Below are 110,284 nucleotides of genomic sequence, written 5' to 3'. Positions count from 1 at the left end.
GGGTTGTTCCGAGAAGTTGCAATGTTCAGCAGAAGAGAAGAGAGAGGGGTGCCGGGGGGAGTCCAAGGGGAATGGAGGAGAGATGAAGTAAGTTGGGAGTTGGGAGCAGCCAAGAAGAGGAGAAGATAAGAGAGCGAAGGGCCAGTGTGGATGCAATTTATAACCTTAGAAAATGTGTCCCACCTCTCATTGGCTCGACCAATAAGAAGGGTGGAATTTCCAGGGGGGAATTTGGTTTATTGCTCTTTGTTCTAAGGGTGCTCCTTGGTGTGCACCCTGGAGGGGTGGTAGCCAATGAAGAAACTAGGACATATTCTTGTAATACTAATATGTTGTTGTTATCGACATATCATGTACACAGTCATTTCGATCTTCAAAATACCAAGTTATAGAGACCAAATGTGCCACACATATGATTTCGGTTAACCATAGTATGCAAAGTCTGAAACATTAACCCATTAGAGTTTGCAAGAAAACATAGACCAAACAACATAAAGGGAAATCATGAGATGGAACATTAGATACATGTCAATACATTTATCACATGGATATATATATAGAATATATAGGATTAAAAGAGTTCATTTCTCCTTCTCAGTAAGAATTAAGTGAGAATCAGCAATCTCTGCACATTCCTTTGGAGGTCGTAAAAGTCTCCCATATTTTGGGCATGAGATGGTCCCTTTGTCCCGTCAAGGCTCATTTGCATGACCGGGTCCGGCTTTGGCTTGAATAACTCAAAAGATGGTAAAACATAGCAGAATACAATTCTAAGGTAATCTTATATTTATATTCAGCTAGGACAAGTCGTAAGGTTTAATTTGATACCAAGAAACGTGTATTTGGTACACTTAAAAGTGGATATACACGCTTAGGCTATTAAATATACGGCCACAGAGTTTTACTACACAACTAAACAAATTTCAACTAGTTTTGATCTATCATCAGAAATACACAACGTACAGGGATTACGCATATTTCCTTAAGAATAAACATTTCTAGGTTTTAACTGAAAGACACACACACACACACACACACACACACACACACATTTTTACGTTCAAAGTCTCACATGGCTTTTCTCACATGGTAAAGCACGCGGTGTGAGGCGAGTCACATGGGAAAGGGGCTTGTCAATAGCTGGAGTGTCTCTTTGTCAATAGCGCATTGTGCTGTGGAGACTAGTTGGCGCTATTTCAGTGATTAGGGGAGTTTTAACAGTGGGTTCTTTGTTATTCAGAATGATTAGTCCATTGATTAATACATAGACCTTATAATGTTTTGTTTTCTGGTAATTTAGAATTTTGTTTAGTTTGGTAATTGATATTTGTAATTCAATGTTTTTTTTTTTTGCATCTAGCAATTGATTAAATTGATCATATCCAGAGAATGCTGCCGATATGTTTCAAAAGTACGTTATAAAAATTATTTAATTTAGTCTTGGACTAATGTTAGTGTTATAATAAAGCACATCGTAACTTTTCATCTAGTATTGTATATTTATTTTTTATTTAATACACCTTCTGCATGGAAGGTTGTGATATTAAAAAGCATACTGAAATAACTTTACAGAGGAGAGGTAGTTAGGCGCTAATTTTCCATGGAGCGAACCCAGAGCGGGGTTTATCTAATCCGGGAGCGCGGAGCAAGCGAGGAGCGGGAAATGGACAACCCAGAGGGGAGCTGGAGCGGAGTGATTAAAGAATGCTTTGAGCACGGAGGGGAAATTGTTGCCGCTCAACTCCACTCACATACTCTGGTGGCAACATTATAAAGCTAAACAAACAAACACAAGTCAGCATAAAAATGATCCATATGACTAGTGGTTAAATCAGTATCTTCAGAAGTGATGTGATAGGTGTTGATGAGAAACAGATCACTTTCACATTCTTCTTGTGTTTTTGGTGATTCACATTCTTCTCTGAATATCAACCCCTGCTGTCTAGCAAAAAATGACAAATATTGATCTGTTTCTCACCCACACCTATCATATCTTCTGAAGACATGGATTAAACCACTGGAGTCTTATGGATTACTTTTATACTGTCTTTATGTGTTTTTGTAGCACCAAAAGTTTGGCCTACAGAGCTAAAATATTCTTTTAAAAATCTTAATTTATGTTCTGCAGAAGAAAGAAAGTCAAACACATCTGGGATGCATGAGGGTGAGTAAATGATGAAAACATTTACATTTTTGGGTAAACTGTATCTTTAAAGTGATAGCTCCGCCATAATTTAATACTCTGTCATTATTTCTCTACCCTAATGTTGTTTCAAACCAGTGTGAGGCTTTGTATTTTGTGGAACACAAATATGTTAGACAGTTAATATATATATATATAATGTTATACACACACACACACACACACACACACACACACACACACACATGTTGTGTTTCCATGTTTTATGGGGACTTTCCATAGACATAATGGTTTTTATACTGTACAAACTTTATATTCTATCCCCTAAACCTAACCCTACCCCTAAACCTAACCCTCACTGAAAACTTTCTGCATTTTTACATTTTCAAAAAACATAATTTAGTATGATTTATAAGCTGTTTTCCTCATGGGGACCGACAAAATGTCCCCACAAGGTCAAACATTTCGGGTTTTACTATCCTTATGGGGACATTTGGTCCCCACAAAGTGATAAATACACGCTCACACACACACACACACACACACACACACACACACACACTTGTTGGTCTACCTATCATTATGAGGACTTTCCATAGACATAATGACTTTTATACTGTACAAACTATAGATTCTATCCTCTAAACCTAACACAACCCCTAAACCTAACCCTCACAGAAAACATTCTGCATTTTTACATTTTCAATAAAACATTGTTTAGTATGATTTTTAAGCGATTTGAATTATGGGGACACTAGAAATGGCCTCATAAATCACATTTATAGCATAATAACCTTGTAATTACCTGTTGGTAACTTACAAAATTGTCCTCGTAAATCACACACACACACACACACACACACACACACACACACACACACACACACACACACACACACACACACACACACACACACACACACACACACACACACACACACACACACACACACACACACACACACACACACACACACACACACACACACACACACACACACACACACACACACACACACACACACACACACACACACACACACACACACACACACACACACACACACACACACACACACACACACACACACAGGAGTGGTGGTGTAGTGGTCTAAGCACATAACTGATAATCAGAAGGACACTGGTTCGAACCCCACAGCCTCCACCATTGTGTTCTTGAGCAAGGCACTTAACTCCAGGTTGCTCCGGGGGATTGTCCCTGTAATAAGGGCTCTGTAAGTTGCTTTGGATAAAAGCGTCTGCCAAATGCATAAATGTAAATATATAAAAAAAACATTAACTGAAAGTAAATAGTGACTCAAGCAAACATTATTTCTAATATCTTCTTATTGTGTTGTATGGAAGAAAGAAAGTGATATGTGTTTGGAACAACATGATGGTGAATGATGACAGAATTTCCATTACAGTAATAATAATCATAATTCTGTGTATAATGTAATGGAATATAAGGGAGTAAACGTCTATTATGTCATTTGTGAAAGTAACGAGTTACTCACTACTTGAGTGCTCTTTTAATTAGATACTTTCTTACTCTTACTCAATTCATAAGTAATATGTATGTTAGTACTTTTACTTCTACTTGTGTAATTATGTTTTTGAAGTAATTGCACTTTTACATGAGGACAGTTTTTGGCTACTCTACCCACCTCAGATCTCGATAAAGTGACACTGCTGTTTTCATACCAGAGCAAATATGATTTCCATTTGGGGGCCCCTGGGTATCAGCCCGTGTAAGCCCGTGCATTAATGCGCCACTGTACAGTAATATATCTGTCTGAATTTCTTCCGTCATGCGTCCAGATAAATTGAGCTTTTAATGAGTAAAGCCCTTTCACTTTCTGTGTGTATTTGATAGTAGTTCAAATATATTTCACTCTAAGGTCCCATGTGATTATTTCACTGCAAAAAAATGCTGTGATTAAATTACATAAATATACTGTACAGTCTGCATGTACTGTGCACTTGAAAGTGAATTAGCGCTTTGCTCTCTGTCATTACTACACACACTTACAGTACACAGAACAAGTGTGATGCGGTGTGTTCAGTGTATCAGCAGCTTTCCACATTCACTTTGAAGAGTGCAGCACATGCAGGCTATACAGTATATTTATTTAATTAATTTGCTGCCTTTTGAGGTTTAATAATCACATTAGGAAATATTGTTATTTTAAATGTATGAATTGTTTATTCATAAAATAATTTTCTCCTACATGTCAAATTTTCTGAAATTTAGCATTTTATAGTTACTTCCATTGTTACTTCCTGTGGATTCTGCGATTCTGCCCAAGTTTTTTGGTTGCATATATTATAGGGTCCAAGATGATGCAAAGTTTAAATAAATTTAGCTGGTGTTGCCACCTTATTTGAGCAACTGTGCTTCTCTCACATTTCATTCATGTTTAAAAGGCTCTCTGAAGAGCAAAAGGAGGCCATCACTATTATTGTACAATTGAACATTAGCGTATGTATTACAGTTTTTTTCGATTGCTAAACGACAGTGAGCACAACTGGAGCTACATGTGCAAAACTCTAACTACAGTCTGCACAGCAGCAGTTCATGTGGACCAAACTCTAGTTCATTTTTCATTGCTTGAACACAGTTTTCAAAACTCTACACACTTATCCCATGACTTTAACCACAGCACAACACTGTGGATTTACAGCACTTTGTTCAAATGCTAACACACTGCTATCAAAACTGTGAACCACACATTCAAAACAGAATAGATTTCAGCCTTGTGCATGGCAAGAGAGAACATTAGATGTGATGTTGATGTGTGGCCTGATGCTAGAGAGAGGCAGGATTAGCCCCTCAATTATTTGTTGGAATTACAGTATGTACTTTTAGTTTCTACCTTTTTTTCCTCATTACTGTAATTCCGTAAATTACTACATACTATTGAAGCAAACTGCTAATTTTCATTTACCTTAAATAATTGTTCTGTTCTAAAAATGTAAATAAATCATGTGAAAGAATGTCACTCTTTTCTTTGAAGAAAATATGACTTTGTATGAAGTCACTGAAATTGTTCAAACTGTAAAGATGAGAAGTTTGTATTTTGTGTATTGGTGTTTGATACTAGTGTTTTTACTCTCAGTGTGTTCTGAGTGACGGTGTGTGTTATCTCAGTGAGGGTTGTGTATAGTGTTTGAGTGACGGTGTGTGTTATCTCAGTGAGGGTTGTGTATAGTGTTTGAGTGACGGTGTGTGTTATCTCAGTGAGGGTTGTGTATAGTGTTTGAGTGACGGTGTGTGTTATCTCAGTGAGGGTTGTGTATAGTGTTTGAGTGACGGTGTGTGTTATCTCAGTGAGGGTTGTGTATAGTGTTTGAGTGACGGTGTGTGTTATCTCAGTGAGGGTTGTGTATAGTGTTTGGAGCCATGTGTTAAGAGTTGTGTTGCTTGGAATGAGTTTTGCAGGTGATGTGAACTGTTTAGCTCAGGTGACCGTTGGTAGTGCAGACTGTAGTTAGAGTTTTGCACATGTAGCTCCAGTTGTGCTCATTGTCGTTTAGCAATCGAAAAAAACTGTACCTTAAAGAATTGTTCTGTTCTAAAAATTTAAATAAATCATGTGAAAGAATGTCACTCTTTTCTTTGAAGAAAATATGACTTTGTATGAAGTCACTGAAATTGTTCAAACTGTAAAGATGAAAAGTTTGTATTTTCTGTATTGGTGATTGTGTATAGTGTCTAGTGACAGTGTGTGTTATCTCAGTGAGGGTTGTGTATAGTGTTGAGTGACAGTGTGTGTTATCTCAGTGAGGGTTGTGTATAGTGTTTGAGTGACAGTGTGTGTTATCTCAGTGAGGGTTGTGTATAGTGTTTGAGTGACAGTGTGTGTTATCTCAGTGAGGGTTGTGTATAGTGTTTGAGTGACAGTGTGTGTTATCTCAGTGAGGGTTGTGTATAGTGTTTGATCTCAGTGAGGGTTGTGTATAGTGTTTGAGTGACGGTGTGTGTTATCTCAGTGAGGGTTGTGTATAGTGTTTGAGTGACAGTGTGTGTTATCTCAGTGAGGGTTGTGTATAGTGTTTGAGTGACAGTGTGTGTTATCTCAGTGAGGGTTGTGTATAGTGTTTGAGTGACAGTGTGTGTTATCTCAGTGAGGGTTGTGTATAGTGTTTGAGTGACAGTGTGTGTTATCTCAGTGAGGGTTGTGTATAGTGTTTGGCTGCACTGAGCCTGTTTTGAGCCATGTGTTAAGAGTTGTGTTGCTTGGAATGAGTTTTGCAGGTGATGTGAACTGTTTAGCTCAGGTGACTGTTGGTAGTGCAGACTGTAGTTAGAGTTTTGCACATGTAGCTCCAGTTGTGCTCACTGTCGTTTAGCAATTGAAAAAAACTGTAACATAATACCAATTCTATTTTCTGTCCCTCGCATATTACTGGTGAAAGCCGTAGGTCATACAATAATAAGTGTATCAGAACATATTGGCAAATAGAAAAAAAGCAAAAGGATTTTGAGGATTTTTAGTTCAAATGTGCTTTATTGTGAAGTAACACCAATTTTGTGACATTAGTATAATTAACTTTTTAATAATAGGAATCAACAATACGCCTCATGCTCATGAATCTCATGCCACCCATGTTGCTGAAGCTCCTGTACTCTCCAGGCCTGAAGTATTGCATCCTGCCCTTGTAGTGGGGCTGCTCGTACATGAGCCAGTGACCTTCCATCACATGGCAAGAATTGCAGTGAGACATGCGGTAACGGTCCATGATGTTGTCACAGTCATCCATCATCTCGTGCATCTGGCCCATGAAGTTCTCCCTCTCGTAGATCCTCATTCTGTAGGATCCCCTGTGCTGTAAAGGTATTAATTGAAATTTAAATAATGTGATACATTTTGATAAAAGCATTTAGTGAACAGGCAAAGCTAATTTGAGCATGTTATGCTCTTACCATGGGGATCATACGGCAGGACCTGATACAGTCACTCATTCCAAACATAGACATGTAATCAGCATATTCGCCCCTCCTGAAGAAGTACTGATTTCCCATGTAGTTGGGACGGTCATACATCATGAAGCATCCACTCTCCACTCTGCAGGAGTGACAGCGGCTCAGGAAAGGAGACATGTCAGCACAGTCGCTCGTGCACTCATATGAGCGACCCTGGAAATTCCTGTCCTCGTAGAAGACCGCCTGAACATGTAAAACATATGAGGTTATAGCAAATGTCATGTATGCATTTTAGAAAATATTGTATTAAAAAATGGTTTCTTCTCTCTTTACTTACCCTGCACATGTTCATTCCGGAGGTAGTCATTTCTTTGCCTGTTCTGTTTTTAAGTGGCTTTGCTGTATTTGGTTTTACACTGTTCTGTTCAACTGCTAGGTTTCACTCTTATTTATATACCCCCAGCGAGCTGAAAAAAATTAAACAAACTGTGAGCTTTCTATTTGGATAAACAACCTCCTGAATCAGCAAACCAGTATGGAAGCCTTTAGAAAGCTTTCATTGTAGTCCTTTTTGACTGTACCTTTATGGTGTGTATGCTTGACACAATATCTTTTTCAAAGATTTTAAAGTACAGTTTTGTTAATTCTTAATTTCATTGTTTCAGTAAAATCAATTATCTGTACCCATGTGAAATAACATAGCTGTTGTCTACAAAAATGTTAAAACAAAGCCTATTTATATGACTACTTGTGACTATTGACTGTTTAAACCTGCTGTGTGATAAACTAGTTAAACTATATATATATATATATATATAACAATATAAAAACTTGCATAAAATATATTGTATATAAAATCTTAAAAACCTATTATGACCATTCTGAAATAAATGGCCAAAAGCTTTTCTCTAGGTAATTTGTTTAAAATCTTTCCAAAAGATTTAAATCTACAAAAGTACGAAGTTCAAATAGATCTTTTTTCTTTTTCTTTTTCTTTTTTCTCTTCAATCAACAATGTGGAATATTTGAATTCTGATTCAAAATAGTTCTTTATGCAAAATTCAAAAACAAAACCATAACACTGACTTTTCATGACCTCTCAAAAAGTTAGGGTTACCTTTACTGACCATCAATGTGTGAATTTTGACCACAGCTCTCAATAAAATCAAAAACACTGATTTCCCTGTTCCCAATATCAGTAGTTTAAATGAAAAGCTGCTAAGGTTTGTGCTATATAGTGAGGATAGCATTTTACTATCTTTTCCATGCTATCTGTTTTGTTATTTTAAACTAAATTCTCCATTAGTTGATTATTGTAGTATACAATAGCTTTTTTACTGTCAGATTGGTTTTTTTTATAATTTTTTTTTTATGTGTTTGCAAAATCCTGACACATCAATCTACAAAAAAAAAAAAAAAAGAAAAAAAGAAGATTAAATTCATATAAGAACTCCACACATAATTGCACACTGCCAAATCCCTTTAGGTTCTGTTAATTGTGTATTAAACACTCAAGACTGGTAAATAGGAAAACATACTGTAAATGTAGATACTCAATCACATTGACAAATTGCAAAAGCATTTGAGCATTTCATGGGCCTCTATTCCATGTCGCTTGGTCAGGAGTTTTCACAATAGGAGGCACAAATCCTTTAGATTTTGGCAGGTATAAATGTAAGGGTTAAAATGAGCAGAGTGTCAGTGTATCAGAACAAAACTGTTCTAAAGGACAACTTCCATCATCATAATGGGCAAGGTAAGTAGATCTGATAAACTGTGAAATAAAAACAATTGTAAACCTTATTGATAGTTCTTTCCCTCAAATAAGCATGCTGTGTATATGAGTAGTTCATTATATCTTGTCATGTTCCATATAGATCACCTTCTACGAGGACAGGAACTTCCAGGGTCGCTCTTATGAGTGCATGAGCGACTGTGCTGACATGTCCTCCTACCTGAGCCGCTGTCACTCTTGCAGAATTGAGAGTGGATGCTTCATGATGTATGACCGTCCCAACTACATGGGAAATCAGTATTTCTTTAGGAAGGGCGAGTATTCTGATTACATGTCCATGTTTGGAATGAATGAATGCATCAGATCTTGCCGTATGATCCCTACGGTAAGAACATAATACTGAAATTTGCTATGCTGTTACTAAATACTTATAATAATTAAGCACAATTTGTAATTATTTAATTACACCTTTACAGTACAAAGGAGCCTTTAGAATGAGGATCTACGAGAGGGAGAACTTCATGGGCCAGATGTATGAGATGATGGATGACTGTGACAACATCATGGACTGTTATCGCATGTCTCACTGCCAGTCCTGCCATGTGATGGACGGTCACTGGCTCATGTATGAGCAGCCCCACTACAGAGGCAGGATGCAATACTTCAGGCCTGGAGAGTACAGGAGCTTCAGCAATATGGGTGGCATGAGATTCATGAGCATGAGGCGTATCATCGATTCCTATTATTAAAAAGTTCATAGCACAATTTTTTTTCTATGAACATGCAATACTACAATAAATTATAGAACTAATGTCTAAATTTAAGGTTCACTCAATTATGTATTCATTTGCCTATTTAAAGGTTTTACACATAAAGAAATGAAAAACACTATGGACCAATATAATTAAAATGATACATACACATTTGAGACTCCAGACAGTCAGCAACTTAGAAAAAGCTATTTTATTCTACATGAATCAGGTCACCGCCAATTGGGGGCTGACATGTTGTGATCACATGACCAGTCATGTCTTGCAATTCGACTGAGATAGTAATAATAACAACAATTACAATAATAATCAATACTGCAAATCTAACAAAACAAGCAACCATAAAAATATGAGAACAAACACAGCACCTATTAACACCACCACGAACCATCAACAAAGTGCAAATATTCTTTGGGATTGAAGCCAAGAAAGTCAATTTTATTGATGTTTGTCTTGTGAGAGTAAAAAATAGATGCAAAGGAACAAAAAGAAAGAAATGATAAACAAACAAACAAACATATGAAGCAGCTGTTAATAAGCAAACTTAAAGCACACATGCCAACAGGTGGTAGTACAATGTAAAATCCAGTGTTGGGGAAGCTAGTTTGAAACTGTAATTTGACAAGCTACAAGCTACTCATAATTTTAAGTAGTTTAGCTACAGTCAAGCTACTCTTTTGGAAAAGTAGTTAGCTACACTACAAGTTACTATCAAAAAGTAGCTAGCTACATTGAACTACTTAATGAGGAAATCTTTTTTTAATCTTACTATCAAACCAACAATATTAATAACAACATTTACACTAATGACATTTATTAATTAATTAAATACATTTAATGTGCTTAATTAGATATTTTAATGAATAGTAACATTAATACAGTTAATAATGTCCATAAAGTAAAATACAACAGTATAAAATCAAAACAAAAAAGATCAGATGCCATTAAAAAACAATTTTTTATACTATTCTTCACACTTTTCAGTCCTGCTGTGACCAGGTGTTGCCTACTTCCCTAAAGATCAAATTGTTTTTACAAACTCTCCTTGGGCTGGCATTTTTTGTTCTTGTCACATAATATTTAATGTGGGTAATATGTGAATAAAGACTTAGGGCTTGTTTCTCCCCTCACCTGGGTTCATGCTCATTGTATTTTCTGACTTTTTTTGCCATTGACATGCACGTGCCAGCTTTACAGGTCACATACAGATGTTGCTCTACAAAAATGTGTTCGCTTTGTTCAGGTCCAAAAAAAGTGGATGGATGGTCATCCTAGATCAGGGGTCGGAACCTATGGGTCGTGAGCCATACGTGGCTCTTTGTTAAAAATCAAGTGGCTCACCGTGTGTCTCACCAATCACCAACACATGATCGTTTAAAACTTTCTAGAAGTAATTTCCCTGCAGAAAGTGTGGGTGCGATTGCAAAGTGTGAAGTCAATGACACTGATTTCCTTTCTCCAGAATTTTTCGTACAGCCTACTCCTGGTGAACAAGGTTTGAAATTAATACCCGCCAAATGTGGATTTTTCATGTGGAGTATTTAGCTGATTTATCAGCCACTGTGGAGGATGACCTGTACGACTTCTCTGAGTGATATATTACAAGAAATTAGACACAAAGATGCGCATTTGAAGAACAGACGAAAGAAAAGCCACCGATGCGCGTCTGATTTTATATGTGCGCAGTGAGCTCTAAGTGCAATGAAAGCACTACTCCTAGACATGCACATTCATAGAGTTCTGGGCCTCATTTCCCAATAACTATTGATCTTAGCTTCTGAGCATTTTCTACGAGCAATTTTATGAACGTTCGTTGTTTTTTATGTGCACCCAGGGTGTGAAATAGCACCCGCAAAATGCGACGAGGCTCAATCCAGTTCGCAAGCTCCTCGTCCAAATTTATTTCAAGCGCGAGTAATTTTGCTCATCTACCCGCAACAGGTGGATGACATGTAAGACTTCTCGAAGTGACACATGATAAGAAATTCTGTTAGTCAAAAAGACGCACATGAAGAAACACACTTTAATATATCTTTAAGAACAGATAAAAGAAAAGCCGTCAATGCTCAAGTCTTATTCTCTGTTTGTTCAAAGGTGTGCAACGGGACCCTGTCTCACAGAGCAAGCCCATGTAAAAAGATTTATCGCTCCTTTTTCTCTGTTTCATTCAACTGAAAACTGTTTGCAAGAATAATGTAGCCTATGAGAATGCTGCAAATGATCTCCGATTATCTCATGAGGTGCTGTGATGGAGCAGTACACTCTTACACATTGAGAACGCAACTCTGCGGGTCCAGTAATATATACAGGTATCTTTGTATTAAAGAAACAAAGACGAAAGTGATTAAATTATAAAGTAATCAAGACACGTTCAACTTGAACCTAAAATTGTTTTTCTTTAGGCAGCATAAACTGTTGCCAAAACGCAGATACAAACACATTCGATAAGAACACACATTTAGCAGCATTTTTTGGAACTCAAGGGAATTTTTAAGGCTTATTTTTTATGATGATTATTATAATGATATTTAGAGTTATAACAGTCTTTAGTTCTTAATTTGTAGGCTATTAGTAATTTTTTACCTGGTGTTGTTGACTGTTACTTGCGTGATGGTTTGGATTTGTGGAGGTGGTTATATAGAAGATTTTTTAATCACTTTGTTATTTTAATAGCTTTTTTCATTTAGTTTAAAGTGCAATTTGAATTTCATGTTTCAATTAATGTATTCAATTTTTAAAGTAAAATCAATAAAGCAAAAATATTCACCAACCTTGGCGGTTGACCATATAATCGGATATCACGATTTTTTAAATGCGATTATTATTAAAATACTTTTTACATATCGCCCAGCCCAAAAGCAAAGTTACATTTTTCATGAACAAATGTAAAATTAATTAATTTTATGGAGACCCGCACAAACACTTGTACTCAATTCCTTATTGCAACAAGTTACCTTTTAATATTTGCATATTTGTTTGTTTTTGAGTTGTCTATTGGCAATATAAACATTTTATTTTATTGAAAAACGTTGTTTTTGAAAATAGTAAATTATTAGTTTGTGGTATGCATCAACCAAAAATAAAAAAAAATATTTTACCAATAATTGTGTTTATTTTACATGAAAATACTAGTGAATTTAATGCTAGAATAATAATATAATAATTCACTCGCTGCTCCCAATAATCCACAGATGATGAGAAGTGAAATAAACTTATTTAGAACAGAAACAAAATTCCTCAAATAGCAATAATATCTTTTTGAATTATTGTATTTAAATAGAAGGTAAATATGCAGTTGTGTGATCTCTTAAGAACAAAGGGTCTGAAACATACTTTGTTACATAGAAGAATAAAATGGCGTTCTTTTATTAATCATCAAACAATCTCTTCTTATCCAAGTGAGCTGTAATAAGCTCAAAATCAAATCAAATAAAATCACTTTATTGTCACACTACCATGTACACAAGTGCAACAGTAGGTGAAAGTCTTGTGTGCAGTTCCGAGCAACATAGCAATGACAGTGATGAGACATATACCAATTACAATAAACAACGCAATTTACATATCAAATGTACACATACTTACACAACAAAATACAACGGCTAACACGCACACTCACCTATGGGCAATTTAGAGTTTCCAATTCACTTAAACTGCATGCTTTTTGGACTGTGAGGGAAACCAGAACTCCACACAGAAAGGCCCTGGGTGAGCCAGGACTGGATCCAGGGACCTTCTTGCACCCGCTGAGCCACTGTGCAGCCTTCCGGTGTGCTTTTACACTCTAAGACAGCTTAAAACTCCAGGGACCTTCTTGCTGTGAGGCGACAGTGCTACCCACTGAGCCACCATAAAGCCTTCCAGTGTGCGTTTACACTCCAAGACAGCTTAAAACTCCAGGGACCTTCTTGCTGTGAGGCGACAGTGCTACCCACTGAGCCACCATAAAGCCTTCCGGTGTGCGTTTACACTCCAAGACAGCTTAAAACTCCAGGGACCTTCTTGCTGTGAGGTGACAGTGCTACCCACTGAGCCACCGTGCAGCCTTCCGATGTGCATTTACGCTCCAAGACAGCTTAAAACTGAAATTGAGATACATGAGTACATAAACCAACCATTAAAGATAGCTCAGATGGAAGTAGGCCAATAATAGTGTTACATTCAATGATGTGATCAAAAACATTTTGACAATTTTGTTGAACTGCTTGTCTACTGCCAAAATATATGTATATGATGGAACGTACTTCATCATTCTGAATTAAAATACAGTATTTATCATATATTACATTTTAAATTATTATGATTAAATTACTAACTTATCTTTTATTTGGTGGCCTTTCTCAGTAAATATTTATATATGTGTTTAGTTAAATTAATTATTCGGTTTATTATTGATTTGATAAAAAAACAAAAATGTAATTGATTGACAGCCCTAAATTGAATTCTATTGTAGTTCAAATTCAGATTATGACTTGAATTATGGTCATATTAAGTAAAAATTTTAAATTTAGTTTTAGTAATTGATTTTTTTATTTATTTATTTTTGTGTTAATCCCATGGGGTATTTTTGTGAAGTGTAGCCATCCAAATATTAGTGGCATTAATGATTTTTCACACAGTGTTTACTTTTTTAGTGAACTTATTTTATTAAAAACTTGGAACACTAATACCAAGAATCCATGATACGCCTCATGCTCATGAATCTCATGCCACCCATGTTGTTGAAGCTCCTGTACTCTCCAGGCCTGAAGTATTGCATCCTGCCTCTGTAGTGGGGCTGCTCATACATGAGCCAGTGACCTTCCATCACATGGCAAGAATTGCAGTGAGACATGCGGTAACGGTCCATGATGTTGTCACAGTCATCCATCATCTCGTGCATCTGGCCCATGAAGTTCTCCCTCTCGTAGATCCTCATTCTGTAGGATCCCCTGTGCTGTATTGGAAAGAAATCCATTAAAATTACGTTTTTCAGGCAGCAGCAACTTCAGATAATTTGTAAACATTTTGTTAAACATTAAACAAACTGTAAATTTTATATTTCTTTTAGAGAAAAATGCTCAAGGAACTCACCATAGGGATCATACGGCAGGATCTGATGCAGTCACTCATTCCAAACATGGACATGTAATCAGCATATTCGCCCCTCCTAAAGAAGTACTGATTTCCCATGTAGCTGGGACGGTCATACATCATGAAGCATCCACTCTCCACTCTGCAGGAGTGACAGCGGCTCATGTAGGAGGACATGTCAGCACAGTCGCTCATGCACTCATATGAGCGACCCTGGAAGTTCCTGTCCTCGTAGAAGGTGACCTGAAAATAAAAAGCAAGCATTAACTAATTTGTTCGCCAAATATGCTGAATGTATATTTAGAGTTAAACAACATTACAATTAATCTCCAGAATGTTGTATTGAAATAGCTGTTTCATTAGTCAAAACAGAATTTTAAGAACGCACTTTGCCCATGATGTCTTTCAGCTGTTGGAGTTGATATGCCTACAATGCTATGTTCTTTGCTCTTGGCTACCTTTTATATACCTGTCCCAATTCAAAGACTATGTGTCACCTATTGTAAATGAATGCCTGACCTAGCAATTCAGTACACTGGCCTTTTAAATAGTGAAATGCTTTCTTCTTCTCCATGTGACTAGATCATGCTTCCCACCTGCACTATTGGTTCCTTTTGGATTACATTTCTTCAACAGGAATGAAAGGAATGCTTTCAATTAGTTTCTGTTTAAATGTGTTTAAAATGTTTTTGGAACAGAAAAGGAATGAACGTAAAAAACAAATCTGAAATATGTAGTGGTATGTTCTGAAGGTGGTACTGTATATTTACATTGTGCTTGGTCATGATATTCAGGAATCAGGATTCAAGGCGGTTATGTTTGTGATGTTGTATTGTCTTCAAATGAATCTGAGCATATATTAATTAGAAAAGTCAAGTCAGTGAAATTGTGATGTATTATATTTATTTTAATGCAAATATTTGTTTGCCAAATTTTTATATCAAGTCTTTTTTGTACAGTTATTGTACAGGTTAATTTTTTTTTTTTTCTTTTTGTATATTTTCATGGACAATCCTGAATGTATTAATCTTCTGGAAAGAACTTAAATGTAAATTTGTGAAAAATTTATGAGGCCCAAAATAATTGGATCTGGAAATGACACAGATTGGTCATAAATCCAAGCTCCAAACTCAATCGTGTAGCGGAAATGTGATCCATTGGGCCTACTTGAGATTCATACTTTTTATTTCCATAACAAAGTGAAAGCAGATTATTATAAATGCTATATTTCTTAAGTGAAAGTGACCTGAAATAGCATTTATTAAGTAGCATTTGTGTCACAGTGATCAAAGGGGTAGAGTATTTGGCTGTAATTGTGAATTCCTGTAGTGATCTGTGCTTGATAAAGAGGGATGTTCTCAAATCTTTTATGTGGGGAATAATTGTGGACTTGAGGTTGAAATGATTAGTAAGTGAACTCTAAGAGAGGTTACTGTCAGTAGGCTCAAACTCACTGTCACTATCATCTGGATTCAAAAGTGTATTAGAGACTACATTGTCATGCTGTGAAGGTGAGACTACTGTGTGCACTTTGAAGAATCTGCATTGTTCCAGAGTTTCTATAGCATGTTCCAGCAACACAAAACACTGAAAACACCAACAAAACCATTTAGTCAAAGGCTGCAGAAGAGAAAACTCCACATCAATTGGTACCACCAGCCACTGATGAAATAACTATCAGTAGTAACTTAAAGAAAAATAATCTAAATGTAAAGCGCCTTTAATTTTCTAAACCTCAAGAAGAAGAGATATTTTATGCAAAAGGCAGGAGCCTATACAGCGCCTAGTGAATATGGCCAGCTACGCAATGTCTCGTTCCCTCTCAGGGAACCATGGTTATTTATGTAACTGAGACGTTCACTTTAGAAGGAACTTCTATGTTGTGTAATGACTGAATTGTGAACAAATACCCTAACGGCATGTAAACAGTAGCTGCCAACCATCTAAGCCCGTGTGGCAAGCCTACAGCAGCTCACAAGTGAGCTAAAGTATCTTAAAATTATGAAAAGTTTCTTTCCAACAGAAAGAACCTGGGAAGAAGGAGTCAAACACTTGTGATGATTATAAAATCTAACAAAAGTCATAGGATCTGGGTCCGGACTGCATTCCTCCATGTCCCTTAAGAGGTCTGCTTGGTACGTCTGCAAGCCCGTCATGGTGTGCAGGGCAGAACCAGCATATCCAGCAGCAGAGTAAGCCTTACTGTCCAGTGAGGACATAAGCCAACACAGCTTGAACAGATAGTACTGGCATAGACTTCAAACTAGTCTAGCAGAGGAGGGCAATAAATGGGCTCCGACATGCTCTATGACTGGGGTAAGCTCTAAGCAACCTTTTCATTTTGTGTAGTCAAGCATTGTAAAAGCAGCTCACGACACTTGTCTTGAGCACCATGTCTTAACCAGATGTTTGTGCAGATCTGGTAAGAATGGCACCGGACAGCATGAGACTTGATGAGCGTTTTTCACGACTCAGAGTTGTGCCGATTTATGAAAAAATGCTCATTAAATCGTGAACGCTCAGGTGCATCAAGTGTGGGCCATTCAAGCTTTGGTTTCTCAACCGCTCTCTTGAGAATTTAAGTCAACTCAGCGTTAGAGGCCGCCATGGCCTGGTTTCGCAGGGGAAAAATCAGCGACCAGGTCTCGCTATCAGATGCCTCCAGTGAGTTATCTTCCCCTAGTCATCTTCTCAGCCAAACTTGATCAATCCATGTTTGCAGATGGTGGGGTAAAACCACTTAAGCTGAAGAAGAGGAGTGACACAATGCCAGATCTGGTGGAGAATCATCATCAAAATCTCCCTGCTCTATATGCCGTCCTCGCTTCCCTTGCTCATGTGGTCCCACAGGAGCTGTAGTTCTATCAGAGAAGACTCTGGATTATTGGGATTAATTAGAATGTAGAAATACTTTTTTAATTTTGGCGTAAGCCCCATCCTAAAGTTCAGTGCTCGGATCCTTGCCAGAAGTAATGACGGTAGGGGATAGGAGCTTACCTCCACCCAGGATGGGACCTAAACTGGAGATGATGGGGTGGAGGGGGTGAAAACAACAGAAGTTTGGCAACAATTAGAGACAGCTGAGGGGGGCTTATAAAGCAGAGGCTGTATTATGATTGGATGGGATGCCTGATAGAATGAACGAAATCTTCTTAGACAGCACATTTGTACTGCTAAGGGGGTGTACTGAACCAGTAACAGAAATATGCCACAGTTGCAGCACCTGGACAGCACATTTGCACTACTTAGGAGATGGATTGAGCAAATAGCAGGAACAACGTGGTTGCGGTGAAGCATAGACAAAAGGCTTCATAATTTGCGCTGCATATGGCCGTTACGAAAAGAGCCCATTCCATAAGTGGGTATCAGTCAAGGTAAAGTTCTGTGACAGTGATTTTGTGCCTCAACGAGGTGCCATTCACCTGCAGAACACAGGCTTCTGGAGGGCACATAAATCTGAAGAATTGAGTTTAGATAGTAGGGTGCAGATCTAGTGGTTGTTCTGTAAGCAATCATCAATGCCTTGAACTTAATGTGAGCAACCGTTGGCAGCCAGTGCAGTTTGATGAAGAGAGGCGTGACGTGTACTCTCTTGGGCTAGTTGAAGACCACTCTTGCTGCCGCATTCTGGACCAACTGCAGAGGTTTGCCAGTACATGCTGGAAGGTCTGCCAGAATAACATTGCAATAGTCCAGCCTGGATAGATGAAGAGCTTGGACAAGAAATTCTGTAAGCATACTCCGATAGGAAGGGCCTGATCTTCCTAATATTGTACAAGGCAAAACTGCACGATCGGGCAGTCCTTGCAATGTGGTCTGTGAAGTTCAAACACAACTCCCAAGGTTTCTGACTGTCCTGGATGGTGTAATCGTTGGCGAGTCTAGATGAATGGTGAACTTTTGATGAATTGCTGGGCTTGCTGGAAGCATGAATAGCTATGTCTTGAGTTGGAGGTGGTGATATTTTTAGTTGTGGGCCACTACAGTCAGATCATCAGGCTAGAATGAGTGGTAGAATTGTGTGTCATCAGCATAGCAGTGATAGGAAAAGCCATGTGGCTGAATGACAGATCCTAGTGATGACATGTATATGGAGAAGAGGAGCAGTCCAAGCACTGAACCCTGAGGCACCCCAGTAGCTAGTTGGTGAGACTTAGACACCCTGAAAGACCTACATGTGAGGTAAGACTTGAACCAGTGGAGCGCGGTTCCTGTGCTGCCCTTTGTTGTCAGGGTTGACAGTAGAGTCTTGTTGTTTACTGTGTTTAAAGCTGCAGCCAGAACCAGCAGGATGAGTATGGATGATTTGGATTTTGCTATCACCAGTCTCAAAGCTTCATTAACAGCAGGGCAGTCTCCTCCACTTTTGAAGCCAGACTAGTTGCTGTCTAGCAGGTTGTTCTATGTAAGATATAAATATGAGATTTGGTTGAACACGACTCTTTCAAGTGTTATAACGATGAATGGGAGGAGGTATACTGGTCTGTAGTTTTTTTAAAGCGTAGGGTTTAGGGTGGGATTTTTAAGCATTGGGATTACCTGAGCCTAGCAGTGAGAAGAGATGTATTAATGATGTGAGTATGTGCAGGTAAGACTGAAGGATCAAGAGGGCAGGTAGTAGGATGGCTGAAGACATCCGCTTCTGAGAGGGGAGAGAAAGAAGGAAGCGTGGGTGTGTGAGATATTAATGTGTGTTTGTGGGTTTGTGGTGTGGAGAATTGACTGCTGATGGATGTTATTTTATCTATGAAAATTGTGGTTGTAACAGCTGTTAGTGATGACATGGGAGGGAGAGGAGGTAAGCAAAGGAGAGAGGAAAAGTTTTGAAAAGTGTGTAAGTATCAGAAGATTTGTTCATTTGGTTGTGATAGTATGATGTTTCTGCAGTAGAGACATTAGCAGAGAAGGAGGAGAGGAGTGGCTGATACATACTTAGGTCAGCAAGATCTTTCGATTTGCACCGTTTCCTCTCCGCTGCTCTGAGTTTAGAGCGATGTTCACTGAGAACATTGGATAGCCAGGGGTTGGAGGTTGTAGCATGGGCTGGCCTGGATGAGAGGGGACAAATATTATCTAGACAAGATTTTAAAGTGGAGCATAGAGTGTTAGTAGTATTATTAGCATCAAGTGAGGAGAACTGTTTAGAGGGTGGAAGTGAGGATGACACCATAGAGGAGAAATGGGAGGGCAAAAGTGAGCTGAAAAGAGACATGATGTGTGTGTGTTGTGCTAGGAGGCAAGTTGTAAAATTAAATGACTTGTGAGTTGCCACAGTTGTGAGTTGTTTGAAGTCAAATGAGACAAGCAAATTGTGGAAGTCTTCAGACTGAGGTATTTTCAGGTGGATGTTGAAGTCCCCAAATACTACAAGAGGGCTGTCATCTTCAGAGAAGGTTGAGAGCAACACATCCAACTCCTCCAAGAAGTTACCTAGCTGACCTGGGGGGCGGTATATAACTACAAAATGGATTTTAACAGGGTGGGTGATAGTAATTGCATGTGATTCAAAGGAGATATTGTCACACATAGACAGTAAGGGAATACATTTTCATGCACTGGAGATAAGCAAACCCACTCCCCCACCCCTCCAAATTTCACGGCAACTGCTGTGCATTGAACAAGCACTATACAGACGCCGTTAACAGTAGCGCAATGTTACCATGTCAACAACTGCATCTCCTGCTGAAAGTGTTTAAACACGCTCCTCCTGCTGGGCTCCATGTGAGTTGTAGGCCCCTGGGCTTCAGCCCGTATAAGCCAGTGTGCTAATGAGCCCCTAATGTTTCCTTGCTCGGTGGACTCGCACAGGTAGACTCACTGGTCTTTACATGTGTAGGTCTTCACTCAAGGGCTGCAGCGGTGCTCATTTCAAATATAAACACTACTGTAACTTCTAATAAGGGAAATAATAAGGGAATATTTTAAACAAGTGCAGCAATATGATTTTATCGCTATGACTTTAAGTCATAGGGATAACAAATGCCCTTGTTCAAATTGTTCCCTTATTATTTCAATCTCTGCTACCATAGCTTTAACCTCAATTATTGTTCAAGGTTTGTGAGAGGCTTGTCACAGGAAGTGCCATTATTGTTTTAAAAAAGGAAATTCTGACCAATAACAAAAAAGATTTACAGTCCCTACATTTTTCTGTTTTGGGATTTTATTTTGTTTCCTGAAATTATATTTTGTTTAGGGATTTGTAAGTTTGTTTTCTGAAACATTGTCGTGTTTTTATGTTTTCTTAATTTGGCTTCTAAATTGTTTTTTGTTGTGTTTTGCACTTTACCACCATTGCACAATCAGTGTTCTGTTAATGAGTCTACAGAGTTTATTAATTTGTGTATTCTTTAAAGGCCTGCAAGATTGCCATGTCTCTGATGGGCCCAGTCAAGGAGGTCAATAAATCCTATATGTTCAGATGGTTGCTGTTACCACGGTTGCTGTAGTATTCACTTCTGCATTGGTGAGCTAACTTAAACCTAATTCACAGCTAATGGAAACAATTGCCATCATTCCACATGGTACGTGAGCTGGATGAAAGTGTCAGGTGTGGGCCAGATCTGGGCCACAGCAATTTTGCTATTTGGGAATGTTACTGCCCCAACCACAAACACATAAATAGTGAACTGAGCAAAATGACCACATTGCATAGGTAACTTAAAATAAAATATAATATTGTTAAGCTAAAGTATCAGAACATTAATGGGTGTTCATGTTTTGACCAGCAGATACAGAAACTGTATACAGAAACTGAGTAAAGTTTCATTTCATTCCATTGTTACACAGATGATACACAATTATACATAAAAATGGACTCCTCACTCCCCTCAGCACTGCCGTCTGCACTTCAGGTTTGCCTGGAGGAGATAGGGGCATGGATGTCTGACAACTTTCTTCAATTAAATAGCAGTAAAACCGAAGCCATTCTGATCGGTACCCCACACCAAACCCAGTCCTCCTCCCTCAGCAGTATATTCATTTTTGGTCATCACACCGCCCTATCTACCTCTGTTACAAACCTCGGAATCAGATTTGACTCAAATCTCACATTGGACAACCACATCCGCCACCTCTGTAAGGTCTCCTTCCACCACCTTAAAAACATTTCCAAACTCCGCTATTTACTCTCCCAACCGGATGCTGAGAAGTTGATCCATGCCTTTGTCTCCTCCAGGTTGGACTACTGTAATGCCCTCCTTGTCAGGATCCCTGGCAGAAACCTGCAAAAGCTTCAGCATATTCAGAACTGCGCTGCCCGGGTCCTGACGAGGAGGCGCAAATACGATCATATCACACCTGTCCTGAAATTCTTACACTGGCTGCCTATTCAACACAGAATTCAATACAAAATCTGTCTCCTTACCCATCAGTGCATACATGGAACTGCCCCTGCCTACCTCACTGAACTTCTCACACCACAAAACGCCACACGAATCCTCCGCTCCTCTACCTCTACCTACTGCCTGTACCAACCAAGGACTAAACTATTCTCTATGGCCTTCAGGCAGTCTCTATGGCTTTCAGGCAGTCGCCCCACAGCTCTGGAATGCCCTCCCAGAGACCCTAAGGGTTCCACAAACTGTGGAGGTTTTTAAGAAGGGCCTAAAGACATTTTTATTTCAAAAGGCCTTTTAACTTTCATGATTTTTATTTTATCTTTGTGGTGTTTTATTGCTATTTATTGATTTTGTGATATTTCTCCTGGAACTGTGTTTAAATTCTTTGTTACTGTAGCACTTTGAGATTTAGTTGAAATGTAAAGTGCATTATAAATAAAATGTATTATTATTATTATTATTAAAGAAGATTTGGAATTTCAAATGTTTGTGATAAAGCCCCATTGTTAGGAAGCTTCAAGTCCTATCACTAATACAATTAATTCAAGTTTACAGTAACCCGTACTATTGCAAATATCTACACTGTAAGATGCCATAATGACTAATAAAACAAAACATGTAAAACTGTATACAGGAATTAGTACCTCCTTGTTTTGATTTGATTATTTCTTGTCTTGGAGAAGTATATGTATTGTGCAGTTAATTAAATTGGAATGTAATGATCAATACCAACCACTAGGTGTCTCAGCAACAGATGATACTTCCCTTTAAGAGGAACAGAATGTAGACACTTAAGTCAAGAAAACTCTCTGATTTAACATGCGACAGGAGCACCAACAGAAATCGAGAAGTATCATCTAAACATATGTAATCAGACCCCATACATTCAAGTATTTATGCATAATGACGTGCATGAATATTGGAGCCTGATTCCCCAATGGGAGAACGCTCAGGACTTTTTTCCCCACGTGACCTGCTGCCACGCTGGTGGAATGTGAGAACAGAGTATGCTAGTAAAATGAAATATTGCTGCTTGAAAAATGATATTGATGCTGTACAAGGGATATGTTGCACAGATAATTGATATTGAATTGTGATCATTGTGTAACGTTGTAGCTGGCAATGGCAATGACGAAGACGATGTGTAGAACCCAAGTGCAGTTTTATTAAATAAACGTGTCAAGATTTGTACTGTTTAAAAGTGCAGTTCAAGACGATGAAGCCATTAGTTGGGCTTGCAGGGTACAGAAGATCTAATCGTGACCCTAAAGGACATAAAATCTGATGAAATTCAGCTGTTTCAGTTTATATGTCCCTGATGAGTCACCCATAAGGTGCAAAGCCCTTAAGAGCAATTTGCTAGTAGATTGGTTTCATTCTATATGGGATTCAGAGATTATGACTCCTTTGAGGAATTCCCATAGCATCAGCTACTGACGCACCGTTGAGAGACCGAATACTACTAATATCTGTGAATATTATTACCATACATACAACTGTAATGATTGAAAAACACTGTGGTACCGCTGGTATTTTAACACTTGTATACTGCAGTATTACCGTGGTACTTGTATAACTTGCAAAACTAAGTTAACTGAACTGTCTTCTAAAGCATTTTTTTTTCTCGTTTTATTTTTTTACTTAAGATTTGAAAATGTTAAATGGCTAAATTCTTTTATTTTTTAAAATTTTTTGTACATTGTACATTTTGTACATTATTTTGTTAAAAGCCAGATATGTTCTTTCCAATAAACAATATTATAGATTATATAGTGCTCTTTAGATTATATTTATTCATTTCACCCTCTTGTGACCTTCTTGTCTTTTTCCCCCTAACTGAAATAATGTCTTTAGAATTAAGGCTGTCAATTTAACGTGTTAATTTAGTGTGATTAATTATATGAAAAATAATACTTTATAAAAATTAACACAATTAATCATACCCGATCCACATGTACATTCTTTAGTAAGGAAATTTCCATTACCATCAGACAAACTCAAGCGTGATGTACAACCTTCCCCTTCTGTCGCTCTCTCCACGTTGTGTCGGAGAAGCGACACTAGGGGTCTCTCTTGAGCGCCGATATCCACCTCTGATCTATGAAAAAAGGCCAATGAGAGTTGGCAGCCAGTATTTGCATGTCCCGCCCCCGGACATACGGGTATTTAAGCGGCGCAAATACATGAGTTCATTCAGAAAATTTCTTCGGAGCCGATGGTCTGTCTGCAGTTTGCTGCGAGTTACACACCACTAACGTTCCTGTTTCCTCTGACGATCTGCATGCTGTTGGATCTTGACGGCGCACAACAGCGGCTTTCTCCTTCGCATTGCACGGCGTGCATTGTTGCCCCTGAGCGCTTCGACAGCGCAGACACTCACACATACTGTGTATTAAAAGAGTTATTTCCCTTAAAAGAGTGAATTTCTCTAAAAGAGCAAAACACAGCGGCGTTGAACGTCCTTTTCAGGACGTGTCTTTTTCAAGATGCCCTTCCGCCCCTGTGTTGTTCCTGGATGCGGTAGAGTGCTCTCCGCTTCAGACGGCCACAGGCGCTGTCTCGTGTGTTTTGGGCTGCGATCACACCGAGGCGGCGTTTGTGGATGGCTCATGTTCTCACTGCGAGAACATGACCATGACCACGTTGCGGTCGCGGCTTGCTTTCAACAGAGAGCAAGCCACCCCAGCTGCACCCCGCATTGCTCCTTCTTCCCACGGGATTGAGGACGATGCGGTTGGCGCTGGGGGCAATTTGGGGGCGGCAGCGGGTGCAGTTTCGCCGGGTAGCCCTCCGCGAACCTCCCATTCCCCGACACGCTCGCTGGTCCCCGTCTACGCTCGCGGCGATAGCGGCTCGCCTCACGGCCCGGCTGTCTATCCTCCCGAGCCCGAAGCAGATGAGCTCGCCGCTGCATCGGAGAGTGTGATGTCTGATGCCGAGGACTCCCCTGGACTGCCGCCTTCGGGCCAGCAGGCCCAGGCTAAGGCCGACACTCAGATGTCTGACATGCTTTCCCAGGCCGCCGTGAGCGTGGGGTTGGATTGGAACCCTCCATCCTCCCCACAGCCTTCACGGTTGGATGACTGGTTCCTGGGGACAGCGCGCCGTTTGCGGCCACGCATCCCCCCGGTCCCGTTTTTCCCGGAGGTGCATGACGAGCTGACGTCTACGTGGAGAGCCCCGCTCTCCGCTCCTCTAGGTGGCACCCGCTCCACTCTCACCACCCTCGACGGCGGAGAGCGCCACGGATACGGGGCGATTCCCCAGGTCGATAGGGCAGTTGCGTACCATCTATGCCCCGGTAGCCCTACCTCCTGGCGTGGCTGCCCCGTACTCCCATCCAAGCCCTGTAGGACAACATCCTTGCTCAACGCAAAGGCCTACAGTGCGGCTGGACGCGCTGCCTCCGCCCTGCATGCGATGGCCCTCCTGCAAGTCCACCAGGCCAAAGCACTCAGAAACATGCACGGGGGTGGACCTGATCCTGATGTGCTGCAGGAACTGCGCTCAGCGACCGACCTCGCCCTGAGAGCGACGAAGGCCACAGCGCAGGCACTCGGACAGGCGATGGCCACCCTAGTGGTCCAGGAACGCCATCTCTGGCTCAATCTGGTCGAGATGCGTGAGGCCGACAAGAACCGCTTCCTAGACGCACCTGTCTCCCAGATTGGCCTTTTCGGCGACACCGTCGAGGACTTCGCCCAACAGTTCTCCTCAACCCGGGCCCAGCTCTCAGCCCCAGCGTCGAGCACCCTGCAGGCGGCGCACGCCCCCTGTCTCACGAACCCCCTCTAGGAACCGGAAGGCTCCCAAGCGTTCCTGAGACAGCCGACCCAGAGCCCAAGACGTTAGCTTCGGAGGTGGTAAGACCGCTCCGTCCCCCGGTGGAGGGCCGGGAGGAGAATCCTTTGTTTTTTCATTTGCCACACCCCCTGACGGGGGCTGTGGTACCCACATTCTCAATAAAAGAGCTATTTCCTTTGCCTCTGGGTCACCTGGCCCGCAAATGCCATTCTCACGGCAATCTGCTTTCAGATTACGACAGTCCCGGTACACCGGACGCGGCGATCCTGCCTTCCGCCTGCCTACAACTGCCCCCCGGCCAGCAGACCTCCTCCTCAGTCACGAACCCGCCCCTGCCGGGTGCGCGGAGCAAGGTAAGTGCTTTCACTAAGGGCTTCACCCCCAGTCGGTCCAGCTGATTTGGGAACGGTTTGGCAAGGCCCAGGTAGACCTGTTTGCCTCCCAGGAAACCTCCCACTGCCCGCTCTGGTATGCCCTAACAGAGGCTCCCCTTGGGACAGACGCGCTGGCACACAGCTGGCCCTCGGGGCTGCGCGAGTACGCATTTCCCCCAGTGAGCCTTCTTGCACCGGTGCTGTGCAAGGTCAGGGAGGACGAGGAGCGAGTCACGTTAGTGGCCCCCTACTGGCCCACTCAGACTTGGTTCTCGGAACTCAGACTTCTCGCGACAGCTCCTCCCTGGCGAATTCCCCTGAGAAAGGACCTCCTCTCTCAAGGACGGGGCACGCTCTGGCACCTGTGCCCAGACCTCTGGAACCTCCACGTCTGGTCCCTGGATGGGATGCGGAAGAGCTAGCCGGCTTACCGGCGACCGTTGTGAATACAATTAACCAAGCCAGAGCCCCCTCTACCAGGCACCTTTACGCCTCTAAAGTGGCACTTGTTCGCAGATTGGTGTTCTTCCCGAACTGAAGACCCACAGAGATGCGCGATTAGGGTCAGTGCTCCTGTTCCTACAGGAGAGGCTGGACAGGAGGCTGTCCCCGTCCACCCTCAAGGTGTATGTTGCCGCCACTGACGCCCACCACGATCCTGTAGACGGCAAGTCTTTGGGTAAGCACGCACCTGATCCTCAGGTTCCTGAGAGGCTCCGGAGGTTGAATCCCTCCCGGCCAGGCCTAGTTCCCTCCTGGGATCTCTCGGTAGTCTTGGCAGGACTCCAGAGACCCCCTTCGAGCCGCTTGAATCAATTGGACTCAGGGCCCTCTCTCTTAAGACGGCCCTGCTGATCACGCTCGCCTCTATCAAGAGGGTCGGGACCTGCAAGCGTTCTCTGTCAGCTGACACTTGCCTGGAGTTCGGTCCGGCAGATACGTCTGTGATCCTAAGATCGCGACCGGGCTATGTGCCCAAGGTTCCTACCACACCATTCCGAGATCAGGTAGTGAACCTGCAAGCGCTGCCCCAGGAGGAGGCAGACCCAGCCCTTTCGTTGCTATGTCCAGTGCGCGCCCTGCGCATTTACCTGGACCGCACACAGAGCACCAGACGCTCTGAGCAGCTCTTTGTCTGCTTTGGGGGACGGCAGAAAGGGAATGCCGTCTCCAAACAGAGGCTCGCCCACTGGGTTGTCGACACCATCACACTGGCTTATCACACCCAGGCCGTGCCCCTACCCTTGCGGGTCCGAGCTCACTCAACAAGGGGTGTTGCGTCCTCGTGGGCACTGGCCAAGGGCACCTCCCTAGCAGACATCTGTAGAGCCACGGGTTGGGCAACACCCAACACCTTCGCAAGGTTTTACAACCTCCGCGTTGAGTCGGTTAGCGCCTCGTGTTTTGTCAGGTCCGAGCCCGTAGAACTCGGTAACACGTAGACCGACCGGCCGGGTGGATCGCTTGCGCTCAGCGCCTTTTCCTGACGTCAAGGTTAAGTAGTGCGCCTTTTTTCCCAGGGCTCCCACTCCGAGTCGGGACCCTGGTCGATTCCTCCCCAGCCCTCTGGGTCCGCGGTTCAGCGGAGGAACTCGCCGACCCAAGCCACTGCGGGTACCCTGATGGCTACCCTGTACTGGTATAGGTGCTCCACAGGTAAGGCCTCCTGCTCGGACTCCCCTGTGTGTATTTCCACGGTTCTGTCCCCTTACGAGCGGACCCCGTGTCTCCCTTAGGCAGTTACAGCTGCCCGGTCACCGTGCTGTAGCAACTCCCCTTACGAGGCTGGATCTACCACCGCACCATACTTTCCACACGAGCCCTAAGACGGCCGTGTGACGTGTCTACCACTTTTCCTCCCCAAGAAAAAGGGCAGGTGTGGTCTCCGCGAGGGTCTGGGTAAGACCCCTTCCCTATATGCATGTAAGGGCCCCGGCCGTGATTGCTCTATGCGAGAAACATAGAGAGAAAAGAGGCCCAGCCAGGCTGGCCCGCTCCCATGTTGGCAAACATCGCCTTGTTCCCTCTCAGGGTAACTAGAAGGATCCCGATGTTCGTGATGGGGCATTGGGGAAGGGTACGTGCAGCCGGGTACAGACGATGCGTGGCACTGGATGAATCCCTGCCCGCCTCTGTATCGGCAGTTCACGTACACGGTTCAGCACATGGCAAGATTGGAATGGGTCCCCTAGTGTCGCTTCTCTGACACAACGTGGAGAGAGCGACAGAAGGGGAACGCTTGGTTACGTATGTAACCTCCGCTCCCGAGGGAGGGAACGACATGTTGTGTCTTTCCTCCACCATGTCGCTGAACCGAGCCACTGTTGTGGCCGGACCATTTCCGGCTCCTCAGAAAAATCCTGAATGAACTCCCGTGATTTGCGCCGCTTAAATACCCGTATGTCCGGGGCGGACATGCAAATACTGGCTGCCAACTCTCATTGGCCTTTTTTCATAGATCAGAGGTGGATATCGGCGCTCAAGAGAGACCCCTAGTGTCGCTTCTCCGACACAACGTGTCGTTCCCTCCCTCGGGGAACGGAGGTTACATACGTAACCAAACGTTAATATGGTAGTAGTAGCAGTCAGCTCCAGCTGTACAGGCAGCATGCCTCCACAAACCAACCAATGAAAGCAACAGGCAGCATCGCCTTCCAAAGTCGTGCTTTTACGCCCATAGACAGCTTAAAACTAGTGAAACGCTCAAAGCATATGTCTGACTCATGAGTACATAGACCAGCGATTAAAAATAGCTCAGACAGAAGTAGTCCAAAAAATAGGCAACAATTAATACTTGCTTAGATGGAAGTAGTCCAAAAATAGGGTTACGATCAATGATATGGAAATAAAGCAATCAACATTTTGACTTTTAAGCCACTTTTGTTGAACTGCTTAAATTGTCTGCTGCCACAATATATGTATATGATGTAATGTACTTGGATTATCTTAATTTATACATTTATAATATATTACATTTAAAATTATTGTGATCATATTACCAAATTATCTTATTAGGGGGCCTTTCTCAATAAATATTGATTTACAGTATGTTTAATTCAGTTAATTGAATTAAACATACTGATATTGACAGCCTAATATGAATTTAATTTGATTGTATTTCAAAATCTGAATATGTGAAATTTAAGTGAACATTTCAAATGTAGTTTCTCAGCTCTTTTGATGGTGGCTTGTGATTTTTTTTTATTAAAAAAAAATTATGAGTGTGTTAATCTTGTGAGTATTTTTGTGTAGTGTAGTAATCAAAATATTAGTGGCATTAATGATTTTTCAGACAGTGTTTACTCATTTTATTGAAACACTAATACCAAGAATCCATGATATGCCTCATGCTCATGAATCTCATGCCACCCATGTTGCTGAAGCTCCTGTACTCTCCAGGCCTGAAGTATTGCATCCTGCCTCTGTAGTGGGGCTGCTCATACATGAGCCAGTGACCGTCCATCACATGACAAGAATTACAGTGAGACATGCGGTAACGGTCCATGATGTTGTCACAGTCATCCATCATCTCGTGCATCTGGCCCATGAAGTTCTCCCTCTCGTAGATCCTCATTCTGTAGGATCCCCTGTGCTGTATTGGAAAGAAATCCATTAAAATTAAGTTTTTCAGGCAGAAGCAACTTGAGATAAATTATAATTTTTTTGTTAAACATTAAACAAACTGTAAATTTTATATTTCTTTTAGAGAAAAATGCTCAAGGAACTCACCATAGGGATCATACGGCAGGATCTGATGCAGTCACTCATTCCAAACATGGACATGTAATCAGCATACTCGCCCCTCCTAAAGAAGTACTGATTTCCCATGTAGCTGGGACGGTCATACATCATGAAGCATCCACTCTCCACTCTGCAGGAGTGACAGCGGCTCATGTAGGAGGACATGTCAGCACAGTCGCTCATGCACTCATATGAGCGACCCTGGAAGTTCCTGTCCTCGTAGAAGGTGACCTGAAAATAAAAAGCAAGCATTAACTAATTTGTTTGCCAAATATGCTGAATGTATATTTAGAGATTGACAACATCACAATTAATCTTCAGAATGTTGTATTGAAATAGCTGATTCATTAGTCAAAACAGAATTTTAAGAACGCACTTTGCCCATGATGTCTTTCAGCTGTTGGAGTTGATATGCCTACAATGCTATGTTCTTTGCTCTTGGCTACCTTTTATATACCTGTCCCAATTCAAAGAATATGTGTCACCTATTGTAAATGAATGCCTGACCTAGCAATTCAGTACACTGGCCTTTTAAATGGTGAAATGCTTTCTTCTTCTCAATGTGACTAGATCATGCTTCCCACCTGCACTATTGGTTCCTTTTGGATTCAATTCCTTCAACAGGAATGAAAGGAATGCTTTCGATTCATTTATGTTTAAATGTGTTTAAAATGTTTTTGGAACAGAAAATTAATGAATGTTAAATGTGAAAACACAAAAGCAAATCCAAAACCATTTAGTGGTATGTTGTGGCGGTAGTATATTTACATTGTTTTTTGGTGACGATATTAAGTAATCAGGATCCAAGTTGTAATCCCAGAATTCTGTTATGTTTGTTATGCTGTATTGTTAAAATTATTCTGAGCATATTTGAATTTAAGAAATTTAAGACAATTTGTCAAATGTTTTTATAAAGTTTTGTTTTTTATTTCCACTGTCACTATAACACTGTCACTTTCATCTGAACACAAAAGTGGATTAGAAACTACAATATTTTAGCATGCTATGAAGGTGAGACTTCTGTGTGCGTTGAAAAATCTACATTGTTCCAGAGTTTCTATAGCATGTTTCAGCAAAACAAAACCCTGGAATCACCAACAAAACCATGTTCAAATGCTGCAAAAGAGGAAACAGGAGTAACCCCCACCCCCACCCCCACCCCCACCATCCCCCACCACCACACCACCACACAAACCTTTAGCCTGCAACCTCAATTGAACTTCGGCTGACAAAAATATACACACTTCTAGCACGCATTAAAAGTAGTGTAGTGTGGGAATTGACTGAATAAAAATGAGTAGCTGCTTTGAGTCATTGTTTTTCTGTTCTTGATAGACAACAAAAGACCATAAAATGACCTAATTAACATTATACATAACTTAAAACATATCAATAACCCCAAATAACTTTTAAATGTTAATAAATAACACTCTAAACAGTCCCCAAAACCTGTACAGACATACCTCATTCATTATGCAATGACAACAGCCAATATCAACTCAAGCATAAACAACAACAGATGTTAAAGTATATTCCTGGTAATACTATGATTAGATGTAGTTATAGCATCTGATATTAATTTAAAAGTAAAACATACCATTTTGCCCTTTGCTTCAAGAAAAGTGAAAACATGCAGACGTCTGATGTATAAATGTTGTAAAAACTTCTGACTAACCGATTAAGTAAAGTTATGACATCTCTTATACATATAGATCAGGTGGGGTTTATTCAGGGCCGCAGCTCTTCTGACAACATTAGGCATCTCATCAATATTATGTGGTCAGTGGCGAATGATCAGACTCTGGTCGCGGCCATCTCACTTGATGCCGAAAAGCCATTAGGTATGGTCGAATGGGATTATCTTTTTAAGAATTTGGAAATATATGGGTTTGGAAATACTTTTATTGGATGGATTAAATTACTTTATAGACATCCTGTAGCGGCAGTACAAAAAAATGATTTGACTATATTTTATTATTTTGGCCCAAGCCTTTATGGGGCCCTAAGCAGTATTTATTTTGGGCGCCCCTCGGTGCCTCCAAAAAGATTGCCTATTGCCAATGCTTGATTATTCGCATACTTTAAATCGAACACACCCATTATCAGTTGTATTATTTCTGCATACATACCAATGTCTGCCTGGCGTGTTTTACTCTTCTATGGTTTTTAATTGTAACATTAGCAAACCCACAAGAGTGGTCAGGTGGTTTAATATTTTTAAATTATTTTAAACTTTAATATTCAAAGTCTTACAGTACTAAGTGACATACTTAATGTGGTGTACTGAAAAGTAGCAAAAAAAACAGCAGACAATGCATTTACTGTAAATAAGTTAACCACTTTAATTGATTTTGTTTCAAATAAATTGTCAACGTGCAAAAGTGCAGAACAATCAACTACAAATAAAATAACTTAAGATAATCAGTATCTTCTCATATAAAAAATAAATGTAAATGTACAAAACGGACAATATTAAATTAAGTACTTAAATAATAACTTAAAATGAACAAATCATGGACCTGTAACAAGATAACAATAATGGTTCAAGAAAAATTATAATAAAGCTGAGCTAAATAACAATCAACTACAAATTAAATACAAATATAAACAGTATCTTCTTATATAAAACATAAATGAAAATGTAAAAACAGACAATATTAAATAAATTAAACAGATTCTTAATGACTTAAAATGAACATAGGAACCTTTCACAAGATAACAATAATTGTTCAAGAATAAAACTATGTACAGATGTGCAAAAGGTTAGGAAAACATTATAACAATTCCAAAATAAACACTTATAGACAACCTCAACTTTATTACAAACTACCTCAATATTCCACTTTCTCCTTAGAATTTGTGTTTCCTGGCTTTTCTGGAGGCAAAGTCGTTTATCATATCACTATAAGTGATCTGACGGGCAATTTTGTTATTAATACTAATTAGTGCAAGTGCACTGTCTTTATTGAGCCATGGGAGATCTCAAGTAGTTTTTGATCAATTTGAGTTTAGAAAAGCTCCGCTCTGCAGATGCAACAGTCAGGCTACTATGAGAGCTACCCAAGGATTTGGGTTCAACTCACAGATCTCATTTTGAGAGAGGTAAGTGAGAAGCTCAAATGTGGTCATCTTTGCTTCGGGGAGTTCTGGAATGCTCTCCAGAAATGTTGACACTTGAACTGTGTATATAGTTAAATAACTAGTCAGTCACTGTGATTTTGACAATCTTTGAATCTGGTCTGGTATAAAATGGCCATATTGATTGTGGAAAGTTGTTGTGATGATGTCACAACCAGCCCAGTTTGCTAGGGTTTAGATTAGGATTTAACAGTGTAACTACAGATGTAATCAAATGCAGGCACTTTAAGTATAATGCAAAAACACGTATGCACATATTAAGTACATTGTATTAAGTTCTTAAGTATAAAGTAGTTAAAGATGCCTAATATACATTTTATCCTTTGAGTCATGCTTAAAGGAATATTCTGGGTTCATTACAAATTAAACTCAGTCGACAGCATCTTGTCCAAATCATTTTCCATATCCTTGAAGCTCCTTTTTATTTCCAGCAGAGCCATCAGATCCTATAAGCCATATAGGCAATCACCAAGGGCCTCATCCTGGCAAAAGGGTCCTAGTGTAGTGTTTATTTTTGGTGATTCACAAAGTAATTCACAAACATGGAAGCAGAATGAATTCCAAAGAGACATGAACACGCATTGCAAAATTGCACATTATATCAGCTATTACAAACAGTAAAACAGCCAGTAGTTTGGATCAAATGTGTACGTGTTACATATAATAGCGAATTATCAGATGTGGATTGTGAAATGCCTGCATAGGTCCCAGGCTGTATTCTAGTCTCAGTCCAGCCCTGCATTGTTGTTAAGTCACACAGAGTAACAAAGATAAAATATGAGAGGTTTCAATCTAAGATGGCAATGCACTCTTAAAGAGGCATTGTTTTTATTGTGTACATTTGTCTATCCTCTTTACATCTACTCCATATTTGTTGGAAATTATGGTTAAGGGCCATAAATTATGTAGTCGGCAAGATATGTATTATAATTATATATTGTTGGAGTGATGCTGCATGTTAAGATGTGTATTTAAAGTTATACAAATGTTAATTTTTAAAAGTGTTTACATTTTTACTGAATGACCTCTTATGATTGCTATGTCAGTCTCAACTAATGTGCAGTTTCATACACAGAAAACATGTATCTTGTTTGCAGTGGCTCTATGAATGATTTGAGACAATTTGTACTTTTTAAAAATCACATTTCAAGACTCAATGTTATTGTAGAGAAATTATTTTATTGTAGATCACTAGTACATAGAATCCATGATACGCCTCATGCTCATGAATCTCATGCCACCCATGTTGCTGAAGCTCCTGTACTCTCCAGGCCTGAAGTAGTGCATCCTGCCTCTGTAGTGGGGCTGCTCATACATGAGCCAGTGACCTTCCATCACATGGCAAGAATTGCAGTGAGACATGCGGTAACGGTCCATGATGTTGTCACAGTCATCCATCATCTCGTGCATCTGGCCCATGAAGTTCTCCCTCTCGTAGATCCTCATTCTGTAGGATCCCCTGTGCTGTATTGGAAGTGAAGTTCATTGTTTAAGTTTATCAAGAAAAAACATAATATATAAACATAAATCTTCATTCTGAAAGGGTCCACTGTGCATTTCATGCTCACTAATACTGAGTTTCCAATTTTTATTAACAGAATATTCTTAAAGAAAATGTTTTCTTTTTTACTAATTTTATGGAGCTCACCATGGGGATCATACGGCAGGATCGGATGCAGTTGCTCATTCCAAACATGGACATGTAATCAGCATACTCGCCCTTCCTGAAGAAATACTGATTTCCCATGTAGTTGGGATTATCATACATCATGAAACAGCCGCTCTCCACTCTGCAGGAGTGACAGCGGCTCATGTAGGAGGACATGTCAGCACAGTCGTTCATACACTCATATGAGCGACCCTGGAAGTTTCTGTCCTCATAGAAGATGACCTGAAATTAAATAACATATAGAAAATCAACTTCAATTCATTGAAATTTTGTGAAAAAGGGAGCTGGAACCAATTTTACCTTGCCCATCATGGTTGCGCTAGCTGATCCTCAGGAGTTCCACAAAGGAGAAGCTGAAGCTGATTCTGCTTGTTGACTGACTGCTGTCACTCGTACCTTTATACTAGACCAAGACTAAAGAATACACAGTGTCTATTGTTAGTCAATTCCTGACTGTGCAGGTTGGAATAGAGGCCATTACAGGCAATTCTTTGTATCTCTTTGTACTCACATTTCTCTGGAATAGCTTAATATGTGCTAAAATTACAGCATTTGAAAAATTCCAACATTTACTTTTTTCCTTATTTCGTTCCAAACCAGTATTACTTTATTCCATGGAATACAAAAGAAGATCATAGAGAGGATGTTAGCCCCAGTCACCATTCACTGTTTTTTTCATTCAGTAAAAGTGAAAACTTACAGAGGCAAGTAAATAATGACAGTTTAAATTTGGGTTGAACTATTCCTTTGAAATGCTCAAATGAAAGAAACGTTAAAGTGTATTTTGCTGTTGTTGTTGTTTATGATTCCCTCCTCCTGGCAGGTGACACTAATGAACATATGATCAAATAACTAGGTAAACGAGATGGGTGGGGTCAACACAAGAAACAGAGCGCACATGGGGAAAAACAACACAGGATTAAACCAAACAAAAACATGTCTGTCTTGGTTGTCTTATCATGTCCAGTCCTGTATATAAATTTGATTGTTGCCTGATTGTAGGTGTGCTGCTGGGCATCAAGCATGTGCTGATATTGCCTGGTCAATCTACTCCCTCATATCCCACACACATTCTGTGATATAATAAAGAAAGGACAGTTGTTGATCCTATGTTTCTTTCACATTGAGAGAGGTTCTCAGGATTTGGATCTGAAGAGCAGTTCAAAGTGAACTTGATGTTTCTATGATGTTCTGTTGCCAAGATATGGCTTGCTCATGACAAGGCACTTTCTAGGATGCTAGGGCAGTTGCTGAATGACTGCTCGCTGGCCTGAGTCAAATGAGCCCACCCCGAAGTGTCTATGACATATTGATTGATCAAGTGGAAAGACAAAGTGCCAGACAGCTGAGATGGGCCAGCCAAGTTATTCGCATGGAAGAAGAACGCCTACCTAAGAAAGTTTTCGTCAGTGAGCTGCAACATGGCAAGAGTTCTCAGGGTGGACAAAAGAAGAGATGTGAGGACACCCTCATAGCCTCTCTGAAAACTACTCTATCAACATTGACAGCTGGGAGAACCTTGCTACTGACCGATCAGCTTGGCGCAGACAAGTCACTGGCGTAGCCTCTTTTGAGCAGAAAAGGACCGATGAGGCCATCAGGAAGCGTGCTGCCAGGAAATCCCGAGCCAGAACCTTCTCCTCACCCAGAAGGCATCCTTGCCCCCACTGCAACAGACTTTTCCTAGCGCAGATTGGACTGACCAGTCACCTGCGCACCTCTCGATTATGGATGACATCCATGGTCCTTGTCACTTGAGACAGACAAACAACATGACATATTGATCTGGAGATATTACCACTCTATTCATTTTTCAAAGGTAAACATCATACACCTGATCACTTATAAAGGTTATAGCACCCATCTCCTCAGTAATCTGCATGATCTAATTATTATGAAATCGAATTATTAATGCCCATAGCACAAACAGGGCAGGACTAGTTAGATGGTGAAATTTGTATGAAAGAAGAAGAATTGGGTAATTGATTTTTAAAAATGCCAAAATGAAGTTCAGAGAGGTATAGTAGTAGTGGCACTTTGCTAAAGCAAGCACCACTAATTAACCTGGCAGATGCCAGCAAATTGAGAAATATTGACATTTTATTTTTTTAAAGAAAGACCTTGTTCCATAAACTGTTATTACTAACTATCGGTCTTAATCTCAATGAAACTCCTCAAGTTCACTAGTTAGTTTATAAGTCTCTACCTTCAGTTGGTGATGGAATGCAAGGATGACAGTTGTTGCTCCAATGTTTCTTGTGCATTGTGAAAATCTTAAAATCAAAAAATAAATACAAAGGCTACAAATTACTGTAGGGAAACCTACAGTATCTGATGCCAACATACAGAATGATGTTTAAATGTATTTGAAAGACCCTTTTACAATAAAAAAAACCTTTACCCAGGGTCAATAATTAATCCTGGTTATTCATGTTCCGAGGTTTCACACTGTACCTTCATATACCCTGGGTTAATGTATTTATTTGCATATTTGTTGTGTAGATTATGTGTAGACCAATTATTGGATGAATACAGCTTGCAACAGACACTCAACCCGTCAATGGAGCTGCTCTTCTGTCTAAATGTCGGCAAGAAAATCAGCTCTGTCACAACACAAAAACGCACACAAAAGGAACACTGTCTCTTAATCATGCCTGTTATCGTGTTTGTCATCACAGTTTGACTGTTTTTAATGGTTCCCATCAGACGGCGAATGTAAACAGCCTGTGAACATTTCTGCGACTGTACAAAGTGCATGAATATTAAATAAGGTAAGCACTTTATGAAACATTACAACACTGCAATGTTTACTTCTGTATACCTTTGGCACTGCAATGCAAGGTTAACTTGCAGCTCCGGAGCAGGGTTTCCTAACCCCAGTTTAAAAGTGGTGCCAACACCCTTTCAAAATTACAAGTGTGAAACGTTGCTTCATCTGGGGTTAAAAGTGGGGTTTTAAAAAGACAACAACCCAGGGTAAAGCACAGTGTGAAAAACCCTTAAATATACCAATGTATCAATGCTCAAAACACTTGTAGCAAATAAAGAAAATTAAGAGAGTTGGACTGTTATATGTAAATCATTGTATTTGTTCCAGCTTCATTCAAAATAATCTTGACCAGTGTAGAGTGGAGGGGGCGGGGCCTGACTGGAATGACGCCCCCAATCAGCCTGATGGAGTGCACGACGGATAAAGCGGCCGGTGACAACAATTCGAGAGAGAGAGAGAATTACTGGCAGCTGCCCTGTATGTGTTTGTGTGTGTCTTTATATTTAATTAAATATTATTTATATTGTTAAACCGGTTCTCGCCTCCTCCTTGCCCATCTAAACCCCCTTGCAACCAGATATTCAGATGTTTAAAAAATGAGCATTAGGCTTCAGCCTGGTGTTTTTACAAGAGGTATATTTTATGAACACAAAATGGCAAGTGATTGGTCACTTATGACATATAGGAAAACGCTATGGCAGTTATAAATGGACAGATAAACTTTAACTGACGTGGGCCCACACACACACACACACACACACACACACGCTCACCCCTCGTTGCAGGCCCGTATCGTTGCTCGCGTGCGTTGTGGCCACAAAATAAAGAGATAATTGGCCACTTCACTCCGAAGAGCCAAATAAACATTAAATGGGATACCTTCGATCCGTAGTAATGAGTCCTCCCGTGTTAGGAAACTCAAATCACTCAGTTCGTCCCCGATATGCGCGTCCTGGCCTCCTTACGATCCCTCGTTGCCAGGGGAACCCTGAACCTCTCGGCGATTCAGGGCGCTACCTGGATGTGCAGTCTTGCAGCTCACATTATCACCGTTATTCACGTTGATAATGTCTGCTTTAGTATTTAAATACTCAGTCACTATTTCGTTTGTAGTTAGCACTAACTCGTATGGAACTCACACAAGTGTATACAAACTAAAAGATAACTCAGCTTTCTGCTTACAGCCAGCGAACCCTTGGTTAAACAAAATCTCTGCTGAATAAGCTGCTTAAAAGGACTTTTCTTTAATCAGAAATAAAATCAACCACTCCTGGTCAGATTAATCACGATTCTCTCACACATACAGCACGGTGCGTTTCGACACACACATTCATCCATCCCTCCTCTCTCCTTTCTTTTTTTCCCTTCCCAACTTCCAAGAACCAATCATACATACATTACATAGGTATCAGGCGGGCTTAGTAAATTATGCTCCAATGAATAAAGAACAAACCCTAACATGTTTGTAAAACCCACACATGTAAATTACAACCAAACTCTACCACAGAACGATGCTCTTAAAGGCGAAGATCCCATTTACACATCGTAAAGAAATATAAACTTAGTACCCAAGAAACATTATTAGAAAGGGTCTTAAATACTCCCGCTTAACTTTAGGGGAAAATCACCAGGGTTACACTTGTAAAGGCCCCGGCCGTTTATTGCTCTATGGGGAGAAACATAGAGAGAAAAGAGGCCCAGCCAGGCTCGGCCTGTTCCCAGGTTGGCAAGTGTCGCCTTGTTCCCCTGTTTAGGGGCTCCGGCCCTGTGTCCACAGACAATTCACCCTCCTCCACTTCAGGTGAAGGTGGGGGAGAAAGGTCCTCGACTTCAAAAGACCGCTCTGTGGCAAAGCTACTTTCGTCACTCTCCATTTTAGAGTCTGACAGCAGCTGTCAATGAATCTGTCACTATGGGTCTCAGGTGCATTAATTTTCTTCATTATGTGGTAGTTACTATTTCGTCTAACTTATTAGTTATAAGGAGTTTCATGAACATCACTTGTTGTGCTCACCATGAAGAAATGTGTGTCTAATAATGCGGTGCACTGGGACCAGTGAACTAAGATATTCATCACTGTCTCTTGGTTTTGGCCATTGACCCTGATCACAGAGAATGCCCCTTCAGTGGATAGACAGAGACTAGGATACAAACTTAAAGGCAACTCACTGAATTGTAATCTTTATGGACTTCCATGATGTAATTAAATATGAAATCCAGGAATGGATGTCAAAAGAGAACCAAGACATTAAGTCAGACAACTCTCCAAATGCAAGACCAGGACAAACGGAACATAAATAAACACAAGGGTTAATGATTAAACAGGAGGAACTTTGGAACAATAGGAATAAAACCCAGAACAATCAAAACTAGAACATGGTGTAAGAACCTCAAATTAAGAGGACTATAAGAACTAAACCAAAAGACACGTGAAAACAAATAACACAATATATCAAATAACAAAGCAAATAACAGTATGTGTACTGATCAGATTTGATGAGTGTCCTCCCTCTCTTAGAGAGTGAAATGAGTGTAAACAGGCTCTATATATATATATATATATATATATATATATATATATATATATATATATATATATATATATTTTTTTTTTTTACTTTTAGAGTTTCTGTGGTGTTTTATGGCAGCATTTAAAATGCTTTATTTTAAACAAATATAAACTTAAGATAGAAAATATAGAACACTGACAAATGTGATTACTAAGATCTGGATTCAAAGCTTTAGCTTGAAAGGCCTCTATTCCAACCAGCACAGTCAGGAATTGACTAACAATAGACACTGTGTAGTCTTTAGTCTTGGTCTAGTATAAAGGTACGAGTGACAGCAGTCAGTCAACAAGCAGAATCAGCTTCAGCTTCTCCTTTTTGGAACTCCTGAGGATCAGCTAGCGCAACCATGATGGGCAAGGTAAAATTGGTTCCAGCTCCCTTTTTCACACAATTTCAATGAATTGAAGTTGATTTTCTATGTGTTATTTAATTTCAGGTCATCTTCTATGAGGACAGAAACTTCCAGGGTCGCTCATATGAGTGTATGAACGACTGTGCTGACATGTCCTCCTACATGAGCCGCTGTCACTCCTGCAGAGTGGAGAGCGGCTGTTTCATGATGTATGATAATCCCAACTACATGGGAAATCAGTATTTCTTCAGGAAGGGCGAGTATGCTGATTACATGTCCATGTTTGGAATGAGCAACTGCATCAGGTCCTGCCGTATGATCTCCATGGTGAGTTCCATGTACATTTTGAAGTATTTGTTATCAAGTCTCTTGAGGCAGCTGTATTAAACGAATATTCAATTTATTATCACTTGGCAACATAGTCTATATATTTTTTTCTTTTAGTTAGAAAAGCCCAGAGGATTGACAATTGATATGTGTTATCACAGACTGATGATATTGGATGAGAGGCAGAACTATATTGCTCTACATTTATGTTTGACATTGTTCCTAACTGACTTAAATATAATGGACTTCTCTCCCAATACAGCACAGGGGATCCTACAGAATGAGGATCTACGAGAGGGAGAACTTCATGGGCCAGATGCACGAGATGATGGATGATTGTGACAACATGATGGACCGTTACCGCATGTCTCACTGCAATTCTTGCCATGTGATGGAAGGTCACTGGCTCATGTATGAGCAGCCCCACTACAGAGGCAGGATGCACTACTTCAGGCCTGGAGAGTACAGGAGCTTCAACAACATGGGTGGCATGAGATTCATGAGCATGAGACGTATCATGGATTCTATGTACTAGTGTTCTACTGTTTCAATAAAATAATTTCTCTACAATGCAAAACAGTGTGTCATGAAAATCTTTGTTACCACTAGTATTTTCATGAGTAATCCTCCGAAAAGACCTCATGAGATTACGGAAGCCCTGAACCGCACCGTGAAATTTCTTCAACAAATTTTGAGAGAGAAAAAATCTATACACTACTTTTCAAAAGTTTAGGGTCACTTACTCGTTCTTTATTTCTATTTATTTTTCACATTTTAGAATAATAGTAAAGTCATCACAACTATGGAATAATAGAAATGGAAATATGCAAATTAGGTTGTGAATAACAAAATCCAAAATAAATCAAATCTATTTTATATTTTAGCATCTTCAAAGTGGAAACACTTTGCCTAGATTTTGCAGAAATATACGTTTGGAATTTGCTCAATCAACTTCTTGAGGTATCACCCTGGGATGCTTTTTAAACAGTACTGAAGGAGTTCCCATCTATATGTTGGGCACTTAGTGGCTGCTTTTCTTAATTATTCGGTCCAAGTCATCCATTTAAAACAATTATATTTTTGTCTACAAAACTAATTTCAAACATTTAAGCATATGCCTTCAGATCAAAAGGTTTTTAAGATCATGAGAAACATTTCATGCAAGTGACCCCAAACCTTTGAATGGTAGTGTATTTGTAGGACATATGTTCAGGAAGGCATTAAGAAACTTAAAAAAAAATTGTTTTTTACTTATGAGTTAAACAGACTCACAAATAAAAGATCTGGCATGTGATTGGTCACTTATGACCTGATCCACTCATGACAACAGTTTCCAAGGTTTGTTGAACAACTGGGGTTTATTAAAACATTACATTAGTAGCAAAAAGCAAAGCACACTGGGTGTTGCGATCATGTGGCAACATGTGAGTTGTTTTTTATTATTTATGTTTAATAATAAAATATTGCTTCTAAATACTTACTCTGCATACTATCAAATGTGTCTGTATCTAACAATTCCCATTCTTAAGGACTCATATGTTCACTCTCCCTGTAGAGTAACATTGTTTGTACTAAGGAATCTTACAGGAGTAGCAACATCGAGAACTGAGTTTAAAACTTGCGTTTTTATGGTGATATGGTTTTTAACAGATACAGCACATAACTTATTGCAAATCAGCTTCAAACAACTAATTCATCAAGTGCTACATATGTCAAATTGTGGACCAATACCATTGAAGAAAATGTATTGGGAAGAGCAGATCAGTGGGATTGCCCTAAGATCTATCATGATTCTTGAATTTTCATGTACATTAACATAAAGTCACAACAAAAGAGTTATATTATAGTGAGTAAAGTGAGGTAAAAAAAATATTGAATATAAATCATTTATATTTTTTGACATAAATAGTCAAAATGATGTATAAGATCCTAAGTTAAAGCAATACATGAATGACTTTAGTCTAAGTTCATTGACACACCATGGCATCGAACTGTATATAATTCTCATCATCTCTATGAGAATAATTCATCTGTCAAAATCCTTTCATTAGGATCATTGAGATAAACAATGTTTCACTTTTACCTTTCTCTAAAGTAAAGTGATTTATTAATTGTTACCAGTTTCCATGCCTGATTCTGGCACAGCTGCTGCTGCTGCTCCTCAGTCTGTTGCTCATCTTTGCTACACTCTACAAAACCATTTAATCAAATCAAAGTGTATATTTCCTACAAACTAATATCACAAAACAAGTCACACATACATTTTATGTTAATGCTTATTGGTTATCCTAAGCGAAAACAACACCTGATAAACAAGAAAAGTAGGCTACTCTCCGAACGGGGCTCAAACCGCGGTCTCCGACGTGAGAGGCGACTGCATTAACTCAGAGCTACCAAGCTGCGTCAATCTAAACAAGGAGGTTAGAGGCTACAACTCTTGAGGTTTAGCCTACTGTGGGTGAAAGCCAGCTAGATGATGATGATCTAAAGACTTTAAGGGCAAAAACAAATGTGATTTCATACCCACTGACTTCTTTCGGAAAAATCCCCAAAGCCTCATTTGCTTAATTTTTGCTGTCTTTCCTGCTAATTGCCGTTAACTCGCCACTAAGTAACGTTAGTTGATGTCAACGACTGTGCAAGCTCCTCCTCTACCTGCTGCATATTCAACAGAGAGGAAGAAACGGAGTCGCCCATAGGCTACCGACAGCAAAGGAACTTATTCTATAGGCTAGATTATGCCTATGTCTATTTTTACAGGCTGTATGCAGTATGTGCAAAGCCAAAGCACAATGAAATAAGGCAACTTATGATTTCGGAAGTTTACATAGGCTTTTGTCGGGTTTCATATTTGTCAGTCAACTATTCAAAATACATTCGGGGCTACACTCAAAACATTCGGGGCTGAAGCCCCGGCAAAATCGGCTGCCGCCGCCTCTGATCAGATGGACAGATTATTTCTCAAATTCTCAGGGGAGGCAGAGCTTATCCTAGGGGAGGCACTGCCTCCCCCAGCCTCCCCCTAGACACGCCCCTGGTCGTTATGCCATATGGTTGACCCTGTTCACCTCAAGAGGACAAGCATGACCTAATCAACTCACAGAAATAAGTCAGAAACAGTCAGCAATTGCTAAATATATTGATTCAATACGCGTGCACTGCAGCCTGCATCTGGGGTCAACCGAACACACATGGAAGGCCAGAAACACACACACAGAGCAGAACTACATGTTCAATTTCATATTTCTCACAATCCCTCCTTTGATCATAAAATGATCACAATCATATCAAACATTGTACCATGCTAAAACCTTTACCATGGGAGCTTTAAACCCTCGTATCTTCTTTGTTCATTCTTAGGGGTTGATAAGCATCTTGAGGTGGTCTTTCCACTAAGCTAAGAGAGCTGAAAATCATTTGTTTGATTAAAGCCATAAAACAAGGCCATAAGCAGGCGATGATGCAAAATACAAGCAAAACGCAGAATATGACCAATAAGTAATGTTCCATTTTGTAAATGAATGTCCAAAAATCTGAAAAGAAATCAACATCCCCATTGGCGCAGTCTTGTGACCTCTTTACTATTTCAGAAATATTTTTTATACCTTGCTCTATGATTCCACCTGTTCCATCCTTTTCTGGGATATACATACAACATGCTTCACCTACCATTACACAGACCCCTCCCTGTGCTGCAGTGAGCTGGTCTAATACCATCCGTTTCTGGAGCTCTTTCTTTATTCCTTCTAAAACTTGTTCTGTAACATTCATAAATGTAACTAAATCAAACCTGTTCATTTCTACCTGATTCATAACATTTGTTACGCCAATGGGGGCAAAGAATTATTGAAAACACTTGTCCACTCTGTTACAGATTCTTTGGTCCTCTGGTGTGTAGTTCGGCTGTGTCAGAGTGGAGAACGCCCTTTTTGTTCTGGTGTGGATGGTTGAATCCACATGTTGAATTGTTCCCACATGTGGTGTTTCTTCTCAGGACCTAGGGCTCCTGCATCATGCTAGCCACTGACGCTGCGTGTTCAGCTCCTGCAGTGGGGTCACACTCAGCAGTTACCTGTCGGTCCCTCCTCTGATGCTGGCTTAACTCAGGACGCGTGGAACCACTGATGCTGGAGGTCAGTCAGGACTGCTGTTCGGGTCACGGCTATGACCGTTGCCGGACCATGGTTCCAGGGTTCCCCAGCCTTGAGAACATGGACCGTTCAATGTTTTTCACTAAGGAGTCCACGTATTACTCGATCACCAACTTCGTGTCACCTGTGGAGAGAAAGAAGCCAGGGGGTCGGGAAAGGCCTAACCATTAGTATCTCAAAAGGAGAGAGTGTAGTCACACTTGATATGTGTCATTCAGTTTTGGCAGGGCCAGACAACACTGCTTGTCTCTTAACAAATTACTCTGATCTGGTTTCCCTTCATTCAAGGCCCAATGTTGAATATCAGATTCGGATGGGTTTGCCTGTAAAAGTTTTATGTCAATATAATTTACTTCAGTTTTCTGAATCATAGAAACAGTTTCTTCAGCTTGATTTAGATCTGGTCTTATCACAACTTCCTTTGAAGTCATCTTTGCTACTTAATCAGCCAATCTGTTTCCTCTCACCTCCCCTGCCATGTGGCCTGCGACTTTTATGACAGCTAATTTCGTTGGCAGTTGTGCTACTCTGAGTAATTCTGCAACTAGGTCTTTGGTGTGATATGGGTTTTCCTTCTGCTGTCTTGAAATCCCTCTCTTCACCCCATATGCATATTTTGAGTCTGTGTACATGTTAATGGGTTTTCCTTTCACCAATTGTCATGCTCTAATTAATGCAAATAGTTCAGCGGGCTGTGTCGATTTTTATGGGAGAGAGTAGGCCTCAATGATTTGATTAGGAAGTTTAGTTACGGCGTAGCCACACCAGTATACGGAATCATTTAGCTTCGAACAGGACCCATCGATGTAGCGATGGTCCCCCTCCTCCAGGGCAGATGAAACATCTGGCCTGCAGGAAGTTAATTTGTTTATATGGTCTAGATTGTCATGAGAGTCATTAGAAAAAGCACCTTTGGTAAGCAATTTGTGTAAGAAGATTTTCGGACCGTGTATCACGGAGATCACCTACCTGGTGAGTTGTGTGCACAATGAGCGCAACAATACGCTCTGCATCTTGCACCATCAATGCTGCAGCAGCCACGGCTCACAGACACGCAGGGAGGCCTTTGGCGACCAAATCAAGGGTCTTTGAGAGGTACGCAACTGGTCTGTAGGTGCCGCAATGGGATTGTGCAAGGATCGCTGCTGCTGTACCTGCCACCTCGTACACGTAATGGTGGAATGTTTCACCATAGTTGGGTAAGCTTAGGGCTGGTTGGGAGCTAATGCTGCTCCGGAGATGCTTAAAAGCCATGTTCATCTCAGCTGTCCACTTAATGGGTTCTTCGGCCCCTGAGTATGTGGCTTCTCTCAGAACCTTGTCTTATAGAGAGCAGTTCGGCACCCAGGCTCTTTTGCAGTTCGTGACCGTGATAGTCAACTTTCAGTTTCCCATTTCAGTTTCTCTTTGGATGCTTTGAAGCCAGCCTGTGCCAGAATGTTGCAGAAAGTAGTTGAGGCAGCTGTGCAGGATGCAGCATCGGGGCCAAAATCTAGAATGTCGTCTGCATGTTGTAGCAAACAAGTCTGTATGGTCATGTACAGTACTATTATGCCTATGCTATAATAGTGTTAATTCAAAATTAATTCAACTTCTGTATTTCGATGTCTGAGTCACAATCAATGGAAATTCCCCTCTGAAATTATAAAGGGGCAGTAGGTGTTTATTCCTTTCAGACCGTCTATCCTTTTATCATGTTCTTCATTGCGTATTGGCATTGTGTTGAAAACCAGGGGCCCTCTGATCTGCAACCATGCCAATAGCGGTTTTTGATTCTATTTATCTAATGGAAATGTTATTACTTGAGTGCCAAGTTGTACTTGAATTTTATAAATTTGAACCATTGAGGTGTGACTGTAACCATACATATATCCCATGTATGTATCACAGCTTAAATATATATATTGTAATCTAAAAATGTCATAACTTATCAGATTTGCAAACGTGGATAAAATAAGGTATAACCTTCTGTGGTATGGTTCTGTATTTATATTTCTGAACGTTTTTATACTTTTCTCTTAACCAAGGAAAATTCCTTTTCAAAGTTTCACCAGACAGCTTTCATTCCCAACATTCATTCAGTACATAACAGATGATCTTTTCTTTATTCAGACAACAGTCACTTTCATCAAATCCCTTTATAGGGCTTATATTCACAATTGTCCCTTTCTTTACAGGGCTCATACAACATACACATTCTAATATGCACTCACGCTTCAGTCATAATCCTCACTCTTACAGATATGGATACTCTCATAAGCACACCAAAAAAATGTCAAACAATAACAAACATGTAACAAACAACATACAATTCTCCAAACACTCAGTTCTAACGCCTGCTGGACTGGGCACCTTCTTCGAACCCTTTTTTTTTGTAGAACTTTATCCGTCCTCTTCCCACCTTAGTGAGGATATGTTAAACTGCTACAGTCAATCTGAGGTATTTTACCTCCTTTCTGTGTATCTCACAGAGCAAACGCTCCCTTTCCAGGGACACACTGATGAAGAGAAACCCTTTCCTAATTAAATTTCCTATTTTTAATTAAAATTTTGTTTTTGATGTGCATTTGTTAAAAATGCAGTGATCAGCTCCCTTTCTGCAGCTAGCAGAGCAATAACGTTCCCTTTTTTAGGGAGTCCAACAAATGCACACACTATACGGTTCAGAGATACCCCAACAAACAGGTCAACATAAGTTTGTCAAAACAATTGACCTTACCTGTTTGTGAGGTATCCCGGATGAGCCCCCAAACTATTAGCAATATTTTGGATCTAGTCGCGATCTCCAATTCCCCGGTCCTGTCTTTCTATGTTCATGCCCAGTGAGGTGCAGTCGTGAGTCTGAGTCTCTGTAGACTTCGCAAAGGAAGTAGAAAGAACTACAACACAGTTGGTCTGTATTAAATGTTTATTACAGCAAGCATGTAATTTATATTCTTCATGAGACCACAAACAGCCAATAGTAAAGCGACAACAAGGCTTATGATTGTTATGCCATATGGTTGACCCTGTTCACCTCAAGAGGACCAGTATGACCTAATCAACTCACAGAAATAAGTATGCTGCATAAAATGCAGATCATCATAAAGAGGAAGAGAGAAACAGTAAGCAATTGCTAAATATATTGACTCAATACGCGTGCACTGCAGCCTGCATCTGGGGTCAACCGAACACACATGTAAGGCCAGAAACACACACACAGAGCAGAACAGCATGTACAATTTCATATTTCTCACAAGAACCAAGGGAAACGCGTGTCCTTCTAGAACACTGCATATTAATTCAGACAGATTTCAAGAGTTAATTGCACTTAAATGTTGTTGCAAATAATTTTCTTCTTTATGTGGTAGTTACTATTTCGTCTAACTTATTAGTTATAAGGAGTTTCATGAATATCACTTGTTGTGCTCACCATGAAGAAATGTGTGTCTAATAATGCGGTGCACTGGGACCAGTGAACTAAGATATTCATCACTGTCTCTTGGTTTTGCCCATTGACCCTGATCACAGAGCATGCCCCTTCAGTGGATGGACAGAGACTAGGATACAAACTTAAAGGCAACTCACTGAATTGTAATCTTTATGGACTTCCATGATGTAATTAAATATGAAATCCAGGAATGGATGTCAAAAGAGAACCAAGACATTAAGTCAGACAACTCTCCAAATGCAAGACCAGGACAAACGGAACATAAATAAACACAAGGGTTAATGATTAAACAGGAGGAACTTTGAAACAATAGGAATAAAACCCGGAACAATCAAAACTAGAACATGGTGTAAGAACCTCAAATTAAGAGGACTATAAGAACTAAACCAAAAGACACATGAAAACAAATAACACAATATATCAAATAACATTGAAAATAACAGTATGTGTGCTGATCAGATTTGATGAGTGTCCACCCTCTCTTAGAGACTGAAATGAGTGTAAACAGGCTCAATATATGTATATATTTTATTTATTTTTTACTTTTTAGAGTTTCTGTGGTGTTTTATGGCAGCATTTAAAATGCTTTATTTTAAACAAATATAAACTTAAGATAGAAAATATAGAACACTGACAAATGTGATTACTAAGATCTGGATTCAAAACTTTAGCTAGAAAGGCCTCTATTCCAACCAGCACAGTCAGGAATTGACTAACAATAGACACTGTGTATTCTTTAGTCTTGGTCTAGTATAAAGGTACGAGTGACAGCAGTCAGTCAACAAGCAGAATCAGCTTCAGCTTCTCCTTTTTGGAACTCCTGAGAATCAGCTAGCGCAACCATGATGGGCAAGGTAAAATTGGTTCCAGCTCCCTTTTTCACAAAATTTCAATGAATTGAAGTTGATTTTCTATATGTTATTTAATTTCAGGTCATCTTCTATGAGGACAGAAACTTCCAGGGTCGCTCATATGAGTGCATGAGCGACTGTGCTGACATGTCCTCCTACATGAGCCGCTGTCACTCCTGCAGAGTGGAGAGTGGCTGTTTCATGATGTATGATAATCCCAACTACATGGGAAATCAGTATTTCTTCAGGAAGGGCGAGTATGCTGATTACATGTCCATGTTTGGAATGAGCAACTGCATCAGGTCCTGCCGTATGATCTCCATGGTGAGTTCCATGTACATTTTGAAGTATTTGTTATCAAGTCTCTTGAGGCAGCTGTATTAAAGGAATATTCCATTTATTATCATTTGTCAATATAGTCTATATATTTTTTTCTTTTAGTTAGAAAAGCCCAGAGGATTGACAATTGATATGCGCTATCACAGACTGATGATATTGGATGAGAGGCAGAACTATATTGCTCTACATTTATGTTTGACATTCTTCCTAACTGACTTAAATATAATGGACTTCTCTCCCAATTCAGCACAGGGGATCCTACAGAATGAGGATCTACGAGAGGGAGAACTTCATGGGCCAGATGCACGAGATGATGGATGACTGTGACAACATGATGGACCGTTACCGCATGTCTCACTGCAATTCTTGCCATGTGATGGAAGGTCACTGGCTCATGTATGAGCAGCCCCACTACAGAGGCAGGATGCAATACTTCAGGCCTGGAGAGTACAGGAGCTTCAACAACATGGGTGGCATGAGATTCATGAGCATGAGACGTATCATGGATTCTATGTACTAGTGTTCTACTGTTTCAATAAAATTATTTCTCTACAATGCAAAACAGTGTGTCATGAAAATCTTTGTTACTACTAGTATGTTCATGAGTAATCCTCCGAAAACACCTCATGAGATTACGGAAGCCCTGAACCGCACTGTGAAATTTCTTCACCAAATTTTGAGAGAGAAAAAATATATACACTACTTTTCAAAAGTTTAGGGTCACTTACTCATTCTTTATTTTTTTATTTATTTTTCACATTTTAGAATAATAGTAAAGTCATCACAACTATGGAATAATAGAAATGGAAATATGCAAATTATGTTGTGAATAACAAAATCCTAAATAAATCAAAACTACTTTATATTTTAGCATCTTCAAAGTCGCAACACTTTGTCTAGATTTTGCAGAAATATACGTTTGGAATTTGCTCAACCAACTTCTTGAGGTATCACCCTGGGATGCTTTTACTTATGATTTAAACAGACTCACAAATAAAAGATCTGGCATGTGATTGGTCACTTATGACCTGATCCACTCATGACAACAGATTCCAAGGTTTGTTGAACAACTGGGGTTTATTAAAACATTGCATTAGTAGCAAAAAGCAAAGCACACTGGGTGTTGCGATCATGTGGCAACATGTGTAAATACTTACTCTGCATACTATAAAATGTGTCTGTATCTAACATTCCCTTTCAAAAAGCTACACTTATGATGCAGCACTTAGTTTGCGCTTTGGGAACAACTTTAGGTGTGACCAGCTGTGAATATGTGTGCAACATGTCAATGAACATTGACCGGAATTTATAGCCTCTGCCGGTGACATCATTGGATGCACCTGTAGCAGGGCTATAAATAGATGCGTCACAGGTACATCGTCAGATCTTTTGTCTTCAGATCTCTCTGTGTGTGTGTGTGCTTCATGAGCTTGTCAGAAACTTTCTACTTTCCTCTTTTAGGAGTTAGAATTGTTAGGCAGTGGGCAGAAACCTTTCTCTTTGTCTTTTCTTTAAAAAAAAAGAAGAAGAAAAAGAATAGCTGATTAACAAAGCAAGCATTTTTGTTTTGTGTGTTTGGGGGAAGAGCATCCTGCTCTTGTGTTGCGACAGGGCGGGTGCAGGCATTGCGATCTGTTTACAGTCAAAATCGTCGTGGGGCTCTCGCATAGATCTAACTGAGGAGAGAGAGACGGGTCCGTCCCTATCGCTCGCTCTCTCTCCAGATCCAGCTGATCCTTCTCGTAAGCCTGAAGTGTGCCTCAGCGCCTGTTCGGTTCACAAGGGGGACGCTGAACCTCTGAACATTCCACGCACAATAATAAAGCGGCTGAGGAATTACTAGAGGTGGTTACTCGGGCTGTGGCCAGACTATAGTTAGACTGGCCACGTGAACAAGAGACCCCCCCCAACGCTCCAAACTAGAAGACAGATTTCTGTCTGGTGGCCAAAAATTAAAAAAAATAATTAAATAAATTAAAAAAAGGGAAGGGAACTCTATATCAGTCCCTTCCTTTCTTCTATGACCTCATAACAAGCATTCTCATTCATGGAGGAATCCATATACTTCCCATGTCTTCGTGCCCTCGACATTGACATATTCGACTATCGTGAGTGCTGAGGCTCAGGGGTATTCGGTGATGCTGCCGGTAGAAGGGACACTTGCGGGTTATCTCTCGCCTGGCTCGGCATCATCGCTAAAGATACCCACTCTCCCCACAAAGCTGTGCAGGACCACCTCCACGCTTGTGGGGAAGGCTTATCAGGCAGCAGGTCAGGCTGGTGCTGCCCTGCACACTATGGCAGTGTTACAGGCGTACTAGGCTAATCTGTTGAAGTATTCGGTGATGCCGCCGGTAGAAAAGACACTTGTGGGTAATCTCTCGCCTGGCTCAGCATCATCGCTAAAGAGCCATACTCTCGCCACAAAGCTGTGCAGGACCAGCTCGATGCATGTGGGGAAGGCTTATCAGGCAGCAGGTCAGGCTGGTGCTGCCCTGCACACTATGGCAGTGTTACAGGTGCACTAGGCTAATCTGTTGAAGGACCTGAGTGCGGGCACCACGGTCGACGAAGTGGCTTTCTCTGAGCTTCGTCGAGCAATTGATCTGTCTCTCTGCATGACCAAGCAGACGGCCAGCGCCATTTGCCGGTCTATATCTGCTTTAGTCAGCACAGAGAGACACTTGTGGCTTAAGATATCGGGCATCAGAGACAAGGACAAAACTTTCCTTCTCGATACCCCGGTTTCGCCTTCTAGCTTATATGGTGACGCTATGAAAATAGTTATCACCAGGTTCCAGGAGGCAAAAAGTCACTAGGAAGCCTTCGGGCAATTCCTTCCTCAACACACTCAGGTGGAGGGGACATCGGCCACCCAGCCCCGCCCCAGTCCTTCTAGACGGGATGCTCAAAAACAAAGCGTGGCGAATCATGCTCCCCCTCATAAAGACTGGGGGCCGGTTCGTCGCCCTCAGCAGCCCCCAAAGTAAGACCTCAGGGCAGTTATTTCTAAAAGAAAAAAAAAACCCTGACGGTTTTGCACCCAGCCTTGTGGGGGTAGCACCCCCTTGGGATGGGTCATGTGAAACATCCAACTGTATCCTCCCGATACCCCACGAAACCGCTCCATTCCCACCGCCTCTGGTGTTTCGGGAGTTAGTGGTTTCCAGCTAAATGTTGTGTGTTCCGTTGCTTCCTGCCTTTGTCCAGGACACGGGACACTTGACATCCCCTCAACAGGAAGTGTCAGAATCGATACCCATCTCAGAGAACCTGGCAGCATGAAAACTACTGCCAGGTGGTCTATGTGGGTCCTAAGAACAGTAGAAAACGGCTACAGAATTTAATTTGTTCGCCATCCTCCGCATTTCAACGGCGTGTATCCCACTACCATGAAACCGGAGCAAGCATGTTTACTGTGGAAAGAACTGCAAAACCTCTTGGTTAAAGGGGCCATAGAACATGTTCCCCTTCCAGAGAGAGTGTCAGGTTACTACAGCAGATACTTCCTGGTTCCCAAGAAGGATTGGGTGTTGCGTCCGACCTTTGACCTTCGAGGTTTGAATCGCTCCGAGGGCATTCAAGTTCAAGATGCTAACCATCAAGATGGTCGTTTCTCAAATACAACATCGCGATTGGTTGGTCACGATCGATCTCATGGACGCGTAATTTCATATAGAAAGTCTGCCACAACACAGGAAGTTCCTGAGGTTCGCTTTCGGGGGCGAAGCTTTCCAATATCGGGTTCTTCCATACGGTCTAGCCTTATCACACTGCACATTCACGGAATGCATGGACGCAGCACTGGCTCCTTTGTAACTCCGGGGCATCCGCATTCTGAATTACACAGACGACTGGCTCATACAAGCACAGTCACAAGAACTGGCATTACAGCACAGGGATATCGTCTTAGCTTATCTGGGATCTCTGGGGTTCAGGCTCAACGCCAAGAAAAGCGTCCTCTCTCCCACTCAGAAAACTACCTATCATGGGATCGTATGGAATTCGATCACAATGCGAGCACAATTGTCTCCCGCTCTAATCGAGTCCATTCAGAACACCTTGAGCAAAGTAAGGCTAGGCCAAGGTTGCACTGTTCGTCAGTATCAACGACTATTAGGTTTCATGGCAACTGCGTCCTCGGTGATCCCTTTGGGCCTTTTTGCACATGAGACCATTTCAGTTGTGGCTCAAAACCAGGGGATTTCATCCAGGGGCGAATCCCCTAGGCTGATAAGGGTTATGCGCCGCATGCTACGAACCCTTTCTATGTGGTTCAGACCCCGGTTCCTCACTTTGGGTCCCACTCTAGGTGCGTCTTGCCATTGCAGGTTGCTAACGACAGACGCCTCCCTGACGGGCTGAGTAGTGGGCTTAAGTGGTCGTCCAGCTCAAGGGGAATGGGAGGGTCGTCAGCTCGATTGTCAGATTAACTGTCTCGAGTTGATGGCCATATTTCTGGCCCTGAAATACTTCCTCCAAAGGCTGCCATGTCTTGGTGCTGGTGGACAACACAGCAGTCGTCTCTTACATAAACCATAAATGAGGTCTACGTTCATGCTAGCTGAACAGACTGGCACGGCAGATTCTCCTTTGGGACCAGGGCAAGCTCCTGTTAATCAGAGCAGCTTGTATCCCTGGATGCCTGAATGGGAGCAGATTTACTGTCCAGACAGAAAATACAGATGGCGGAGTGGAAAATCCACCCCGAGGTAGTGGAACAAATCTGGTTGAGATTTTACAAGAGCAGAAGTGGACATCTTCGCCTCCCATCCGACAGCGCAGTGTCCCCTCTACTTCTCTCTGAGTCACCCAGCCCCCCCTGGGTCTGGACACGATGGCACATACATGGCCCAGAATGTGCCTGTATGCTTTCCCCCCCGGTTTCTCTGCTCCCGGGAGTCTTGGCCAGAGTCCCGCAAGGGTCCTGCCTCTTACTGATAGCTCCGCGCTAGCCGAACAGGGTATGGTTCTCTGAGATAATGTCTCTCCTCGACGGCACACCTTGGGTGATTCCGGACAGGAGGGAACTTCTGTCTCAGGCGCAGGGTACAATATTTCATCCCCGGATCAATCTGTGGAACCTTCATGTTTGGCCCCTGAAGGGTACCAACTGAGGGACACTGGATTTTCACCTGAAGTTATTGAGACCATTCTAAGTGCTAGGGCTCCCTCTACCAGAAGAAGTTACGACAATAAATGGGGTATCTTTGAAAGATGGTGCAGTGCACATAATGCAGATCCAGTTAACTGCCAGATTGCTTCAGTTCTGGACTTTCTGCAGGAAATATTGTCAGCAGGCACATGCCCCGCCACTCTCAGGGTCTATGTGGCCGCCATTTCGGCTTGCCACGCCTTGATTGACGGGGTGCCGTTGGGGGGGACATCCTCTACTCGCTCGCTTCATTCGTAGAGCTATGTGACTGAGGCCTCCTGCTAGGACCATGACCCCTTCATGGGACTTAGCAATAGTCCTTGAGGGTCTGGTTGAGACCCCCTTTGAACCTCTAGAGTCAGCATCTGATAAACTTCTGACTCTCAGGATGGATTTTCTTATGGCAATCACCTCTCTAAAAATAATTGGGGATCTACAGTCTCTGTCTGTCTTGCCAGCCTGCTTAGATGTTGCCCCAGGAATGGCTAAAGCCATTTTGCACCCTCACCCTGACCTCCTGCCTAAGGTTCCTTTCTTGAACTTACATCCGGTCACTCTCAAAGCCTTCTGCTCCCCGGCATTTACAACGCCGGCACAGGAAAGACTTCACAGACTTTGTCCCGTCTGTGCCCTTCAGACTTATGTCCACCGCACTAGCCAGTAGCATAAGTCAGGGCAACTATTTGTTTGCCATGGGGGCCGTAACAGGGGGCCGCCACCAAGCAGACTATGTCACATTGGGTGAGGGACGCTATTGCCCTGGCCTATGAGGCACGCAATCAAGCTTCGCCAGTAGCTATCAGGCCTCACTCTACCAGAGGGGTCGCCTCGTCTAAAGCCTTGGTTAGAGGTGTCCCTCTGCAGCATGTCTGTGATGCGGCAGGCTGGTTCTCTCCGCACACATTCATTAGATTTTATAGTTTGGATGTTCCTGCCACTCCGGGCTCTTACGTCCTTGAGTCGACATCACAAGCTCATGTCTGAGACCTCTCGCGTTCTTGTGAGCACACTACACATCCGTAAGGGGTCTGGACATCCACAGTGCGGCAGCGTGGGTATTCTCGTTCCCAAAGCTAAAACTCTTGGTTTATTTGACTGTAACCCTTGTTCCCTGATAAAAGCGGAACGAGATGCTGCGCTTCTTTGCCGCACTGGGATGCCCCAGGACTGCGCTTCAGACAAAATACCTGACGATGCACCTGTGACGCATCTATTTATAGCCCTGCTACAGGTGCATCCAATGATGTCACCGGTAGAGGCTATAAATTCCGGTCAATGTTTATTGACGTGTTGCACACATATTCACAGCCGGTCACACCTAAAGTTTTCCCAAAGCGCTAACTAAGCACAGCATCTCGTTCCGCTTTTATAAGGGAACAAGGGTTACAGTCAAGTAACCCGAGACAATTCCCATTCTTAAGGACTCATATTTTCACTCTCCCTGTAGACTACCATTGTTGTTTCTACTAAGGAATCTTACAGGAGTAGCAACATCGAGACTTTTTGGAAAATGAAATCTCTCGCAATGCTGTTGGTTTTAAATGATTTTGTATTTATACAACAAAAGCAAACGAGTGTTCTTGTAGAACAAAACATGAAAAAATTATAAATAAATGTAATAATAAGAAAATAAATAAAGGAATAAATGTCTTGATAAAAGACATTCCTGAATTTATTTTTGTATGACTTTTTTTCCTTTATTTGTTATTTTCTCTTTTTATGTTTATTCTTGAAAAATAAATGTTATTCTTTCATTTGTTTTAGGTTTTTTTTATTATTTATTTATGCATTCATTTATTTTTATATTTATTTATTCCCACATGTATTTATTTCTATATGTAAATATTCCCACATTTATTTATTTTTGTTTTTATTCTTACATTTCTGTCTCTTGTATGATAATGATGTGGGCGGGTCCTGCTTACCATTGGCTTATTGTAAAAACATAAGAGCTTAAGTCAATCCAAGATTTATTTGTTATACTACAATCACAAAATAAATGCGGAGCTGTTTCTTCAACAAATCCACAAAATGAGCAAGTTTCATAAATGATATGATTTAACTTTGTCCTTTTCTTTTTTTTCTTTTCTGTTGTTATGATTGTTCATTGTAAAAGAGACAACCATGCTTCATTTCCCTGATCGTTTATGTATGTATACATCTGCAATAAAATAAAAATAAAATCTATAGCTAGAGTTGCACGACATGCGAATGAAATCGATAATCACGCATCAAATAACTATGTTTCATTTAGAGTAGAGGTGCTTATTGATGGTTTAGGAGAGCTGTATGCCGGTATGAATGTCTTAGCACATCCTGGATTGTTAAACTCTCTGCAAAACTTTTCCTGCATATTCAAAATCTGTGTGAGTTAAGGTGTGCTAATGTGGGACGTCCATCTGCTTCCGATAAGTACTATTGAGCTCTCAACCAATGATGCAATGGAGCTTCGCAAGGACCGCCTCCCTCTTTTCCATGTTGCACACAGTAAAGTAAAAATAAACACATGTATAAATAAATAAATATATATGGGAATATATAAATATGGAAATAAATATATGTGGGAATAAATAAATATAAAAAAATACATTAACACAAATAAAAAAATATGCAAAATAAATGAATAAATAATTAAAAGCTAAAAAGAATAAAAAAATAAAGTTAAAAATGAATATAGAAAATAATAAAAGGATTAAAGTCATACAATAATAAATTCAGGAATAAATTTAATTAAAAACTAATTATATTTGTTTTATCAAGACATGTATTCCTTTATTTATTTTTTTATTATTACATTTATTCATTTATTATTTATGCAGGTTTGTCCCTTCATATGAAAGGACGCTGAACGTGCTGAACTGGTGAATGAAATCTGAAATATTACCAGGCAGTGGCTAATTGCAGACATTTAAGTTGCATATATGAGTTATATACTGTAAAGGGCTGCGAACAGAGTAAATGATCGGTTTTGTGATTTTTAGAACCATAACCAATATAAATAAATAAATATAGCTAAACGCATGACAGAGGACCAGCGCGTCCGCAAATGAATAAATGTATTTACATGCACGTTCTGACCAGTTATGCTCAAAAAGCACCAACATGTGTGTGGTCATGCAGTTCCTTTATCGAGGTCATACAACAGCGTGATAAAACACTGGGTAGATTTCGTCCATTACACCAATTGCTATAACACGTTCAACGCTACTGACCGCAGTAAAACAATAGTATGCGGTTCGATATGCTTTGTTAGCCTGTAAATCTGCCATGTGCTGCCATAGACATGTATGTTACTGAACCATAGCTGACGTAAATTAGTTAACAACTTACCTCTGTCTGAGGATTTTCAGATGCCTCACAAAATTGGACGTTGTCGACGAGGTGTCTGTAATTTTGGAACCACAGGTTCTACATGTTGCAATCCTTCTGTTGCCTTTAATGCTGTATTCAATATATCCCAATTATATCACCTTTGGAATCATTTTTGCTGTGTCCTTGTCCTTAAATGCACGCCGCGGTCTTCAAACTTGGTCCAGCTTTCGTGGAAGCTGATTGGTGATTGGTTGAATAAGGAGCGTTGACATGCAGAATTGTAAATCAAATTAATCGTTTATTTGGGAAATTAATTGTTGATTTACTGCACATTTTTAATTATACAACTCTTATCTTTGGTTTTAAAAAGTATAAGTATTTCCAAGTCAGACGGCTGAAGTCCAAGTCAAGTTGCAAGTCATTGCTGTCAAAGTCTATGTCGAGTCGCATGTCTTTTTTGATTCTGTCAAGTCGAGTCGCGAGTCATCAAATTAGTGACTCGAGTCCGAGTCAAGTCCAAGTCACGCGACTCGAGTCCACACCTCTGGTAGTTACTATTTCGTCTAACGCATTAGTTATAGGAATTTCATGAATATCACTGTTTGTGCTCACCGTGAAGAAATTTGTATGTCTAATAATGCGGTGCACTGGGACCAGTGAACTAAGATATTCATCCCTGTCTCTTGGTTTTGCCCATTGACCCTGATCACAGAGAATGCCCCTTCAGAGGATGGACAGAGACTAGGATACAAACTTAAAGGCAACTCACTGAATTGTAATCTTTATGGACTTCCATGATGTAATTAAATATGAAATCCAGAAATGGATGTCAAAAGAGAACCAAGACATTAAGTCAGACAACTCTCCAATTGCAAGCCCAGGACAAACGGAACATAAATAAACACAAGGGTTAATGATTAAACAGGAGGAACTTTGAAACAATAGGAATAAAACCCGGAACAATCAAAACTAGAACATGGTGTAAGAACCTCAAATTAAGAGGACTATAAGAACTAAACCAAAAGACATGTGAAAACAAATAACACAATATATCAAATAACAAAGCAAATAACAGTATGTGTACTGATCAGATTTGATGAGTGTCCTCCCTCTCTTAGAGACTGAAATGAGTGTAAACAGTCTCAATATATATATATATTTTTTACTTTTTAGAATTTCTGTGGTGTTTTATGGCAGCATTTAAAATGCTTTATTTAGAAAATATAGAACCCTGACAAATGTGATTACTAAGATCTAGATTCAAAGCTTTAGCTAGAAAGGCCTCTATTCCAACACGCACAGTCAGGAATTGACTAACAATAGTCACTGTGTAGTCTTTAGTCTTGGTCTAGTATAAAGGTACGAGTGACAGCAGTCAGTCAACAAGCAGAATCAGCTTCAGCTTCTCCTTTTTGGAACTCCTGAGGATCAGCTAGCGCAACCATGATGGGCAAGGTAATATTGGTTCCAGCTCCCTTTTTCACACAATTTCAATCAATTGAAGTTGATTTTCTATGTGTTATTTAATTTCAGGTCATCTTCTATGAGGACAGAAACTTCCAGGGTCGCTCATATGAGTGTATGAACGACTGTGCTGACATGTCCTCCTACATGAGCCGCTGTCACTCCTGCAGAGTGGAGAGCGGCTGTTTCATGATGTATGATAATCCCAACTACATGGGAAATCAGTATTTCTTCAGGAAGGGCGAGTATGCTGATTACATGTCCATGTTTGGAATGAGCAACTGCATCAGGTCCTGCCGTATGATCTCCATGGTGAGTTCCATGTACATTTTGAAGTATTTGTTATCAAGTCTCTTGAGGCAGCTCTCTTCAAGGAATATTCCATTTATTATCATTTGGCAACATAGTCTATATATTTTTTTCTTTTAGTTAAAAAAGCCCAGAGGATTGACAGTTAATATGTGCTCTCACAGACTGATGATATTGGATGAGAGGCAGAACTATATTGCTCTACATTTATGTTTGACATTGTTCCTAACTGACTTAAATATAATGGACTTCTCTCCCAATACAGCACAGGGGATCCTACAGAATGAGGATCTACGAGAGGGAGAACTTCATGGGCCAGATGCACGAGATGATGGATGACTGTGACAACATGATGGACCGTTACCGCATGTCTCACTGCAATTCTTGCCATGTGATGGAAGGTCACTGGCTCATGTATGAGCAGCCCCACTACAAAGGCAGGATGCAGTACTTCAGGCCTGGAGAGTACAGGAGCTTCAACAACATGGGTGGCATGAGATTCATGAGCATGAGACGTATCATGGATTCTATGTACTAGTGTTGTACTGTTTCAATAAAATAATTTCTCTACAATGCAAAACAGTGTGTCATGAAAATCATTGTTACCACTAGTATTTTCAAGAGTAATCCTCCGAAAACTCCTCATGAGATTACGGAAGCCATGAACCGCACTGTAAAATTCTTCAAAAAATCTTGAGAGAGAAAAAATATATACACTACTTTTCAAAAGTTTAGGGTCACTTACTCATTCTTTATTTTTTATTTATTTTTCACATTTTAGAATAATAGTAAAGTCATCACAACTTTGAAATAATAGAAATTGAAATATGCAAATTGTGTTGTGACTAACAAAATCCAAAATAAATCAAAACTATTTTATATTTTAGCATCTTCAAAGTAGCAACACTTTGTCTAGATTTTGCAGAAATATACGTTTGGAATTTGCTCAATCAACTTCTTGAGGTATCACCCTGGGATGCTTTTTAAACAGTATTGAAGGAGTTCCCATCTATATGTTGGGCACTTAGTGGCTGCTTTTCTTAATTATTCGGTCCAAGTCATCCATTTAAAAAAATAAATAATTTAATAACATTTTTGTATTGTAATTAAATAAATTAATATGTTGGCACAATTATATTTTTGTCTACAAAACTAATTTCAAACATTTAAGCATATGCCTTTAGATCAAAAGGTTTTTAAGATCATGAGAAACATTTCAGGCAAGTGACCCCAAACCTTTGAATGGTAGTGTATTTGTAGGACATATGTTCAGGAAGGCATTAAGACACCTAAACAAATTTCACCTTGTGAATTGTTTTTACTTATGATTTAAACAGAATCACAAATAAAAGATCTGGCATGTGATTGGTCACTTATGACTTGATCCACTCATGACAACAGATTCCAAGTTTTGTTGAACAACTGGGGTTTATTAAAACATTACATTAGTAGCAAAAATCAAAACATACTGGGTGTTGCGATCATGTGTCAACATGTGTAAATACTTACTCTGCATACTATCAAATGTGTCTGTCTCTAACATTTCCTTCCAAAAAGCTACACTTATGATGCTGCGCTTAGTTAGCGCTTTGGGAACAACTTTAGGTGTGACCAGCTGGGAATATGTGTGCAACACGTCAGTGAACATTGACCGGATTTTATAGCCTCTGCCGGTGACATCATTGGATGCACCTGTAGCAGGGCTATATATAGATCAGATCTTTTGTCTTCAGATCACTCTGTGTGTGTGTGCTTCATTAGCCTGTCAGAAACTTTCTACTATCCTCTGTTAGGAGTTAGAATTGTTAGGCAGTGCGCAGAAACCTTTCTCTTTGTCTTTTCTTTAAAAAAAAAAAAAAAGAAGAAAAAGAATAACAGATAAACAAAGCAAGCGGTGTGTGTTCTCATGTTTATGCTCTATGGGTGAAATGGACACACACCAGTTTTTTTTTGTCTGTTTGGGGGAAGAGCATGCTGCTCTTGTGTTGCGACAGGGTGAGTGCAGGCATTGCGATCTGTTTACAGTCAAAATGCTTCAAACTCTTCTGGCTTACTCCCAAGAGCCAGCGCCCACTCTTTCTTTGTGGGGCTCTCTCATAGATCTGGCTGAGGAGAGATAGACAGGTCCGTCCCTATTGCTCGCTCTCTCCCCAGATCCAGCTGATACTTCTCGTAAGCCTGAAGTGCGCCTTAGCACCTGTTCGGTTCACGAGGGGGATGCTGAACCTCTGTACATTCCATGCACAATAATAAAGCAGCTAAGGAATTACTCAAGGTGGTTACTCAGGCTGTGGCCAAACTATAGTTAGACTACGCACTAGGCTAATCTGTTGAAGGACCTGAGTGTGGGCACCAAGTTTGATGAAGAGGCTTTCTCTGAGCTTTGTCTAGCCAGAGATCTGTCTCTCTGCATGACCAAGCAGACGGCCCGCACCATTGGCCGGTCTATATCTGCTTTAGTCAGCACTGGGAGACACTTATGGCTTAACCTATCGGGCATCAGAGACAAGGACAAAACTTTCCTTCTCGATGCCCCGGTTTCGCCTTGGCTTATTTGGTGACGCTATGAATATAGTTATCACCAGGTTCCAGGAGGCAAAAAGTCACGAGGAAGCCTTCGGGCAATTCCTACCTTGCCTCAATCAATGGGAGGGGACATCGGCCACCCAGCCCCGTCCCCCCATAAAGACTGGGGGACGGTTTGTCGCTCTCTGCAGCCCCCAAAGCAAGACCACCTTTTAAAATTAAAAAGAAAAAAACCCTGACGGTTTTGCACCCAGCCTTGTGGGGGTAGCACCCCCCTTGGGACGGGTCACGCGAAACATCCAACTGTATCCTCCCGATACCCCCACGAAACCGCTCCATTCCCGCCGCCTCTGGTGTTTTGGGAGTTAGTGGTTTCCAGCTAAATGTTGTGTGTTCGGTTGCTTCCTGCCTTTGTCCAGGACACGGGACACTTGACATCCCCTCAACAGGAAGTGTCAGCATCGATACCCATCTCAGAGAACCTGTCAGCGTGGAAACTACTGCCAGGTGGTTCTATGTGGGTCCTAAGAACAGTAGAAAAAGGCTTCAGAATTAAATTTGTTCACCATCCTCCGTGTTTCAACGGCGTGGTTCCAACTACCGTGAAACCGGAGCAAGCATGTTTACTGTTGAAAGAACTGCAAAATCTCTTGGTTAAAGGGGCCATAGAACATGTTCCCCTTACAGAGAGAGTGTCAGGTTACTACAGCAGATACTTCCTGGTTTCAAAGAAGGATGGGGTTTTGCGTTCGATCTTTGACCTTTGAGGCTTGAATGTGCCTGTATGCTTTCCCCCGGTTTCTCTGCTCCCGGGAGTCTTGGCCAGAATTCGCCAGCAAGGGTCCTGCCTCTTACTGATAGCTCCGCGCTAGCCGAACAGGGTATGGTTTTCTGAGATAATGTCTCTCCTCGACGGCACGCCTTGGGCGATTCCGGACAGGAGGGACCTTCTGTCTCAGGCGCAGGGTACAATATTTCATCCCCGGCTCGATCTGTGGAACCTTCATGTTTGGCCCCTGAAGGGTACCAACTGAGGGACACTGGATTTTCACCTGAAGTTATTGAGACCATTCTAAGTGCTAGGGCTCCCTCTACCAGAAGAAGTTACGACAATAAATGGGGTGTCTTTGAAAGATGGTGCAGTGCACATAATGCAGATCCAGTTAACTGCCAGATTGCTTCAGTTCTGGACTTTCTGCAGGAAATATTGTCAGCAGGCACTCTCAGGGTCTACGTGGCCGCCATTTCGGCTTGCCACGCCTTGATTGACGGGGTGCCGTTGGGGGGACATCCTCTACTCTCACGCTTCATTCATGGAGCTATGTGACTGAGGCCTCCTGCTAGGACTAGGACTCCTTCATGGAACTTAGCAATAGTCCTTGAGGGTCTGGTTGAGACCCCCTTCGAACCTCTAGAGTCAGCGTTGATAAACTTCTGACTCTCAGGATGGTTTTCCTGAGAGGCAATCACCTCTCTAAAAATAATTGGGGATCTACAGTCTCTGTCTGTCTTGCCAGCCTGCTTAGATTTTGCCCGAGGAATGGCTAAAGCAATTTTGCACCCTCACCCTGACTACCTGCCTAAGGTTCCTTTCTCGACCTTACATCCGGTCACTCTCAAAGCCTTCTGCTCCCCGGCATTTACAACGCCGGCGCAGGAAAGACTTCACAGACTTTGTCCAGTCTGTGCCATTCAGACTTATGTCCACCGCACTAGCCAGTGGCATAAGTCAGGGCAACTATTTGTTTGCCATGGGGGCCGCAACAGGGGGGCGGCGGCCACCAAGCAGACTATGTCACATTGGGTGAGGGATGCTGTTGCCCTGGACTACGAGGCGCGCAGTCAAGCTTCACCAGTAGCTATCAGGGATCACTCTACCAGAAGGGTCGCCTCCTCTAAAGCCTTGGCTAGAGGTGTTCCTTTGTGATGCGGCAGGCTGGCCCTCTCCGGACAAATTAATTAGATTTTATAGTTTTGATTTTCCTGCCACTCCGGGCTCTTACGTCCTTGAGTCGACATCACAAGCTCATGTCTGAGACCTCTCGCTCCCTTGTGAGCACACTACACAATCATAAGGGGTCTGGACATCCACAGTGTGGTGGCGTGGGTATTCTCATTCCCAAAGCTAAAACTCTTGACTGTAACCCTTGCTCCCTGATAAAAGCGTAAGGAAATGCTGCGCTTCATTGCCGCACTGAGATGCCCAAGGACTGCTCTTCAGACAAAATACCTGACGATACACATGTGACGCATCTATTTATAGCCCTGCTACAGGTGCATCCAATGATGTCACCGGCAGAGGCTATAAATTCAGGTCAATGTTCATTGATGTGTTGCACAAATATTCCCAGCTGATCACACCTAAAGTTGTTCCCAAAGTGCTAACAAAGAGCAGCATCTCGTTCCACTTTTATTAGGTAACAAAGGTTACAGTCAAGTAACCCGAGACGATTCCCATTCTTAAGGACTCATATGTTCACTCTCCCTGTAGAGTACCATTGTTGTTTCTACTAACGAATCTTACAGGAGTAGCAACATCGAGAACTGAGTTTTAAACTTGCATTTTTATGGTGACTAACACTTTTCGGAAAATGAAATCTCTCGCAATGCTGTTAAATGGTTTTGCATTTATAGAACCAAGGCAAACGAGTGTCCTTGTAGAACACTGCATATTAATTCAGACAGATTTCAAGAGTTTTAGTTGCACTAAAATGTTGTTATAGTGCAATTAAATATTTAATTCCAAACACATTTGCTAGTACGCTGTAGTATTTAAAGCCATGATTAAATAAGTAGTTGCAATTAATTTTCTTCATTATGTGGTAGTTACTATTTCGTCTAACGTATTAGTTATAATGAGTTTCATGAATATCACTGGTTGTGCTCATCATGAAGAAATTTGTGTGTCTAATGATGCGGTGCCCTGGGACCAGTGAACTAAGATATTCATCACTGACTCTTGGTTTTGCCCATTGACCCTGATCACAGAGAATGCCCCTTCAGAGGATGGACAGAGACTAGGACACAAACTTAAAGGCAACTCACTGAATTGTAATCTTTATGGACTTCCATGATGTAATTAAATATGAAATCCAGGAATGGATGTCAAAAGAGAACCAAGACATTAAGTCAGACAACTCTCCAAATGCAAGATCAGGACAAACGGAACATAAATACACACAAGGGTTAATGATTAAACAGGAAAGTTGATGCACTTTGGAAAAATAGGAATAAAACCTGAAACAATCAAAACTAGAACATGGTGTCCAGAATCCAGAATCCAGAATCGGTCTGTCTTCGCCGGCCAAAGGTGGTCAGCGCAGACCACAACGATCTGCCCAGGTCTGTCGGTCCTGGGCGAGTCCCATCCAATTGTGTCCCAGATCTTGTCGTAGCGAGTCGCGCCATCGTGTTGCAGGGCGCCCGCGTGGCCGCTTGATGTCGATCGGCAACCAGACGGTGACTTCGCGTGTCCATCTTTCGTCCGTCCGCCGCATCAGGTGCCCAGCCCAGCGCTTCTTGGCCTTGTTGGCCAGGTCCACCGCGTCGGCCACCCTGGTCATGGCCCGCAGCTGCTCGTTGCGGACGTGGTCGATCCGTTTAGAACATGGTGTATGTCTTTTACCTAAGGTATGTCTATTTCAACGGACTAATGTTTGCTCTGGTGTGACCCCCCCGGTAACTTATGCTTCTATCGTATTGCAGTTCATGTGTACGTTCAGATGGAACACCTGTACATTTGGGTTTGCTTATTATGAACAAAGCTGTGAGTGAAGGAAAATAATCTGTGGGTCTAACGCTCTACTACCGGGTATGTATAGTTAACCAATTGAGCATGATGAGGTTGAGTATTTTTCATTCATTTATTTTGTTTATTTTTAGTGTGTTAATCTGCTCTGGAGCGGTTCGTCACTGTGGACTGCGGGGCAAATGTTTCCTAGACAACCTTGTTAGACTGCACTGTTTGTTCTGCTGCCTTTCATACTACAGTGTGACTATTTGTTTTCTTTTGTTTGTTTTGTAGATAGCTTTACGCTAATACTGGTGGTCTTGCTGAAGGGTGGCTAGTCTCAAGGCCGTCACTCAGCGTGAGACTTACAATGTGGTACCTTAGCCCCACCTTTGGCAATTTGGTGTAAACCTTTTTGGGTTACACCAGTCTGTCGAACTTCTGTGGCCAGTAATTCGCCAGTTATTGACCTCCTTCAGGGTTGGAACCTGCTTTACTATAACTGAGTGTCTGTTGATTGCGAAATATTTGTTTGTTTGTTTGTTTGTTTCAGGAACTGGAGGCCCCCGGTGTAGGGAAGCTAGCTGTCCTTGTCCTTTTTGTGGTGGTGTTTCCTTCACAGAGTGTTTTGCCGTTGACACTTGCCTTTCTCTCACTTGGCGTGTGTGAGTGTGTGTGAGTGTTGGTGTGGTCTTAGGATACTCACTGTGCAGCTAGCCACCCTACTGGTAAGCCTCAGCCTGAAAGTTTTTCCTCTTTATTTTCATTTTTTGGTCTGGTGCCCACTGAAGCAGAGTAAACTCTTAACAGTTCTTATACATTTTAAATGTATTATTGTTGTGAAAATAAAAAATTGTTTTGTATTCATAACCACGTCTCTTGTTCTCTGTGGTAGCTTAACCTGTGTGTCTTATGAAATTTCCCCGCTCATAGAAACGGGTGGCTGTAGTCTGCTCTTTATCTTGCTTCATTTTGTACATTAGTGTAATTTTTGTCCAACCACTGCCCTGTCGCATTCATATATATATATATATATATATATATATATATATATATATATATATATATATATATATATTATTATTATTATTTTTTTTTTTACTTTTTAGAGTTTCTGTGGTGTTTTATGGCAGCATTAAAAATGCTTTATTTTAAGCAAATATACACTTAAGATAGAAAATCTAGAACCCTGACAAATGTGACTACTAAGATCTAGATTCAAAGCTTTAGCTTGAATGGCCTCTATTCCAACCAGCACAGTCAGGAATTGACTAACAATACACACTGTGTAGTCTTTAGTCTTGGTCTAGTATAAAGGTACGAGTGACAGCAGTCAGTCAACAAGCAGAATCAGCTTCAGCTTCTCCTTTTTGGAACTACTGAGCATCAGCGAGCGCAACCATGATGGGCAAGGTAAACTTGGTTCCAGCTCCCTTGGTTCCAGCTCCCTTTTTCACACAATTTCAATCAATTGAAGTTGATTTTCTATGTGTTATTTAATTTCAGGTCATCTTCTATGAGGACAGAAACTTCCAGGGTCGCTCATATGAGTGTATGAACGACTGTGCTGACATGTCCTCCTACATGAGCCGCTGTCACTCCTGCAGAGTGGAGAGCGGCTGTTTCATGATGTATGATAATCCCAACTACATGGGAAATCAGTATTTCTTCAGGAAGGGCGAGTATGCTGATTACATGTCCATGTTTGGAATGAGCAACTGCATCAGGTCCTGCCGTATGATCTCCATGGTGAGTTCCATGTACATTTTGAAGTATTTGTTATCAAGTCTCTTGAGGCAGCTGTATTAAACGAATATTCAATTTATTATCATTTGGCAACATAGTCTATATATTATTTTCTTTTAGTTAGAAAAGCCCAGATGTTTGACAGTTGATATGTGCTATCACAGACTGATAATATTGACTGAGAGGCAGAACTATATTGCTCTACATTCATGTTTGACATTTGATGCTTGACATTCTTCCTAACTGACTTAAATATAATGGCCTTCTCTCCCAATACAGCACAGGGGATCCTACAGAATGAGGATCTACGAGAGGGAGAACTTCATGGGCCAGATGCACGAGATGATGGATGACTGTGACAACATGATGGACCGTTACCACATGTCTCACTGCAATTCTTGCCATGTGATGGAAGGTCACTGGCTCATGTATGAGCAGCCCCACTACAGAGGCAGGATGCAATACTTCAGGCCTGGAGAGTACAGGAGCTTCAGCAACATGGGTGGCATGAGATTCATGAGCATGAGACGTATCATGGATTCTATGTACTAGTGTTCTACTGTTTCAATAAAATAATTTCTCTACAATGCAAAACAGTGTGTCATCAAATGAAAATTATTGTCACCACTAGTATTTTCATGAGTAATCCTCCGAAAACACCTCATGAGATTACTGAAGCCCTGAACCGCACTGTGAAATTTCTTCAACTGATTTTGAGAGAGAAAAAATATATACACTACTTTTCAAAAGTTTAGTGTCACTTACTCGTTCTTTATTTTTATTTGTTTTTCCCATTTTGGAATAACAGTAAAGTCATCACAACTATGGTTTAATATAAATGGAAATATGCTAATTATATTGTGAATATCAAAATCCAAAATAAATCAAAACTATTTTATATTTTAGCATCTTCTTGAGGTATCAACCTGGGATGCATTTTAAACAGTATTGAAGGAGTTCCCATCTATATGTTGGGCACTTAGTGGCTGCTTTTCTTAATTATTCGGTCCAATTCATCCATTTCAACTTATTTTTAATAAAATTTTGTATTGTAATTAAATAAATTAATATGTTGGCACAATTATATTTTTGCCTACAAAACTAATTTGAAACATTTAAGCATATGCCTTTAGATCAAAATGTTTTTAAGATCATGAGAAACATTTAAGGCAAGTGAAACAAAACTTTTGAAGTGTAGTGAAGTGTAGTGTATTTGTAGAACATATGTTCAGGAAGGCATTAAGACAATTTCACCTGGTGAATTGTTTTTCATTATGAGTTAAACAGTAAATATAGCCCTTGAGATTAGAAGAGGTGGTTATTTTGCTGTTTTACATTTGGATTTACATGAAGGCTAACATCCTTTTAAAGGATAGTCATAGTAAAATATTTTTAAATTACTGAAGGCATCACAGTACAATTCCTATATTTCCAGATAAAACTTTGGTGTATAATTCGTCCCAAAATGTTTGTGCTATGGATTGGAATGATGGTTCAAATCATGTGGCTTATGACTACAGAGGAGGAGAAGATGGGCGAGTTGTGACATGCCAGGGGAGAATAAACCACCTTGGTGGTTGATGTATGCTACCGTTGCCATATTGTCTGTTCGAGCCAGAACATGCTTGCCCTGGATCAATGGCCAGAACCTCCGCAGGGAGAGCAGTATTGCCAACAACTCGAGGTAGTTGATGCCAACGTTCCTCATTTCGGCCGGAGGGACAGGCTCTATCGCACTCTTCCACAGAAGTGTAGCGATTTCCACGCGCAAGGTGGTGGTCTCACATACTCAGTGTGCTATGACATTTCTAAATTATCAAAAATATTAATTTCAAAGAGACTTGGGGGTACGCTCATTTGACTCAACCATTCAGTAACAACCTTGTTTCTTTTTACCCACTCTCTGCAACCATCCAGAGCACCCTAGCAAACAAATAGCAACATGACCCAGACCTACTGTATTTTAGCACCAGAAGACTGTACAAGCCATATATTGGTGAAAGTGGTTTGGTGATGTGCAAGATTGTAGAGACATGGGGATTGACTCTTTTTACTGTGGGAAGTTTATTGAGGCCCTTTATGGGCCCTTTAAGACCCTAGAGGCTCCTATTGGCCCTAGCCAAATCTCTGCACCAGAACATCACTGAGACAGAGGGAGAGAGATAGTCTTGAGATAGTGTAATGAGGCTCTTGATGGGATTGTGGCAGGGAATTTTGCCAAAACAAGTATACCTTAATTTATCTTAGAATACCTAGTTTCTAGTTTTTTGAAGAATAACTAGTTTTAGAGTACCTACTTTATTTTAAATTTCACATATATGTTCAACATTTATTCAGTGTAATTGGTGACAAATTCTTCTAAGAATGTTATGTTTAATTTTAACACTGGTGGGGCCCATTTTCATGTTCTTGCCTAAGGACCTACAAATTCAAGGGCCAGCCCTGCTCTCCATGTCTGGAAAACAACATCCTGCATCTGTGATGTCTTCAGTAATTTAAAAACATTTAACTATGAGTTATCCATAATAGTGCTCCTTAGGGCAGTGAGCATTAGTAAGGCACTTTTATAATAAGACATTATTATTATAATTATAACTTCTTTGGAATTCTTTCTATAATAAAATGCACTGCAAAATAAATTAACCATCACATGACTCATATTCAGTAGGAGCTGTTTCTCATGAGTCGAAGGCTGTCGTGGCTTTATCCACCTGAGCCGTGTGCGTCTGTGTTATTCTCAGAAAGTCAAGCATAGCATCCGTTGCCAATAATAGGTACAGCTGAGAGCTCTGGTGCTAACAAAGCCTAAATGGGAAAGTGGTTAACAAGGAAACCACCGCTCTGACTCTAATGCCAGCTCTGCTGACCCTCCGACCACAAATTTCAAGACACAGTTTTCCGTGTTGTAGAGAATTTTTTTTATTGAAACACTAGAACACTAGTAAAAAGAATCTGTGATACGTCTCATGCTCATGAATCTCATGCCACCCATGTTGTTGAAGCTCCTGTACTCTCCAGGCCTGACGTAGTGCATCCTGCCTCTGTAGTGGGGCTGCTCATACATGAGCCAGTGACCTTCCATCACATGGCAAGAATTGCAGTGAGACATGCGGTAACGGTCCATGATGTTGTCACAGTCATCCATCATCTCGTGCATCTGGCCCATGAAGTTCTCCCTCTCGTAGATCCTCATTCTGTAGGATCCCCTGTGCTGTATTGGGAGAGGATTCCATTATATTTAAGTTTATCAGGTAAAAACCTCTGTGCCGTTTGAGCAAAAATATTTAAATATTTTGTTTCATTGCACACACACACACACACAAAAAAAAAATAATTAAAACAGCCTTTCTTTAAGAAAATTACTTTGTTCATTGATTACAAAAACATAAAAATGGAGCTCACCATGGAGATCATACGGCAGGACCTGATGCAGTTGCTCATTCCAAACATGGACATGTAATCAGCATACTCGCCCTTCCTGAAAAAATACTGATTTCCCATGTAGTTGGGATGATCATACATCATGAAGCATCCGCTTTCCACTCTGCAGGAGTGGCAGCGGCTCAGGTAGGAGGACATGTCAGCACAGTCACTCATGCTCTCATATGAGCGACCCTGGAAGTTCCTGTCCTCATAGAAAATTACCTAAACAAATTCAAATTTAATCGTTTAATGATTTGAAGTTAAATACTGTATATCAAATTAAAGTTATTTAAGTGAAAGTGTGTATGGGAACCAAGTTTACCTTGCCCATCATGGTTGCGTTAGCTGATCCTCAGTAGTTCCACAAAGGAGATGCTGAAGCTGATTCTGCTTGTTGACTGACTGTTGACACCCATACCTTTATACTAGACCAAGACTAAAGACTACACAGTGTCTATTGTTATTCAATTCCTGACTGTGCAGGTTGGAATAGAGGCCATTCTATTCCTTAGTAAACTACAACACATAGTGTCTGTAACACCTAGATTTCACATAGAGATTGTGTCTATTCCGTGAACTACCAATCACAAAACTCTAACTAAATCATTAAAAATAATAATTTGAAAAATATAATTGAAGATAAACAGCATATAAAGTTAAGGCTACAAGTTAGATCTCTTTCTACCAAAACACTAATTGTAAATTAAATGATTACAGATCACAGTTTGGCTGGATTAAACCAGATTAATATATTACTTTAATTGAATCGACTCCCCCAGGTTATTTTTATAAACATGAGCTTTGTCTAAAGGGTCTAGGAGGAGATGTTGCTACAGTTTACAGTGAAGTTTTTGGTGTTACTCAGAGGACAGAATATATAAGTGTTTTGAACTAATAATGCTTCATATGACACCATCAGATATAAATAAAAAATCTCTGTTTTCTTTTGCCCTTGCTACAGTATATAGATCACCCGGGCCTTACTCTGGTTTCCTTGGTGAATTTGCACATTTTCAATCTGATCTAGTAGTTACTGTAGATAGAGTTTAATTGTTGGTGACTCAAACATTCACATAGATAATGAAAATGACACATTGGGATTAGCATTTATCGATATTCTCAAATCTCTTGGAGTCAAACAAAATGCGACAGGACAAACTCATCACCATATTCATATGCTAGATTTAATTCTGTCATATGGAGTTGATGTTGATACTATAGAAATTTTACTGCAGAGTGATGACATCTCAGATCATTACCTCGTCTTTTTTTTGTTGAAAGCTAATGTCACTCGATCTATACCATGTATCATTCAGGTAGAACTATTCTTTTGACCACTAAAGATAGCTTCACTAATAATCTTATAGAATACTCTCACATACTCAGTATGTGAGACCGCCACCTTGCGCGTCGAAATCGCTACCCTTCTGTGGAAGCGTGCGATAGAGCCTGTCCCTCCAGCCAAAATGAGGAACGTTGGCATATCAACTGCCTCGAGTTGTTGGCAATACTGCTCGCCCTGCGGATGTTCCGGCCGTTGATACAGGGCAAGCATGTTCTGAATCGAACAGACAACACGGCAACGGTAGCATACATCAACCACCAAGGTGGTTTATGCTGCCCTCGCATGTCACAACTCGCCCATCTTCTCCTCCTCTGGAGTCAGCAGCACCTCAAGTCGCTGCGAGCCACTCACATCCTCAACCTCAACCACAGTGGATGTGCTGTCTCAACAGGTCACCCACAATGGAGAGTGGAGACTCCATCCTCAGGTGTTCCAGCTGATCTGGAGTCGATACGGGCAGGCACAGTTAGACCTTTTCACCTCCCCAGAATCCTCCCACTGCCCGCTTTGGTACGCCCTGACCGAAACGCCCCTTGGTATAGACATGCTGGCACACAGCTGGCCTCTTGGACAACGCAAATATGCATTTCCCCCAGTGAGCCTGCTTGCACAGACCCTGTGCAAGGTCAGGGAGGATGAGGAGCTGGCCATCCTAGTAGCATCCTAATGGCCCACCCAGACTTGGTTCTCTTGGATCTCACACTCCTCGCGTCAGCCCTTCCCTGGCAAATTCCCCTGAGGAAGGACCTTCTTTCTCAGGGACGGGGCACCATCAGGCACCTGTGACCAGAATTCTGGAACCTCCATGTCTGGCCCTTGGACGGGACGTGGAAGATCTCAGTGGCCTACCACCTGCCGTGGTAGATACGATCACTCAGGCTAGGGCCCCCTCTACAAGGCGCCTGTATACCTTGAAGTGACGTCTGTTCGCTAAGTTGTGTTCTTCCCAGCACGAAGACCCCCAGAGATGTGCAGTCAGCTTGGTGCTTTTCTTTCTGCAGGAGAGGTTGGAGGGACGGCTGTACCCCTTCCAACTTGAAGGTGTACGTAGCGGTATAGCTGCACACAACAACAGAGTGGGCGGTAAGTCCTTTGGAAAACACAACCTGATCATCAGGTTCCTGAGAGGTGCTAGGAGGTTAAAACCCTCCCGACCACAACTGTTTCCCTCTTGGGACCTCTCTGTAGTCCTGCAAGGCCTACGAGGGGCTCCCTTTGAGCCCTTAAAGTCAGCAGAGCTTAAGCCACTCTCTCTGAAGACTGCCCTCCTGACTGCGCACACCTCCATCAAGAGCTTGTAGAGAACTGCAAGCGTTCTTTGTCAGCGAAACTTGCCTGGATTTCTGTCCGGGCTACTCTCACGTGATCCTGAGACCCCGACTGGGCTACGTACCCAAGGTTCCCACGACCCTGTTCAGGGATCAGGTGATGAACCTGCAAGTGCTGCCCCAGGAGGAGGCAGACCCAGCCCTTATGTTGCTGTGTCCGGTGCATGCTTTACTCATCTATTTGGACCGCACGCAGAGCTTCAAAGCCTCTGATCAACTCTATATCTGCTTTGGTGGACAGCGGAAAGGAAGCGCTGTCTCCAAGCAGAAAATTGCCTACTGGATCATTGATGACATAGCTATCGCTTACCAAGCTCAGCGTGTGCCACCCCCGGCGGGGCTACGGGCCCATTCTACCAGGAGTGTGGCACCCTCCTGGGCTCTGACCAGTGGCGCCTCTCTAATAGACATTTGCAGAGCAGCGGGCTGGGCTACACTCAACACCTTTGCGAGGTTCTATAATCTCCGGGTTTAGCCAGTTTTGTCCCGTGTCTTAGCAGGAATGAACAGGTAAGCCTCCCTTGAGCTGAAGATGTGCGTTGTTGATTCCCAGTAGCGTTCATAAAATGTGCTCCCTGATTTACTTCCTCCTAACCCTGTGGCAGGCGAGATTGCAGAGAAACTCAGTACATGTGCTATTAAAGCTCTTTCTGGGATAGGTTCTCTGCATGTGCTGGTTCCCCGCTGGTAACCCCTTGCGATGCATATCTCCTCTGAAACGTTTCCCTGTTGGTAAACTGAGTCTTCTTTGGGCAGAGGCCCCTCTGCCCCAGTCACCATGTTCGTAGAGTCTCCTTCCCCATTGGGTAGGACCTACCATGGGACTTCTCCCCATGACATACTTCCGACTAGACTCGACAAGATTATGTGACCTATCTCCACTTGAAATACCCCCCTCTCTCTGGGCGGGGTGTGGTCTCTGTGGTGTCTTCCCCTTTTGGGAGTGCCCCCCCCCCGGCATCCCAGTGCTAGGTGACGTAGCTTAGTGATAGCAATTAAAATACTTCACTGTTTTACCAGACTCTCACATCAGTCATCAACAATTTTAGTTTAGTTTAATTTTTGCAGTTTAAAACATAATTTGTATTTAGGGTTAGATGCATAGGGAGTTTTGATTCTCATGTTATAAAAACTTTGATGACAGGTGTCAGACATTCCACATTCACATGCATTAATTTTCACTCAAATTTGCTTGCATGCTAGAGACCTGTTTTTACATTGTTACATGATGTTTTTTCAGCGAATGAGCTCAACCTTGCTAACAGTGTCAAATGTGACATAAAAAAAAACTTGAGCTGAACGCGCAATTGCACAGATACTTACCCTCAATGCCATACCTGCAATGATGCGCAATTCCAGGCACAGAACCGAACATTATTTTTGCATACCACGACGCGAAGAGGGGGTAGTTTTCAAGTTATGCAGTTATATCATATCTAGTATTCCCATCTCAATTGGTAAGCCATTTATTCAGTATGTATATGATTAATATTACATGTACAAAACATGTAAAAATATAACATGTTTAATATAAAGGAGTTGTTTTACAAAGATAATTGTGTTAAACAGACATATTTTTAAATTACCTTGTGTGAATTTTATCTATGTGTTAGAGAGGGAGAACACAAAAGGATGTTGAATGTTTGAAAGGGTACGCCACTGTAAAACATTTGGGAACCACTGGTCTAGACTAATTTTGCATCTATTTAGCCAAGCATACACCTCATTTATCCTTCAACTCATAATTAGGCTGCTTTACTTAGGTCTGCCGGAACCAGTAACATCCATCATGATCTATAAATCTGCATAAAATAGAATGGCATCTACGCTAATATTATTCTATTTGTTTCCATTCATATCCCGAGGTTACCAGAGACTGCTAGATCCAGCTCCGTTCCGGATTGGTGAATTCACTGCTACATGGCACTGAGAGATGACGACAAACTACTGCCGGTGCTAGCCAGACATTACTTCAGTCTTTTACTTCAGAGAATGAACTGATTCCAAATACAACTGTAAGACATCAGATACTACATATGCCACTGCCTGAACCTTGGATGTAGGATGGACCCCACCGAACCTCACTGAAATGACCTGCAGGTTGAACTGCAATGCACCTCATTAATCTCTGCCTGCATCACCTTTGTCTATTGATGGACTACACTCTTGAAATGGAATATATAGACTAAAATTGAATTGCCAACAAAAGACTTCATCAGCCAACTAAGAAAGGACAATGCATCTATATAAACTTTTGCAGTTGTTCTAGGATGGACATCAAAGACATTAGTCATTAATCTCACAGTTCATTTAAAAATATTTTCTTTTTATTTGTAAAACACTGGACCTTAACGCTTACTTAATTTACAAATTTAAAACCATGACTTGCACTGCACACAAATAACCAGGGTTGGGGAGTAACGGAATACATGTAACGGGATTACGTATTTAAAATACAAAATATAAGTAACTGCATTCCACTACAGTTACAATTTAAATAATTGGTAATTAGAATACAGTTACACTGAAAAAGTGTTTTGATTGCTGAAGAGATTACTTTGCATTTTATTGTCATTTATTTAATTTAATATTTAGTCCTTTCAGATGGAAAACATTTAAAACATATAAATGATGTGATCCAAAGTGCATTTGAACAGCGGTGAAACACTTTCTTATGATGTGTTACATTTATACGAGCAGACAGAGAAGAAAGTTTGAAGTAAGTTTGGAGCAGAAGAAATAAAAATAAACCTTGTGTAAATTGTCAGCTTTACACTAAGCTAAAATACTATTTCTAGCCATTTTACATGCACGTTAACAGGCATGATCATATTGAAAATTCACGTTAGATCATAATTTATTTTTTCTAATAAGACCTTTGATATTAGGGCAAAAATCATATTCTTGATAATAATTTTTGTATTTTTTTTCCTGTAAAAATATCTAAAAATCATAAAAACAAGATAATTTTGATTGATCTTGTTTAAGAAACAACACTGCACAAGATATTTTGGTTTTTTCAGAGAATGTATGTTTTAACATGTGTATTTTGTTACTTACTGTACTGGCAAAGTTTTTATAGTAAAAGCAAGTGAAAAAATGTACCATCTGCTGAAGAAGTAATCCAAAGTATTTAGAATACGTTACTGATCTTGAGTAATCTAACAAAATATATTACAAATTACATTTTACAGCATGTATTCTGTAATCTGTAGTGGAATACGTTTCAAGGGTTCAAAAGTAACCCTCACAACCCTGCAAATAACTAATACTAGCATTATATTCATGTTGTTTAACCAGAGGGGAACTGGCCCCCATAGTGAACCTGGTTTCTCCCAAGGTAATTTTTTTCCATTAACCAAAATCTTATTGAGTTTTGTGTTCCTTGCCACAGTCACCTTCAGCTTGCTCACTGGGGTTCCAAATACAATTATTATTTAATTATTTATTTTCTATACACATTTTACAATCTTATTTAATCAAACTACACAATGATCACTGTAAAACATTATACATTTTACAGTTACATTTTTTGCTTTTGTTAATGCATGATTTCCTGTAAAGCTGCTTTGAAATGATGTGTGTTGTGAAAAGCGTTATACAAATAAAAATAACTTGACTTAGTACTCACATTAATTTCTCTAGAATTCTCTAGAGGTTTTTGCTGTTTTGGTGAAATAAACTTTGAAATAAATTCTTAAGAGTATCCATTACTATCAGTTTTTTCACCCTTTTTTGTTTATACAGATTCTCGCCTCCTAAAAATGTGGATTTTGTGTTTTGATTTTGGGATTTTTAGTCCATTAACTAAGTAATGCTATGAAGTTCATGGAGATCCTTTTCTATTTCTGTTTCTGAACTCTCTGAATTCAGACACTTAGACAACTCTGTACATTGTACTTCATAAACAAACTTTACATTTTTCTACATTTGTATACACACACAATACAATCACAAATATTTCTGCTTCTAACTTTCTCTCTGAGTGATTGATAGACATAGGGAATTAATAGGGTATTACAGTATGTACGGTAAGCACAGAGAAGCAAACACATGTAAAGGGAGGACACTATGCAAAATGCAAATGAGACGTGGTGACGTCAGGAATATGTTAAATAGCATATGACGTCATCTAGCGATTTTTCGAGCAGGCTTTAGCTACTTTCCATTGAAACTATTTGACAACACAGGCAGAGGTTCTGGAACGGATTGAAAAAGAGAGAAAAAAGGATGGATTTCTGTGAAAGACAGGCAGTGCCCATGAACTAAATTAACTTTAATACTTTACAGAAAGTTTATTTTAATATGGCTGTATTAATATTGTGACAGTAAGGCTGTGAATGTACCAGAGCATTTTTGCTAGTTATGCTATACTGTATATGCCAGATATGGAATGATTTTCCGGACATTATTCAAAAGGAATTGCAAATTGTATTTGCAATTGCGTTTTCAATTTGTGGACGCATAAAATGTGACATAATCCAAACGCAATTGCAAATCGCGCATTACGGTTTGCATTTTCGTTTAAGCGAACGCACAGTGACTGCCAGATTTCAAATGGAAAAGCAAAGGGTTTGCAACTGTGTTTCCCATATCTTACGAGTTTTGGCCCTGTCATATTTAAATAGCAATTTCAATTACCACGTCTGCTTTTTCACTTTCTCAGCGTCGCGTATGTAGCCAGCCAAAACTCAAATGGAATACTAATTCCCTTAGTATTTCCATTGATGCCTTACACGGAAACCTGTCAATCAGGGTCAAGGGTGGGATTATGCTATGGGGCGTGTTTGTCTTGGGAAGAGACGTCACTCAGTCGATTTTGAAATTGCTGATTTTTAAATGTTTAAGACCATTTGTACTGTTTTTTGCTTTATATAACGTTCTCTGTGCCACCCAGCAGGCTTTATTAAAATAAGTTAATTCTCTCACTTTGTCTTGCTTCTAATTCTTTTGGAATTAATATATTGGACTATAATTTTTTAAGTGAAACTATAAATACATTGAACATGCATTTAATATGGAGTACAAAAATAAATAAAATATTGTTATGTTTTATGAAGGTAAATTTGACAGTTTATTTGCTTTACATAAAGTTCATTAAATGTCCATTTGACTATATTACATGATGTATGTTAGCTTATGTACATTATTTATAATTTAATACTAAAGCATTAGGCACTCCTTTTTATTATTTTAATTGTACATTTTACATTAATGTAGACTTTATATGTTAATCAAGTCAGTAAGTCATTAATAAATGGTTCACCGCTGTCAACTTTACATGAAGGTACACTTTCATAGCTTATTAATATTGATAAGTCATTAATAATAGTTCACAGATTTCCACTGTACATTATGGTATACTTTCATAGATTATTAATGTTGGTAAATAATTAATAAATGGTTCACAGTTGTCTAATTTTCATTAAGGTACACTTTCATAGCTTACTAATGTTGATAAATCATAAACAAAATGGATCACAGTTGTTATGTAAAAATGCACAAAGTTTTTTGTTAGGGTTTGGTTTAGGGATTGGGTCATGATGATGAAATATGTTTCGGATATTTAATTTCTTTACTCTAATATTATATTTTACACCACTGATGTTAGGTTTAAGGTTGGGGTTTGTGTTAGGGGGTAGAGTTAATAAAATATGCATTCCTCTTCCATGTATTAAATCATTTGCAACTTATAAAAAAACCTAGCCTTTTAACTCTCTTTTGGCACCACTCTCTAAACTGGAGCTCACACACGTCCATACGCTAAAAAACACTTCCTGCTTTTGCCACTGGGGGCAGTGCTTAGAATTCCGGTAGCTAACAGAATTTACCAAGTTTAGCTCAAGAACTGTTGACCTAATGTAGCAGAATTTACAGTGAGATTAGGCTGTTTTTTTCTCCTGAGCTTCAAACCACTTTTTCAGAGAACTAAATTTCTTGTACATATTGTGTACTTCGATCTCAAAATCAGACTCCACAGTGCACTTGTTTCACCCTACGAAACTGTGTGTAATCTTTTTTTCAAATATGTTGGGTGTGCACTTGATGCTTGTGAAAGTATATTTTTATCGGTTGCCTTTTTATTCAATATGTTCGAATTTTTAAACATCTGTGTAACTTTCATTGAATAAGCACTTCCTTATGATAAATTTGTACTTCTGTTATAAATGTGACTGAACTATTATCTATATATGTGACTGGAGTGGTGGTGGTGTAGTGGTCTAAGCACATAACTGGTAATCTGATAATCAGAAGGACGCTGGTTCAAGCCCCACAGCCACCACCATTGTATCCTTGAGCAAGGCACTTAACTCCAGGTTGCTCCAGGGGGATTGTCCCTGTAATAAGTGCACTGTAAGTCGCTTTGGATAAAAGTGTCTGCCAAATGCATAAATGTAAATGTCTGCCAAATGCATAAATTATCCAGATTTCTTCATAAAAGGAAAGCCCTCATCTCATTTGCAGTAGTTCTATGAATGTTAATATGAATATTTTTACAAAGGTGAAGCACATTTTCATGACAAACACTTTAGGAAACCCAAAAGCTGGCCATGCTCTCCAGGCCTAGAGTATGTTGTTCTACCTCTGAGAGGCCTTTACTTGTTGTCAAAGCATTTTGCTATGCATATCCTTTTAGCATTTTTAAAAGCATTATCCATCAACTTATAAAAGAGAAAAGAATCCACTCTTCTAAAGAAGAAATAAATGTCTGATTTGGTTTTGTTTTGTGCTTTTCTTTATCATGCTTTGCTTTGTGAGTCTCTTAAACTCATGACTGCTTTTTTGTGGAATACTCGTGCAAATATTAGTAGCAATACTGATTTTCAGGAGACAATATTTTGCATTGTAGAGAAATTATTTTATTGAAACAGTAGAACACTAGTACATAGAATCCATGATACGTCTCATGCTCATGAATCTCATGCCACCCATGTTGCTGAAGCTCCTGTACTCTCCAGGCCTGAAGTAGTGCATCCTGCCTTTGTAGTGGGGCTGCTCATACATGAGCCAGTGACCTTCCATCACATGGCAAGAATTGCAGTGAGACATGTGGTAACGGTCCATGATGTTGTCACAGTCATCCATCATCTCGTGCATCTGGCCCATGAAGTTCTCCCTCTCGTAGATCCTCATTCTGTAGGATCCCCTGTGCTGTATTGGGAGATAAGTTCATTATATTTAACTTTGTCATGACAAATCTGTCAAAAGAAAATGTAAATCTAGAGCAATCTAATTTTCCCCCTCATTAATCACAATGAAGGTATCCTCTGTGCTTTTTTTTTAGCTAAAGGACTTTTTGTATAAAATCAAAACCAACTCCGTGCTTGATGTTTCAAAATGATGATGAATTGAACATTCTTTTGAGGTTAATACCATATACAGTATATTCAAAATATATGAAAATGTTTATCGAACTTACCATGGAGATCATACGGCAGGATCTGATGCAGTTGCTCATTCCAAACATGGACATGTAATCAGCATACTCGCCCTTCCTGAAGAAATACTGATTTCCCATGTAGTTGGGATGATCATACATCATGAAACAGCCGCTCTCCACTCTGCAGGAGTGACAGCGGCTCATGTAGGAGGACATGTCAGCACAGTCGCTCATGCACTCATATGAGCGACCCTGGAAGTTTCTGTCCTCGTAGAAGGTGACCTGAAAATTCAAAGTTGATCTTTAAGTGAAATAAAGTGAAACATACAAAATCAAATTAATTTCAGTGAAAACCAATTTTACCTTGCCCATCATGGTTGCGCTAGCTGATGCTCAGTAGTTCCACAAAGGAGATGATGAAGCTGATTCTGCTTGTTGACTGACTGCGGTCACCTGTGCTTTTATACTAGACCAAGACTAAAGACTACACAGTGTCTATTGTCAGCCAATTCCTGACTGTGCATGTTAGGATAGAGGCCATTCTGTTAAAGCTTGGTATGTAGGTCTTCGTACTGACATTTATTTTTGACTAATGTTGATGAAGTTTATGTATACAAAAATTATTTAATTTTGATCTTGTGTCACACAAACATTATATTCAGAAGTGCTTGTAGTCAGTGTTGGCCATAATTATAGTTACACATAACCAGGATAATGATGATGATGATCATCCAACTAAATAGTATCCACAGTTTCAGTCAGAGATTAAAAGTTAACTAGGCTTGCCAATCAATTTGCTACTGTAGTTGAATGTCAACTTGCCAAAATACTGGCCTCTTTGATGTTAAAAAAAAAGAAAGTGCAATCAATAAACAATAAAGCCAAAGGCACTGACTCTGCCATTGAAATGTGACATGCATTACTGCCAAACAACTAGGTCATAGGTCAAAGACTGCTCAACAATATCATATTTGACCAGGATCATTTATATTTGTGGAATCATTGTGAAAAATAATGGTCTTTCAGCATTTCTTCCTGTTTCATGAAAAAGAAACAGAAAGGGAAAAAACACTTTTATATCTACTGTACAACTTTTAAGATGTGATATTTGTAAGGGAGACTGGGGCTGCTTTTTACTTCAGTGAATATTTCTCAGGGTAGGTTTATTTGTCCAAGTCAGTTTCTGCATAGCCACATACCTTAAAGTCTTTCAATTAAACAATTTCACCATTAATATCCAGGAAAAAAGATTAAATTAATTGAACGCACGTTGTCCTAATTTAAAAAGTCAAACAATTAATGAAACTGCAAAACTGGAAAAGGAAACATATAAAAATATAAAAACATTATGACCAACAAACATTATAGTTATAAAACATTTATATAAAATGTATAACATGTGTGACATCTTTCCCCAAAAATGTGTTATTGCATGCCTTAATTTCAATGAAAAATAACTTTGTTCTAAGAACACATTTAAACCTTTCAGTAAAACAAAATTCTGCCTTCAAAATATAGTTGACCCTTGACTTTTATGTACAGTATGTCATTGTGGTTTGAATATATTAGCTTGTTTAGCTATAACAAAAGTATGCTGATAGTGGAAATTCAATTTGGAAAGTTTAATTCCCAAACACTTTGTCATTTTCAGGGGTTTTGGAGTAGGTATTTGAAATCAACATACCAATGCTAGAGAAAACACATGGTTCTGAAACTGGATTTTTGACTCAAAATATTATTGTTATTGAGATATAGCCCTCTCGACAACTTCCCTGCATGCCCTGGTTTCACCAATAAAAGCTAGCCAACTTTATCGACAAGTCCGAGGCTTTTATGCTCTGAGGGCCTTTTAAAGAGTTCTTTGAGAATAAGTTTATTTGATAATTTTTCCAAGTGTCCTTTCCAAGTTGTTTTAATATTTTGACCAACTTGTACACTTTTTACTTTCTGCAATTACTTAGCAAAGAAAATAACAGTTGTTTTTGTTTCATACAGCTGAAAATGTGTAAGTAGCATAGTGCATAGTTGAAACAACTTTTTAACAATGAAAGTAATCAGTTTTGGTGCTTCGTATTGGACTATACTGTCAGCATCAGCTGTGTGCAAAATGGTGTATAAGTATGAATCGTACTTATTTCACAAGAGTCTGAACCAGCAAATATGTCGTTGTGTTTTCAAATTAAGGATCTATGTAGAGTCATGCACATCTGGTAAGAAGGTTATATTTTTATGTGAGTCTGTACTTGTTTACATTTTGATGGCCTATAGGGAAATGGAAAAAGAAGTAATTAACCACTATTCCACTATTGTGCCAGTGCGTGCCAGGGCTATCAACTGGCCAATAGCCTCAGACCTTTAGTCGCGAGACCAATATTGATCTGCATTCCCTCCATCGGGCCAATAACTTTGCAGCGTTTCCCAAAAACCAGCCCTTAATACGCACTGTGGTTACAACGTCACGCATGCCGCCTATTTCACAAGCAAGAGGGAAGCTCAAGCTGTGGTATCATGTTATCTAGTTATCTAAAACAGGGGTTTTAAAGGTCAAATACAGTGGGCCTCCCTTGTGACACCCCCCACACACACACACACATCTGAACAGATTGTCAGACGGTTGTTTTACATTATTTAATCATTTATTGTTTAACAATAAAAGTGCTGAAGTTATTAACTGAATTATGACATTGAATATACAACTTTTTATATTATATCATTTTTACAATGGTGGAGAAAAAAAATGCTAGTTCCTAGCAAACAAATATATAATTTGAAAATCCAATAACTGTCCATCTCAGTCAAACCACTTCGAAGATCTGTAACAGAAAGGTGGAGTGTGTGTGTGTGTGTGTGTCTGTGTTGGGGGGGGGCAAGGACTACTGAATAGAAACTCTTCTTGAATGTCCATGTTTTTCACATACATCACTTGTGTTAACAGCTGGATTCGTCAATCTGGAGTGCAAAAAATGGGCTGTTCATGCTGTCTGACACTTGCTTCTTCACATCCTGTGCCATGTCAGAGATGCGCTGACCCACTGTGTTGTCAGAGAGTGGAATAGAATCAAGTTTAGAAGCTGCAGCTACCATCCTACCATCAAGGAACACATATCTTTGGAATCAATATCTCTCCGATGTTATGTGTTTGTCAGCCTTGGCAATACTCAGCGCAACGTGATATGAAGCTTCAGTGGCCTTTACATTTAATTTGACAAATTCTCAGAATCAGTGCATCAACTGATCCTGTCCATGTAAATCCTAAACCTAATACTACTCATCATATCGTCATCTTTTGGGTTTGACCCCTGAAACTGAAGGATTCTAATTGGTTGGTCACAGAAACCACTCCATTGTAATTACAGACTAATACGTCATGTCTGCTTTATTGGTGGGCTTGACAAATATCAGAGAATCTTCAAAAAATTCTTGATAAATGTATATTTTTGCCTATTATTTTCAGAACTTTTAAATAATGTTTTAAATATTGAACAATAGTTAAACTCAATATATATATATATATATATATATATATATGTATATATATATATATATATATATATTATTACTGGCTATATATATATATATACAAATTAATTATTTAATAAAATATTTTACCACTCTCTGCACCTCCCTTGACATGCTCTAGAGTGCCGTGTCCCACACTTAGAAACCCCCTGATCTAGAATATCAAGTTTATATTGAATGTAAACAGCAAGATAAGTTAGCAACTGGCCCTGATTGCTAGCATGCCCTCATTTGGACACCTGGCTTTTGAGGTGTTAAAATGTTCCTTTGTATACTGAAACCCCAGTCCCCATTAGCTATACTGTTTATACTGAGCATGTACTGAGCGTGAGCATGTGAAATGCAGCATAGAGTACAATGTCACTTCAATCCCCCTGATACAATGTGGCAAAGTCCCTTGCTCATAGTCAAAATTAACATTTTTGGGTTTGAACCTACAACTGTTGCAGTTCTTTAACCAGTAAGTAAACTCAATTCCTATGTGAAGGTAATAATTGCTTACAAGTGTAAAATTTACATTTACTAAGATCAGCAAAAAAAAATTTAAACACATGAATCAATCAGTGGCTATTGAATGAACTCTGGAAATTCAAAACTGGGATTTCAAACCTGAGTGAATTTTGAATTGGCTTCTTTGAGGGATCGACCACCATAGCATAACATTTTGTTGCTGGCTATCATTCGTCATCTACATGAAACGCCCCAGATTTAACAAAGCTCCCCAATTCTTTTTGTTGTTGTTGTTGTTGTTGTTGTTGTTTGTTTGATTCATTATATAACCTTCAACAGGTGTATTTTAAAAACAGGAATCCATGAAATGCTTCATGTTTATAACTGTCATGGAAGTTGATCTAATATCCCTAAATGCCTGTGAGGCTTTTAAATATTTAATAACATTTTATCATGATAAACTATTCATGAAAAGCATTTTAGCCATCAGCATGTAGGTGCTTTTGTGAATTCATTTTCATGACACAATGTATTACATTGTAGAGAAATTATTTTATTGAAACAGTAGAACACTAGTACATAGAATCCATGATACGTCTCATGCTCATGAATCTCATGCCACCCATGTTGCTGAAGCTCCTGTACTCTCCAGGCATGAAGTAGTGCATCCTGCCTCTGTAGTGGGGCTGCTCATACATGAGCCAGTGACCTTCCATCACATGGCAAGAATTGCAGTGAGACATGCGGTAACGGTCCATGATGTTGTCACAGTCATCCATCATCTCGTGCATCTGGCCCATGAAGTTCTCCCTCTCGTAGATCCTCATTCTGTAGGATCCCCTGTGCTGTATTGGAAGAAAAGCGAATATATTCAAGTTTATTTGCAACTTCAAATCAAATGTATCTATAAATCCAAGACAATTCAATTCTGCCTCTCCTAAATTGCAATTCTCAAAGAATATTTTTATTGTATATTCTTATTGTATATTCTGAAACTTGCTTCTGAATATACAATATTCTGAGTATTCCTTCAATATTTTGTATTTCATTATTTTATTTAATTAATTACAAATAAATAAAAATGTACATGGAACTCACCATGGGGATCATACGGCAAGACTTGATGCAGTTGCTCATTCCAAACATGGACATGTAATCAGCATACTCGCCCTTCCTAAAGAAATACTGATTTCCCATGTAGTTGGGACGGTCATACATCATGAAACAGCCGCTCTCCACTCTGCAGGAGTGACAGCGGCTCATGTAGGAGGACATGTCAGCACAGTCGCTCATGCACTCATATGAGCGACCCTGGAAGTTTCTGTCCTCATAGAAGATGACCTGAAAATTCAGTTAATCTTTTAGTGATTTGAAGTTAAATATAACAAACCAAAGTGATTTGAGTAAAATTTTGTGGAAATGGGAGCTGGAACCACGTTTACCTTGCCCATCATGGTTGTGCTAGCTGATCCTCAGTAGTTCCACAAATGAGAAGCTGATGCTGATTCTGCTTGTTGGATGTCTGCTGTCACCTGTGCTTTTATACTAGACCAACACTAAAAGGTGTATACAGCATCTATTGTTTGTCAATTCCTGACTGTGCATGTTTAAATGGATGCTGTAAAGCTTTTAGTTTTGCATTTGTCAGATCAAGCATTTATGTGTGATGTTTTTAGATTCTAAAATGAAAGAATTTGAAAGACACAAATACATAATTTTTTTTGGCTTGTGCCATGACAAATTGATCAAAATTGCTTATTTAGTATTGGTGACATAATAACCAAAGAGAACATTTCACCCAAACAAATACTTTGGCAAATATTTAATTTCCTAGACCCACCCATCTATATTATTTTTGAGTCAGAGTTACAGTATGTCCTCCAACGAGTGCATGTTTTCTGACCTATTGGGTGGGGAACGCGGGTTTGGCTAGCATAGATTAATTTTCCTGTTCGGCAATTATCATCTGCCCTCTTTCGACTATCCTTATTGATAAATTTCCTTGAATTTCCAAAGCTCAAAAAAAATTATATTTGTGCCATGTACCAGTGCAGAAAGTTTTTTTCAGCACCACTTCCTGTGCTATTGATGACAAGAGAAACAGACTAACTTGCCATATGGGCAAAATAATACTTGCTGTGATACACTTGCACTCTTACAAGTTGTTATCAAGTAATTTATCATATATTACATTTAGTAAGCTAGAATCTTTTATGTTCATAAAATAATTCAGGTGCTTAATTTTGTTTGTAGCACTTTATAAGATGTTTTATTGTAGTCAACACATTTAAGCATATGTGGCCTTACAAGATCTATTAAATATGTTTTCCTTCAATTCAAAGTGTTTTTACTATCTGCATTACACCTTATACAGCACAACATTTGTTGTATTGTGTAGATGAAACCAACATGATTACTAATCATCTGATCGTGGCTGCATTTCTCGTCTAATTCTTTTAGATCTTAGTGCTGCCTTCGCCACCACTGATCATGACATTACCCAACTTTATATATCTTAGAAACCTGATGCACTTTTTAAAGTTATCAGACTGTTTCAATGATTTCAAAGACAGAAATTTCCTTCAACTCAGTTCTGACAAAACAAAGTCGCCGTTTGGATTTAAATAAACAGATCATTATTATTGGATCATTATTGCAGTGATTAATATGTTTCAGCTGGCAACAATTATTTTGACCCTAACTGATGCAGTGTGAAGCTCCTGATTTCTAAAACAACCATATCGGAATATGTATCCCGTGGTCATGAAAATATGTTACTGTGTTTTAGAAGGGGAAAATTATTGGCCTGCATCAAGCCAAGAAAACAACTAAGGAGATTGATGAAATAACTGGAACTGGGTTAAGAAATGTTAAGAACCTAACCTTAACCCCATTGAAAGTCTTTGGGATGTGCTGGAGTGTGCAGAGTGGTTCGACTCTCCTGTCATCAATACAAGATCTCGACCAAAAATTAATGCAACTCTGTTGTGACATTGGATAAGGTTGTCGAAACAATGCCATGATGAATGCACACCATAATCAAAGCTAAAGGTGGTCCATTCTCCACGGCATCCATGCACAACTCACCACAAGCCCCACCAAGATTGAACCACATTATAGCGACAACAAGGAGGTTATCCCATGTGACTCTACCCTCCCTAGCAACAGGTGTATAAATAAATATAAATAAAAATTACTTGACTTTACACAAGAAATTAACATGTTGCTTATTTAATTTATTTTATGCATTTGGCAGACACTTTTATCCAAAGCTACTTACAGAGCACTTATTACAGGGACAATCCCCCAGAGCAACCTGGAGTTAAGTGCCTTGCTCAAGGACACAATGGTGGTGGCTGTGGGGATTGAACCAGCAAACTTCTGATTACCAGTTTACCAGTTATGTGGATTAGACCACTACACCACCACCACTGCTTAAGTTAATAATGCGCACTGAAATGGAGCCCAATCTGCCGAGTTACTGAAAAGTTGTTGAAACATAGCCTTCTAAAACTTAATTGTAATAGCGTTCTGTAATCCAAAGTCTTAAAACACATTAGTGAGATGAGTTAACCAGTTGCTAAAATCTTATTTTTATTGGCAATTTGTATTGATTTGAAAATATGTTGGTTAATTATTTTGAATCCATGGGAGTAACAGTCACTTTTTTATGCGTTAAAAAATGTACGCCTTCTACTGCGACTGAGAAAATAAATCAACATACACAATTTCAAATAAATTTAATTATGACCATTTGCTGATTGAAATTTCTGCTGCTCTAAAATCAGCTCTTACATTTACACACAGAATACTTGCTGCAATATTATATTTTTTTGTAAAATTGGGAACAAATCAAACCAGAAAACTATAAAAACGTGTAACTCTTTAACTGAAATGTGCACAATGATGTTAGACTGATAGACTTCTATAGTCTTTAAAGCCATGGCAACTTAACGTCCTGTTTCATAACCTCCATTCTCTGATGGCCCGAGACATCTCTGATCTTTGATAAAAGGCCAATGGGAATTGTTAGTTCCTGCCATGACACAGGACAAAACTGGCTCAACCCGGATATTGTAGAACCACACAAAGGGGTTGTGTGTTGCCCAGCCTACTGCGTTGCAAATGTCTGTTAGAGAGGCGCCACTGGTCAAGGCCCAGGAGGCCGCAACAATCCTGGTAGAATGGGCTCGCAGCCCCGCAGGAGGCGGCGCTTGCTGGGCGTGATATGCCATCGCTATGGTGTCAATGACCCAGTGGGCAATCCTCTTCATGGAGACAGCGCTTCCTTTCCGCTGTCCACCAAAGCAGACAAAGAGTTGCTCAGAGACTCTGCGACTCGTGCAATCCAAATAGATGTGTAAAGCGCACACCAGACACAGCAACGTCAAGGCTGGGTCTGCCTTCTCCTGAAGCAGCTCTTGAAGGTTCACAACCTGATCCCTAAATGGGGTCATGGGAACCTTGGGCACACAACCCGGTCAGGTCTCAGGATCATGTGAGAGTAGCCCAGACTGAACTCCAGGCCATATTGCTGACAGAGAATGCTTGCAGGTCTCCTACCCTTTTGATGAAAGTGAGCGCAGTCAAGAGGGCCATCTTTAAAGAGAGTGCCTTAAGCTCAGCTGACTTCAGCTGGCTCAAAGGGGGCTCCCCGTATACCCTGAACAACTACAGAGAGGTCCCATGAGGGAACGAAGCGCGGCCTGGAGGAATTCAACCTCCTGGCGCCTCTCAAGAACCTGATGATTAGGTCGTGCTTCCCTAAGTGTGTCGTGGTGTGCCGCTATACCGGCTACATACACCTTCAAGGTGGAGGGGGACAGCCACCCGTCCAACCTCTCCTGCAGGAAGGAAAGTAACAAGCCAGCTGTGCATCTCTGGGGGTCTTCGCTTCAGGAAGAACATGACATAGCGAAGAGACGCCACTTCAAGGCACAGGCGCCTCGTAGAGGGAGTGATTGTATCTACTACGGCAGATGGTATGCCACTTAGGTCTTCCGCGTCCCATCCAGGGGCCAGACATGCAGGTTCCAGAGGCCTGGTTGTGGGTGCCAGATGGTGCCTCTATGGGGGACCAACACATGAAGGTCCTTCCTCAGGGGAGTTTGCTGGGGTGGGGGGCTGTCGTGAGGAGCGCGAGGTCCAAGAACCAAGTCTGCGTAGGCCAGTAGGGTGCTACTAGGATGACCAACTCCTCGTCCACTCTGACCTTGCACAGGGTCTGTGCAAGTAGGCTCACTGGAGTAAACGCATAATTGTGTAGTGCAAGGGGCCAGCTGTGTGCCAGGGCGTCTATACCGACAGGTGCGTCAATCAGGGCATACCAAATCGGGCAGTGGTAGGATTCCCAGTTAGCGAATAGGTCTACCTGCACCTGCACGAATCGACTCTAAATCAGCTGGACCACCTGAGGGTGGAGTCTCCACTCTCCCCTGTGGGTGACCTATCATGGCAGTGAGTCCTCTGCCTTGTTGAGGTCGCCCGGCATGTGAGCGGCTTGCAGTAACTTGAGGTGATGCTGACTCCAGAGGAGGAGACGGCAGGCGAGTTGTGACGTCTTGACGATTGATATATGCCAGTGTTGCCGTGTTGTCTGTCCGAACCAACACGTGCTTGCCCTGGATCAACGACCAGAAATTCTGCAGGGCTAACAGTATTGCCAATAATTAATTTGATGTGCCAACGTGGCCGCGGGCCCGTCCAGGTGCCGGCGACTGCGTGCCCGTTGCATACAGCGCCCCAGCCTGTTTTGGAGGTATCTGTCGTAACCACGATGTGCCTGGAGACCTACTCTAAAGGAACACCTGCCCGTCGAAATGTAAGGTCGGTCCAAGGGCTGATGTGATTGTGATAGACCGGCGTAATGGCCATACGATGTGCTGAAGTGGTCTCATATGCATCAACCGAGTGGTGTGGCCACTGCTGAGGATGCCATTTGCCCCAGGAGCCTCTGAAACAGTTTCATTGGAACCGCTGTTTTCTGTCTGAATGCCTTGAAACAGGTCAGCTCCGACTGTGCGAGCTCATTCGTGAGACGCTTGTTTGTGAGACTCCAAGCAGAGAAAAGAGATGCTCTGAACCGGGAGGAGCTTGCTCTTTTCCTCGTTGACCTGAAGCCCTAGCTGGCTGAGGTGCGTGAGCACCAGGTCCCTGTGCGCACACAACACATCCCGAGAGTGAGCTAGGATTAGCCAGTCATTGAGATAGCTGAGGATGCGAACGCCCACTTCCTTTAACAGGGCAAGAGCTGCCTCTGTGACCTTTGTGAAGATGCAAGGGAACAGGGACAGGCCGAAAGGGAGGACCTTGTACTGGTACGCATGACCCTTGAGCGCAAACGGCAGGAAGGGTCTCCGTCGAGGTGGAATCGAGACGTAGAAGTACGCGTCCTTCAGGTCTACCGCGGCGAACCAATATTGATGTCGGACGCTCGCTATAAGGCATTTTTGCATCAGCATCTTGAACAGGAGTCTCTGTAAAGCCCGGTTCAGTACTCGCAGGTTCAAGATTGGCCACAACACACCACCTTTCTTGGGTACAAATTAGGGGCTGTAAAACCCCTTCTTCATCTCGGCCAGAGGGACAGGCTCTATCGCACCTTTTTTTGGGAGGGTAGCAATTTCCACACGCAAGGTAGCAGCGTGGTAAAGTGAACGCCGCAGAACCTGGCCAGACGCCTGCTGAACTGAATCGCGTAGCCGAGTCGGACGGTCCGGGTCAGCCATCGCGACGGGTTGGAGAGCGCAAGCCACGCACACCAGCTACTTTATACCTATATGTTCGGGGGAGTTGCATGCAAATACCATTCGCCAATTCCCCTTGGCCATTTATCAAAGATCAGAAGTGTCTTGGGCTCCCAAGAGTGACCCCTAGTGTCTGCCGAGGATTATACTGCCTTCATGTGCTATCGGAATTATCGGAAGTTGTTTTTGACTGGGAAAGCAAAAAGATAATTTTGATAACCGAGTTTCCGTGTTGGGTAAACTTTCAACATGGTACAGGAGAGTACGGTTTCTGTAGTGAATCCTAGGTTTTATGCATTTTTCTAAACACAGCTAATGTTAGTGCCTACCATTTCAGTCTTACACATTTATTTATATCAGCAACCATTTGATGCTACATTTTTACACCGAGAAAATATCAAATATTTGCCAAAAATACCATTATCTTCAGCTAGCTTTCTAAGTAATACATATCAAGGTGTCAAAATTAAGAGTTACCTATATGCAGGAATGAACCTGGTGTCCTCCATGTTCACTGTTTTTTCCAACAACAAAGCAATTGAACGCGACATACTCGTAATTACCACCTCAGAAGTTGTAAGTAGGATTATTCCAATAGCAAATACAGGCAGCAGTCAGCCACGAATGTTTTCCGTAAAGTCTTTGATCATCTTTTAGTAGGATTTCTAAAGTACCAGTGCTTCTGTACCAAGTTGATACTTCTTTTTCTTTTGGCTGCTCCTGTAGCACTTGCCATACATGTGGCTGTCTTGACAGGCTGTTGTGGTGTGGCTGTTCTTTGCCCACTCTAACCTTTTCTTTTTGATTTTCTGTTTCAAAAGTGGCTTTTTCTTTGCAATTCTTCCAATAAGGCCTGTACCCCGAGTCTTCTCTTTACTATTCTACATGAAACTGGTGTTAAGCAGGCAGAATTCAATGAAGCTGTCAGCTGAGGACACGTGAGGTGTCTATTTCTCAAACTAGAGACTCTGATGTACTTTTTTTTTTTTTTAAATAGTGATGGTGCTGTTTTTTACATCAGCAATGTCCTGACTATATTTTGGTGAATTAAAGTACCAATTTCCTTCCAAAACAGCAAAATCTGTACATTATTCCAAACTTTTGGCTGCCAGTATTATTATATAGTGTATTATATTCTGATATTTCATCAAAGGATGGCCTCTTATGCATCCACAGAGTTCTAGGCTAAGCCCTGAATATCCACTGACCCTTCAACTGCCCCCGCTGACAGCACCGGTTCCCTTTCATTTTCTTTGAGTGTAAAAGAGCAGCTAGGACATTCTACAGAATAATTCCTCTTGTGTTCTACAAAATAAAGGAAAACAAATAGTGAAGAGAGCATACGCTGTAAATGTGGAAAGTCCAGGATATTGCCATACATCTTTTCATTGAATTGTATTAATCAAAACACTTATCAGATTTGTTCACTGATAAAGGCGTGGCAAGTGGTTATATTCTTGTAATAAAATTTAGGAAAGCAAGCTAGTGATCAATGTGTTCCTTTATTGTATCAATTTGAAATTGTGTTGGTTGATTGATATATCTTAATGAGAGTAAAATCTTACATATAAGACATCTTATGATTTTGCTGATAAACAAAGTTTTATAAAGTATCACGTTTAACTGTGTTTAGGAATGACTGATAATATCTGTTTCCTCTGTTAAATAATTTGTTGTGCATGTCTAGTATGAATATAACTAATTTTACAAGAGTCTGAACTAGCTAGTATGTCTAGTCTTTACATTTTGAGGGCACAGTATATGGAAATGATTTTGAACCACATCAAAAGTGGTGTAAATTGCACCTGCCACACAGTGTGGCTATTTGCATTCCAACAGTCTGGTGGAAACACAGAAATTGAAGACAAATTTCACTCCAAGTGTTGCTAGTAGTGTAGGGTGTTCAACGGTGTGGATGTGCTTTTTTGTGTGCGGATGACCCGGGTATGAATCCGACTTATGTTCCTGTTTCCAGTATTAATAATGCATTTAATACTACTTATAATAACGAATAAATATTCATATAAATGTTGATTATCTCGCAGGATTTGGTCACAGTGAATGTCGAGGAGTTGAGAAAAAGGTTTGATCAGGGTAACATTTACAATGGTTTTACTATGGTTATATTGTAGAAATAATGTTTTTTTTTTTGCAGAAGCCATAGTTTTAATGCAATTAACCGTGGGTTGATGTCACTATGGTAATATGGTGTTAATATAGTTTTCCAATATAGTTAATTTTGGTTAAACTATGATTTTACTACAATATACCAGGGGGATACTATGTTACTGTAGGTTTAGATTTAGGAGTATGTGTTGATATAGGGTGTCTTTGGGACTCTAAATAAACACAAAAAACATGCTGCATTGATGCCACTATACTGTATGTTAGTAATTAATTAGGGGTGCGAAGAGGATCTGCCAATACTTGCACCAGGGTGCAAATGGCATCTAACACTATTTGCACTTTGGTGTAAATAAGATGCTTTTTGTTGCTATTTACACTTAAAGCATACTGTATATCGCTTTTTGAACTTAGTGGAAAAAGTGCAGTTTAAAAAAATTATATTTGTGTGTACAAGTGTAAATTGGTAATGACGAGAATATGACACATATGTGGAATAGTGGTATATCATCAGCCTTTTCTTGGTTTTAAACTGATCTTTCAGCACATTTCTTTAGCTACTATGAGTAACTTTCTAGTATCAGCAATAATTCTTTAAAGACATAATTAATCAAGGTATGTGGCTTATTGACAATAATAAACAAATCTTTGCATTTAATTTACTCATTAGGTTTTTCAAAAATATATATTATATCCATGACACAATGTTTTGTTTTGTAGAGAAATTATTTATTGAAACAGTAGAACACTAGTACATTGAATCCATGATACGCCTCATGCTCATGAATCTCATGCCACCCATGTTGCTGAAGCTCCTGTACTCTCCAGGCCTGAAGTAGTGCATCCTGCCTCTGTAGTGGGGCTGCTCATACATGAGCCAGTGACCTTCCATCACATGGCAAGAATTGCAGTGAGACATGCGGTAACGGTCCATGATGTTGTCACAGTCATCCATCATCTCGTGCATCTGGCCCATGAAGTTCTCCCTCTCGTAGATCCTCATTCTGTAGGATCCCCTGTGCTGTATTGGGAGAAAAGTCGAATATATTCAAGTTTATTTGGAAGTAGCAACTTCAAATCAAATGTATCTATAAATCCAAGACAATTCAATTCTGCCTCTCCTAAATTGCAATTCTCAAAGAATATTTGTATTGTATATTCTTATTGTATATTCTGAAACTTGCTTCTGAATATACAATATTCTGAGTATTCCTTCAATATTTTGTATTTCATTATTTTATTTAATTAATTACAAATAAATAAGATGTACATGGAACTCACCATGGGGATCATACGGCAAGACTTGATGCAGTTGCTCATTCCAAACATGGACATGTAATCAGCATACTCGCCCTTCCTAAAGAAATACTGATTTCCCATGTAGTTGGGACGGTCATACATCATGAAACAGCCGCTCTCCACTCTGCAGGAGTGACAGCGGCTCATGTAGGAGGACATGTCAGCACAGTCGCTCATGCACTCATATGAGCGACCCTGGAAGTTTCTGTCCTCGTAGAAGATGACCTGAAAATTCAGTTAATCTTTTAGTGATTTGAAGTTAAATATAACAAACCAAAGTGATTTGAGTAAAATTTTGTGGAAATGGGAGCTGGAACCACGTTTACCTTGCCCATCATGGTTGCGCTAGCTGATCCTCAGTAGTTCCACAAATGAGAAGCTGATGCTGATTCTGCTTGTTGGATGTCTGCTGTCACCTGTGCTTTTATACTAGACCAAGACTAAAAGGTGTATACAGCATCTATTGTTTGTCAATTCCTGACTGTGCATGTTTAAATGGATGCTGTAAAGCTTTTAGTTTTGCATTTGTCAGATCAAGCATTTATGTGTGATGTTTTTAGATTCTAAAATGAAAGAATTTGAAAGACACAAATACATAATTTTTTTTGGCTTGTGCCATGACAAATTGATCAAAATTGCTTATTTAGTATTGGTGACATAATAACCAAAGAGAACATTTCACCCAAACAAATACTTTGGCAAATATTTGATTTCCTAGACCCACCCATCTATATTATTTTTGAGACAGAGTTACAGTATGTCCTCCAACGAGTGCATGTTTTCTGACCTATTGGGTGGGGAACGCGGGTTTGGCTAGCATAGATTAATTTTCCTGTTCGGCAATTATCATCTGCCCTCTTTCGACTATCCTTATTGATACATTTCCTTGAATTTACAAAGCTCAAAAAAATTTATATTTGTGCCACGTACCAGTGCAGAATTCTTTTTTTTTTTCCTGTGCTATTGATGACAAGAGAAACAGACTAACTTGCCATATGGGCAAAATAATACTTGCTGTGATACACTTGCACTCTTACAAGTTGTTATCAAGTAATTTATCATATATTACATTTAGTAAGCTAGAATATTTTATGTTCATAAAATAATTCAGGTGCTTAATTTTGTTTGTAGCACTTTATAAGATGTTTTATTGTAGTCAACACATTTAAGCATATGTGGCCTTACAAGATCTATTAAATATGTTTTCTTGGCTTGATGCAGGCCAATAATTTTCCCCTTCTAAAACACAGTAACATATTTTCATGACCACGGGATACATATTCCGATATGGTTGTTTTAGAAATCAGGAGCTTCACACTGCATCAGTTAGGGTCAAAATAATTGTTGCCAGCTGAAACATATTAATCACTGCAATAATGATCCAATAATAATGATCTGTTTATTTAAATCCAAACGGCGACTTTGTTTTGTCAGAACTGAGTTGAAGGAAATTTCTAGCCATCCAGTCTTTGAAATCATTGAAACTATCTGATAACTTTAAAAAGTGCATCAGGTTTCTAAGATATATAAAGTTGGGTAATGTCATGATCAGTGGTGGCGAAGGCAGCACTAAGATCTAAAAGAATTAGACGAGAAATGCAGCCACGATCAGATGATTAGTAATCATGTTGGTTTCATCTACACAATACAACAAATGTTGTGCTGTATAAGGTGTACTGCAGATAGTAAAAACACTTTGAATTGAAGGAAAACAACTAAGGAGATTGATGAAATAACTGGAACTGGGTTAAGAACTGTTAAGAACCTAACCTTAACCCCATTGAAAGTCTTTGGGATGTGCTGGAGTGTGCAGAGTGGTTCGACTCGCCTGTCATCAATACAAGATCTCGACCAAAAATTTGTGCAACTCTGTTGTGACATTGGATAAGGTTGTCGAAACAATGCCATGATGAATGCACACCATAATCAAAGCTAAAGGTGGTCCATTCTCCACGGCATCCATGCACAACTCAACACAAGCCCCACCAAGATCGAATCACATTATAGCGACCACAAGGAGGTTATCCCATGTGACTCTACCCTCCCTAGCAACAGATGTATAAATTAATATAAATAAAAATGACTTGACTTCACACAAGAAATTAACATGTTGCTTAAGTTAATGTGCACTGAAACGGAGCCCAATCTGCCGAATTACTGAAAAGTTGTTGAAACATAGCCTTCTAAAACTTAATTGTAATAGCTTTCTGTAATCCAAAGTCTTAAAACACACTAGTGAGATGAGTTAACCAGTTGCTAAAATCTTATTTTTATAAGCAATTTGTATTGATTTGAAAATATGTTGGTTGATTATTTTGAATCCATGGGAGTAAGTCACTTTTTTAATGCGTTCAAAAATGTACGCCTTCTACTGCAACTGAGACAAATAAATCAACAAACACAATTTCAAATAAATTAAATTATGACCATTAGCTGATTGAAATTTCTGCTGCTCTAAAATCAGCTCTTGCATTTATACACACAGAATACTTGCTGCAATATTATATTTTTTAGTAAAATTGGGAACAAATCAAACCAGAAAACTAAAAAACGTGTAACTCTTTAACTGAAATGTGCACAATGATGTTAGACTGGTAGACTTCTATAGTCTTTAAAGCCATGGCATCTTAATGTCCTGTTTCATAACCTCCATTCTCTGATGGCCCGAGACATCTCTGATCTTTGATAAAAGGCCAATGGGAATTGTTCGTTCCTGCCATGACACAGGACAAATCTGGCTCAACCCGGATATTGTAGAACCACACAAAGGGGTTGTGTGTTGCCCAGCCTGCTGCGTTGCAAATGTCTATTAGAGAGGCGCCACTGGTCAAGGCCCAGGAGGCCGCAACAATCCTGGTAGAATGGGCTCGCAGCCCCGCAGGAGGCGGCACTTGCTGGGCGTGATATGCCTTCGCTATGGTGTCAGTGGTCGTGCCCGTCCAAGAGTCAGCGCCCCAGAGCTCTGCCCCTCGAGCCTCCCAGGGCTCCTCCTCTCGAGCCTTCCAGGGCTCCACCTCTCAAGTCTCTCGAGCCTTCCAGGGCTCCGCCTCTAAAGTCCAAGAGCCAGTGCCAGTAGCCATGAACGTCCAAGAGCCAGCGCCAGTAGCCATGTCCGTCCAAAAGCCAGCGCCAGTGGTCGTGCCCGTCCAAGAGTCAGCGCCCCCGAGCCCTACAGGGCTCTGCCCCTCGAGCCTCCCAGGGCTCCTCCTCTCCAGCCTCCCAGGGCTCCTCCTCTCGAGCCTTCCAGGGCTCCTCCTCTCAAGTCTCTCGAGCCTTCCAGGGCTCCGCCTCTCAAGTCTCTCGAGCCTTCCAGGGCTCCGCCTCTCAAGTCTCTCGAACCTTCCAGGGCTCCGCCTCTCAAGTCTCTCGAGCCTTCCAGGGCTCCGCCTCCCAAGCCTTCCAGGGCTCCGCCTCTCAAGTCTCTCGAGCCTTCCAGGGCTCCACCTCTCAAGTCTCTCGAGCCTCCCAGGGCTCCGCCTCTCAAGTCTCTCGAGCCTCCCAGGGCTCCGCCTCTCAAGTCTCTCGAGCCTTCCAGGGCTCCGCCTCTCAAGTCTCTCGAGCCTCTCAGGGCTCCGCCTCTCAAGTCTCTCGAGCCACCCAGGGAACCGCCTCCCAGGGCTCCGCCTCTCAAGTCTCTCGAGCCTTCCGGGATTCCGCCTCTCAAATCTCTTTAGCCTCTCAGAGCTCCGCCTCTCAAGTCTCTCGAGCCTCTCAGGGCTCCGCCTCTCAAGTCTCTCGAGCCTCCCAGGGCTCCGCCTCTCAAGTCTCTCGAGCCTCCCAGGGCTCCGCCTCTCAAGTCTCTCGTGCTTCTCAGGGCTCCGCCTCTCAAGTCTCTCGAGCCTCTCAGGGCTCCACCTCTCAAGTCTCTCGAGCCTCCCAGGGCTCCGCCTCTCAAGTATCTCGAGCCTCCCAGGGCTCTGCCTCTCAAGTCTCTCGAACCTTCCAGGGCTCCGCCTCTCAAGTCTCTCGAGCCTCTCAGGGCTCCGCCTCTCAAGTCTCTCGAGCCACCCAGGGACCCGCCTCTCGAGCCTCTCGAGTGTTCCAGGGCTCTACCTTTCGAGCCTCTCGAGCCTTCCACGGCTCCGCCTCTCCAGTCTCTCGAGCCACCCAGGGACCCGCCTCTCGAGCCTCTCGAGCCTTCCAGGGCTCTGCCTTTCGAGCCTCTCGAGCCTTCCACGGCTCGGCTCCGCCTCCTGGGCCTTCCTCGGCTCCTTCCCCTGGGCCAGCTCCCAGGCCACCCAAATCTGCCCCTGCCCCATGGCCCACTCCCAGACCTCCTGACCCGGTGCTCGCCTTGTGGCCAGCTCCCAGGCCCCCCAGGCCTATCCCCACACTGTGGCCACCTCCCAGGCCTCCTGAACTGGTCCCTGCCCGGTTGACGCCCCCCAGGCCACCGGACCCGGACCCCTTCACACACGCCCATAAACTGCTTGTCTGACCTCTCGGCCTCCCCGGTCTGCCTGTCTGCCCTCTCGGCCTCCCCGGTCTACCTGTCTGCCCTCTCGGCCTCCCCGGTCTGCCTGTCTGCCCTCTCGGCCTCCCTGGTCTGTCTCAATGCCCCTTGTACCCCCGTGGTCTGTCTCAATACCCCTTGCACCCCGTGGTCTGTCTCTGTGCCCCTTGTTTCACCCCTGGTCTGTCTGTTTTCCCCCGAGTCTACCCCCTCTCTCCTGGGTTCTGTGTTCATTTTTATTATTTTTGTATTTAATTTCAGGACCGTCTGGAATCCGGTCCTTTTGAGGGGGGGTTATGTTACGGTCCCGTGTTGTCCACCCCGTGTTTTCTGTCCCACTCGGCACGTCACACTCCATGTCACGTTTCCGTGTTGTCCGCCCTGTGTTTTCTGTTTCACTCTGCACGTCACATTCCATGTTACACTGTGTTATTGTCCGCACCTGTCTGTTATTTTGTCATCACCGTGTCGGTTTATTTAAACCCCTCTGTTTCCACCTCCCTTTGTCGTTCGTTGGCTTTTCATGTCATTCGTTGGTGTTTCATGTTCGTGGCGTTACCTGCCGTTTCTGCCCTTGCATGTTCTTGTTTCCCCGCAGTTTTCCCACTCGCTCGAGGATCTCCCTGCTGTTCGTGTTTCCCTGTTGTGCCACCCATCCGAGGATTTCCCTACCCATTGAGGATGTTCGCTGTCTGCACCCCTCCTGTGTTTAGTGCAGTTCTTTAGTTAGCGTTTTCACATCGTGGACCTTTTGTTTGTTCCTGTCTTTATTTACTTGCCTTTTGTTCTCTTCACTTTTATTTCACACAAATCATCACAAGTATGAACATAACTAATTTTACAAGAGTCTGAACTAGCTAGTATGTCTAGTCTTTACATTTTGAGGGCACAGTATATGGAAATGATTTTGAACCACATCAAAAGTGGTGTAAATTGCACCTGCCACACAGTGTGGCTATTTGCACTCCAACAGTCTGGTGGAAACACAGAAATTGATTTCAATTTCACTCCAAGTGTTGCTGTAGTAGTGTAGTGTGTTCAACAGTGTTGATGTGCTTTTTTGTGTGCGGTTGACCCGGGTATGAATCTGACTTATGTTCCTGTTTCCAGTATTAATAATGCATTTAATACTACTTATTATAAATAATAAAAATTAATATAACTGTTGATTATCTCGCAGTGATTTGGTCACAGTGAAGGCCGAGGAGTTGAGAGAAAGGTTTGATCAGGGTAACATTTACTTACAATAGTTTTACCATGGTTATATTGTAGAAATAATGTTGCAGAAGCCATAGTTTTAATGCAATTAACCATGGGTTGATGTCACTATGGTAATATGGTGTTAATATAGTTTTCCAATATAGTTAATTTTGGTTAAACTATGATTTTGCTACAATATACCAGGGGATACTATGTTACTGTAGGGAAGGTTAGGTTTAGATTTAGGAGTATGTGTTGATATAGGGTGTCTTTGGGACTCTAAATAAACACAAAAAACATGCTGCATTGATGCCACTATACTGTATGTTAGTAATTAATTAGGGGTGCGAAGAAGATCTGCCAATACTTGCACCAGGGTGCAAATGGCATCTAACACTATTTGCACTTTGGTGTAAATAAAATGCTTTTTGTTGCTATTTACACTTAAAGCATACTGTATATCGCTTTTTGAACTTAGTGGAAAAAGTGCAGTTTAAAAAAATTATATTTGTGTGTACAAGTGTAAATTGGTAATGACGAGAATATGACACATATGTGGAATAGTGGTATATCATCAGCCTTTTCTTGGTTTTAAACTGATCTTTCAGCACATTTCTTTAGCTACTATGAGTAACTTTCTAGTATCAGCAATAATTCTTTAAAGACATAATTAGTCAAGGTATGTGGCTTATTGACAATAATAAACAATTCTTTGCATTTAATTTACTCATTAGGTTTTTCAAAAATATATATTATATCCATGACACAATGTTTTGTTTTGTAGAGAAATTATTTATTGAAACAGTAGAACACTAGTACATTGAATCCATGATACGTCTCATGCTCATGAATCTCATGCCACCCATGTTGCTGAAGCTCCTGTACTCTCCAGGCATGAAGTAGTGCATCCTGCCTCTGTAGTGGGGCTGCTCATACATGAGCCAGTGACCTTCCATCACATGGCAAGAATTGCAGTGAGACATGCGGTAACGGTCCATGATGTTGTCACAGTCATCCATCATCTCGTGCATCTGGCCCATGAAGTTCTCCCTCTCGTAGATCCTCATTCTGTAGGATCCCCTGTGCTGTATTGGGAGAAAAGTGAATATATTCAAGTTTATTTGGAAGTAGCAACTTCAAATCAAATGTATCTATAAATCCAAGACAATTCAATTCTGCCTCTCCTAAATTGCAATTCTCAAAGAATATTTGTATTGTATATTCTTATTGTATATTCTGAAACTTGCTTCTGAATATACAATATTCTGAGTATTCCTTCAATATTTTGTATTTCATTATTTTATTTAATTAATTACAAGTAAATCAAGATGCTCATGGAACTCACCATGGGGATCATACGGCAGGACCTGATGCAGTTGCTCATTCCAAACATGGACATGTAATCAGCATACTCGCCCTTCCTAAAGAAATACTGATTTCCCATGTAGTTGGGACGGTCATACATCATGAAACAGCCGCTCTCCACTCTGCAGGAGTGACAGCGGTTCAAGTAGGAGGACATGTCAGCACAGTCGCTCATGCACTCATATGAGCGACCCTGGAAGTTCCTGTCCTCGTAGAAGATGACCTGAAAATTCAGTTAATCTTTTAGTGATTTCAAGTTAAATATAACAAACCAAAGTGATTTGAGTAAAATTTTGTGGAAATGGGAGCTGGAACCACGTTTACCTTGCCCATCATGGTTGTGCTAGCTGATCCTCAGTAGTTCCACAAATGAGAAGCTGATGCTGATTCTGCTTGTTGGATGTCTGCTGTCACCTGTGCTTTTATACTAGACCAAGACTAAAAGGTGTATACAGCATCTATTGTTTGTCAATTCCTGACTGTGCATGTTTAAATGGATGCTGTAAAGCTTTTAGTTTTGCATTTGTCAGATCAAGCATTTATGTGTGATGTTTTTAGATTCTAAAATGAAAGAATTTGAAAGAAACAAATACATAATTTTTTTTGGCTTGTGCCATGACAAATTGATCAAAATTGCTTATGTAGTATTGGTGACATAATAACCAAAGAGAACATTTCACCCAAACAAATACTTTGGCAAATATTTAATTTCCTAGACCCACCCATCTATATTATTTTTGAGTCAGTTACAGTATGTCCTCCAACGAGTGCATGTTTTCTGACCTATTGGGTGGGGAACGCGGGTTTGGCTAGCATAGTTTAATTTTCCTGTTCGGCAATTATCATCTGCCCTCTTTCGACTATCCTTATTGATACATTTCCTTGAATTTACAAAGCTCAAAAAAAATTATATCTGTGCCATGTACCAGTGCAGAATTATTTATTTTTTTCCTGTGCTATTGATGACAAGAGAAACAGACTAACTTGCCATATGGGCAAAATAATACTTGCTGTGATACACTTGCACTCTTACAAGTTGTTATCAAGTAATTTATCATATATTACATTTAGTAAGCTAGAATCTTTTATGTTCATAAAATAATTCAGGTGCTTAATTTTGTTTGTAGCACTTTATAAGATGTTTTATTGTAGTTAACACATTTAAGCATATGTGGCCTTACAAGATCTATTAAATATGTTTTCCTTCAATTCAAAGTGTTTTTACTATCTGCAGTACACCTTATACAGCACAACATTTGTTGTATTGTGTAGATGAAACCAACACAATTACTAATCATCTGATCGTGGCTGCATTTATCTTCTAATTCTTTTAGATCTTAGTGCTGCCTTCGCCACCACTGATCATGACATTACCCAACTTTATATATCTTAGAAACCTGATGCACTTTTTAAAGTTATCAGATTGTTTCAATGATTTCAAAGACTGGATGGCTAGAAATTTCCTTCAACTCAGTTCTGACAAAACAAAGTCGCCGATTGGATTTAAATAAACAGATAATTATTATTGGATCATTATTGCAGTGATTAATATGTTTCAGTTGGCAACAATTATTTTGACCCTAACTGATGCAGTGTGAAGCTCCTGATTTCTAAAACAACCATATCGGAATATGTATCCCGTGGTCATGAAAATATGTTACTGTGTTTTAGAAGGGGAAAATTATTGGCCTGCATCAAGCCAAGAAAACAACTAAGGAGTTTGATGAAATAACTAGAACTGGGTTAAGAAATGTTAAGAACCTAACCTTAACCCCATTGAAAGTCTTTGGGATGTGCTGGAGTGTGCAGAGTGGTTCGACTCTCCTGTCATCAATACAAGATCTCGACCAAAAATTTGTGCAACTCTGTTGTGACATTGGATAAGGTTGTCGAAACAATGCCATGATGAATGCACACCATAATCAAAGCTAAAGGTGGTCCATTCTCCACGGCATCCATGCACAACTCAACACAAGCCCCACCAAGATCGAATCACATTATAGCAACCACAAGGAGGTTATCCCATGTGACTCTACCCTCCCTAGCAACAGATGTATAAATTAATATAAATAAAAATGACTTGACTTTACACAAGAAATTAACATGTTGCTTAAGTTAATGTGCACTGAAATGGAGCCCAATCTGCCGAATTACTGAAAAGTTGTTGAAACATAGCCTTCTAAAACTTAATTGTAATAGCGTTCTGTAATCCAAAGTCTTAAAACACACTAGTGAGATGAGTTAACCAGTTGCTAAAATCTTATTTTTATAAGCAATTTGTATTGATTTGAAAATATTTTGGTTGATTATTTTGAATCCATGGGAGTAAGTCACTTTTTTAATGCGTTCAAAAATGTACGCCTTCTACTGCAACTGAGACAAATAAATCAACAAACACAATTTCAAATAAATTTAATTATGACCATTAGCTGATTGAAATTTCTGCTGCTCTAAAATCAGCTCTTGCATTTATACACACAGAATACTTGCTGCAATATTATATTTTTTAGTAAAATTGGGAACAAATCAAACCAGAAAACTATAAAAACGTGTAACTCTTTAACTGAAATGTGCACAATGATGTTAGACTGGTAGACTTCTATAGTCTTTAAAGCCATGGCAACTTAACGTCCTGTTTCATAACCTCCATTCTCTGATGGCCCGAGACATCCCTGATCTTTGATAAAAGGCCAATGGGAATTGTTCGTTCCTGCCATGACACAGGACAAATCTGGCTCATCCCGGATATTGTAGAACCACACAAAGGGGTTGTGTGTTGCCCAGCTTGCTGCGTTGCAAATGTCTATTAGAGAGGCGCCACTGGTCAAGGCCCAGGAGGCCGCAATAATCCTGGTAGAATGGGCTCGCAGCCCCACAGGAGGCGGCACTTGCTGGGCGTGATATGCCTTCGCTATGGTGTCAGTGGTCGTGCCCGTCCAAGAGTCAGCGCCCCAGAGCTCCGCCCCTCGAGCCTCCCAGGGCTCCTCCTCTCCAGCCTCCCAGGGCTCCTCCTCTTGAGCCTTCCAGGGCTCCGCCTCTCAAGTCTCTCGAGCCTTCCAGGGCTCCGCCTCTCAAGTCTCTCGAGCCTTCCAGGGCTCCGCCTCTAAAGTCCAAGAGCCAGTGCCAGTAGCCATGACCATCCAAGAGCCAGTGCCAGTAGCTATGAACGTCCAAGAGCCAGCGCCAGTAGCCATGTCCATCCAAAAGTCAGCGCCAGTGGTCGTGCCCGTCCAAGAGTCAGCGCCCCCCGAGCCCTACAGGGCTCTGCCCCTCGAGCCTCCCAGGGCTCCTCCTCTCCAACCTCCCAGGGCTCCTCGTCTCGAGCCTTAGAGGGCTCCGCCTCTCAAGTCTCTCGATCCTTCCAGGGCTCCGCCTCTCAAGTCTCTCGAGCCTTCCAGGGCTCCGCCTCTCAAGTCTCTCGAGCCTTCCAGGGCTCCGCCTCCCAAGCCTTCCAGGGCTCTGCCTCTCAAGTTTCTCGAGCCTTCCAGGGCTCCGCCTCTCAAGTCTCTCGAGCCTCCCAGGGCTCCACCTCTCAAGTCTCTCGAGCTCCCAGGGCTCTGCCTCTCAAGTCTCTCAAGCCTTCCAGGGCTCCGCCTCTCAAGTCTCTCGAGCCTCTCAGGGCTCCACCTCTCAAGTCTCTCGAGCCACCCAGGGAACCGCCTCCCAGGGCTCCGCCTCTCAAGTCTCTCGAGCCTTCCAGGTTTCCGCCTCTCAAATCTCTTGAGCCTCTCAGAGCTCCGCCTCTCAAGTCTCTCGAGCCTCTCAGGGCTCCGCCTCTCAAGTCTCTCGAGCCTCCCAGGGCTCCGCCTCTCAAGTCTCTCGAGCCTCCCAGGGCTCCGCCTCTCAAGTCTCTCGTGCTTCTCAGGGCTCCTCCTCTCAAGTCTCTCGAGCCTCTCAGGGCTCCACCTCTCAAGTCTCTCGAGCCTCCCAGGGCTCCGCCTCTCAAGTATCTCGAGCCTCCCAGGGCTCTGCCTCTCAAGTCTCTCGAACCTTCCAGGGCTCCGCCTCTCAAGTCTCTCGAGCCTCTCAGGGCTCCGCCTCTCCAGTCTCTCGAGCCACCCAGGGACCCGCCTCTCAAGCCTCTCGAGTCTTCCAGGGCTCTACCTTTCGAGCCTCTCGAGCCTTCCACAGCTCCGCCTCTCCAGTCTCTTGAGCCACCCAGGGACCCGCCTCTCGAGCCTCTCGAGCCTTCCAGGGCTCTGCCTTTCGAGCCTCTCGAGCCTTCCACGGCTCGGCTCCGCCTCCTGGGCCTTCCTCGGCTCCGCCTCCTGGGCCTTCCTCAGCTCCGCCTCCTGAGCCTCCCTCGGCACCACTGCCTGAGCCTCCCACGGCCCTGCCTACGCCTCCTTCGGCGGCGCCTCCCAAGTCTTCTACGTCTCCACCTCCAAAGTCCTCCTTGGCTCCACCTCACACGGCTCCGCCAGCCTCTGTCCTGCGGCCACCTCCCAGGTCTCCTGTACCAGCCCCTGCCCAGAGGCCAGCTCCCAGGCCACCCAAATCTGCCCCTGCCCCATGGCCCACTCCCAGACCTCCTGACCCGGTGCTCGCCTTGTGGCCAGCTCCCGGGCCCCCCAGGCCTATCCCCACACTGTGGCCGCCTCACAGGCCTCCTGAACTTGTCCCTGCCCGGTTGCCGCCCCCCAGGCCACCGGACCCGGACCCCTTCACACACCCCCATAAACTGCTTGTCTGCCCTCTCGGCCTCCCCGGTCTGCCTGTCTGCCCTCTCGGCCTCCCCGGTCTACCTGTCTGCCCTCTCGGCCTCCCCGGTCTGCCTGTCTGCCCTCTCGGCCTCCCTGGTCTGTCTCAATGCCCCTTGTACCCCCGTGGTCTGTCTCAATACCCCTTGCACCCCGTGGTCTGTCTCTGTGCCCCTTGTTTCACCCCTGGTCTGTCTGTTTTCCCCCGAGTCTACCCCCTCTCTCCTGGGTTCTGTGTTCATTTTTATTATTTTTGTATTTAATTTCAGGACCATCTGGAATCTGGTCCTTTTGAGGGGGGTTATGTTACGGTCCCGTGTTGTCCACCCCGTGTTTTCTGTCCCACTCGGCACGTCACACTCCATGTCACGTTTCCGTGTTGTCCGCCCCGTGTTTTCTGTTTCACTCTGCACGTCACATTCCATGTTACACTGTGTTATTGTCCGCACCTGTCTGTTATTTTGTCATCACCGTGTCGGTTTATTTAAACCCCTCTGTTTCCACCTCCCTTTGTCGTTCGTTGGCTTTTCATGTCATTCGTTGGTGTTTCATGTTCGTGGCGTTACCTGCCGTTTCTGCCCTTGCATGTTCTTGTTTCCCTGCAGTTTGCCCGCTCGCTCGAGGATCTCCCTGCTGTTCGTGTTTCCCTGTTGTGCCACCCATCCGAGGATTTCCCTACCCATTGAGGATGTTCGCTGTCTGCACCCATCCTGTGTTTAGTGCAGTTCTTTAGTTAGCGTTTTCCCATCGTGGACCTTTTGTTTGTTCCTGTCTTTATTTACTTGCCTTTTGTTCTCTTCAATAAAGCGGCATTTGGATCCGAACCACCCGTCTGCCTACTCCTATTTCACACAAATCATCACAAGTATGAACATAACTAATTTTACAAGAGTCTGAACTAGCTAGTATGTCTAGTCTTTACATTTTGAGGGCACAGTATATGTAAAATGATTTTGAACCACATCAAAAGTGGTGTAAATTGCACCTGCCACACAGTGTGGCTATTTGCATTCCAACAGTCTGGTGGAAACACAGAAATTGATTTCAATTTCACTCCAAGTGTTGCTGTAGTAGTGTAGTGTGTTCAACGGTGTTGATGTCCTTTTTTGTGTGCGGATGACCCGGGTATGAATCTGACTTATGTTCCTGTTTCCAGTATTAATAATGCATTTAATACTACTTATAATAACGAATAAATATTCATATAACTGTTGATTATCTCGCAGTGATTTGGTCACAGTGAAGGCCGAGGAGTTGAGAGAAAGGTTTGATCAGGGTAACATTTACAATAGTTTTACCATGGTTATATTGTAGAAATAATGTTTTTTTTTTTGCAGAAGCCATAGTTTTAATGCAATTAACCATGGGTTGATGTCACTATGGTAATATGGTGTTAATATAGTTACCAATATAGTTAATTTTGGTTAAACTATGATTTTACTACAATATACCAGGGGATACTATGTTACTGTAGGGAAGGTTAGGTTTAGATTTAGGAGTATGTGTTGATATAGGGTGTCTTTGGGACTCTAAATAAACACAAAAAACATGCTGCATTGATGCCACTATACTGTATGTTAGTAATTAATTAGGGGTGCGAAGAGGATCTGCCAATACTTGCACCAGGGTGCAAATATCTAACACTATTTGCACTTTGGTGTAAATAAGATGCTTTTTGTTGCTATTTACACTTAAAGCATACTGTATATCGCTTTTTGAACTTAGTGGAAAAAGTGCAGTTTAAAAAAATTATATTTGTGTGTACAAGTGTAAATTGGTAATGACGAGAATATGACACATATGTGGAATAGTGGTATATCATCAGCCTTTTCTTGGTTTTAAACTGATTTTTCAGCACATTTCTTTAGCTACTATGAGTAACTTTCTAGTATCAGCAATAATTCTTTAAAGACATAATTAATCAAGGTATGTGGCTTATTGAAAATAATAAACAATTCTTTGCATTTAATTTACTCATTAGGTTTTTCAAAAATATATATTATATCCATGACACAATGTTTTGTTTTGTAGAGAAATTATTTATTGAAACAGTAGAACACTAGTACATTGAATCCATGATACGCCTCATGCTCATGAATCTCATGCCACCCATGTTGCTGAAGCTCCTGTACTCTCCAGGCCTGAAGTAGTGCATCCTGCCTCTGTAGTGGGGCTGCTCATACATGAGCCAGTGACCTTCCATCACATGGCAAGAATTGCAGTGAGACATGCGGTAACGGTCCATGATGTTGTCACAGTCATCCATCATCTCGTGCATCTGGCCCATGAAGTTCTCCCTCTCGTAGATCCTCATTCTGTAGGATCCCCTGTGCTGTATTGGGAGAAAAGTGAATATATTCAAGTTTATTTGGAAGTAGCAACTTCAAATCAAATGTATCTATAAATCCAAGACAATTCAATTCTGCCTCTCCTAAATTGCAATTCTCAAAGAATATTTGTATTGTATATTCTTATTGTATATTCTGAAACTTGCTTCTGAATATACAATATTCTGAGTATTCCTTCAATATTTTGTATTTCATTATTTTATTTAATTAATTACAAATAAATCAAGATGCTCATGGAACTCACCATGGGGATCATACGGCAAGACTTGATGCAGTTGCTCATTCCAAACATGGACATGTAATCAGCATACTCACCCTTCCTAAAGAAATACTGATTTCCCATGTAGTTGGGACGGTCATACATCATGAAACAGCCGCTCTCCACTCTGCAGGAGTGACAGCGGCTCATGTAGGAGGACATGTCAGCACAGTCGCTCATGCACTCATATGAGCGACCCTGGAAGTTCCTGTCCTCGTAGAAGATGACCTGAAAATTCAGTTAATCTTTTAGTGATTTGAAGTTAAATATAACAAACCAAAGTGATTTGAGTAAAATTTTGTGGAAATGGGAGCTGGAACCACGTTTACCTTGCCCATCATGGTTGCGCTAGCTGATCCTCAGTAGTTCCACAAATGAGAAGCTGAAGCTGATTCTGCTTGTTGGATGTCTGCTGTCACCTGTGCTTTTATACTAGACCAAGACTAAAAGGTGTATACAGCATCTATTGTTTGTCAATTCCTGACTGTGCATGTTTAAATGGATGCTGTAAAGCTTTTAGTTTTGCATTTGTCAGATCAAGCATTTATGTGTGATGTTTTTAGATTCTAAAATGAAAGAATTTGAAAGACACAAATACATA

General features: G+C 41.0%; 10 protein-coding genes across 23 annotated transcripts; 2 read left to right on the top strand and 8 right to left on the bottom strand.

Moving 5' to 3' along the window:
* Nucleotides 1-6,634: 6,634 nt before the first annotated feature.
* Nucleotides 6,635-7,524, bottom strand: LOC127654882 (gamma-crystallin M2-like). The gene is made up of 3 exons (XM_052142416.1): nt 7,408-7,524; nt 7,071-7,313; nt 6,635-6,973 (listed from the first exon to the last, which is right to left on the bottom strand). The coding sequence occupies exons 1-3, from the start codon at nt 7,435-7,437 to the stop codon at nt 6,701-6,703; spliced, it is 546 nt and encodes a 181-aa protein (XP_051998376.1). The 5' UTR covers nt 7,438-7,524; the 3' UTR covers nt 6,635-6,700.
* A 1,234-nt stretch (nt 7,525-8,758) lies between these two features.
* On the top strand, nt 8,759-9,635 carry LOC127654895 (gamma-crystallin M2-like). Its single transcript, XM_052142440.1, has 3 exons — nt 8,759-8,826; nt 8,948-9,190; nt 9,282-9,635. Exons 1-3 carry the CDS (start codon nt 8,818-8,820, stop codon nt 9,552-9,554), a joined length of 525 nt encoding a protein of 174 aa, XP_051998400.1. The 5' UTR covers nt 8,759-8,817; the 3' UTR covers nt 9,555-9,635.
* Nucleotides 9,636-14,196: 4,561 nt separating this feature from the next.
* Nucleotides 14,197-38,813, bottom strand: LOC127654883 (gamma-crystallin M2). 8 transcript variants are annotated; one of them, XM_052142421.1, is made up of 5 exons: nt 36,242-38,813; nt 35,012-35,125; nt 34,691-34,933; nt 29,620-29,755; nt 14,197-14,375 (listed from the first exon to the last, which is right to left on the bottom strand). In XM_052142421.1, the coding sequence occupies exons 2-5, from the start codon at nt 35,021-35,023 to the stop codon at nt 14,239-14,241; spliced, it is 528 nt and encodes a 175-aa protein (XP_051998381.1). In that variant the 5' UTR covers nt 35,024-35,125; nt 36,242-38,813; the 3' UTR covers nt 14,197-14,238. The 8 variants fall into 8 exon arrangements, with proteins under 8 accessions (XP_051998381.1, XP_051998378.1, XP_051998383.1 ...); XM_052142420.1 differs by lacking the exons at nt 14,197-14,375; nt 29,620-29,755 and adding an exon at nt 32,429-34,506 and having other exon boundaries at nt 36,242-36,464; nt 38,255-38,813; XM_052142422.1 differs by lacking the exons at nt 14,197-14,375; nt 29,620-29,755 and adding an exon at nt 32,429-34,506 and having other exon boundaries at nt 36,242-36,464; nt 38,361-38,813.
* A 1,531-nt stretch (nt 38,814-40,344) lies between these two features.
* On the top strand, nt 40,345-68,327 carry LOC127654892 (gamma-crystallin M2-like). 7 transcript variants are annotated; one of them, XM_052142435.1, is made up of 4 exons: nt 40,346-40,409; nt 40,488-40,730; nt 40,993-41,128; nt 68,159-68,327. In XM_052142435.1, the coding sequence occupies exons 1-4, from the start codon at nt 40,398-40,400 to the stop codon at nt 68,293-68,295; spliced, it is 528 nt and encodes a 175-aa protein (XP_051998395.1). In that variant the 5' UTR covers nt 40,346-40,397; the 3' UTR covers nt 68,296-68,327. The 7 variants fall into 7 exon arrangements, with proteins under 7 accessions (XP_051998396.1, XP_051998395.1, XP_051998398.1 ...); XM_052142438.1 differs by lacking the exon at nt 68,159-68,327 and adding an exon at nt 49,885-50,049; XM_052142434.1 differs by lacking the exons at nt 40,346-40,409; nt 40,488-40,730; nt 40,993-41,128 and adding exons at nt 59,360-59,423; nt 59,502-59,744; nt 60,007-60,142.
* A 2,354-nt stretch (nt 68,328-70,681) lies between these two features.
* Nucleotides 70,682-71,550, bottom strand: LOC127654894 (gamma-crystallin M2-like). Its single transcript, XM_052142439.1, has 3 exons — nt 71,489-71,550; nt 71,146-71,388; nt 70,682-70,954 (listed from the first exon to the last, which is right to left on the bottom strand). Exons 1-3 carry the CDS (start codon nt 71,498-71,500, stop codon nt 70,682-70,684), a joined length of 528 nt encoding a protein of 175 aa, XP_051998399.1. The 5' UTR covers nt 71,501-71,550.
* A 9,133-nt stretch (nt 71,551-80,683) lies between these two features.
* On the bottom strand, nt 80,684-81,695 carry LOC127654890 (gamma-crystallin M2-like). The gene is made up of 3 exons (XM_052142431.1): nt 81,584-81,695; nt 81,260-81,502; nt 80,684-80,991 (listed from the first exon to the last, which is right to left on the bottom strand). Exons 1-3 carry the CDS (start codon nt 81,593-81,595, stop codon nt 80,719-80,721), a joined length of 528 nt encoding a protein of 175 aa, XP_051998391.1. The 5' UTR covers nt 81,596-81,695; the 3' UTR covers nt 80,684-80,718.
* Nucleotides 81,696-85,721: 4,026 nt separating this feature from the next.
* On the bottom strand, nt 85,722-86,698 carry LOC127654885 (gamma-crystallin M2-like). The gene is made up of 3 exons (XM_052142425.1): nt 86,632-86,698; nt 86,288-86,530; nt 85,722-86,034 (listed from the first exon to the last, which is right to left on the bottom strand). The coding sequence occupies exons 1-3, from the start codon at nt 86,641-86,643 to the stop codon at nt 85,762-85,764; spliced, it is 528 nt and encodes a 175-aa protein (XP_051998385.1). The 5' UTR covers nt 86,644-86,698; the 3' UTR covers nt 85,722-85,761.
* Nucleotides 86,699-94,773: 8,075 nt separating this feature from the next.
* On the bottom strand, nt 94,774-95,757 carry LOC127654887 (gamma-crystallin M2-like). Its single transcript, XM_052142427.1, has 3 exons — nt 95,685-95,757; nt 95,341-95,583; nt 94,774-95,080 (listed from the first exon to the last, which is right to left on the bottom strand). The coding sequence occupies exons 1-3, from the start codon at nt 95,694-95,696 to the stop codon at nt 94,808-94,810; spliced, it is 528 nt and encodes a 175-aa protein (XP_051998387.1). The 5' UTR covers nt 95,697-95,757; the 3' UTR covers nt 94,774-94,807.
* Nucleotides 95,758-101,789: 6,032 nt separating this feature from the next.
* LOC127654886 (gamma-crystallin M2-like) lies at nt 101,790-102,771 on the bottom strand. The gene is made up of 3 exons (XM_052142426.1): nt 102,701-102,771; nt 102,357-102,599; nt 101,790-102,096 (listed from the first exon to the last, which is right to left on the bottom strand). Exons 1-3 carry the CDS (start codon nt 102,710-102,712, stop codon nt 101,824-101,826), a joined length of 528 nt encoding a protein of 175 aa, XP_051998386.1. The 5' UTR covers nt 102,713-102,771; the 3' UTR covers nt 101,790-101,823.
* A 6,332-nt stretch (nt 102,772-109,103) lies between these two features.
* On the bottom strand, nt 109,104-110,084 carry LOC127654889 (gamma-crystallin M2-like). The gene is made up of 3 exons (XM_052142430.1): nt 110,013-110,084; nt 109,669-109,911; nt 109,104-109,408 (listed from the first exon to the last, which is right to left on the bottom strand). Exons 1-3 carry the CDS (start codon nt 110,022-110,024, stop codon nt 109,136-109,138), a joined length of 528 nt encoding a protein of 175 aa, XP_051998390.1. The 5' UTR covers nt 110,025-110,084; the 3' UTR covers nt 109,104-109,135.
* Nucleotides 110,085-110,284: the final 200 nt, after the last annotated feature.

Source organism: Xyrauchen texanus, chromosome 14, assembly GCF_025860055.1.
Source record: "Xyrauchen texanus isolate HMW12.3.18 chromosome 14, RBS_HiC_50CHRs, whole genome shotgun sequence".
Taxonomy (NCBI): Eukaryota; Metazoa; Chordata; class Actinopteri; order Cypriniformes; family Catostomidae; genus Xyrauchen; species Xyrauchen texanus.
The sequence above is the reverse complement of the archived record's forward strand: the minus strand, read 5'-3'. Positions and strand labels throughout refer to the sequence as shown.

Excerpts from the sequence above, each read along its gene's own strand:
- LOC127654882 (XM_052142416.1), bottom strand. The coding sequence starts at position 7,437 with ATGACTACCTCCGGAATGAACATGTGCAGG. Across the intron at positions 7,314-7,407 it reads CCGGAATGAACATGTGCAGG|GCGGTCTTCTACGAGGACAG; the intron begins GTAAGTAAAGAG and ends TTACATGTTCAG. Across the intron at positions 6,974-7,070 it reads CCTGCCGTATGATCCCCATG|CACAGGGGATCCTACAGAAT; the intron begins GTAAGAGCATAA and ends ATACCTTTACAG.
- LOC127654895 (XM_052142440.1), top strand. Across the intron at positions 9,191-9,281 it reads CTTGCCGTATGATCCCTACG|TACAAAGGAGCCTTTAGAAT; the intron begins GTAAGAACATAA and ends ACACCTTTACAG.
- LOC127654883 (XM_052142418.1), bottom strand. The coding sequence starts at position 30,156 with ATGCTTGCTTTTTATTTTCAGGTCACCTTCTACGAGGACAGGAACTTC. Across the intron at positions 29,756-29,892 it reads CCTGCCGTATGATCCCTATG|CACAGGGGATCCTACAGAAT; the intron begins GTGAGTTCCTTG and ends TTTCCAATACAG. Across the intron at positions 14,376-29,619 it reads TTCTTGTCATGTGATGGACG|GTCACTGGCTCATGTATGAG; the intron begins GTCACTGGCTCA and ends ATGTGATGGAAG.
- LOC127654892 (XM_052142435.1), top strand. Across the intron at positions 40,731-40,992 it reads CCTGCCGTATGATCTCCATG|CACAGGGGATCCTACAGAAT; the intron begins GTGAGTTCCATG and ends CTCCCAATACAG. Across the intron at positions 41,129-68,158 it reads TTCTTGCCATGTGATGGAAG|GTCACTGGCTCATGTATGAG; the intron begins GTCACTGGCTCA and ends ATGTGATGGAAG.
- LOC127654894 (XM_052142439.1), bottom strand. Across the intron at positions 70,955-71,145 it reads CCTGCCGTATGATCTCCATG|CACAGGGGATCCTACAGAAT; the intron begins GTGAGCTCCATT and ends CTCCCAATACAG.
- LOC127654890 (XM_052142431.1), bottom strand. Across the intron at positions 80,992-81,259 it reads CCTGCCGTATGATCTCCATG|CACAGGGGATCCTACAGAAT; the intron begins GTAAGTTCGATA and ends CTCCCAATACAG.
- LOC127654885 (XM_052142425.1), bottom strand. Across the intron at positions 86,035-86,287 it reads CTTGCCGTATGATCCCCATG|CACAGGGGATCCTACAGAAT; the intron begins GTGAGTTCCATG and ends CTTCCAATACAG.
- LOC127654887 (XM_052142427.1), bottom strand. Across the intron at positions 95,081-95,340 it reads CTTGCCGTATGATCCCCATG|CACAGGGGATCCTACAGAAT; the intron begins GTGAGTTCCATG and ends CTCCCAATACAG.
- LOC127654886 (XM_052142426.1), bottom strand. Across the intron at positions 102,097-102,356 it reads CCTGCCGTATGATCCCCATG|CACAGGGGATCCTACAGAAT; the intron begins GTGAGTTCCATG and ends CTCCCAATACAG.
- LOC127654889 (XM_052142430.1), bottom strand. Across the intron at positions 109,409-109,668 it reads CTTGCCGTATGATCCCCATG|CACAGGGGATCCTACAGAAT; the intron begins GTGAGTTCCATG and ends CTCCCAATACAG.